The sequence below is a fragment of the Chamaea fasciata genome, unplaced genomic scaffold, assembly GCF_029207755.1.
Source record: "Chamaea fasciata isolate MVZ Bird 193981 ecotype frontalis unplaced genomic scaffold, bChaFas1.0.hap1 SCAF_3, whole genome shotgun sequence".
NCBI lineage: Eukaryota > Metazoa > Chordata > Aves > Passeriformes > Sylviidae > Chamaea > Chamaea fasciata.
In genome coordinates this window covers 57,445,253-57,554,841 of record NW_027094088.1, presented here as the reverse complement: position 1 = coordinate 57,554,841, position 109,589 = coordinate 57,445,253, and the positions used below count along the sequence as shown (strand labels likewise).

Here is a 109,589-nt window from a genome sequence, read left to right as displayed (position 1 = left end):
CTGAAAAAAGAGGGGGAAAATCAGATGTCTTTTCCTTCTGATAGAATTTTCAAAACCCATGCAAACAGTGCCTGACTCTTTAACCTTTTCAGTGGATATTTTGGGGTTTTCCCCCCGCTGAGAGTACTTTCTTGGAGACTGTTATCCTGCAAGTCTTACGTTCTACTCACATTTAAATATCTCAGATCTTACTACTACTCTTTATCTGTTGTTCATTTCTATCACAACACCAGTCAAAAACGTCAAGGAGAGCCTGAGTCTAACACACAATATAGCACAATGCCAGAAAGTACCTATTGCCTCAAGCAAAAGTTGCTGCTAGGGGAATTATTTACTAGTAAAATATTGTTGTAAGAATAGATCTTGCACCTTCAAAGAGTCCATGTGTTTTCTGCTGCCCACAACAGGCAGTGAAGGCACTTTCACAGGCAGGTAGGACTACTCATTTTCATCATACAAGGGCATATTATGACATAAATCTATGTCATAAATTTATGTCATATTATGACATAAATCAACAGAGTTTCTGTGAGAACTTCTTCCATAGACACACATCAAGACATATAGCCAGATTTCCCAAGGAATCTTTTCCCTTTCTTTTGCTTATTGAAGGAGCTGCAAGAGCTCCTCTATCGAGGAACACCAATAGTGATAGTGCAGGGTGTGTACTATACTCTGGTGGCTTGTTCCCTCAGTTATGGTCAATCAGTTTGGGAAGTCTTCCATACTTTCACTGTCACTTCCAAAAACAAAAACAAAAGAAAAAAGAAAAAAAAAAAGGAAAAAAAAAAGGAAGGAAAAACAAAACAAACCAAACAAAACAAAGGGGTGAGAAAGAAGGGAGGGAGGCAAAAAAGGAATAATTTCTCAGCCTATTTCTTTCACATGGAGACCATGTGCAGCCTGCTTCCTGCTTTGCCATGTTCTGTGGCAATCACTTTGATCCCTGGGGAGGTGAGAAGGAAGTTGGTCTTCACCATTTAATTTTTTTATAGATAGCAAAGTCCATCCTTCCACCTGCATCCAAAGCTCTGAGGCAGCTGGCAGAACAAAGCAGGAGAGAAAAATAGTTGACCAGAATCTATCTGAAATTGCCAGCATACAGGTGCAGTCTTGTTTTTCATCTCTGCTGCCGCAGTCCCCAGTGACTGTCAATGTTTTACTGAGGTTAATTAACCCTTTTTTGCCTAGAAAGGATTGGAGAAAAAAACAACCAATAAAAAAACAAAAACCCCAAAAGCTATCCAAACAAGAATAAAACTACTTGAGTAGAGAAATGCAAGAATCATATCTAGTTCAGAACTGCACTACAGATAAAAAGGTTGCTAAGCTAAGTATAAAAAAAAACAAAACAACAAATCTGTGAGGAAAATTTGCATCTTTGGTTTGCTGAGACAGCTCCAAGGTTAGCATGTTACTTCTAACACCTGAACAAGGTGGTAAAGATAAACTGAGAAATCACTCAAGAAGCACCGTCAAGAGTAAAGGAGCAATTGTTAAGCAAGGAATAGTAAAACTGAACAATAAACTTGGATAAGCACTGTAGACGGGAAGTCAGCAAATCTAAACAACCGAAATAAAAGATAAGACTTTGAGGATAGATAAGAATTCCCAAAGCTGCAGTTTGGCTGAGCCGTCCACATTAAACATTCCTTCAGATCCTCAAGGAGAGGTGGTGTAAAGGAGCCTTATGAGGAAATCCAAGTACAAAAGGCAGGACTGTTCCCTGCAATGTGGTGCCTCGTGCCCCTTCTCTGGCTGGTTGTTCGAGTCCTAAACTACAGGCTTCCACTACTACCCTGAGGAGATGATCCCATAATCCCAATGTTAAGATTTTTCCATTTACATGTAGCCCAAGTTTTGCTTCTCATTTTCATCTCATTCCTGCTATTTATATCTCCTTTCATTAAAAAGAAAATGTCCGTCGTTACCATTTGAGTGTTGTACATATTTGCCCCCTTTTCACTCTCTAGCTAAGCAGCTGTCATTAGCAAGGGTGTACTTAGCCCTCTGACAGCCTCTGTGGAATCCACCCATCAGTGAAGGGTCTCTCCAGCCCTCCAGGATGAGACTCACCACAGTGGCTGCAGAGAGGTAAAGGTCCTTGTTTCTTGTTTCCATCACTTGATACCTCAAAATGCCCCTCCCAAAATGCACTGGGCTATTTTTCCCTTCCCGAATCCCATGCTGAGTGCATGTCTAACCTCACTAGCAGTACAGTTTCTTTCCTCGGAGAAAGTTTATTTGGTCCAGGTTACTTTTTCCCCCAACTTCAGTTTTTCCATAGCAACTTGAATTAGAACTAACTGTCCCTCTGATTTGTCACAAATTCTGACAGCTGCCTACCCGCCACTGAAAGCTGAGTGATGGTAGGACAGAGAAGTCAAACACTCTGCAACATCTGGGCTTGTTTTTACCTTCAGTCTTTGGTGCTTCAGCTTTCAGGGTGAAGAGTTTGTAAGGATGCTCTGCAGCTGCTCTTCAGCTGTGACAAAACTCAGACTTAGCTCTGCCAAAGCCTCTGCAGCAGTAAATAAGGCAGTTTTGATAAACAGAGAATAATGCATAGGTCTGGGGGTAAAGAGGGGGAAATGGGGGACAAATGGTCAGTTGTGTTGGTACAGCAGGAGTTCAGCACCAGTGTCAGAGCTACTGAGCCCTTCCTGATTCACCTCAGACAGGCCAGTTTAAAACACCTCACTGGCCCGGAGTTGGGGATTCTTGAGCTGCAGTCACATTCCTGGCCCTCAGTGAATCCACCCACTCTGACCCTGAGGAGCAGCGCCAGGCAAAGCGATGCCTCCAGACCCAAGAGCTCCGAGCCTGCCGCAGGGCTGGAGCTGCTGGAAAGCTGGGCCATGATGCAATCCTTTGGCAATCATCGGCCACGCTGCAGTAACACTCGCCTGGCTGTGCCAGTCGTGCCTTCTATATCCCTCGCTTTGAAGAATGCCATGTGCAGACTCAGTGAAAGGGAAAACATTTCCCTTGCCAGGAGACTGCAACAGAAAGTCTTGGGTATTCTTTTGGCTGTAAAAATAGAAAACGCTGTTTGGTGGTGGAGGTGCCCAGTTTCTTCAGACCTCTCAGTTCCTCCTCACATGATGAATTCTCAAAGTCTTACCTGAATGTTCCTCACTGCAGTTCAAGCCTATTCCTTCTTTTTCAATCAGCAAAATCATAAAGAATAGCTTGATGTTTTCCTCTTTGCAGCAATGTTAATAGTATTAACAGATAATTACCCTCTAATGAAATGGAATGGGATTTAAAAATATCAGCCATTGGGAGCCTTCAGCTGAAAGGCAGTTGAGGTATGACAAAACCTGCTCTCTTAAGCGTAGTATTTCCAGATTTTACTGGATTCGCACTGTTAAATGGAAATTCCACAGCAAATGGAATTCTAGGCTTGCGAAACAACTCCCTCCCATTTATAAGTCGTATCACTTTGCATATATTTGAATGGTCAAACATCTATTTAGTCCCTGGAATTATTTGTTCTTTCATTAATGGAGACTAGATGAAAGCTGCAGATAACAGCTAATAGTGATTGAACATAAAGTAAAACCCCTTTTATTGTACAGGATCTGCAGCCCAAGCACCATGGCAATAATCTAATGATGCCAAAACTTGGATGCCCTTGAAGTGCTCCAGAACAATAGGTGTTGCCAGCATGACCTGCACAAGGCACCAGTGGCTGAGGAGCCAGACTTCCAAGTTGCACTTTAACTCCGTGGCCGTGGCAGCACAAGGGCTGCACCCCAGTGACACCCTGGAAGGGCTGTGCCTGCATTGAGCTGGGCAAGGGGCCAGTGCTGCTCAGGCCCAGCCTCTGGTGGCTCCTTCTGGTTTAGATCCTCTGAAGTCCAGCTGCCAGAGCTCAGGCAGAGGCAAATCCGAGTCCTCGTCAGGGTATTCCAGAGCAAGGAAGCCCAGCAGCTCCCAGTGACTCCAGCAAGGCTTGCCCAGCAGTGAAGCTCAAAAACATCTCTGTTTGCAGAACTTCCATATTTTAGAGTTGACAGGGGCTTGGTCTGGGTATGAGGTGTGAGATGAAAGTTGCCCCTAAAGCTGCTCCAGCACTTTGGAGCCTTCTCAGGGGCAAGAGTGCAGCACACTGTGGACAATTGAATACACTGATTATGTGCACTCAGCTGTGCATCAGCAACTCCTTTAGAAAAAATGTCCAGCTTCTGTCATTTGACACCAAACCCCAAATTATTTGAATGGCTGGTGGGATTATTCAATGTATGCGCCATAAAATCCACAAGTACTCTATGTAGCGTGAAACTACAACACTGGTGGAGAAAATACATTTTACTAGCAAGCAAAAAGTGATTTCTCAGACTAGTACTTGCAGTAGATTTTGTGCTTTCAGACAGTTTGTGGGAATGGGAAAGGATAGGGAAAATAACAAAACCAAAACGTGGTAACATGATGTAGTTAATTTCCTGACTATTATTTCCCTCCTGTCCACCAAATGGTTGCATTCACAGACTACCTAGTTTCCTAAACAGAAATCTTGTTAATTCTGAATTGTGGAGAAAGAGTCCCCCATGAAGAAAAAATGTGAGAACATTACAAACCATTCACCAACTGAGATCACAAAAGAAGAGATGTGGACAAGGAAAAGGCCAAGTTCTTCAACAGTGAGACATTTCCAGCTATACCACAGTATTTATTTTAGTTTAAACTTATGGCTCAGTGAATTAATGAAATGAAGGTGCAGAGGTCAGGACCCACCAGAAATACCATCCTCTACCTGCTGTCATCATATAAGTCTGCATATTTTTCAAAAGCCTAAGAAGTCACAGCTTTTATTAGTCCTGTTTCAAAGTAAAGATACTTCTACTCCTTAATGAGAGTGCTTACAATTGAGATAAATACTGGATTTGCAGCATGATCCCTCTGTCTATGGATAGGACATTATTATCTCATATTCTGTAAAATAAGCAGGCTCACCTCAACTACTTTTTAACGCATTTCTGTTTTGTTGTCAAATCGAGACGCCATCATATGTGCTGGGCAGGCATTCCTGTTTGTAGAGGACAGAAACTTGGGTCCTCTCCTTGCCAGCTTATCCAGCATTTATCTTTTCGCTCTATTTTGATGGTAATTATCACTTTTGAATGCAAGAAACCTGAGGGAAGAAGTAACCTCGCTTTCCTTGCCATGGAACATACTTCAAGGCTTTCAGTTTTTCTGGCCAGACTCCCATCCCAGATTTTTGGAGCTCCAGTGGTGCTTGCTCTACTATTATAGCTGCCAGCAGAGTGTATTGTAATAAGTTACAGTGTCCAACTACAGCTGAGTAATCCACCTTTACAAACAAAGGCCCTTCCCAGAGCTTTTTCCTCTCATGTCTGATAGTGCCAGCCCCAAAAATAAAATAATCAAAATTGCCTTTCCAAGCCATAAGACTGAAACCCATGATTTTACAGAAGTACTAGAAAAACCCCCAAACCCTCAAAACTTAGTCCCACCATAAATACAGACTACCTTTCAACTACTGAGTCATAGGTATGTGACAGCTAAACTTTTAAGATTCTGCTTGAGGACTGGACATTGCCAAGACAATCTCACATAGATTAACTCTCAGGCTGTCCATGGGAGAAATATTAGTATATTCAGCTAAAGACAGGGAAATTGAGGTGGAGGTTGAATCTACCCAAGGTCGTGCCATAAATCACTGGAGAAGAACAATTAAAACTGAATAACCATGAGTTCTGGAGAAAGATTCAGGCTCAGGATTTTTGCTCCAGCTAGAGATTTATGACAGAGGAGATAATGAATAAAACATTTTCACTGCAATTTTCTTTTCAAAGAATGGTTGTTATGCACCAACACCGATCTAAGTGAGTCTTACAGATGCTATTCTAGAGGAGGAAAAAGGCAACTAATAATAGTAGACATAACAAAGAGAAAGAAAGGAAATATATGATCATATTGTTCAAATGGACCCAGAAACACTTTCTTTTTTTCTCCATCACACTGATGTAAGATAAAACTAAAATTTTCCATAAGAGAGAAAAAAATAATAGACAAGATTTGTAATGAAATCACATGGGCACAGATTGTACTGAACAGAGCTGCCTCACTTCTTGCTTTCTGTAAAAACCTTAAGCATCCCTATAGTGTCTCCCAATCTTTACCTCTTCTACACTAACAATTCCAATCCCTTGCACATCTCTTGTAGGTTTCCAAATCTCTTGTCACACCCACTGCTGTTCCCTGAACCATATTCAGCGTGCCTGCCAGCTACAGTATGCAGTGCCCAAAACTAAAGCAAAGTATTCCTGCTGAAGCTTCACCAGCATAACTTGGGAAGAAGTAATAATCCTCTGATCTTACACACTTCACCTCTGCTGATATCACTCACGTGACCCTTTTTTCCAAACAGATGTAGTGTGTTGATGATTCACTTAGTTTGCCTTTGAACCTGTCATCTTTCACATTTTTCTGCAATGAAACTGAAAAGCCACTTTATATTTTTTCTTTGGTTCCTTTTTCCTCTAGTAGAAATCTTACTGGCTCCTACTTACTGTTTTGCACCATTACTTCCATTTTCCAACGTAATTTTTAATTCTGACCATGTCCTACAAACAGCCTGCAAACTCCTGGTGTCACGCATGCATTTTATAAATACAACTACATCATCCAGCTCATTAATGGAAATAGTGAATAGAAGTGACAGAGAACTGACCTCAGGGACCTCACTTGCAATATCTCCCTGGTATGATAACTAAATTTGGATAACTCTTTTTTGAATGCAGCTTTTCTTTTATAATTAGTTATGCATCAACTCCTTGTGATAGTCGACTATATGTCCCCCCCTTTGGCAATAAAAAACATCATATAAGAAGACAGTATCAAAAATCTTACTGAAATCAAAAGTCATGTCACTTACTATGCAGTCTTATTCACTTAGACTAGTTTTACTGCCAAATAAGTGAGTTTATTTGAATATCCAACATCAGTATTTTTCATAGAACGATTTTTCCCCAAAATGGTCTTTAAATAAGCACAGCATTTCTTTTTGAAAAACTGTCAACATTTTCAATATTTTCTATGACAATGCAATCCTTTTCAAAATTTGTAAAATCACTGCTGGTATTTTTTAGTAATTACTGACAAAATATATCTAATGAATTAGGTCATTGAGTGTTTAGGCACAAGTTTCAGATTAAAGTTAACTAATCTGATTTCAGTGGAAACTCAAAAAAAAGCAGTAAATTAAACTCAGCAAAGTGGAAACAAATAATCATTTCAACATCTTTTGACAGAGGGCTTCCTCGGTTTTCAGACAGCACTAAGAACCCAGACCACAACTTAAAATTTAAATTTCCAAAGCATTTCCAAATGTTTTTCTTCCTAGACCAGATGCTTTAGCATCTTGGGACAGAAGAAGCAAAAACTACTTCTACTCACACCTTTCTAGTAAAAAAAAAAGTTGTAATGATTTTGACAAATCAGCAGCCAACCTGCCTACACAAAAAAGCCAACCTTCAAAAGGGCCGATGTAAAACAAGTCAGCTATATCAATATTTGCAGAGATTTTTCCAGGAGTGAGTAAGTTCTTTGAGCTCCAGGAGGCACGAGTGCCTGAAGAAGTGAGTCACGCCGGGATAGACGGCAGGGTGTCTGTCAGAGGTAAGCGGCGCTTGGTGCCCGGGCAGCTGGCATGCTGCCACCCATCCCATTTCTCCATTTCAGCTGGAGTTTTACACAGGAGGCAGGAGGCCAGCAGGGAACTGAGGGCAGCTGGGAGGGAGAATGGGAGCAGCACCACAAATTGCATGTCCTTCCAGGAGTCCTTAATCCCGTGTGACATGTGCCACTGCTTACAAATCTGCGTAGAGCCAGGCCTGTTTTCCACACTGCTGCACTGTGCAGAGAGACTGCCAGTGCCCTGCTCAAGCACTTCTCTGCTGGTATTGCACAGGTTCAAATGGCAGCAAATTCTCTTTTCCTCTCTCTGGCTGAGTTCTTATTCAATTTACAGGATTCAGTCTGACCCTGTGAGATGTATTCATGACAAGAAACTCCAATTCACACTGCAGCTCTGCAAGTGAGGTTAATCAGCATTCAGCTACAGGTGCCAACACACACGTCTTCAATCTGGAAGCTGTGCTGGTCCATTGCTGGCTCCTAAGAAAGCAAGTATCTAAATTTAACTAATTCTAGCTCTAGGAAAATATGGCAACACTCTGGAAAAACATACCAACAGTTCAAATGAATTAGGAATAGATTTTCTCAATTATACAAATTTCTAATATGTTTTATCACACATTTAAAACAAACAAAAAAAAAGGAAGAAAACCATAAAAAAAAAAGAGAGAAAAGATAACCCAAAACATTCACAGATGTTACAGCACCGATCTTAGCGTGGGAAACTGGTGGAGTTTAAATGACTCAATGAAGCAACCTCAACCTACAAAAAGACCAGACCTTGACAGTGTTTGACCAATGTCAGGTCCAATGTGCCGAACTAGTCACTCTTTCCTCTCCTTGCAAAATGTGTCTTTAGAACAAGCAACCTGAGCTAAACATTAGGTTTATCACCTTTGGTGGCAGGCCTTGTATGTACATTTAGGCTAGAAGATATTTGAGTCTTACAGCTTTCTTCTCATAGTTATCATGGCTCAGGAGAAATTTTTGTAGATAGTGATGTTGGTAATGGCTGCCAGCATTACTTGTCCTGTATTGCCTTCTGTCTCACTGGCATGAAAAAACAATCAATGCTGAGCATTGTAAAAAGTATTAACTCTCCTGATGAAGCAAACTGAACCAAGCTGTTGCTGGATGATAGCACAAACCATCAGGAAATTTTACCTTAGACCATGTCTACACAGGTCTTTTCCTCCAACACTCAACCTGACAAACAATCAGAACCTCAGAATTATCAGACCTTTTTTTCCCTTGTGAATTCAGGCTACTCAGGGATCTAACCGGAGGCAGCCAAGTCTCGTCCCACAAACCTGATGTCAAAAACACTGCCTCAAGTAAGTCTCAGCAAGAGCCAGGTGCCCAGGTTCCCAAACATGACTTGAAAGCCCGTACGATTGTGTTGACAAAGAGTACAAAGGGCAAAATGCCAGAGACACTGAAATCAAAGAGCTGCCATTGAGGCCTTTTTCCACTTTTAGAGAAAATCTAACCCTGATTAAAAGAACAGCAAGTAAAAACAACTGTAGCTACCACTTCAACCGAGTGTGAGGCAAAAGGTTCGTCTAGAGCTTCCAGCCACCTTCCCAGTGCTGGCTTGGTGAATGGCACTCATCCCTGGGGAGCAGGAAGCCTGAGCCCTTGCCCTGGGGAGGGTGCCCTGGGCGCCCCTGCTCTGAGGAGTGAAGGCGCCCTTGCTGACCCTAAGGGCAGCCCATCTCCTTCTCATCCAAACCTTTGGATACAGGCAACAAGTTAGGAGCTTTGGGGTCTAAACTGGGAGTCCTGATTCTGGGATGTTTCCCATGGAGAATGGGGCCTGCAAGGTCCAATGAAGCTTGGGAAGCAAGCCAGCACAGGGCCACGTGTTGCTCCACACCTTCTGTGTGCCTGCACACATCCGTGGTGCATCACCAAGGACAGCCACACCGGGATGTTCATGGCTCTGTAGCTGTCTCAGTTAACAGAAGAGCCATTTTCAGTCACGCTTCACTGCAACCTGGACCTGCTCAGCTCTGCTCGTGCTGCTGCTTAAGGAGGAGGGATGTCAGGAGCCCTTGACCACAATGCAGAGCACATTTACTGCCCCTTCTGCCCTTTCCCTGATGTCACTTTTTTATTATGACATTATACCAAACCACAATGGGGATTAACCACCCCTGTGTAAGCTTATTATAGGCTTATGCAGGCTGCTAGAGCTTGGCTTTGGATGGCACTTATTTTAATGAGCCTCAGGCTGATGTCACTATTACACCCATGATTGTATATCCCCATCAAGTGCTAAAATGAATGCGAAACATAACATGAAGTTGCTCTACACAGTGTCTATACAAAGGTGTCAAAATCCTGATGACATACACCTAAAAAAAAGTGGGCTGATGATGCAATGGCAAAGTGAAAAGGTTGAGGTGAAACTAAGGGAATAATTATGGTCCATAAAAAATCAGCACTGCCAAGTGAGTAACACTTGGTGACATTAACTACTCGCACGTACTCTGCATGGCTTACCTGCAGCAATGGATATGCAAAGGCTTGTGCACATTAAAACATGCAGTGCAAGCAATGGAGCAAACCAGCCTTTTCTATTTACCAAAATTTGGGAGGGGAGAAAGACAATTTTCTTCAAATTATACAGTTGCACAGAGCTGAATTAGCTAGGTTTAGCAGTGGATTAAAAGCAGGATGTTCAACACTGAAGATAACCCTCAGAAAAAGATGAAATTCAGTATTTTTCTTACCTGAGAGCTGAGGCAATGAACTTAGGATAAGCAGCTGAATGCAAGGACAGCCTGTTCTAGCCACCTCTGTAAGAACTAGAAACTTCAAAAAACTGATTTGTGAGAAATCTGTACTCTCCTTGCAATGCACAGAAAATTTCATTTCTGTTAAACAGAAAATTTAAATTTCTGTTAAATTTCACGATTATTTGACAAACCCAAGACTCTTAAACATGGGCAGAAAAACAAATACAGACTGACCAAGAAGAAAGTTAAACCAGCACTGAGTGTCTCAGCTTCACTTATTAATGGTGATATTAATTAATATCATCACCAAAAGACATGGCTAGGCCTGCGCTGACTCAGAAAATGTGTGAAAAGAGGTTCCTCGGTTGAACATGTCCACAGAACTTCATTAACTCTCCTTCTGATCCCAGAACAGGAGGATCTAAGCCAATATATTCTGCAACCATTTCCTTCCCAGCTAGTGCAGGCAGATGTTCTGACTCTGCCATGTGCACTCCAGGATACTGGTGAATGTGAGTCTGGTGAAAAATTTCTACATAACAGAGAAATAATGGTAATACTGGGCCACCTTTTTTTCTTTTTCCTTTAATCCCTGCATTTTGTGTGACTACGGAGTTTTCAAACAGCTATATCATAACAGTCTGTCGCAAGTGTATTGGGTGTTTCAGTTTGCCAGACCTGTCATAATAAATTAATTACAGGATGTTGCAGAAGTGGCTGAGTTCCAGCAGCATCTTGCACAGTTTAATATAGACCTATTTCCCCATTTCGATGTATTTGTGGTTAGATAAATCCTCAGAAAATTTACAGCTGCTACACACTAGTTTATTATACTCCCTGCCTTTGCAGGCAATATAAATGCAACAAAAATTTGAAGTCTGCTCAGAGCATAGATTTTACTGATACTGCTTTACCGGTGTGGAAACATTTTTTTTTTTCTGCTAAAAGTGGCATCTGCATTTTCTGCTGGTTGTCTGTATTTGAGCACTACACAGGACTTGTAAACTTGCTTGTCACAGGCAAACATACTGACAATTCATTTCACTTGATAAAGTCCTCACAAACTATCAGGTGGATGAAGTTCTATATGAAATGCAGAGCTGACATCTTCATCTATGACTGCAAGAAATAAAACATTTTCCCAGCCTTTAAAGTGACTATACACTAATTGTAGCCAAGATGTTGTGGCTCAAAGCCTGATCCTTGCTGCTTTTGCTGGAGCCTTGAGCATAGGGGTTCATGTACTCCAAGCAGCTTGCAGGACTGGGACTTTACATAAACATCCCAGTGCTGGTAAACAAACCCTTCCAAAGGGGAGGGTAGCAGGCAACCTGCCTACCACAGATGAACAAAAGACAAAACTCTTGTCAAAACCACCCTGAGCAGAACATATCTACATGTAAGAAAGGGATCATATGATATTAAAAGTTTGAAAGAGCAACTTGATTCTTGAAGTTCCAATCTCTGCTGCAGCTGTTTTGCACCAGATGAAGAGGCTGGAAAGGACTGAATCAAGGCAGAGATGCCTATTGCAACAAACTATAAAGGTGCCTCTTGAAAACCTGTACCAGAAATAAGGGAATGAAAGCCTCATCCCTCCTAACAGCTCTGCAACTCATAGACTACAAAGTGGAACTTTGTAGGCTGCAGCTCAGTTAGAACACCAGGGAGTTAAGTTACTGGAGAGACACAGAATGTTGTTCATGGGCTCTGAGAGTTCATCCAGAAGGTTTCTGTAAATGGCACAAAACAAATGTTTTAAAAAGTGAAGTGGTTAAATATCTGAATTTCCAAAATCTAAAAAACAAGACTGAAGCAACCAAAGCTCTGCTATAACACACCTACATGCTATCTTCTGTTCCTTCTTCTTAAGTTCCAATTTCTAATCGCCACATTTTTGCAAGTCTTCCCCGAGCAGCAGCCTTCTTCTCAAGTTGCTTATTTCCCTCTCTCAGACCTCCTCTTGTTTCTATTCCCTACGCACAGCAGTTTTGTTCCTAAAGCATGTATGCTAAACTCCAAGCAATAAACCCCCTCGAACTAACACAGTATATTTTTACAAGTGCAGGTGTACATCTATAAGTTGTTTGAAATATTCTGTATGGACATTGGACGGAATGCTAAGGGCAAAACCCTACAGTACCAACCTTTACATGAATCTTCCTGGCCTCCCTCCACTAGTCAGAAAATACTTCTATCCCTCCCAATTTCCACATCCATAAAATAGGTTGCACTGCATACATACTAATTTCATATGTGCTGGAAAAGGATCATTAAAAAGCCCCATCACTCTTTGTGTTTACCAAACAAGTGTTTTTGCTCTAGTCTGTTCCCGCCTTAAACGAAGTATTTCCTATTCACCTGAGTAATTAGAGCAGAAGGATGTAGTGAATGAAGTGCCTCATTATCAAGTTTGCATCCACGGTGCCTGCAGAATGACTACCATGCCGGCTATTTTTCATAGCTGTCTGCTTTTGCTTGTAATGGGCCATTGTTAACCCTAAATGATCCTGACATTCAATTCTCTGTCAGACAATTGCGTCCAGCCGGCAGATTTAGTTCACTAGTCAACAGAGACTTTCGGTTGTCATGTTCCTCTGTGTTCTCATTAGCCCTTGTTTGACTGTGATCCATCCCCTACTGCCTTCTGAATTAAGTGATGCTACAAATACACTTATTATGTCTTATGATGTCTGTTCCTCAAATTATTTTAAGGAAAAAACTAAATGCAGTGTGATGGCTATTGGGAAACACAGGAGAAACATGGGCACACATTTTTGTCTGTGTTGCTGATTTACACACAGTTATCAATATCTCTGCCCTATCATAAAAACATAATAGCAACTCTATGGTGTAACCACACACACAAAACCTACAAACACTCTGCTATTTCCAGGCAGCTATAAATATCTAATATTCACACTTTTTAAAGCAACATTTTATCTGGTTTGTTCCAGCAATGAACTTGCATCACCCTCTAAGGAGTCTCAGAGACTTTCATAACTCTTGCATTTTAATTCACACATCATGGCTCAGGGAATAATTTTGCAGGACACTCGTAAGGCTTTATCTAATAAAAATGGAAAATTTTCAGTAGGCAATCTGAATCCTTCTGGAATTCTTTTCTTCCATTGAAATTTAAGTCCTCTAAGTACCTAGGCAATATTCAGCAAATGCACATGATAGCCACTGTAACGTGATTTTGGAAAAGATGTAGATTGCATTAACACAGAAACAAGAAGCATTATATAAAGTTTTTAATTTAAAAACTTCTTTTTAAACCATTACACTAGTCTAAAGTGTTTTAAAGTTTTATCCTTTTTTTGTAAGTTTAAGATTCCAATGTCTGAAGAATAAAGACTCTGCTAATACCAAAAAGCAGCTCTTCTGAAAATGAAATGTATCAGCCATATTTCTGAACAAAAGGTAAAAACTGTCTTTGCTATTGTGCCATGCTCATAATTTGTTAGAGATTTTAGGGTGAAGGCTCTAATTTTAATACTAAAGGATCACAGACTTCTTAAAATTTCAGATATTTTTGTTCCTTTTCTATTAAATGAATGCAGAAAACTAGCATCACAGTGACACAGTATAGAGGAAAAGAAGTGTTTAACCAACCATGTGGTAGGGAAGAAAAAAAAATTACAGAAGCAAAACAAAAGCTATTGCAATTACAAGAAAACATTATGAAAAGTTTATTTTCAACTCCTGTATTTTCATGTTTGGCTCTTATCTGATTCCTTCTGCTTAATTGTTATTTGGAACTGTGCCTTGGAAGACACTACTGCTGCCTCTCCTCTCAATTTGGAAAGTGTGGCAAAGCAGCTCTATTCAGCTTCAGAGCAGTGAACATAATTGGAGCCCTAGTTCGCAAGCATGAAAGGAGGTGCTGTGCCTTTGATTAGAACTTCCATCTCTCTGTGGTGTTTATCTGAAGTGTTATTTCTGTCTTCAGTGTCGACAATGGCAAATTAACATTTTACAATGCTTTCCAATGAGCTCTCAGATCTTGGCTACTGCTCAGCTCTCCCTGACGTGGAGCCTGATGTCATGCTCTGCCCTTGTTTTAAACGTGACCCAGGACATTTTAAGAAATGCAAGATGTCGAGATTTTTCCCCTTTATAGAATCTCTAAATGCCACATGTCACACAGGATGATGAGCTGAAACACACTGCAGGGACATAAGAGGTGGGGAGCCTTGACAGAATCAGGCAACCCCAGGATTGAGGTAATTTTACACCACCTCTGACTGGGGAAAGAGACATTGCTAAGTTTCCAGTACACATATGCAAGTCCCATTTAGGGCATGGCTCCATGCACACACTCTAGGCAGAGCAAAGTTAGGACTGCTGGCAAATAACAGCTACCAGTGGGGAGAAAAAAAGAGGATTTTTCTGCTGTGCTTTACTCGAAAGAAGTTTACAGATTTTTCTGGCTTCAAAACATGTGCAAGGAAGATACTACAATATACAGCAACTAGTCCTCTGCATCTGGGTGCATTTCACACATCAGTGCCCAGCATTGTTATTTTCACTTCTTTTTTTAATGGAATCAAGTGCTCTGTCTACTAAATAAGGGTTTTCTAATTTTATGTTATTTATTGCTTCAGAGGGGGAGGAGAAAGAATTTCCTAGCAGAGTAAAAATAAACTGGACATCATCAGCCAGAAAAAATACCAACACTAACTGGTAGAAAGCGTTTTGTTTAATATAAAATATAAATTATTTAACATCATAGATAATTAGTGAAGTCATTAGCAAAAGTTCACAAAATACTCAAGTAGAAAAATAGATTACTGACGCTTACAAGTGAATAAGGACTACAAGTAAAACAAACAGCATAGATGGATATGAAATATTTCATTCAGACAAAAGAAAGTTTATTTGGCAGGACTGCTGCATAAGCAGCCAGGAACTCTGACAAAACTGCAGTGAATCTTCACTATGTGCACACCTCATTTGAAAAATACAACTGCCTGGAATTTGCAACACTAATTTATTTTGATAAGAACAAGTAGTCCTACTGAAGACAGTGTAGTTGCATAGATAGTTACTCCACAATTTCCTTCAGAGCTGCAAAATGCAGTCCAAACAGATATTTGATGTCAGGAAAATATTTGTGGAAAGCTTGTGTTTTCAGGTACACCTCAATGTCAGCACTCCTTTGGTATTTTACCATTCTGAGTACTCTTCTATTTTGCTTACAGCACACTTTAAAATGCTAATTTAATAATTTATGTAGTGGTTGGGCTTGTTTTGCTCTAGATCACACTTTTTCACTTGATTCTTTGCGCCCAGTGGATTGATCTACAGCCTACATAAATGCCTAAGTGAAGGTTTAATCAGATACCAAATTAGGAAACACTGGATTTGACAGTTTCAGTTCTTTTCCAGTGCAGTGAGGAGCTGAACCTCCAAGTTCTGTTGATTTCAAGGAAGCCAGGGCAAAAGTCATCCAAAACAGGTTTACACCATTGATAAGTCACAACTGGTACCATTTTGCATATTTAAGTATTTTAATTTGTTTGTTGTTAATCCTAGAAGAGTGATCATAATTGCAGCCTTCAACGCGTGTAATGAACGTCGCCCCAGTATTCAGAAATAAATTATGCCTCTGCGTCATGGCATTCAGGCTCAAAGGCAATATTTGTCCTTCCATTTGTGCTTAAGTTTGAGCCTCTCGCTGCTTTTTTCTTCTTCTTCTTCAATTCCACCCCATGGGATGTAGGTTCGTTTTCAACACCATTAGTTGTAACTGATGACAGAGGAGTATCGACACTCATTAAGTTGTGCTGATTTTCTCTCTCATTCCTTTGTATCCTTTTCTTCTTTTTCTTTGTACCTCTAGAGGAAGGTGGATATAAAAAGAGTAAAAGAAACACAAAGTTAGCCCAAATTTAGAGCTTTTTCCACCTACAGCTGATGTGTTAGAGCAATTGTCTGCCTGTCCTCTTGAGCACAATGCTGAAACAACTACAAAAACTACTGTTCCACAGCAGAACAAAGACAGAAAAACCATGAAGACAAAATATGAGACCACTCCACTAGTCTACTTTTTATCATAGCATTGCTTTGAAAAGAACTGCTCATAATCTTAAAAATCAGCTCGTCTTGATCAATAGCCAACAGATGTAATTAAAAAATACAAATTACTAGTCTCCTCCTCTCATAAAAGCAATTGCACTTGGTTTTTTTCAGTTTCCTGAGCTCAGACACCAAAATACTTACAATTAGGGAGAGATTCCTGGTTTATTTATGCAACTAGAATAAGACAGGCAGTCAAAGTGCATAAGCTTAGTTTTTCCATTTTAATTTACCTTAATGAGGACAGAGTCAGAAATCACTTTCATGTCTATTTATGCTTATCAGCCTTCATACAGTGCCAAAAGGATCAGTCAAGCTCCTGTATCCCAGTTGATGCCTCTAACTGGTCTCGCACATGATGGCATATGTTACACCACTTCTACCATTAATTCCCACTCTTGGTAGAATCTGTAACTTTATTTAACTATAAATACGAAACAATACTTTGACTCTAACCTTTCAAAGGAAGGTATTGTCTTTGTTCAAAATTTATATTGTGCCTAGCACAAAAGGGTCTTGGTTTATGACCTGAACTGTTTAACGTGGCTGAAACACATTGGCAAATGGATGAATCAAGACTGAAGAATGTAATATGTGTCTTTTTCACAAAAATGGTGTTACAAGTGCTGCACTGTTGATGATACTGTTCTAAAGTAGTCAGATTTTATAGATGAAAACATTTACACATCAGCCTTGCTAATGAACTGATTCATATCTGCCTGTAGTTGGAACTTTTTTTAAAGCTAAACTGTATACTTATATGTGAATTGCTGCAGCTCTAGTTCTTACTGGAATATCCTAAGGAAAAGGTTTGGGAGTCTAAGACCCTCTGTGTCAGGATTCCTAGAACAATTTGAGGAGTACTGCTGCATGAGGAAATTAGGGTACAAAGCCACAATTATTCACTGTTACAAGTACCCATGTACCAAACCCAGTGTTCAGCTGGGTCTCATGTAAATTTATGCAGAGCACTACCTAGTGCAGCTCAAGAAAACCATACAGTGGGAACATACCTAAGGACATACTGGCTGTGCTGACAAGAGCTGATCATTAATATTCAAAGTGTAAGGTTACTATGCTATTTCCAATATAAAGCTACTCTAATTGTGAGAAGCAGTTTACATCCTTTTATTATTTGAACATCAAATGTTATGATGTATCAAAACTTAGATTAAAATCACTTGGTATCATTTCTCTATTTCTTCAAGAGTCTGCAGAAGACTGCAGTCAACTGCTTGGCTAAGACAAAAGTCTACTACCACCTTGTATAAAATTTGTTTTCCTATTGCAAAGCCATATTTAGCACCAGAAATTCTCAAGATATAGACATTTCATAAGGACTTGCCATTCATGTTCTTTTGCAGCAGATATTGTGGCTGTAGTGAACAACACTGTTCTAATAAGCAAACCAGCAATCATTCATTTGGCTTAGCAAGTAGCAGGTGTTAATGGTTCACTCCTCCAGACTGAAAGTCTTGTGCTTGGCAACCACTTGATTCTTAGGAATTGTGCAGTAAATAAATTTCATATTATATACGTCAATGTGACATGAATATTAAGTATATTTTCACAGGAAAATAACAGCATGTTTTAGGTGGAGCAACTATTTAAGTACAGATTGGACTGGATCTCAAGTCATGTTGATATTGCTGTTAGATGCTGAAATATAAACCTTTTCCAGTTAAGATGGCAACTTTTGCATGTATGTAAATTTTTAAGATTATTTCACGACACATTGACTTCAGTAAGCAAGAAAATTAGAGTCCTGGCAGGTTATGTTTTCAGTAAGCAGTAAAGTGGGAGTTTTCATGAAAAATAGGCAGCCCCGTTTCAGAGCTGTTTTATTATCTGATGTGTGCTGTATAAATACCTATAAACAGAAATACTGACAGTTTTTCGCACTAGTGGCATCAGCAGTGTCAGAAGATTCTTTTCTAGCTCTCAAAATAAGGCAACAGGTTGTAGTCTTTTCTGAAAAAAATCTGGTACATGTGGTCACTGCCATAAAGTGCTGTGACATGGAGCATGCATGAATTCCGACTGGAATCTCCATGATGCCCCTGCTCCCTTCAGTTTAGGGTGAGGGAGCACATGCCAATGAGTCAAGCATGTAGGTGTCTTCTTTCACCTTTTTGAACTGTAAGTGAAGTGATTTTTGGACTCTGTTCCTTCAGTGTGAATCTTCTCAGGATAGCTCTAGTTTCCATTAAAATGAACATTTATATTTAATATGACTCAAAATTCTTGAATTTTCATCAATCTTTTGTGATTCCACATTTTAAATCTGTGGTCCCACATTTTTCAGTGGATGCCCTGGAAAGGTCACTCAAAAGAATTGTTTCATGAAGTCCTACCAATGGAGTTGAGTCATCCCAAATTTTTGACACTGACTTCTAACAGACTGTCAACCGTCGCAGTAACAGTGCTTTTAAGGCATTTCCTTCCTTAATGTATATACTACTAGAATAGTTGAGTCCAAAATTCACCACTGAATTCTGTCAATGTGTAGTTGTACAGCCCACTCCTCATCATAGTTGAGGGTTAAACTTTTCACTCACAATTTATTTTCAAATCTACATACAGCTGGAGATACAAAACTCAGATTTAAAGAAAGGTTAAAATGAAGTATGTATCTGCATCTACAGCATAATGTACAGATTATTTACACGAGGAGGGAATCAGTCTGGAAGATGATTAGTGAAATAACTTTGCTTAGGTGACAGATACAATGGCAAACATGAGAAGTATTTTCAGATATCAAATTTTGACATAAAAATTGTTGCAAAAGCTAAAGATATTGTGGAAACTCCTGTTCAAAATGCTGAGATCTTATCTGCTCACAGCTTTCAGGAAACAGAGACCTACCATTTTTAAGATATTCAAGTCTCACCACCAACCAAAGGTGCTGCTGGCATCTTTTCAGAATGTGAAAACCTTTTGGAATTTACATTAACTAACTTTTAGAAGGTGCAAAAATAGCTTTCAGTCTGCAGCAATAAATTCTAATACATAGCTAAGGGATGCCAGTGAGCAACTACATATCCCTGAGTTTTGACTGTCATGTACATCATACCCTTGCTTTTCTGGGTGTGTGCATATGTGTATGAACTGTTATTTCCTTCACATTTTGGGTGTGAAGGACTCTCTCACTGATCACCCTAAAGCTGACTTCTTGTTTTGCTTGAAAAAAAAATAACCCTTCCAACATTTCTCACAGTTTTCAAACAACAGTTGTAGGAATAACACTGCAAATTGTTTTAAGCGTTTCTTGCTTACTGTGTTGTAGGTGAGTCTCTATCTGTGTCATGTTTGGAGATAAATTTCAGGTCCCCTGACTTACTGGTGACTGGTGACATCTGTAAAAGAAACAAAAAAACCAGGAAGGTAAAAAGACAACAGACAACAGGGCCAACACATGTGCATAGAAAACCCACCAGCTTCCTGAATAAGGACAGAATATACCTCGTTTGAAAAAGAATGTCTATCAGCCATAAAATGTTAACTCCTATGTGGTTACAAACAAGGAAAGAGTGCCCTGCTATATTAAAAAAAAAAAGCTACTTGCAAAGAAAAGACAGTTTTCAGGTATGTGTAGAAACACGAGGTTATGAATCTGCTTGAAGACAGCTTAAAACACACATTGTTTTAAAAAATTGTTATTTGTGCTACTACAAGTGAGAAAGCAGAATGCTATAAAGCCTTCTTGTTGCAGTTTTCACAAGAAAAACCTGTCTTTTTTAAGCCTGCAAGTTTCATTGAAAAGCAGTTCAAATCACTTCAGATTATTTCGTAATTCAGGGCTAAAAAGATTCCCCAAATCTAGAAAAGTAAATTCTCTCATTATTAACGTAATTAGAGGGTCTCTGGAAAACTTGCTCCCTCTACAAACAAAGCTAATCCTAACAGGTCTCAAACTTAATGAAAGAATTCCCATAAGGAAATGTGAATGCCCTTCCTTTTCTTCAGGGACAGGTTATTTTATTAGTTCAATATTATTTTTCTGCTGACTTAGAATAAACAGGATCAAACTCCCATTGACTTACTGAATTCATACATTTACGCTGCCCGCAACAACCATGTTTAAACATTAGTCATTAGAATTAGTCTGCTGTAAAAACACAGATTGCTGGATTAGTTTAGACAAAAGTCAGCCTATTAGAATACAATAATGTCGCATTGGCAGGGTTAGGAAGAAAAATCATCTACTTCACACACAAAATCCTTGTTAATACAGTAATAAACTTGAGACTAAGTCAATGGTAAAAGTAAACACAAAAGAAGGAACTATAATACCACTGATATGAAAACACAAGGGAGTGTTGTATAGGGAATGACTCCAAGTAATTAATACTTCCTTCAGCATTTATAACTTTGTGGTTCCTTGCCATACACAATCATGGATTCACTCTGCTTACAGTCAAAACAAAACCCTTTCCTGAAAATCCTGTGTGAATAAAGTTGAAACATTTTTACTCACTTTTTTGAGTAAATATTACAGAATCTTCTCACTATACTAATACTAAAATCCAATATGAACCATTTTGAAGAACGGTAGAGTAGAATTCCCTAAAGTGCTATTACAGAAGACCAACCTCTTATAAAAATAGACAAAGATTTTTAATACTTTCAGACACCTAAACACAGAAAATTATCCTTGTTTTACTATTAGAAGATTAAAGTATCCACTAAATTAAGCTGCTTAACTGAAAGTTCTTACGATCTGTTTTAAAAAGAACGCATCACACAGCCCTTCATATACTAAAGCACAGCTTTTTAGTTTGAGTACCAAGAAATGCAGAGCACACAACTGGAGACATTTGAATAGCTGTCATCTCAAATGGCAACTCATGAGAATTCCTAGGCCTGTGGAGACAGACTCCCAACACTCCACAGTACTGTTTATGACAGCTTTCTTACTTCATTCCTACAAACTTTCAAGCATGTAACAAAGGAGGAACTAGATACCGCATCTTTTTGAAGCAGATCTCGCTGTCACTACCTCCTTTTGTCTGCCCCACACACACCTTTGTGTCCCTCTCAGCCTACTCCTTGACCTTCTTTTCCCATTCCAGTGATGTCAGTAGTAACAGTACTGATGAAATGAGGGGATCAGTGGCAGATCCAAGAAGGCAGTGCAGGAGCTGGTGAAACAAGGGGATGAAGCATCAGGGGGAAGAAGTGGAGGCTGGGAAAACATGCAGGAGATACTTGGCAGAGGAGGTGTGGTAACACACACTGGGAACTCACTAAGGACATGTCAATATAAGGAGCAAGCCAAGGAAGGCTGGAGTATGGAGGAGCTGAGGAGGCCATTGGTCTCATCATTGTCCATTTCTAAACCTCTCAACCACTTGTTATGCATAGGCAGATCTTCCAGGAAGCTCCACAAAGCTCTGCGCTATTGTCACTGTCTCTGTACTAAGATACAGAAAAGCTGATGCTGGAACAGGCATGGTGTGAGCCATGATACTCTTCTAGACCGCAGAGCTTAAACATTAATATAGAATTATTAGGGCAGTGTTTGCTTTAAAGAAAAACACCCTAATGTTTCAGATACTTATGAATATTTTTCTGTTCACAAGAACAAATACTGAACACGGTACAAAAAAATGAGCTCATTTGTACAGTGCCACTAATGGTGTTCAATTTTGTTGCCATGTTCTAATTCTACCCTTGTTTGTGAGATATAGCCCACCAGAAGAAGAGAATACAAATACAGTTCATGTCAACCATAGAAGCTTGGATTTTCTAAACTTTTTTTTGGCTTTATGATCACAGAAAGGAAAATATACAGTACATATACAGTACATATTTTCCTTTTCTAAAGGCTTGTCTGCTTTATAGCTCTTTTATTTTATGCTTAACATTCTCTCTTGCTGCCACATAAGAAGGAACCAAGGCAGTATAAATGAAGGCAAAATAGACAAAAGCATATCAAGTTCCTGATCCCTGCTGTAGAATCCACAACACTAAACTCTTCCTGTGCAACTTGTGGGAGCCACCAGGTATTTCAGAACACACTTTCTAAAAGAACCTGAAGCAGACGGCATCTAAAAGAAATACTAAGGACATAGTCTCATCCTAAATCTACATTTTTGGTGGTGCCTTCCTCTAGGCTGTGCAGAGTTGTCCCTAAGACTCCAGGGGTTCTCTGGCAGACTAGGAGGTAGATGGACAGAATAGAGTGGTGCAGGAAATCTACTCAGATGATTCAAGCCATGACAGTAAATGAGTTTGCTCCTTAGCCTACAGAGGAACTCTCCCATAGAAGCTGTTTCTACAGAACTTCATCTAATTAAAAAACTCATTGGATCATAGACGGCAAGAATGAACACGTCTCTACCTTTTCAGACTTGTCTTTAGGACACGACACTCAGTACGAAGTCTGTACTTTGTTTTCTATTACGCAGTCCATGGATAAAAGATTCACAGCCATGTATTTATTTAACTACCCAAAACTATGCCAATGCCTGCTGTCAAAACTTCTAAGAAGTCGAGTTTGGGAGAAATGTGACACCACAACTCACTCATCATTTTCTTCCCTGCTATTCTGCACCCATCCACCCATTTCCCCATTAAATCAACAACTGGCAGAGACCTTTGCTATCAGAATTACATATATTTCTTTGCCATGACCTTCCTATTTAAAAAGCAATTAACTTACAATTACTTTTTCCTCTCTTCAGTGTTTCTGAAGAGCAAGCCTATCTAAATCAGACCAACCATATTCCGGCCCTTATATCTAACAGTGTTAGCTTAGTTGTGAGAATCTAGCAGAACCATGGCTCTGTCTTTGTATACAAGACAGACGTTGGCATGAATTTCTCTCTTTTGCATAAAAGGAAAATTCTGTTGGGTGAAAACTGTAGTCACGGCTTAACACCAGCAAATACTGCATCTCAGAAATCAAATCCACTATGTGAGTTTTTGAGGGACAACAAAAGGAGGATGAGAAGAGTGGAGACAAGATACTTCAGATTGAAGCAGTACGGTTTAGAATACCTGTTTTCAGTCACTCAACAGCATTTTTGGTTCTGCTTGACCAACTCAGTAGCTCAGCCTGATTCTTCCTATCTTTAAACAGACTGGTCACCTACAGTAAACATCTATGCATGAAATTTCACCTTTTCTTTTTTTCCCCAACAGGTATTAATTTGCTTATAGACCAGATACCTCCTCTTTCAATGACTCAAGTAATACTATAGACACAGGTGTAAATACTTTTTGAGACAGAACATGTAGCTACCAGCTACAAATAAAGTAGCACCACACATGCTTAAGAGAGAGTAATTTAACTTGCACGTGCAGCTGACACACTAGAGGAAAGAGATGCCATCCAGAGGGACCTTGAGAAGCTTGAGAGCTGGGTCTATGCAAACCTCATGAAGTTCAACAAAGCAAAGTACAAAGCCCTATACTCAGGTTGTGGCAATCCCAAACACACCTACAGGCTGGGCAGAGCAGTGATTGAGTGCAGCCTTGATGAGAAGGATTTTAGGGTGATGGCTGATGACAAACTCAACATAAGCCAACCATGTGTACTCACAGCCCAGATGGCCAAATAAATCCTGGGATGTATCCAAAGAAGCGTGGCCAGCAGGACATAGGAGGTGATTTGGCCCCTCTACTCTGCTCTTTTGAGATCCCACCTGGACTGGTGTGCCCAGTTCTGGACATGGAACTATTGGAGCAACTCCAGAGGAAGGTCACGAAGTTGATGGGAGGACTGGAGCACCATCTCCACAAAGACATACTGAGAAAGTTTGGGCTGTTACAGCCTGGAGAAGACTGGAGAAGGTTCTGTGGAGATCTCATGACCTTTCAGTGTCTGAAGGGGGCCTACAGAGAAGCTGGAGAGAGACTCTTTTTCTGTGTCCTGATTTCAGCCAGGACAGGGTTAAATTCTGTGCAATAGCTGGGAGGGGCACAGCCAGGACCCAGATGTGATAGGACCTCACATCATTGGCAGGGGTGGAGGATAAAGGACTGTTCAGGAGAACGGTGCTCCTTACAGTCAGAAACTTGGTGGGAGGAAGCCATCTGGCGCTAATTTATTGTGGCAGGCTCCACAGAGAACATCTTTGAATGGGAATCACTCCCTCTTTTGTACACTTCTGTGATTAACATTGCTGATGTTACTGTTCATTTTCTTATCTCATTGCTGTTTACAGTAAATTGCTCTTATCTCAATCCACGATCTTCATTCTTTTGTGTCTCCAATTCTCAACTTCATCCCGGCGCAATGGAAATGGAGGGAGGAATCGGGAGCAAGAGAGTGGTGTGAGGATTGGGAGAACCTTGGTGGGGCCACTGAATTGAGGTGTACCATTCCTACAACAGCCCGTCATGACAGGAGAAGAAATAATGGGTACAAACTAAGAGAGGGAAAATTTAGGTTACATATTAGGAGGAAATTTTTTACTGTGAGGGTGGAGAAACACTGAAACAGGTTGCCCAACAAAGCTGTGGATGCCCCAACCCTGCCAGTGTTCAAAGCCAGGTCAGATAAAGCCTTGAGCAACCTGGTCTAGTGGGAGGTGTCCTTGCCCATGACAGAGGGGGGTGGGACTAGATGATCTTTAAGGTCCATTCCAACCCCTTCACATTCTAAAATTCTATCTCAAACAGCACAAACTGCATTTTAAAGGAAAAAAGAGAGCACAGAGAACTAGGAAACTAAAGAACTCAAAAGCTAAAATATGCTAATGTTGGGTAAGAATTAAGAAAACTGGCCCATTCCTCATAGATGGTGCCACAGTAACATTTCCTTCATATGAATGATTTCTTAAAGAATAATCAAAGTCATTACTACTTCAAAATCAGGATTTGTAAAGATATATCTATTTTATAATGCTATTTAACAATTTATGTGGAAGACTACACAGTAGCTTTGCAGATTGATTCTAGAAAAGCATCATTTCTTTCAGCCCAGATGTCAATACCTTCAGAAAAAGAGATCTGTAATCATATTAGCTAGGAACGAAGCCCAGAATTATGAACTTCACTATAATATAATCTAATTCAATTGAAAATCACTTTTTCTCGTATCTGCTCTCTCTCTCTGAACCTTGAAAATGAACACGTTTCATGATGCGTCTTCAGCTCTATTCACTGCAAGAGCTTTATTGTATTAATTCCTTAGTGTTTCCCTCATTAGCATAATCACATCTTCCTATTTCCCCCTCTTCCTCCTAAAACATAATCAGTCTCTAAAGTAAACTGAAGAAAGGTACCATTAATGGAGAAAATAGAAACAGTGCAAACTATAAAATAGAAGTTTTTGATAAAACTAACAGAAAAATTTCTGGCTATTGTTTTTGAAATATGGAACAAGTTTTCCAGGCTTTTTAATTTTTTAGATTTAATAAATACATTTTAAGCCCACAAAATCACTCACATGTAAACTGCTCAAGCCCAGGGGAAAAGCATCAATTGCTTGGCAGGTTAGTTTCAGACACACTGGGCTAAGTATTCAGGAAGTCTGACAACAACCTCCTCTAGGGGAAGAAGAGTGAGTCCATGAATTATTTATGTGAACAGTGATAATCCCTAACTTTGCTTAAATATACAAGGAATCAAATTTTGATGACCTTTGGGTAGATTATTCAAATTGTGCAATAATAATGTGGTTCTTGCCAGTAAGCCTTTTTTTTTTCTATTTTACATCCTGGCATAATTTTCCAAAGATAAATATACCAGAAAGAATACTTTCTTACACTTGTAATGGCAGTTTTAAATTTACTGTTTTGTCTATTACTACTTCTTACTATTCTCATGTAACGTGGCATTACATAGTAAATATTCATAATCCAGTTACATGTATTTCATGTAGTGAGTGGCAGGCCATTGAATTATAAAACATGTTCACAAGATCTTATAGCCAGCAGAAAATTTCTGGGGAAAAAAAAAAAAAGAAAAAAAAAAAAAAGAAGACACTCTATTGGCTTTGTAATGTTTCTGATTGGCCAAAATTTTGCAAAACCCACATTCTGGTTTCTAACAGAACCCTTTCTGAATTCATGCCCTTTCCACTTTCACCTTAAGGAACCTGAAAACAACACATTAACTGGAGCAGCCAGATGGTAAGTCCATCTCTATTTCTTGGAATTCTTCATCAGTGCAGCAAGAACTTCACTCCATGAAATTTCTATTGGCAGTTTACATGCATGTTGTAATTAAAGATGATTATGACCTAATTTTGTGGCTCAGGAGTTAAGTAACTCATAAGGCAGGAAAACAAGGTTTGCATAAAATTATTATGTTATGAATGCAAAACTGATGGTAGAAAGTATATTGAAAGAAAGTTCTTTGAACTAAAGCTTTTCTAAAAATTATTTGCAAATATTAATATTGGATCTTAAGTATTATGCCCTCGTCTAATGTTAATAATTCCACTTTATTCAGTCATAAAGCTCTGACGATTAGCTAGATATGCATGTGTAATATTTGCAGTTGGAAAACTATTCTTAATGAGACTATCTGGTATTCTCAGTAATTAAAACCATACTCATAGTCAACATTTTAAGTGCCTTATTTAGTGTCGAACAGTAGCAAATTTTAACAAGTAATTGCTAGGGTGATTTTCACAGTAACTGTTTTGCAGCCTTAACAGTGCTAAACATTTGAGTAAACCTCAAAAAAACCTGGAAAGAACAACAGATACAGCAGACCTAGGTATAACTAAGTATTTGGGAAAACATGCTCGTGTCCAAAAAACCAAACAACTAAAATACTCTGCTATATTTTCTGCTTGTGTCAACAACTTAAGCAACAACCTAATTACTCAATAAATATTTTTGGATTAAAAAAATAAATGCTTTTCTGCCAAAGCAAAAAACCCCAAAACAACAACAAACTGACAAAACCCCAACAAAACACAGGGTTTTACAAAGTAATAGTTTTTCTTATTTCCCATATAAAGGAAATGGGTATTTCCCTTCATCAGGTCTTATACTGAAAAAAAAAAAAATGAAAGGAATAGGAAGAAAAGTTGCTGTGTCACTGCTGCAAGACAGGAACTGCCATAACCGATGAGCCCCTCAGTGGTCATCTTAGCAGTTTTGTCTCAGAAGTCTCTGGTATTGCCTAAAGCCAAAGCCCGGTACAACTTTCATTCATTCTGGCAAACAGCTGAATGACAAGTTGTTTCTTCTATGCAGAACTCGACAGCTTTTGTAAAACTATTACACTTCAAGGCATCGTAAGTTTTACAGTGACTTTATTTGTCATTTGGTTCAACTCACTATCTTCTTGATGCTTTATACAGTGCTGATGTGACTTGAAATTAAAAAAAATCCTCCACATCATGCTTCCCAGTCATTCTCATGCTTTTGATATCTCAGCCATTACCTCAGCCTAAAACGTGTTATTAAAGCAATTAATCTCTAAGCATACACATTTAAGAGCGTCTTGTAGTAGTTGAGTTCACCAGGGTAACTAAGCATGGCATAAACAAAAATTTCCTTCTACCTATAGTAGATGTGTTCCATGCCAGCTTAATGCTCCCTGAACACGTTTAACAGCAGAAGAAAGAAAAGTAAAAGAAAGAAGAGCGCATTGACTTCACATCAGGCACTATTTTGTACACCCTCTCCAGTGCTCATTCTTTGCTAGTTTAATCTCATATGTACACTCCCTTATGTAATTTTTTCCAGGACCTTTTTCATAACTTTCCTCTAGACTCTGTATGATTTTGTCTGCCCTTAGCTGCTGTGCAAGATGAAAAGCAATGTATTTGCTTGGTTTTGGACTCTTACTGTACATTTGACTCATTACGACTTTCTTATGTCTTTAAGTACTATGTAGACTACTACAAAATTACAACTAATTATTAAATATGTAGTTAATTTACCTCAAGGTACAAGCAGAATTCAAGTAAAGAGCATTTTAATTAAATATTATTAAAACTGAATGTTACTAAAACAAGTACTACTAGTAATACAAAAACTAGTGTTAAATACGTCACCCATAGACACTTGAGAAATTCTAAGCAGTCAAAATTATTCAAATGTTGCTTCTCACAAAGCTGAATAACAAACATGGGTTGCAAATGTTAGTAACAGTAGTTGGTGTACATAAAAGTATTGTGATACAGTAAATTGACTAGATTCCTACCAGAGCAGAACAGAAAAAAATACATGGATAACAATGACCAAGTCTAATAACAATAGGTATCTCAGTGCTTCTCTGTCTTCTAATTTAGGTAGGTATGAATGAAACTGGGTGATTACAACAACATCCTCTGGGATACCCTCCTTGCCTCTAGCCACAGAAACAATAAATTAAATAAATCTTCAGTAATGTAGTTTTTCCTACATTTATTCTAGTCTGCCTTCACAGAAGTATCTGGAAGCAGTGCACCCTAATCTTTCCTGGACAACGGTTTGGCTAGGGATTTCTCAGCTACAGAGGTAAAGGATACTTCAGATTAATTACTACTATTTAGTGTAGTGATTAATTCCCATTTTCAAGTATAGTTAAGAACAAAACACCTAGTAATTCGATTTATAGCAGTTGGCTTCAAGAAGACAGCTGCTTCAACAAGATTGCCAAATGAGTAATCTGTACTCAATTATTTATTAAATGCTACCTCTCTATATTCACTTACTAAAAACAGAAGATGCACAAAAAAGGTCAATAGAAATAGTCTTGAGTGTTTTAACCTTGAACACTGCAATGTCTCTTCCAGCCTAAATAATTCCATGGTTGTATACACTGTGGAGCTAAGACTAGATGAATCATCTGAGAAGAAGTCCCCAAAAGCTGTCACTAAGCAACACAGAATATGCTAAGAGTCTTGCAAATCAGACACGAAATATTAGATCAAATTTTAGAAAAGTACATGGAAAAGTCAAATAACTTGAAAGAAATCTGAACAACGCTTTTAAAGTAGTTTTTTTAGTACCATTTCAGTAAATGAATAGTTGTTGAAAGTACACTTATTCAGGATACATTTTGAAATAAAAATTTCTGACATTCCAACAGTTGTTGAACTATTTTCTTTTTCTAGAGGATAACCCATGTTCTAAGACAACCATCAGTCTTATTTCACAGAAGGGAAACATAAACATGCAAAGTTTCTAATCCCCTGGAGAAGTGAAAGTCAAGTGGCCTGCTTTGCATATAGTGGAATCTCTAAAATTCAGGGCAAAAAAAACCCCCAGTCCATAAAAAACAAAAGTACATTTTTTTTCTGGACTAAAAATCGGGTGCTGTTTCTTTGTTCTTCTGTACATACTTTATATTCTCACAAAAATCACAGAAACAGGAATGCTTATGCACACATAACTTCTGTAAACTAGGAGTGAATGGGAGATTTGCCACCCACTGCAATGGTGGAAGTAAGCAGGATATTTAATTGCCACATGATGGAACAGCTGATTCCACACAAGATAAATATTAAACTTCTGCTGAAAATATACCTGTTTGCCTGGAATGAGATTTACACATAGAATTACAAGAATTTTTTACATAAAAGATCAAAAACTAGTATAGTTCATGTGGCACACAAAAGACAATCTACCACTACTTACAGAATCCTTCCTCCTCAAGTTATTACCTTATCTAGTGTCAGAGAACTTTCCTCTGCTTCTGTTGGTCCTTCTGGTAGAAGAGGAGCAGAATCTGGTACTAATCCTGAAGGTTGTTCTTCATATTCTTCTGAAAAGAGGAACCATAATTCGCCATTATTAGAGCTATGAAAGAATTTGTGAACCACCATGACACTACAATCTAGCCAAAAACAGGATGTGAATGAAAACAGGTCACAAATGTTTGAAGGCAAATGTATGAGAATTTATGGAAATTTCTCCCATAAACCTTTATTTATACTAGCAAGCTTAGATTTAAATGTGATTTATATATTGGTTATTGTAGAAAAGCATTCACACATTTACCTAGAACAAAGTCCATACTATTAGGAAGCAGTTGATACTTAACAAATGTATCTTACACATTTCTTTTGATTCAGTAAGATGACCATCAACTGCAGGAGCAAATTATTTACCACAGATATTTTTTCACAGTTGGACAACTGCCTCAAAAATTTTGTTTAGGGTTTTTTTTTTTTTGTCATTGTTTGTTTTCCAGACCATTTTTTTAAGGCACTCACTGAAGATTCTTCCTTCAGACTCCTCTCTGAGTAATCTTGCAGTGAGGAAAGACAGGGCAAAACGCACAGCACGTACAAGGAGAAGACAATAAGGAAGGGCATAGTAAATCTAACTTTAATTAACCTCATCAAGTGAGCACAATGTTATGTTCAAGTGTTTTTTAGGAAAGAGGCTTAAATACTAGATTTCATTTTAAAGACATAGAGAGGAACTAAAAAATGGGGGAAACCATCTTGAGAAATGTTGGGTTAAAAGCTTTCTAAATACCAGTATGACTGATAGTTTGATGGCTTAGGAAGGCAAATGAATTTCTTGTAGTGTGCAACAACATGCTGTGTCCACAAGCTGAATATTTACAACTGCCAGCACACTGAGCATCTTTAGAGCAGTGGACTAAGTAGGATGCTTCCTATATTATTTGTTCAAATTCATCTAGGTTTGTCTGTATCAGTTCAATCAAAACTGTTTTAAAGAAAATGACCTGGTAGCAAATTCAATGCTCAGATGTGAGATTTAACCATTACTGTTCTTTAAAAATTTCATACTGAAATTCAGATATTTGGGAACTGAACATTCTCCATTAGACCAGGGGGAAAATTAAGAGTTTGTACAAAAGCTAGATTTAATGGAAATTGCCTAAGAAAGAACCCCAAGATGTTTGCGAAATGCTCAGATGTGTCCTGAAATTGTCCTAAGGCTGGGGCCTGAATTAGGTGGCTCTATATTAGAAGAGACAAGGGATCAATCCAGCTGACAGATAATTAAGTCAGTAATGAGGTGACTTATTCCATAAGCTGAAATGTTTAACCAAGTGCAATGGTTAGCTAACTCTATACAATTTTTCTACCACAATAAGTCATCATTATGCCATGTGTGAACTACATAAATTCCTATCTTCAGAACAATAAGGAGAACAGTACAGTAAAATCTTGGTGCATCAGTTAAACCCACACCGGTATACCAGGAAGACAGCAGTAAACTTACTTTCACCAGCCACATAATTAGCTGGAAAATAGCCTTGCTGTCCATTTGCTAGGCTGCCAAACCACCAGTTATCATTATCTTTGTATAACACTTGGATAATGTCACTGCGATGGATGGTTAGCTCATCTGATCGATGCGCTGTGTAGTCATAAAGAGCCACTACCTAAAAGAGAGATAAGAACACCACAGCTTTATCACAACCATGCCACAGAGAAAAAAGCGCAACATTCACTTCCTCTTGCAGAAAAGCAGCTGAAACCAAAGCTGCACTTTGGTAAAAGCTGAGGCTGCCTCAAGTTTTGCTAATGGGATCAGGGGTGGTGGGAAAGCAGCAGGAGAGGCAAGATAAAGGACTGTGGGATTGCAGAAATGGTTAAGAACATTCAATTCACTAAGATTAGCTTCAAAACAGCAGCTGTTAGTTTTATAAGCAATTTGCTTGTGAAGCAAAAGGGAAAAAAAAACTTCATACAGTCACTTTCACAGAATTGTTACACCACCTTCAGATCCCATTCTCTGTGTGCTCATGAAGCATATGTGTTTGAATAAATACTTCAACAGTATGACAGCTTTATCCAAGGAAAAATTTAATACAAAAAGACACTGCAAAGTTTTGCTTTGATCGCTCCATTTTTTTCTCTTTTTTTTTTCTCTTTTAAAATTTCTTTTGTTTTGTTTAGCAATAAGCATTTGGATATATAATTTTATAAATATCTGCAAAAATACTTTATATTCTATTTCACATAATAAATCTATTTGACAGTGAAATTCAGCGCAGCTATCCTTTTACGAAAGAGTACTAACAATCATCAGGACCATGCATACCACATATAATAAACTACTAGAAGCCTGCTTTCTACCCTGAATATGAAAATATTAAGTGCAATTTCTTATTTATTTCCTATGCTGTATGAACAAAAATCTGACCTAGTGAACTCTGAGCAGAAAAGTATGAGCAAAATACAAATGAACTGAAAGAATAAGGGAATTGCTCACTTCCCTTGTCATAAGTGAAGAGCAAAATTATGACCTATTTTACACACAGAATGCTGCTTCCCTACCTACAATCTTCACCTCATATTCCTCTACAAAACTGTAAGCAAAGGTCAGAAACAGGGATCATTAGGTGCAATAGAAGGGTTAATCGGATTGAAGGGGACAGCAAAGTTATAATGATATGGACAGAAAAAAATCTTTTTCTATCACTCATGCATGCATTTAAATGTTAAGACTGCTGAATTCCACAATGCATTTTATATTTGTATTTCTGCTTCGCATAAGATCACCTGCAAGTTGCGTGTGTAAAAATATACACAATGTCACTTGTATTTTCATAATTCCATGTCATCAATTAAACAGATTAAATAAGTTACGAATGGGAAAAGATGGAAATGACTCTACCATTGTAAATTTTATGTGACAATTTGTGAGCTGGTCAGCACCAAAGAATTAGTATCACCATAGTTTCCAGTAGACAGGCAACTTACCTAAATATGCATTCAGTAGTCCTGAATTTACATAAATAAGTTAAACCTTGAAATGTGTTTTATCATTACTCTCCTCCCTGCATTACAAAAGCTAACAGTAATTACAGGTGATGTTGGCAGTACTGAAATATGAACTGTAGAACAGAACCAAACTAAACCACACTAATGAGCACCATGACCATGTCCAGTAAGAGGACAAATTACAAAAATTCAGTCACATGGAAACTGCCACAAACCGTTCAAACCAATCATGCAAGTCCCACTGTCTGTTTCTCAGAAACAAGACATTAATATACCAATGTAATACAACTGGTTTAGTAAGCCTGACAATTTAAATAAAATGTGGAAATTGCCATTATATTCTCTGTCAACATTTGGTCAGAAAAATGACCATAACAGGATATAAGAAATGCACCTCAGTACCAAAGAAGAATGTAAACCACTCACAATTACACCAAAATTACACCTTTCTTCTGGTGTAAATTTAAAGATTTGTCGATTTCTATTTGGGTCAAAGTCCAAGCAAAAAATAAAAAAAAAAATCTATATTCAACAGAATTTTACTAAATTGTTTTTCAATATTGATATAAACCCAGAAGTAATGTAGTTATACAGCTATAGACATCTTTGTAAGAATTACAAAATCTACAGTAGAAAAAAAAGAATGTTCTTGGAATCATGCTAAAAAAAGGGGCATGTTTTCAGAAGCAGACACAGTATAACAGGTACAGAAAATATTGCAAAAAATTACATAATACTTACTGTCTCTTGCCTGGGTGGACAACTGTTTCCTCCTCCCACTCCCAGTGCAGTCAGGCTGTCATCATTCTAGAAGAATAAGTTGTTTTAAATTTTAATATGAAGCATTTTGGTAAATTATGATTGTATTTTCATTTATCCTGCAAGACAGTAAGAATTATCTGCAACAAAATGCTTTTTTCAAAAAAGAAAAAGCAGAAGTAATGTTAAGAAACACTGAGTAATATTGGCTATTGGCTGGTAGATGTTTAGGAAAAGATATTAAATTTCTCAAGTATGAAAACTATACTAAAGACACAACTGGACTGATGACTAGGCAGTCTATGCTTGTTTGCATTGCAAACACTACAGCGGATATTTAAGAAGTTGTGTAGTGAACTTCACCTCTGAACCTGTATGCAAAAGATGTCATTTCCATAAAATGGAGAATTTTAGGGTGGTCTTAATAACCAGTACTTTAATTCAAATTGTTCTATCCTTACCACTTGCTCTTCAGACTTTCAATGAATTCAAAAGAACAGTAGATATATACTGCAAAAATCACGGTAAGGCTGTACTTGAAAAAAAATTGATTTCTGTAAAATAATCAAATGCTTGAGCTGAAAGAAGATTTAGAATAGAAAAATTATGAAAATTAGCAGAGGAACAAAAAACTAGGGAAAAAAAGGAAGAGCTGGAAGTCCTTTGCTGGTGTTACTTAATTTTTTTCCAATGGTCTATCTTCACAAAAGGGAAACCAATTTCTCCTCGATTTTGTGTGCATGAAAGGAGACACACTACCACACAGAAGAGAAATGCTACCCAGCAATTAAAATATTTTAGAAGCATCAAATGTGTGCTTTGTGAAGTAAACATTTCCACCTCTAACAGATATACTGCATTATAACCATTTAAATCTGAAAATTTTAATCCAACATACTTCATCTTACTTACTTCTTTCTCTTCTGCTTTTAAAAAATACATCTAAAACATATTGTTCTTTTTATTTTCAGTGTTTGGGGTTTTATGTTTGGTTTTTTTTTATTATGGTGGTCTAAGGAACATCATTACAAATGACAGAGAAAATCCTGGCAAATCCTCAGTAGAATGAAGGCCATTCTTGTGAACAGGGATTATTGCCCTCAGTGTTGGTTTTATAATTTAGCTGGGCTTATCCCACATAGGAAAGAAACCACTGACTATCCTGAACTTCATCCAGTCTCCAGATTGTTTTGGTACTGCCACAGTAGTTGCAGACGCACATAGCAATTACAGATGAACCCAGTATAAAAGCGAACACTTGCACTCAGTTCTTATCATCAACCAGAACATCTAAGCCTACCACCTGAAGAGTTGCGAATAATTACGTACACGCACAGAAGGGAAAAAAAAAAAAAGTGTAACTACCTGATTTGATAAACAAATTTTGAACAAAGACTGGTGGAGCTGCAGTTCAGAGTACACTGCTTGTGCAGTGGTCTATAGGTAGTCAGTACTGCTGTACAGGTTTCAGCTAATTCTCATTTTCCATTCTCAAGGTTAAGAGAACTGTGCAGGCAATGTGCTTAGCCTGTGGGATGGGAGTGCCTCCTGTTGCTCAAAAATGATTCATCAGAATTATTAGCAGCATTATTTAGGTATCTAGTTCAGGTACTCATATTTCCCCATTATTGTGTCTCAATCTGTCTGTCTCTCTCTCTCTCTTTTTAATAAAGTATTTATGTGGCTCTCAAACACTTGAGAACAGCTTGAAGAGAGCAAGCTGTGTGGAAATAACAAGCTAACATCTATGAGTCACCCCGAGACTATGCCGAATGTTCTCAGACACTGCCTTCAACTTTTAAAGGCAACAACAATCCAAAGAGGTGCCTCTTAAAGAGGTGCTCTGAGTACGTCACCAGCTGCACACACCTCTACCTCCAGCTGTCCAGGGCAATTGCCATGGCTGCCTACCACACACACAGCGACTGCAAGGCTGCCTCTGCTGCGCCGTGCCGTCCCTCAAGTAGTGCCCAGCCATTCCTCAAGTAGTGCCAAGTACCAGTTACCCCACAAGAAACACCCAACAAAAACTAGCGGCCTTTCAGCTTAAAAACATCTTTCTTTAAATGCTGTGTCACAAGATTAAGGCACATTTTCAGGATTTCAAAAAAGCAACAGGCATACTGAATGGTATGAAGACATCATTCTTAATACAATATTAATGTCTCTTTATTTTCAGGCAGGATGGAAACTAGCTAATTCTTGCACTGGAACAGATGTGGGGCTATAGCTATGTTCTGAGGAGTTGGTCTTTTTGGGAGGCAGACCATCTGTGAGAAACAAACAAAATGCTTGCTGAAAAAGTGTGCCATGTCACACTGACTGCGGTTGAACAAAGCTGTTGGGAGCTTTCAGCACTAAGAAACATCCTCAGAGGAAGATATATATAGATCCGTAAGTTGATGCAGAGTTCTAGACTACAGAGTATCACACTGGTTATACATGACTAACCCACTTGGATACCCTTGACATTTCTAGCTCAAGACCAAACAAAAATGTTTCAAGACACTGACACAAAAGAGAACATTGCAAATGAAAGTAACCTGATCCATTGTTTTATCAAGTTTTATCAATTCCTGATAATAGCCCTAATTAAAAATGTTTACAGCTTCTTTTTAATGAGTCAGTTTCAGTGATTGCTCAAGTGGAGGTTTTGTTTTTTTGATGCAGATGTATAGTGGCATTAGATAGCGCTCATTCCTTTCAGAGAAGGAGCACTGACAAAGAACAAGTGATACCTTATTGCTGCCTTTCCTGTAAAAATCTCAGCATTTCATGTCTACTACTGAACCAATATACTTCAATTACCACAATATCAAAATTTAAAGAAAAACAAGTAAATTCAAATGATTCATATAGTTTCATGTGCTTCTTCCTTATTTATAAACATTCTTCATTGTAACATAAAAACATACAGATTAAGTCCCACTTCTAATTAACCATTAACTCTTAATAACAACACCTGGAAAATAAGCTTTTCTAAGATTAATTTTAGGCAGACTCTACACATACTGGGGGGAACCCCAGTGTATATGCACACAGGGCCAAAGCAACCCACCCGCCTTTTCCCATCAGTGACAGACTCAGGGACATGAAGAAGGACAAACACCTATTTCCTGGATGCTTCACAGTAGCACTGTTTCTCTCCACTCTACCCCCCCACATCTGCTATCTGACACAGTGTAAGAGAAACTGGGAATATTACTTATGCAAACACTCCAGAAAAGAAATAAGGAATGTTTGTTACAGCTTCTCTTGTATGTCCAGTAAATCTGTGCCTCAGTGTGAAATAGCCAACATTCTGAGGCTGTTACCTTTTGTGGATTTCTTTTGTTGCTGCTTTTGGTTTCTTGGTTCTTTTTTCAAAGGAGAAAGAATAAGAAATTAATTTATAGAGCCTGACTGAAACCCTTGGTTGACTTTAAAGTCAATATGCAAAATATTTTAAAATTCTACTGAATAAATCTGAGATTTTACTGTTGCTCCATTGTCTTTCTTTTTCTTTAGGATCCTAAAGGTTAGAGATTTACTTGTCTCCTCCCCTAAGAACACTTTCTTTACTCCAGTAAATAAAGTTTTAAATTAAATGCTATGTAAGATGAGACAGAAGAAAACAGCTGGATACTGTTAGCACTTTTGTATTCTGCTCTCTTCTCTGGTCCTAGCTCAGGACAACTCACTAAAAATTTAGTCCGTGGGAAAAATAAATATAAATACTCGTATTAACAGATAAACTAAAATTATGCTAAAAGTATCAACTGGCAAGAATGATAAACTCTTCTTCAGTCATAATTAATCTGTCTTTAGACACTGTAAAGTTACTTCCTTAGGCTTCAGGTGACTACAATCCTGATTTGATTACAGCCCTTCAATATTTAATAAGCATGGGAATCTATAATTTGCCTAGAGGAAGAAAGGACCAAAACTGCACCAGGCTGAACTTCATTGAAACCTGCAATGTACAAACAGAAATCAGAAATGCAAACACAGCTGCTGCAGTAAAATCTACAAGGATTAAAAAAAAAAAAAAGAGTGGAAAGAAAAAAGGAAAAAAGATCAATTCAAAAGCATGTGAAATACTCCAACTCATGAAATGATTCAAAACCTCTTCAACTATTTTGCCATTTCTAAAAATGCTAGGTTTTGATATTAATTACTCCATTAACCTGCACTTATATATATATATTAATGCATTTATAACAGAAGAAGTAAAAAGTTTATTCAAAACCTTAATTTAGTCGTCTCAGAAAAAAACATTTAAAATTAGCTGCTACCTAGCATTTCACAAAACAGTTGGTCCTACAAATGTTTATCAAACTTGCTGCAGTGGAGAACACTACAGTACTGGCTGAACCATATGTATTTTTCCCCAAAAATTTACATATTGATGACTAAAAATTTGAAAACATGCAAAGAGGAATCATTTAGCAACTAACACAACACCAGTGTAAAAGTATGCTTTCAAAATTTCTTGGTGAATCCTATGTATCTTACAAGATTTCCACAACTGTCTTAACAGGTTCTGTTAACAAAGATAGGGTAAAAAATCCAAACAAAACCCCTAACTGAAACTGTAGAACAGATTTAAAAGACCCAAGTTAATTTATGTCCATTTATAACATTTCTCTCAAGAATTAAAATTAGTGCAATTACAACAGAATATTAAACCATGGCATTCTGTCCATGGGAGCAGGAGGATCAACATCTCCAGTATAACAGGCCCAGCTTCATGGAGACACAAATGCATTCAGTATTTAGAAGCATCACTTGTTTTCTTCACTGGTTTCTCCGTACATTTTGTGTTTAATACAGGTTCATCAAATGTATAGTTGCAATTAATGGCATTTACAGATTCTGTTGGATTTTTAATATGGTGATCAGAAAACCAGAAATAATAAAAGGAACCAATATAATTAGGAGAAGTTTACAATCAATATTTAATAGATAAGCAATTAAGTAAACAGAGGATAGCTGTGCTTTAACATGTTACAAAAAGATGAAGTAAACAATGAAAACGTGCGGCAATGAGAATTTCATTCCAAGTTATTGTCTTAGCTTTTCTCTCAGCTACTCATCCATGTCTGTTTTCTTAATAAAAACAAAAAATGGGACCGTGATTGTATTTTATTTATTTCTAAACAACAAAAATAAATCATGAAAAATATAAAGCTTTTGATTTGCAGATATCTGATCTCACTACCAGCTGGTCACAGCATAAGCTAATTTGGCCATGTAGACAATTTGTTTGAAGAAACCTCTTTTTTGAATAAAGACAGGATTAAAAAAAAACACCTCTCTACAATGAGAACTTGTGAATAATGACATTTTATAGTTAAACATCAATTTAAAAAAAATGCAAAGAGAGAATTCCTTACCTTCTGTAGTCTACCCAATAGTGTTCGACTAAGAGGATTTCCTACTGGGCTGAAGCACCCTGTGAAAAGAAAAGGCTGTGAATTTTCTGCTTGTTATCCTTTTCCATCGAATAAACCATTTTATTTTAAAATCATTATGTTAGCAGGGTATGTTTGACCAAATTCTAATGAAAAGCAGCAGCATCTTTCAGTCACAACTATGCATCCTTCAGTCAGGAACAGTTGGAGGGTTTATTTAACTAACAGACCTGACACAAGGTTAACTAATCCAATATTTCCATTCAAATGATTTGGAGAAGTAGCTCAAGCTATGTCCACATGCCACCTCGTGCTCAAAGCTGACACTATTATCTAGGCTGTATTGCTTTTCTCTTCATTGAATTTCCAAGTAATGCATACAAAGTTTTCCAACAGAAATGATCACAAAAATTCACAAAGGAATTACTTCCTTATTTTATCTGAAAGAATAACTATTCCTATTCAGTAGTCCCCTTTGATCATCTGAGTTCCTATCACAACACATCTTGCTGTTTATTTTATTCACTCTCTACATAGCACACTTGAACAAGTACTTGTAAATTCTTTTCTTTTCAGACTATTATGTTAACTACTAAGCTTAGGAAAATCCTTTCATCATCTATGGATTTATCTTTTTGTTATTGGTCTCCTCAGCTGTACACTTAAGAAAACATCTTAAAAAGAAAAGATACAAAAAAAAAATCTGAAAATCGTTGAACATGACAGTGAAAAATGCCACCGCTTCACTGGAGAACGGTTTCTTAAGGACAGAAATGCAGGCAACACAGAGTTAAGCTCACTGGATTTTCTCTATGAGACACTAGCTTTGAAACAAGTTTTGGTTGGTTTTTTTTTTTTTTAAAATAAGTTCTGAAAACTCTTTTCATTTGCCACACCAAAAAACTGCTTTTGAGGAGTCCAGTAGCTGAATAAAGAGGACTTTTCAGATTCACATTCCCATGTACTGGCAGAGCTCCACAAGGAAACTTGCACAACTCCACCTACAGTATACTTTCTAAAGCCTAGTGGTTTTGACTTACACAGGAGATTTACTCATAAATGTTTAATCATTAAGATATTAAGATATTTAGATATTTCTAACTAGAATAAAAGCTGCAAGCTCAAATAACTGTAGTTAAACCATGCTCCTGCAATTCTGCATGTGACTAATCTCTTACTTGTGAGAAATCCTAAATACATGCAATAATGGATTATTCAGCTTCATTTATGTATTAAAAACATTTTGATCTTACTAATTTCAAAAATCTTGTACAAATTCTGAAATATTTTGTTTTGAAAGGCTTACTTTGCTTTTATTACTTTTTCCCACCTACTTTAAGAAGAAGAAAGAGATGAGAAGGTAAACCGTTTTCTGAATTCAACCCATATTAAAGACAGTAGTCCTGAAGGCAACCTTTTTTCAAATAAGCTATTTGCCAAAACATTTGTTCAGCACTAACCAAAAGTCAGTGGGGATATTACTCCTATTAATATTGTTATCTACACACTCACAGAGTCAGAAAACCTGATGCTACAGAGATGATACAACGTATGGATATACTGTCACATATAGAATGTATCAAGTCTTTGAATAAAAAACAAACAAACTGAAAACCAATAAAATGTCTGCATGATAAAAAATTTTATTTTTTAGACAGCGAATTTGAGCATGGGAGTGTTGTGCCAACTCACACAAACCCTACTAAGATAGAAGATACATAAAGTATGCGATAAAAAAAATTGTTTGTCTGGAAAAATACTCAAGTTTTAATTAAAAACAACATTAATCTGCATTTTTATCAGTAGCATCATTGACCTTCATATTCTTCTAAGGAAAACACACATTACTTCTAAGTGCTCCTGGACTGTACGTTTATGCATGTCAGTACTCCTGTGCAGCCTCTATATTCAGCTGCTTCTGAGGTGAAAACTGTATGTTATACCAATATTCCCAATTAAGCCCTGATAAAGGACAGCACAGACCTGCTACACTGCCAGCATAGGATAGAGACAGATTTGTGTAACTCAAAGATACAAGGAGTGCTGTACAGAATTCTAGAAGCTGGCACTGGTTCAGACTCAGTGTTTTCCATGACTAGAGACAAAACAAACAGAAAATTTTTACTACTTTGCTTGAGGTATAAACTGATCACAGCACACCTGGGCACAAATACTCTATGATCATGCCTACTGGTTACCCCAAAGTAGACTTTAGTGTTATCTGTTACTTGTTTTTAATTATCAGGCATTCCTTTAGTAGCTCCTACATTCAAAAGGGTCATATTAAAAAATGCCAAGCAAACCAAACAAACCCAAACCAATAAAAGAACAGCCAGTTCAAACCTTCCTCATTCACAAAACAAGCTCCATTCAGCAAGCAAGGGAATATCCATCCCTTCTTGCCCAAGTGAAGCAGTAGAATTTAAAAGCAATGTTCCACAGCTACAGGCTTGATATGGTTCCATGCTTGATGAAGCATGTAAATGACATCAAGCAGGTGTGACTAACAGCCTCAGCAGTGCTTGCTTTGGTTCTCTCTCATCCAGGCTGTACATGCTTTTCAACTACTATATTGAAACCGAGGTCTGGATTCCAGAAGGACATTTCCACTTGATCTAAACATTAAGTTTACAGGACACCGTGACCTGCTAGGACTCTCGCTTAGTCTAAGCTTACAGAAAGGTCATTAAATCCCTTGTAAGGTCAAGCCTGAAACATTCCTAACACCCAGCATAATCTAGACTGTTCTATCTTAAGGATGCTTCAGAATCACTAACGGAGAAGCATTTTTACTGATGCAAATGTTTTACTTGTACTCTCCAACAATCTTCTTATCTGCTGTCCTCACCTTCAAAATCATATACATCTTGAGAAGCTAATCTTCCCTATGAAAGTCTCAACATTTGAATTACTGCATTTCTTACTACTCTGCATTGATTCTTCAGTGGTTTCCTTCACATGGAATTTTACATGAGAACGTATTACTTCTAGGAGAACTTACTGCTAATATCTAGCTGCAAATCTAGCATCTCAAAAGGGTAGATGTTAATCCTTTACCTCAAATGATCAGAATTTTCACGTCGACACAATTTAAGGGCAGGGCAGCACTTCTTTAGGGTCCACATAATCCTATTGTTACACTTATGTGGTAAGCCTATCAAAGAACTGGTTTGAAAAACAGTGTATCTGTCTGCCTTGAGGGGAGTCTGAAACGATGGCAGTCTCCTATACAATTTGAACGGTGAACTGAAAGTGTATCCTCAGTTCCCATTGGCCATTTCTGGCAATTTATTCTTTTGCAATGTAAAGGAAAGAAGACGGAAGCCAAGCAGTTATCCAGTCCAAAATGTGTATGTAATACCAAGTCCCCAGTTTTATTGCATACTTTCACTGAAAAGCTACCCTCTGATAAACACCTCAGTCTGATCAAATTCTAAGTTGTTGGACTGAAATGCACAAAGCAAATGAGTTCACTACAAAATAGACTTATGTAGAAATGACATGATTTATTGATATGACAGCAGCAAGGGTGCCCCAGAATAGCACTTGTAATAATTAAGAGCACTTTCTTTTAAACAACAGCATCTTTAGCGATTTTGTTTGAAACTAATAGCATAAGGGGCAGAATAGGGAAAGAAGTCTTTCTAGGCAGTCACATAATTCCACTATTATCCTACTGAACTGTCTATAACCACCCAATGTAAAATTTTTTTACGAAAAAATGCTTTTTTAAAAAATGTTAAGAGAACATTTATTACACTACTCCTGTTTTAATGAACTTTTCAAAAGAAGGCTTTTTCTCACTTTCTGGAATGTTCTTGATAAATTAATTTTTTAATTACTAAAGGTATTTGAGCATAATAAATCTCTAAGGATTTCAATCACACAGAATCTACAGCTAATGCAATCATTCAAAAATTTATCCTGGAAAATTCTCAGAAAATCACAGAGCAAAGGACAAATATATATCTAAGAAGACTGAAATATGTTAGTATTCAGACATTTCTGTGACAAACACCTCTAAACCATGCAGAGAGAAAAAAAAAAATCTTACCCTAGTTATACATTCTTCTGTTTTTAACTGAGTTTTACTTTAGGTTTCTACTAATTGATAATGTCTCAAAAACCACAAAAAAATTCCTGGAAGACATGAAAATAAACAATGCCTCTAGGAAATGATATTTCTTATTGCAGACATTCTTATTAATTATATCATGGTCTCTTGTGACACAGTGTAGTTAAAATACACCCAATTAAATAATAAACACTGGAAAAAGAGTCAAGTCAGATATGAGATGAGTATGTGTAGACCAACTGACTCCTCTTCCTACTCCTCTTCTGTGGTTTAAAACTGTTTCCAGTACTGAGAATCATGTTTTCAGCACAGTCACAGTAATATGACTTTTAGCATGACCTTTATGACCAAAGGATCTTTTAATATGCAATATAATCTCTACTTTGGGTTCCAAAGGTTTCAAAGAAAAGTTTAGAGGTTTTAAAGTAAAAGCTCTCAGCTATTTCTGCAATTTAATTTTTCAAACTATGTATAATGTAAGGGAATTAAGATAACTTTGTAATGATCTAAATATATATTAATCTTCCGTGAAAGACTTTATCCTCAAACCAATTATGCTCAAATAGATCAAACAGAATTCATTACATAAAAAGATGGTTTATATATTGGGTAAGAACCTGCTTTCCTTTATTTAAACATAGGATCACAAATATATTTAAAACCCACTATAAGCATTTTCAGATGCAGTTCACACAAAATGAAAGGAGTGGATGCAGTACTTAACACAAGCGTACCTTTTTGTTTTACCAGCAAAGCAGATGTTCCGTTAATATCCATTGCTTTAGGTGAAAACCCACTTCCAACTCTGCTCTACATAACTTAGTCTAGCACCTATGATTTTGAAGATATTCCAGACTGAACAGGAGAATTGATAGGACCAAAGCATATTGAAAACCATTTTAGTGAAGTTTAATCTGTATCATAGTGACAGGACAAGAAGAAATGGTCTCAAACTGCATTAGGGCAGGTTGAGGTTAGACATCAGGAAGAATTTCTTCATGGAAGAGATTGTTAAGCATTGAAACGGGCTGTCCAGGGTGGAGTCACCATCCCTGGAAGTGTTCAAGAAATGACTGGATGTGACACTTAGTGCCATGTTCTAGTTGACAAGGTGACTCTTGTTAAAGCTTGTACTCAGTGATCTCGTAGGCCTTTTCCAAACTAAAGAATGCTGTGATTCTGTGATCTTGTAAACCACTTAAAATGTACTTGCTTAGAACCAGCAGTTCTCACACGCTGCATATACAAAGGTGCTGTGATGGCAACCTTACTGAATGCAAAGGTCTTCTATGAACACCTCTAAGATTCTTGCAGTGTATTCTCCACTGATAGAAGTCTACTCAGGGTCAGCCCATGCCATTACTAGCACTCTCCTTTTCTCTTGCCCATCATTTTCTTCTATCAAAGCATCCTGAAAAGGTTGAACTATCTCCTCAATGTCATTCTCATTTTCTAAGTCGGGTTCCAATTGTTGGGGGTTAGGTTTGTTCCTTCTTTCTCTAAAGAATTTTTTCCCCACAAGTTACGAAGGAGACCAAGTGTTGGATACTTGAGAGTACTTAACCGAAACAAAAGAGGTGGACAAAGGTGGAAGGGGAAGATAACGCAGGTAAAAGACAAAGCTTGAGGCAGCTGCGGGCTTTTCTTTTTCCGGCGTTCAGGGAGACGCGTGTCTGCCGCTCCTCGAGGATCTCAGCCGCCGCAAAGCACGCCGAGCGGAGAACGGCTGTTGCTGGCTGGAGGAGTTTCACTGTGGCCAAAGGGATCCAGTCCTGGGAAATCTACTATCACCGGTTCGGCCTGAATCCGGAGTTTTCCCGGCCACCCGCGGGGAGCTGGTCCAGGCCCTGCCTCTCCTTCGGTTTTCTTCGGCGCTGCTCCTATTGCTACAGTGTGACCCTGCACCCCCTGCGCTGCCGGGACATCCTGCCCCTGCCTGCCGGGACACCCTGCCATCCCAGCTACCAGCCCGGGACTTTTCCACTGTTTCAGCTTGGTGCTCTGAGGATCCTGCAGGGACACCGAAACCAAACTGCCCTGGGTTTTGTGAAACAAAGCCCTCAAGGTTCTTGGTACTGTTGTCGTTTGTCATTAATGCTGTAGTTGTTTGGTGGGGGGGGAGTTTTTTTTTGTGTTTGTTTGCTTTGTATTACATACTAGTAAAGAACTGCTATTCCTATTTCCCAAATCTTTGCCAAAGAGCCTCCGATTGTAATTTTACCTGGCAGATACCTGTTTTCCCAAACCAAGACACCAATTTATTAACCTAAATCTATCCACTTAAAACCACAACCCAGAATCTATAGGACAAATAGAACCCCTCTCTGTTTGCTGTCTCACTTTTTGTAAGTTATATAGAGAAATATCTGTTAATTTATTTTGCTCATTGGATATGAGAGCTGTTTACAAGCTATATACATTTCAGCAAAATGAGAGACAAAAAACCTCTGGCAGCTGTACTGCCTGATGTCACTCCTCCAGTTAGTGGAGATTGATCTAGATGGCAGGCATAAAAAAACCCTCTCCAAGTTCAGCTGAAACAGGTGCGCTGATAGCTGGAAAAGCATAACTTGTTTTTGTTTCTCTTCCCCATCACTATTAATACAATGAAAACCTGTAAACTAACAAAATAATCTTGGGAAATTATGTCAGTAGATCAGGCTTTGTTTACCATTCAAAATAATACTCTATATAGAAAAGTCTGTACAGAAGGATAAGTTTTCTATGAAAAAGTAATGTTTACCTTTTCAATCAACTGTTTACCAAACACAGTATGAAAAAGAGTTATCTAGAAAAAACCTCTAGGGAGTTACACAATTCAGGACCATGCAGTTCCATACATTGCGCTGCAGCTTCTTAAACACAGCATGTGATTTCCCAGTGGATGCCCCAGCTGCAGCTACTAGATCAACCCTGGGTACCCAAACCATGAGCAAGTCACAGTTTTCCTGACATGAGAGACACAACTGCCCTAGGGTGCTTTAACACAGTAACCTCCTTATCCATGGACTGACGCAGTTATCTCTAGCTAATGCATCTGGCTGTCTGATTCCAGAGCTCAAGTGACCAGGTAGTTTGTCCCTGCAGCAGAGCTAAGTGAATAGGAGCAGTGGAACAGAGCAAGGCTTAAATTCACACCTGTAGATCCACAGAGAGATACCTTTGCTGTAACATCAACCAATTCCAATCCTCATATAAGAGACCTCAGAATCAGACAGCATGAACATGAAAACACTATGCTTCTGGCACTGCCAGATCCCACAACATAATTATATCTCTCATCAGCCAAAAGAATGCATAGAGATATTCATTCAAGGTTAGCCACCATGTTCATTCCTGGTTCAAGGTACACAAGGGCACACACATGTCTTTGCTCTGAGAATAATCCTCCACAAGGAGGACTATAGAGAGTGTCTGTCACTGGCTTTGGGTTTCATTTGAAAACATTTATTCTGTACTTAGGCACAATGAAGAGGCAGAATTGGGCCCCTGTTTACAAAAAGCATAATGAAGTAAAAGCTATTGCATCACAAAAACAATTAAAAAATCCAACTTTTTAATTAGAGATTAAAATCAAATACATTTAGCAGCCTACACACCCACCTAATTATTTCTGAGTAATCTTATCAAACCATCATCTTACATTTTTCTCGCAAATGTTAAGTTTCTACAGTACCATATATAAACAATGCAAGTAGTAGCACATGTCCCAAGCATTCTTTTGAAGTAAAGAACATTTATTGAATTCATGCTAATCGGGAACGTGCTAATTTACGACACCTTCTAACATTACATCACAATGGCAGTAGATATCACTGAAAATGAGGAGAGGTTGTAGTATCCAGTTGTTTCTTTCTACAACTTGGAGAACAGAAAGTGATTCTACAGCAAACATCAATAAGCCTGCACAGATACCATCAGCTTTCTGAAATCAGATTGGCAGCATTATTTACAAGTTTTTAGATAGCAGATAAAAGAGATGTAAGGAAAATGCAGACTATGACGCATTCTTTGTATTAATAAGAGTTATTTTTCTTCTAGTGCTGCAGATATCCTGAGTCATTATTAGTTTTGTTAAGCTCACCTGGACTATTTAAAAGCAAATAAACCAAAATAAAAAAGAAACTTATTTTGTATTCTATTACATGTAGTTTGTGGTGCTCCCTGTCAAAAAATACTTCACAAAATATAAAACCTGCAGTCCCTTGGAGTTGTAGATGCCAAACACCGAAGTAGCAACCTTCACTTTTGGGTTTAGTAATATTTTTGCTTCTGCTTTAACTCACCCTCCTAGAATCAGAGGAAATGGAGTTCTTAAGCATGATTTCTGATTATCTGCTTTTTAAAAATATGTAGAAGAGTTAAATTCTATTTATTAATACAGATAATTCCTGTGTAATACAGTTAAATAGAATTTAACTGTCTGCAACTCTCAGTCAAGTATCTTATGGCCTCATGACTCTCCTCGTGTCTTTAAAAAACATACTTAACTACAGATAAAAGACAAAGAATGAAAATTACGCAAGGAAGGAAAACAAAGTAATTTTTTGCATGGTTCTTCCCACAACAGGAATTCAGCATCGGCTAGTTACTCACAGTTACTTCTATCAAATTAGCCTGCCAGTCTACAAGTGGAAAGCTGTAAGAAAATATGCTTAGAATACCACAAATATCTTTCAAAATCAGCTATTAACACATATTTGCAATGCAAAGTCTTGTCAGCTAAGTAAAAACAACCAGTTACTGCATAAACTACTGAATTTCTATATTAACCAGTAAGCCTCACAATGTCAAATCACATCTTGACTGGAAAAAATCTAAAGAAAAATTCAAATATTGAAGAACTTGCATAGCATTTTCCTAACATTTACATGCAAGGTAAAATAGCACCACCAACATCACGTGCAATACGCTGGAAAAAATAAGTCAACTTGATATTTCAGGTCTTTGTCATGACTAGGATAGCCACTACTTTCTCTATGACATAAGTACTTTCAGCCAGTATTGAATATTAATTCAGTACTAAATATTACCAGAAAACTCCATGAAATAGCCAAACAATTCATACATTATCAAACCTGAAAAATGCAGGACCATTGGCAGACACTATACCAGGAAACCATCACATCAGATTTTTAATTTGGTCTCAAATCAAAAGAGTAAGGAAAAACATTCATGGCAAACATACTTCTATATTCAGAAATAAAAGATCATGTCTTTAAAACACACCCCCAAGTTTACTTTCCATTTTGTAGTTCAGAAATTAGAGTGGCCAGATATTTCATGGAAATATTTGTGCAGTGAAACCAAACTACTCCATGCACACTTTTTGAGTTTTCAGAAAATTTATAAACAAACTACTTTTGGAAGGAGTTTTTCTATGTATCAGTGATTAGAACACATATGAATAAGTAAGCCCCCTCTAATTAGTATCCATTTGTATAGAAAAATAAAATAATGGCCTTCAACCACTTTGGTAACAAAAATCTGAATATACTTCCTTGTAAATAACATATGAAAAAGCACTTGAGACTAATATTGATATAATCTGTTACAGAGGAAATATACTGATACGTTATGTCCAACATTAAAGCAACACATTGGAAATCCAGCTGGGCACAGATTTCAATGATACTGATTTTTCACTTTCCTTTACCTACAAGGTCTGCAAAGGTTTTTAGAATGCAACAGCAACCTGTTACTGCTTTTACAGCAGTGGATTCTTAGAATGCTTGGGTCTTAGGTGGGCGATATGCAAAAAGAAAAATGCATCGAAAATATTTGCAATTAACATAATTAGGAGCCAATACTCCCTTTAATTTACAACAGTAGTACCTGATCTGAGGAGAGGTAAAAGAAGGAAAATCAATACAGGCAGATTGATAAAGAGTGGCTGTGCCCAGCTGTAAGCTAAGACCACATTTCTAAAACTCTGGATTATCCTGGAGGGAACAGAATTCTCTCCAAAGTTCAATCAGGAGCACAAAATGCTACAGCTGAGATTAGAAGACAGTAAGACTTTTCACTATCTCAGTGGCAAGCCAGAAAGTAGAAGAAACAGTCCTATCCAGTGAATTAGTATCTTGCTTGTATAGGAATTTTGCAAGCAAGACTATTTGCACAGCAAATCTAAAGACGTAAACAAAAATAATAATGACAATTAAATTCTGAATGAAGAAATACCATTTGACTAAATATTTTTTACAGTATCATGAAATACAATTTAAGTCCTTAATACAATACCATACTAGCTTTTTTTCACATCATCACATAGGTAGTGCCAAACAGTTAAAAACTACAGTATTTTAACTTGTAAGCCTAATTATACGACCCATCCACTCTGGTTTGACTACCAGTTGCAGCTAAAATCACTACTGACTATGCTCATACAGCATCTCCAATAAGTGAAAACCCAGACAAATGCAGCAAGTGCTAAGTTTTCATATTCATCAGTAAGAGGAAGGTTATTAAGGTCTGATTATTCAAGGAAAGGAAATTCTTCTCCCATAGCCTTTTCTAAAAGGAACCCCTGTTTCTATGCATTATGAATGATATCTGAGTTTCTTTAAAACTGACTTCATCACCAACTGCTACAAACATTTGCTTCTTCAAAAGGACCAAACAACTGAAAACCACAGAAAATTATCTAGCAACACTCTTAAATTTGGAAGTCTCAAAGCATATGTTTTAATAGCCTTATTCAGTAAACCTTCCTAGATGGTTTTTGCACACACTTACGTGCCAATTATTAACTCAAGAACTGGTGATACAGACAACCCTGGACACACCTTGTTCTCTTTGAGTGATTCCTGGAACTTACTCTGAAAATTGTTTCGGTAAGAAAAGCTGATTTGCAGGAAGAGTCTTAATTACAACCACCCTTTCAACTGCTGAAGATCCTCTACATGTGTGAGTAGCAAACAAAGATGGAAGTTTCCTTTATGTTCTGTACCAGAAGGAAAAAAGGTTTCCAATAAAATACTGTTATCAAGGTACACATGATGTGGTATACCATAGATGTGCATTGGGTGGGCACTACACTCCAAATCTTGCAAATAACAGTAGAACAATTCTATTTCTTCTCCTCTTGTTGCAACTTTTTATGCAGAAGCAGCCAAATCTGAAGACAATATAATTTGGCAGAATATACATTATATTAGATTGAACTGCTGGACACAAAAGGTGAAAAGTTGCCACTAATTAATTAATATCTATATTCAGAACCTGCATTTTAAATTATTTCGAAAATGAAAAATTCCAAGAACATGCTCGGAGTCCTTAAAAGAAAGAAACACAAGCTTGGTTTTAGCTAGAACCAGGCCCACAACAGAAGCTCTTCAACTAGCAACATGCATAACTCTGTAACAACAGTCTCCTGAACAAGCAGAAGAGGTGACACACCTCATGGATACCTCCTCCGTCTTGAGACAGTCACAAAACCCCTCACTTTAAGGACAGAATCATCCTCTTTTACTACAGAGGTGAACTCTGGTTAAATGTGATTATCCATTAATGAAAATTCAAAGATGCAAGGAGTAGGAAAATGAAACCTATTCAAGGTCTTCACCTGAAAATACAACACTTCACCAAGTGAATCTTATTATGCTCTGCAGGTGCACAGGAACAACCAGAAGTTTGGCGAATGAACTCTCATGACATTTCAAATTGCTACTAGGCAATTTGTCACACCAAAAGATGCTCAATGCACACTTTGAAAGAAGCTCCAATTTTCTGTATTTTATTATTTGGTATATTAGCTTCAACAGTCTGTTTCCTTTGACCAGTCAGACTCTGAAAAGATTCCAGAAAGACCTGTATCAACACATGCCACTGCAACACCCTTCAGCTAATCTGTAAAAAACTCCAATCAATGAGGCACCAGAAGCTAGCATAGACAGACAGCTGGAGTAGAGATTGACAGGATAGGAAAAGGGGATGTGATATCTAGAATCATATGGGGATGCAGTATGCTGGAATCAATCTTTAGATGAGATACAGAATGTCAAATATTATCTGTTACAGGGTCAAGTAAGAACCTTCTGCAAAGGGACTGTCCAGCAAGTCAGAACAAAGTCCAGGCTCAAGTGAGCAGAGGAAAAACACTAAAAGACTTCTTTTGAATTTACCTGTTTGTCACTTGAATCCTTTTCTTTGCCTGAGGAAGTAAAAACTGAAGAAACTGAGCCCTAATTGTGAGAGGAAAACATGAGCAAGGAACCTCTGAAATCTCTTCCTTCACTGCATGCCGTAAGGTTGCAGAAAACACCCAAATACAAGTTTTCAGAAGCACAGTTTTAAGAGAATTCTAGTGCTTCATTTGAGGTCAATAAGTAATGAGTCACTGTTCCCTACAACCTCCAGCAAGCAAGAAAGCAAGCTAAAGATAAGCATGCAGGCTCCAGCGAAGCTCTCATTTCATCTGGATCAAGGCAGCACATTGAGGCCAGCTCTGTATGTAACAGCAAACTACTGTGTGACAACAGCAATGTCTGAGTTACATACCCATAGAAGCCCTCACTTCTCTGTACTTGACTTCTGCTTTCTTAATGCTTTCCCAAGCCACCATCCTCTACCACTAGTTTCTACAGGACCAACATGATCTGTACCGAACTACAATGACCAAACTGCATCAAGTACCACAACCTACTGCAGAGCATACTACAGACCACATACACCCAAAGTTAACTTTAAAGGTGTTGTATTAGTAGAATTAATCATGTCTGGGAAGTTTGCTCTCACTGAAATTGGTGCTTCAGCAATGAGAGTAACAAGGTGTATACGAATCCATAGAAGTTTAATTGCTTCACGTATCTATCAACAAAATTAGCAAAGGCTTTTTAGTGCAGTTGAAAAAGTATACATGTGGACCAAAATGGGATGGAAAATGTATGTTTAAAACATAATTTTTTTTTGATGCAATAAGGTTTTGCTAACTTGTCAAAACCAGTGATGAAGTCAAAGTACTTTGGTCTCCTTTTGGGAGATGGAGATGTCTCCCTCCTGTGCACCATGGCTGCTACTGGGTTTTTGCATAGTTCTCCCAGCTCCTCTGGAAATGACAGGAACAGAAGGATTGGAGCAATACAAGGAGTGATCAATTTTCCCATTTTATTCACTCATGTTTATTGCTGTACAGACAGCATCTTTGCTGATGTGAGCTTTCTGCTGGACAAGAGAACTGATACTTTACTGGACAGTCCTTGGCAGAAAGACTTACTCCCCTTCTGTGACCAGCTGAAATTTCATTCAAGCGCGTTGTTGCCTCGTGGCTTAATAGCCCAAAGTAACAGACAAGTTCAGAATGAAAACAGTTAACAGGACCTCTCTACTTAGGAATTAATTGCATTCAGTTGTTTTAGGATCCACATAACTGAGAAAGTAAGGGCACACTTAGGCCAAATCACTTTTGGCAGAGACTTTCCACAGTACTACGTCACACCCTGATTTTGCAATCTCTATCCACTGCTGCCAAACACAGAGTAATGCTTCATTTAATCCACACCCTTGTATAATTTGGCTGAGAGAACTTCCTTTAGCCTGAAGGCTCAGCAGTAATTACCCTAACATACACCAATTTCAAGTAAATATAAATGGTGTTCTTTAGATAAAGTTTTTGGAATCTTCAAAGATTGCTGTTATTGTGCTCTGTATTTAGTGTACTTTTTAGAGAAATATTTTAATTAACTTACCTAGAAGAAAGACGAAAAAGAACATATAATAAAGGAACATGGGTATCTTTGAACTCAGTATAAACAATTCTAGCAAGTTTAACTAGAAAATACAAACTCTTCTGACATTTATAACATCTTATCAATCAGACAGAAGAAACTGGATAAGCAACCTTTTACAATAGAAGAACTAGATTGTCATTAATGTTAATGGTTATGTCTCTGTGCCTTTACTATTCTGTTGGAACATTTTTGTAGTTAGATGAATCTATTTATATAACTTACGTTTTCAAATTAAGAAAACATTTTTACTATTCATTTTATAAATGTAAACACCCAGCTCTTCTACCTTAAAACAAGGTCCTGTATTTGTGCCTTGAGCCAGAACTCTGACATTGTCCAGTGATGTGGGCAGCATAGCAGGGTCACAGAGCTCTGAGGAAGTTCCTTTCTCTGCAGAACGGCCTGAGCTGCCTTGAAGCCATGATGAAGGCACAGGTGTGTCCTGACACTCTCAAGTTTTATTTACTGCCAAAGTCAGCTGTTAGCCGGAACATCATGAGCCTCTGTGACCTATTTGCACTGAAGAAACTGAGTCACAGCTATTTCAAAATGTAAATGGTATAGCCAAATAGGTTATAAAAGAAGGAGGTATAAAAAAACCCCAAAACCATCTTGTGATAGATGTTCCCATTGCTTTAAAAGAAAACTAACTTTGAGAAAAATATCTGTAAGTTGTATTTTTCAGTTCTTCCATTGCGTTATAAGCAAATAATAACAAAAAACCCTGATATTTTCTTTCTTTCTTTCTTTCTTTCTCCCTTCTCTTACACATTTCCCTCAAGTCAAAGTGAGAGATATGAGTATCTTAAAATGAATGATCATTTTCCCCAGGGGAGTTCCCATTCAAATTAATAGACACATATAAAAAGCACTTTAGACTTAATGCTCTTCTGCTTATGGTAAAAATACTTCTAGCAAACATCAGTGTAATTACGTCAGTTGACACTTGCTGAGAGCTGATCTGTGGTGTTGAGCTGGTGATTTCTCTCTACTGAGTTCTCCTACCATCTTTTGAAAAATAAAGAGGAAATCTGCTAACTGGATCTAAAACTTTACTCATTATAATAAATTCTCAGTGACTATGGAGTAATCTTTAATTAAAACAAAGGCCTGTAAGGACTGTAAAGGTATGTTTATCTTTGGTTAATAGGAGGAAAAAAATCCCCAAACAGAATAACACACTCAAAAAACAAGGGACTAAAATAAGTGACATTTACTCACTTGAAAAGGGCTAGTATTCTGCATTACTGTTATCCAGACCAAGTGGTGGTGGGGATCTTTAAGTAATTCCGTTTCCAAAAGAAAGAAAACATACATTCTTGATCCAGTCAGAGAGTTAAAATCAATTACATTCCACAAATTACAGAAAACATGAGAATTCTGCAAAGTCGCAATAAGATATTTTTTGTATTTACGGAAAGTAACTCACATTTCTACATTTAGGAATGTAAAAGAAAATACTAGGCAAATTTTTTTAATTTTTTGGCATCAATGTCCCACTAGAATAATTAAATGAAAAGGGTCACATTTAAAAAAAATCATCCCCATAAAAATATTAGAAGAGTTCTCTTGGAAATTTTTTAAAGTTTCCATTTATGAAAAGTATGTCAGGCAGAATTAGTTGTTCAGACACATGACAGAGTAGGAAGACAGCAAACTGCATAAGAACACAGAAAAACAACTGAAAAGTGAGAGACAAGCACTAGGCCCTTATTTCTTTCACCTTGATGCACATTCCCCTTTTTCAAACACATGACATAACCTACTAGCAGCAGACTGTAGCTTGCAGGAAGCTAAGCACTCTGCAAGCGTTCATTCTCATGTATCACTTCCTGTGTTGGCAGTACCTCTACAGGACACACTAGAAGTGTTCTGCATTTCTGTCCAGTTCCAGACTTAATGGGTAGCAGACTGCTAATCAAAACATATTTCGCCCACTGTACTGCCTGATCACATTGAGGCCATTAGGACTATCCCTTAGTGAACAGAAAATGTGCATTTCTCCCTCTGTAGAGGAAGGAGGGAGTAGTAGTAGTAGTGAGAACAAACAGAAAAGATAAACAGATCAGGCAACCAGTGCAAAGACTACTAAACCATTTTGCACAGGCCTCATAGTATCACTCCATTATTGTCTCAATCAACAACACAAAAAAAGGCCAGCAGACTCACCAACGCTAATGAAATTGAGAAACTTTGTGAAATTATTATACGTTACCTACTTCCCTTTTGCAAGTTTTTTCATAAATAAAATAAAGTAAAATTAGTTTCCTATCATTAGCTATTCTTCCTAGCAGATTGCACTACACTCAAACCATTTTCAACTAATAGTGTGGGTTCTGAACCACTTTTAGGTGTGTATTTGGTTCGCTTCACTGTAATATGCTTCTGCCCCAGTTTTAAGATGTGGGGATAAAAAGAAAAATGTCAATGGGACATTATGGCAAATTGCTACACCATTTCCATAGCTCTGATCTGTGCAGCCCTGCAGGCTTAATTGCTTTCACCATCTCAGCAAATCTAAATGAAGCTGCTGGGTGAGCTAATGAGGCAGCATACATTACAATTCAACAGGGAAAAGATATACCCACATTCTTTCATAACAGAATTGAGTTCTTTTCTTGTGTTTATATTCTTGACAAGAAGTCTTTTACACACACTCAAGATATTTCTGTTAAAAAGTGAATAGGAAGATATTTCACTCCTACATTAAAATTTGATTTGTTAAAATCAAATAGTATTAACACTAATATGCTAGGATTAAAAAAACAAAAACATTTATTCAGTGATCTGTATGCCATTCAATTTGGCTGCACAGACTGGATCCCAGAACCAGATTTCTCCAATGGGCACTCCCACTGGCACTCCCTCTAAACAAAAATGTTCCCTCCCCAAGGTCAAAATTGTGTATTTTCAAAAGGCACAGTAGTGCAGGGAAGATGACAACGCTGCAACCTGTACCACATGGCTTCTTTTAGTCATCTTTTGTCTTTCAATCATTTCTTTCAAGAGATACTATAAATATTGTATTTCATCTCATACTTGGACTATACAGTACACATACATGCACCCTCCAATTTATATATACTCTGTTGTCTTTTTTAGTATCTCTCTGGGATATTTTGTTGGTGATTATTCTCAATTTAGAAAAAATAAGTTATCTGAATAATGAAATTGAATTTAAATGTTGATTTGGTACATTTTCAATTACAGTTCATGCAAGTCTTCTTTCCCCTAAGAGAAAGAAAAGTATCTAAGAAGATCATCTTTCTTAGTAAGAGATGAAAAGAGTAAGGCTACACTGAAGAGGTTTTCTACAGACATTCTTCGTTGAGTAGCACAAAACTATGTGAAAGGCATATACCAAGCAAAAAACCCAAACAAACTATCCAATTCCTCCAGGGCTGTTGCAGTACAGAAGAATAGATATTACAGAACTGGGGAGAAAGTATAAAACCCTGGAAAAAAAAATCTATGATTTAACACACATACATGACTGCAACTTTTGACGTGTTTCTGCAGCATCTCTGCACAATGTGAATTTTGTTACTTGGTGTACCTCCTTTTTCTGATTCTAAAAAACCCCCAGAGAATAAAAATGGTATTTTAAGAACATTTAATTGATGCATAAATATTTCTGATATCTTTGATGAAGAAATCTATTTCACCATTTGCTTGAGACTGAAAGAAGCAGTTTTAAATAGTCTATCAAATGTAACAGAGGACTTAAATGTGAACTCAGTTTTGTTAATATCTTCAGAGAGCAACAAAGAGTGCTTTGAAGCTTTCCCTTTATATAGGTGGAAAACACCTTTGATTGTCAGTTGTGTTAATGGAGAGAAAATTTCTAATTGTTCTCAACCCTGCCAAAATGTTGTGTTTTTTGTTTTTGAGATTTTCTTTAAAGATACAAGAACCATCACGTTTCTAGCACATACGTAATTAATTTTTAAGAGCAAGTTTAATTAACTGGTTTTATTGAAGTCCAAATTTCAGTGAACAGATCTGCGTAGTATTTATAGTCGAGCTTCAATCTCCCACATAATTAACAATTAGGGTCACTGTTAATTACAATGACTTGAAACCTAAAACTTATTTTAGCAAGCATGTCCTGAACATAGTGGTAGTTACTGAAGAGTCACTGTTGAATAAAGCCCAAAGATGCCGGATATTTCTTTCATGGCATGCCACAGACCTGAAAAACAGTGTCTCACAGAGAAGGTGATTTCACTGTCCAAAGATGCTCACGGCAAACAAAACCAGAGGGGATTTTAATGTCTGTCAGCTAGAAGGAGCAACTGAAAATCTGGAGCTTTTGCTACTTCCCTATTTGTTTAAAAAATAATAACTAGGAAATGGGTCATCCTGGAAGAAGTTATGAAAGAGGAGCATATGAGAATAAAAGGACAGGAATGTTTAGGAGGAAGTCCTGGATAACGCACAGTGCACTGCTGAAAAACAACACTACAGGCCAGGTATGATAAAAATAGCACTAAGCATGAGCATAACCAGAGCTATACAGCACAGGCAAGGTAAAACCTCAATTCTGACTATCAAAGATACATCTTAATCAAATTGTATTACCAAGGAAGAAAAAAAAAAAGCAAAGGAAGAAGAAAAGAAGTTCAGCAACCTTAAATATTATGTACCTTTAGGGACAGATTCCTTTTAGTACTAACACCCGTAAGACTTCATGAATCTATTACAAATGTAAAACTCAAAGGGGATGACTTTCTCCAAAGGCAAACATCTAGCAAACTTTTCAAATTACTAAGATAGCTATGAGCACAGCTACAACTATACCAAGGCAGACACAAAAATTATCCTGTCCTGATGTGGTAAAATGAGTCACACTCTTGATGGAAAATTTCAGCTAACAGGCTATCATGACAGACAGTAAGAAAACCTAAGTTCCACGCCTTTCCCTCCAATTTAAAACAATTTTTGTGAGAGGAAAGCACACAATACACATTTTCTTTAATTAATGCTGTTAAATCTGATCAAATGTCTCTAATGAAGTGCTTTATATGTAACATATAAAAATAAGTGGATCCATGTCTTGTACCTGTTTTGTGGCACTTATTTAGCTAATTACTATTTGACAAAATTCATTACATTTTTCTAGTAATTTTAACCATGCTCTTGACAAAACTCTCTTGCACAGCATTGCATAGAATCAATGGGAAAGCAATAGATGTTGTTAACCTTGAATCTGGCAAGACTTGCCTCCCCATAACATTCTCACAGACAAACAGCTCAAGTGTGCACTGTGTAAAACAGACAGTGCAGCAGACTGCAAGTTGACTGAGCTGGAGAGTTTAGAGGTTTGTAACCACTCACATGAAATCCAACTGAAGACTTCAGACCAGCAGTGCACTCCACAGGTCACTACTGGAGTCCATACTTGAACTTCTCCATTAGTGACCTGGATGGTAGGACTGAGTCCATCCTCAATGAATTTGCAGATGATAAAAATCTGGGAGGAGGGGCGGATACAGCAGAGGGACATGCTGCCATTCAGAGGCACCTTGACAAATGAGCCACACAAATGGGCCAACAAGAACCTCTTGAAGTTCAACAAGGGGAAATGCCAAGTCCTGCACTAGGGGAGAAATAATCCCATGCACCAATGAATGCAGATTGAAATAAACAAAATATAATTTTTAGAGAATTAAAAAAATCTTTCCTATGAGAATAGTCAAATATTGTAATAGGTTGCCCAGAGATGTTTAGGAGTCTTCATCCTTAAAGATATTCAAAACCCAAATGGACACAGTCCTGAGCTCTAGGCAAATCCACTTTAAGAGGAGGGTTGGGCTCCATGGTCAATAATATCATGATCTTGTCTTTACTCATCTCACATAAAGAATATTCTGACATTGATAAAGATACTGAAGCTCCCTGTGAGATGATTAAACAATTAATTACTTAATTTGGAGCCATCTGGTTGGAAACAAAGGCAGTCTTGCCTCAGAATCCATGAGTTAACTGATCTTGAGGGAAGTAGGGAAATAGAATAAATAGCAAAATAATACTGGGGCTTCATTAAAGCCTATAAACCTGTGAAATTATGCACTTGAAGAAAAGCCAAAATACACGATATGTCAGGGTATACAGAACCCATTTGTCAAAATGAACTCACATATTTAAAAGCCATAGCAGTGAATATTATTTTTATTTGAAGTATTATATTACAAAGTCACATACAGCTAATTCTGCAAATGTATCTGGATATGAAAAGATTTAAAAGTCAGGAAAGATCCGCTATATTACTGCTACTGCCCATATAGCACATACATGGAAACACTGTTTTTCTACTGTTTCCTACCTCAGGCAAGACCAAGACAGATCAACTGTCTTTTAAAAAGAAAGTGTTGCATAAATTCAGGCTACTACACTGCCCATTTTACAAGGTATCAGCTACCACCTTAGCTAAGTATTAAAGCATGCACATATACCAGTTATATAGTTAAATATATTGTTAACAGAGGTCTGTGCATTTAAATAGGAATTCTGCTTTTTGTTTTAAGAAACATTAAATGCATAGCAAAGGTTGACAGAACTGAACTGTCAACTTAACCTTCAGGAGTCTGTAACCATCTGCTAGATCTCTAGTACAGGCAAATGTTAAAAATGCAGTATCGAAATTAACATGAGTAAAAAATGAAAATATATATTTTTATATAAAACCAACACAGAAAATAAAGGTTCTGTCCTTCCAGCACAATCAATAAATCAACAGATGTGCTTAAGTACAGATTTTCTATTATTCAAAAGCAAAAGTTAACCGGCAGTTAGGGACTATGAACACTAGCTCTTATCTTCACAGTTTATAACCAATAGGGAATGATGAAATAGATAAGTAAATCTTTTTCATGTTTTACTGAAAACAAGTCTACCACAGTAGAAAAACTTGGAGGCCCAAAAAATGACAGAGAAGTAATTCACAATTTTAAAAGATTTTCTTACAGAAAAATCTATTTCCATTGTGGCCCACAAGTATTTTTGTGATTGCCTTCCCTTAAAAAAATCTTCCTGTTCTCATGGCTTCTTTACTATATTGCCTTTTTTACTATGTTTCCCTTGTATAAATACTATCCTGTACCTGTGGATCATCTTGGAAGTGTCAGTCAGTTTTGGAAACAAAAACACTGAGAGTGTTCATGACCAGCTGTAACATACACCTATGTTCGCTCATGCTATATAAGAAGTCTCCATCAACAGTTTTTATCTCTGCTTCTGCATAAAGTAAAATTCAAGAAAATAAAATTCCTTGGTTTGAGCAATACTGGGAATAGACATGCAGAACAACTTAAAAGTATACGTTAATGTTCTTTAAAGGGTTAGTCCACTTACTTTAAGTATTCACAATATGTAAGCATATGTGTTCTACTGCCTCTGTAAGATTCACGCACTGTGGAAAAAATACGCATCCACTGAGCAACAAATGAATATTATTATGGCTCCAAGCTCTTTTGTTTAGGTAGAAAATAAAAATACTTAAGTTAATCGGTGTATGGCCATTCGTATTGTGAATTAGTGACTAAGAGTGATTCTGAGACCAGTGATCAGTCTTTTAGACCACGCTAAGGACCATTTCCCCAGTTGCTCAGAAAAAGTAATCATAACTTCATTTGCGAAAAAAATTGTCTGCCTTTAGGAGACAATTCTGTTTAATTATAGAGATTACTCCTATCTTTACTATCTACATTTTAAATCTCTATAACCTGTTTTTATTTCATTATATATTCCACCCTCCCTCTCGAATTCTTTTTACTCTTCTCAAGGATACAAAACAAAAACACTTCGCAATTAAGGTGCCAATTTTCTGTCTTATTTTACAGGTGCCCAGAAAGAGAAAATGGCATGAAATTATAAATTTCATTATTAGATACTATGATTATCAATAAAACAGATATTATTAGCAAAGTAAGCATCACAAATGTACATAATTGCATTGCTTACCTTTTTCTCAAAATATTTCAATAGAAAATATCTTTAGGAAAAGAAATCTAAAAATAGATTAAAAACAACTGCAAATAGACTATCAAGCACTATGGTTCTATATTTGTATATATGCTTTTAAATTCTATTCTTTTTGAGTGTCCATGTTTAAGACACTTTAGTAAGCACTAAAATATTACGAAAATATTAAGAAAAACTAGCAATCTCATCCTCTTCTACAAATTTACAGCACTAATAAATAGGCATACAGCTTAAAGAAAATAAAAAAGTATTACAAAGAAACATGCATCAGCATAAGACTGTGTCACACTGTACTTAATAAACAATATCACATATAACAAAACTGGATTAGTCCTGGAAAGAGCTGCACAGAAAAAATTTAAAACGCAGAAAGCAAAAAAAATCCTCAAAGAAGTTATCACCCCTTACCTACAAAGAGTGAAGAAATAAAGAAACTTACCACTTTCAGGAGTGAAAGAACACAGAGGATTCAGTGGAATACTCAGAGCACCTGGCAGTCTTAGCTTGGAGTGTGGTGACAGAGATGATGGTGCAGGAAGCAAGAGATTTGAGCTTGCCTGTAATAGGAAGACAAATCAGAAAGTGAAGTGTAATTTCCTGGGTGACTTACTGATGCAAGAGCTAGAATAGAAATATTTGCTTACTGTAAGTAACTATTGAAGTCCAGGAAAAAAATTAAAACTCAAGTAGATGATGACTAAAAACTTCAATATTTATTTTTTCTTAGTATTTGGAGATACAGACTTGGAAAAAATACTGGCACAGCTATAAACTGAATTGTGTGTTTATATATGCACACTAACTCTCAAGTAGTGCAAACAATGAAACAAAATTGTTTGAACCAGCATTCTGTTGCATCTTCCTGTATAAAAGTAAGAAGACATGGACATATGCTCATAAACTTATAAATGTAAAATAATTTCTCATTTTTTGAGTACTCAAATTACACTACATCCATGAAGAGATACTCACCTCTACAGGAAAAAAAATCTTAAGCCAATCCTAGCACAGAATTGATTTCTGCAAAGCAATGAACACTGAAATCCCAGACACCTTCTACAAATAAATGAAACATAATATAATTCAGCCCTAATTTCCATAGCAACAAAGATGATGTAGTTAAAATCTGTTGTCCTACAGACATTCTTGATATAGATACAACTACTACAAAGCACAAGCCCTTCCCAAATTTTACTCTTGCCATATTATCCAATATAGTGGATGAAAAAAAGTGTAACGATCTTAAGTTTTTGGTTGATCCAATTGAGAATTTTACTATTTGTTAAACATGTTTTCTGTGCCTTAATACACCAAAGCCAACGTGGAAGAAAAACAGGCCTTAAAAAATATTTGTAACTTTCTTCAAGCAAGATATTCATATGCTAAAATTCTTGAGAGTTATTTACATAAGAACATCATTTTTGATCCTTTCAAAAGTCAAATCTATTTCATCATACAGAATAAAAGCATATGGTCACTTACTCCAACTAAAAGCTCCCAATCAGTGGAGCACTACCTTTGACCTCAGTAAACTCTAGATCAGAACCTTAAACTTCAGTTGAGGGCCACTGACATTTTGCAAATTTTCAAACTACTGTCTTGTAAATTCTGTTTAAAGAAAAGAGACAATCACCAATTCACTTTGGTTTAACCATCTCAAAAATGATGCATTTTACATAACTATTATTTCTGAAACTCAAGAAATTATTCAGTTCAATAATGCATGATATTGGGGTATTGGCAGGTGTACTGGAATGCAGGTAATATAGCAATAAAATGCATGTTGAATTGCTTGACTGGGCCAGAGGCTATCTGCTCTGCACCACTCCACCGGATCTTCATCTTAGTGTGTCTGGTTTTTGTGCAGGAATATGGATTTAATTCTGATAAGGAAAGTTTATAGTAAAAACTATCTTTGACTAACAAGGAATCTTGCAGCAAAAGTGCACAATTGTAATGATTATACTGCAAAGCCGACAGAAATAAAAAAAGCAAGATAGAAAATGAGATTAATCATTGAACATGATTTTTAAAAAGCATTAAAGCTGGTAGATTTTACTACAGGGTACAAATTTAAATGAATGCTAGTAAACAGTAGTTGGGAAATGTTATCAGAATGGAGGCCTGTTTTTCTGAACAACTGCAACAACAAAACCAAACTGCTTTTCTTACAAGCAAGTAAGTTTCATTAATATAAAGTTTTCTCTGATACAAAAAAAATGATGGAATGCCATTAGCTTACATATTTACTCAAACGCCGAAAAAATAATCTGTTCTGCAAACGTTTTGAGCTCAGCTTCACAGTGTTTCATCTTCTTTCATCCAATGTAAACTCCAGGGAGAACCTTTCTCCCTAGATGAATGAGAAGATTTCCCCTTTGCATGAATTTCTTGCTAAGTGCACACTACACCATAAGACAAACTAAGGCTTTCCAGGAAAATACTTTGATGGAAGTCTCTTTCAAATTTGCTATCAAAAATTAAGTTCCAGATAATACCAGGAAATGAAGATAGGTTGAATATACACACCTTTAGAAACCAAACTAAACAGGACAGAGAAAACCATTGAAAACTAACACTTAATAGATGTCTCCCCAGTTCATCCTGGAAGGAAGAATTATGAAGCTAAGTTTGTACAGATTCTGGTCCTTGAACAAACTATAGAAGAGATATGGAACTCTATGTAAATCATTCTTGTGCAACACTTAATTATCTTCTCTTTATTTTCCTGATGTATTATGCAAACACTCTCACTAGACATGCCAAACAGAACACTTTGAAATCAAATGCAACAAGACACACACAAGAGAAGATTGAATGTGCAGACCTGAGGATTTAAGAAAATCATCTGTTCTAAAATGCAGCATAAGTTCTCTTAGAATACTTCCTTCCTGTCCAAGGCTTTAAAAACAAGATAAAAGCCTTTTTAACAAAAGAGATATTAAAAATGAAGTTTTAAGTCTAAGCAGTCTTACAGGAAGTGATTCATTCCTCCCCTTGATGGCAGTGAAGCTGAATTCAGGCGAACTATAAAAGACTGCCCATCTAAAGCAGAGACAAAACCAGAGTTTTAATGACCTTTCTGCCACTAGCTCTTAAGCATTATTTAAATCTCTAAGAGGCCCGAAGAGAAAACAAAGGCACAACACTGTAACAGAAATGAGAAGCACTGAGCTAATAAGTGAGGAATAGTGATTAAAGCACAACTGCTTCCAGGTGAAGGACACTATTCTATGAAAAATAGCTCATTCTCCTACAACAGGCAGACATAAAACTACCCACAGAACAATTTGAAGCAATCTTTTTTTTTTTTTGAAATGCATGCTGTGGGAAATCATTGCTAAATACCTTTACAACATTGATCGAAGTTGGCTAAGATAGTCAACCACAAATTTACTTATTTTTCACAACAGGCTCTGTTGTCTTCATGCATAAACCACAGCTTTATCAAAGACACAGTTCACTAGTATTGAGAATTGAATAAAACTAAGAGTTAAAACATTCTTATTGTTTCTGTCACAATAAAGATACCTACATAATTTTTGCCAGGCTTAAACGAAGATGATTTGCATATTCTTTTTTGTGTTAGGGAAGCTCTATGAAAATTATGCAAATACACATTTTCAGTAAAACTAGTTTTCACATTAAAAGTGAATGGCATGAAACAAAAACAGAATGCTCTAAGACCTGACAAGGTGGCAAAGGCAATTTTTCGTTTTCCTAAGAATGCAATTTTATGACCTTTGCAATCAATACAATCAACATTTCCATATATACTTGCAAGCTAAATCAAGTCGGTCAGATCTATATTACTTCTGAATCTCTTGGTTTTACGTTTCTCCCCTGAAAGCCTACGTCTCTAGAACACTGCTTTTAAAGACAGTGTAAAAGCATTATTAACATTATTCTTCAGAATTTAATAGCAGAATCTGAAATAAAAAAACCCCACAACACTATCTGGTATTTTTCTCGATGTAAGAAGAAAACACAGAGGCAATAATGCTTAAAGTAGGAATATGGCACTACAGCTTTCAAATTTGCAATGTAAGTTTGAATCAAGTTTACATCTGTTGGGACAACATCTATGAAGAAGTACAATCATTTCTATGACAGTAGCACTAGAGGGACTCAAATGAAAGCTGGGATTCTATCGTGGTAGGGTCCTGCAGTCACTTAAGAGATAATCTACTCTGCTCTTACATACCTCTAGACTAAGTAGAAAAGCCAAACACAGCCAAAATGAGATATTATCCACACACACAGGCAAAACTGAAACAGATTTACTTTGCTTGTCTGAAGCAAGTATGGTCCCCTGAAGCCTCCTACAGTCCTCTTATTTGTCTACATGGCAATATGGTTTCCTTGTAACTTGAGCGCTCATCTGTTTTGCCCAATTGAAGGCCAGAAGTGACCATGTCAAATGAAAATTGACACTAACAGGGGCTTGATCCTACAGTTCAGTCACTGTCTACAAATGCTAAGTCTCATTACAAAGTAATTATGTATATTTAGTTCCTTAGTTCTGCCAGAGTCCTGGTATTTGCAATTACATGTTACTTCAAAAGCTTTCTTTCTTCCTTTTTTTTTTTTCTGGTCTTCAAAAAAATATTAAGGAGAAATTAAGATTGCTATAAACACTTGGAATAGTAAGCTTCTTTCATTTAGCTACGAGGAACACTAAATTCTGCACAAGACACAAAACAGTTAAATAAAGGCTTGGTTATACACAGGACGTAGCCATTACATGCAAAGAGAACGACCTTTCCTGGATTGGATAAAACTGGCATTTCAGCTCAAGAACATGCCTAGATATACACATCCTAGCAGAAATGGGCAATGTCACACCAATAACAGTAAAAAGTAGATCTGTCTTGTTTAGTAAGAGCCAAGTAGGTTACTATATAAACTGTGACCTCATGTTACAATTTGTGCTATCAAAAAACATATGACCGGGGGAAAAAAATCCATTACTTCGGTAGTTAATTTTAAAACAGCTTGTTTTTTGTGCAAATGAAAGATGGATGTAACCTGTCCCCCATAAAAAATACACCCAAAGATACTTTTCCTTTTATTTCTCTTTATGAAAAATAAGACACCAGAAAACCTTCTAACATACATTTTGTCAAATATAAATACAAACCTATTCCTTTGTACCTGCTTGTAAAGGACATTATGACTAAAAATAGTACAGAGCACACCACACACTGTCCACAATCCCCCCTGAATTTAGTAATACTCTAGGCTTAATCTTGTATATCATTCTTTAACTCTCAGCTATAGTTTCCTGGTATTTGAACCAGGATCCATTTCCTTTCTGCACCCAACACAGAATTATTCAGTTGGCAAAGACCTCCAAGATCATTGAGTCCAGCCTTTGAACAAACACCACCTTGTCAGTTAAACCACAGCACTAAGCGCCAAATCCAAACATTCCTTGAACATTTCAAGGAATGGTGACTCCACCACTTCCCCAGACACATGGTTCTAATACTTAACCACCCTTTCAGCAAAGAAATTCTTTCTTATGTCCAACCTGAACCTCCTCTGATGCATCTTGTGGCCATTTCCTCTTGTCCTGTCACTTGTTTCCCAGCAGAAGAGGCCAACCCACACCTTGTCACAACCTCCTTTCAGGCAGGAAGAATGTTCTGCATGTTGCAAGAAATTCTATCACAGCCCCACTAACAATTAACAAAGCTGTCAACAATGTTATTCATTGCCTTAGTGCCCATTTATGGAATTTTCTCTTATTAAAAGTTTCTAATAAAAGCTGCTTTCTCAACATCTTGGTTGTTGAGAAACAACAAGCCAGCTGGCAGAAGTAGAAGTAATTTGCTGGGTTTTAACATTAATGAATCCTGCTTTTTCTGCTTTAAAATACTATTTAAATAAACATAGCAGTACTCAGATAGCCCTGTTTAACTTTGTTCAGCAGGGACAAAATAAACACCGAGTTATTAAACTTCTTAACTTTACCAACACTTATGACAAGAAAGGTAATATGGTAAGACTGGAAATAAAATTAAAGAACCAATTAGTAAAACCCATACAACAGTAAAAATGCTTGATCAGTGAGTAACTTTTCCTTAACTGTACAAACTTTCATGGCAAGAAAGCTAATATGGTAAAACTGAAAACAAAATTAAAGAACCAATCAATAAAATCCTCACACAGTAAAAATTTTTAACATCATCTTATTTTGTCCTCTGCTAAAATTATTATAATGGTACATTTTTGTGCTTAAAATGAATGCAATTAATTTTCTGGCTAGCATACCATTTATGTAAAACATAAGCTACTGAGAGACACACAGTGCTGAAAGAGGTCATGGTTTGACTCTAAGCCAGGCAAAACCAGCATATACATCTATTTAACTGTGATGTGTTAAAATTCACCTGGTGGTTACTAAAAAAGAGGAATGTATTAAAAAAATTATTATTGTTATTACCTTATTATTATGCAAAAAATCTTCTAATATTACAGATTTTAAGAACCTGACCTGCTTTGTAAGATTTTCAGAGGGCAGGGGAGAGGGAATCAAGCAAAAAAAGAAAAAATCACAGAAAAAATCAGCTATTTTTTCAACTTTTTCTAACACAGGCAAATTTATTAAACCTAGAAAACTTAATGAATTGACAAGAAAAATTCATCATAATTTCTAAAATCTTACTTTATAATTAAATATTCCTTAAAGACATACAAAGTAAAATTCTGGTAAAACTTTCATATGGTATTAAGTATTTTACCTGTATGAAGCTTCTAGTAATAATTCAGCCATTTCATATAAACAATCAGTTTATGAAATCACAATGATTCAACAGTATCTGATTGACAAATAGAAAAGAGCTTTATAAAAACTATTTCAACATAGTAAATTAAATGCACAGGTTTACAGGAAATCAGATGCACCATAGCTTACAAAATACATCCTTAGAAAGAAGCCTGCAGCTGGGAATAGCTTTGTGTAAAGTAATAATTGCAATAAAATTTCTTAGAGTAAGAGCATTTCTTAGCATTCTTAAGACGAATACAGGAATAGGAAAAAGCCTACATCACTATTAAGAAACCCATCTATCTAATCTAAAAGCTCTTATCCAGTGAGATGCACTGTACAGGTCATATGGAAAATGACTGCCTGTGTTTACAGGATCGTGTTCAGATCTACTAATGAGATAAAAAAAGTTTAAAAAGTTTTAAAAATACTTCACATTTCTTATACATATGATAAGATTATAGAATATCAGAAACTTCCCTTGTAGTTTGTAGATAAAAATATTGTATTGCAGGTATTGCATTCAAGTGAAACTGCTATTTCAGCCTGCAGAGGCACTACAGCATTATCTTGTAATAGGCCAAGAAAATTCACAGAATAGGCAATGTTTTAAGGAGTCCTCAGTACTTCATGTATTATGAACTCAGTTTTCCATCTCCAGGTAGAAGCTATAGTAATTTACCTTAGAACTCGCACCTTCCAGATCTGCACTAAACCCCAGAAGTCAAGCATGGTATTTCAGAATTTACCAAAACTAAGAAGAGCCAGAGGACAAATTCTTACAAGACTAAAAATGGTAGCACAAAAAAATACACACCACCTGGGCATCCAGCTCTGCCTGTAAGTCTTTGCTGTAGACAAAACCACAAGTTTCTGTCTTCTTCCACTTGATGGCTCAGTATCATGTTTATGTGCTCCCCAAAAGGGTTGCACATTTTTTTCTTAAAAGTGGCGGCTTTAAATTCTGTTCTATTTCAACACAAAAAGATGTATTTTGCATCTCCACTAAATTCTAAAATGAGATCATTTCACAGGACTAAATAGTATAGTATATGATGTCTACTACACCAAAGCATCATTTATGAATATATTTTATAGACATACAATTCAGTGATGGAAGTTCAGTAACTTTCATGCAATCCAAGATATAGGCTTCTGGATTCTTTCACAGTACCTACTTCTTCATGAATTATGCCACAGTAATAAATACACTTAAAGGACAAAAACCAAAAACCAAATAGTTGTAAGCATTTCTGTATATAGAAGAGAGTCTTTTACATTCCACTTGTCTAACACTGCATTTAATACGCTCCGAGTATCAGAATTTTGGTAACCACTTAGATAAACTTTTAATAACATTTTTCAGAAATACATCATGAAATAAGGACTGGAAAAGCTAATCATACTTTAACTCAGAAGCATTAATATATTGAGCTATAAAGCAGCCAACATGTAATTGATTCCAAGACTAGTACTACAGAGTATATATAGATTGTATTCTTAAGTGCTACAAAGGGGTCAGACATCTAAAAGCTCAGTTTCAGAGTGAGGACACTACACCTTCAAAGAAAGTCCTTCTCTCTATACCTACACAACATATATCATTCCCTTGTTATGGATAGTTATAAACAGGTTTTTTCACAGCTAGATGAAAGTAAAATTTAAAAAACATAAATAGTATTGAATAAAATTGAATGAAAAACACTTATGAGCACTTCCAAGAGTCAGAAATGAGTTAAATGTTTTCCTATCAAAAACTTACATACATAAAATCACACATTAGTATTCCTTCCTTGAAATAGAGATAAATAATAATTGCTGCCAGGATTCACTACTCTAATTTCTCTGTGTGGTACAGAAGCTAATTCTGCATTCTGGTTTCATAGAGAAATTAATTTTTACCTTTCGTATCAAAAGGTCTTAGCTTTTGTTAATTGCTAAAGTTTTAGCACAATAGTCAACTCCTGGTTCTAATTTCTGGGCTAATAAGAATAGCAATGCTGCAGAAGAGAAGAAAAAAAACTTCATCTATTTATCATTCATTAAGGCTCATATTTAGGTAAAAAGAAGAAAAAATAGAAAAAAAGTATTGGTTCTAACGGGACCTGGAAATGGGGCACAGGTCATAAGACAAAGAACACAAGCTTATACAGGATCAGAGTATTCTCTATCTAGCTTAAGCCAAACTTTAATGTACTGACATCAATTTTTCCAATCCTGTATCTAAGTCACAGAACTCCAAACTTTAAAGTTAATTTTAAATCCAGTAGCTATGCTGTCGGCACATGTTAAAACCAGAGACTGCCGGGTTGGCAGATTTACTGTTTGTGTGTTCCAGCCCCCGCGTCTCATTAAATGTGACTCCAGCTGTGACCTTAGGCCAGGTCTACAAGGTATGCTGCCACCATGCTTGTCCCAACACGGCACTGTTGTCACAGCTCTGTAACAAGGGCATGCAAACATAACCCAAAGACCAGGACTACTCTGCACTTGGGGCAGCCACACCTCAAGAGCTGTTCGCAGTTTCAGGTGCCATAATGTAAGAAAGACATTAAACCATTAGAGAGTGTGCAAAGGACAGAAACAAAGACAGTAAAGGGCTTGGAGTGGAAGCTGTACGAGGAGCAGCTGAGGTCACTTGGTCTGTTCTGCCTGGAGAAGAGGAGAGTGAGGACAGAACTCATTGCAGTTACAACTTCCTCATGAGGGGAAGAGCCGGGGCAGGCACTGATCTCTCCTCTGTGGTGACCAGTGACAGGACCTGAGGGAATGGCCTGAAGTTGTGTCAGGGAAGGTTTATGTTGAATATTAGGAAAGGGTTCCTCACCCAGAGGGTGGCTGGGCACTGGAACAGGCTCTCCAGGGAAGTGGTCACAGCACCAAGCCTGACAGAGCTCAGGAAATGTTTGGACAATGCTCTTGGGCTCATGGTGTGATTCTTGGGGTTGGTGCTGCGCAGCGCCAGGAGCTGGACTTGATCTCTGGGGGTTCCTGCCAATTCAACATATTCTATGACTCTGTGAAATACAGACAAGGTAACACCTGTGTTCTCTTCTGGATTTTTAATGTTACAACTTGACCACACAGCAGCAAGCCATCCTATGTGTGGTTTCCTAAAGTTGTCTTTCTCCATTTTTGCTTGTCTGTTCCCAGAAATATTAGCATATTCTCACACATGGGGCTGAGTGGCAACTTTTAAGAGTTCTACTCTGACAAACACTTTAGCAAACCATGTGAGGGTGCATTCTAATAAGCCTTCCAGCAAAGCCTGCACTTAACAAACATGCATCACTTTTAATAAGAGAAAGGAAATTGCACACACATTAAAACCTAATTCCCAATTACAAATTAGTAGAAATTTTAGGTTTTAATGTTGTACATTTTACTCTGGGGCTGTCCAAAATGTGATAAATCAGGCAAGTAATACTGCAGACACATGCAAAAATGATCCTAGCCCTGCTTGCAAAGTTTCTACCAAAGTATCTACCTGAGTCTCATCCTGGATCACTGAAAAGATCAGCATCGAGACTCCTTTCAAAGAAATCTCCTTCCCAATGTCTCAGTGGTTCATAAAGCCCTGCAAGAAAGCACTCTCAGTGTTTATAATCACTACTGCTATGTGACAGATACCAAACTGGAAGTGGATTCTTTCAACCACCATCCTGTACTGTTTGAAAATTCACACAGTGAGAAGACTCAGATGAGTTTTTGACATCTCCCACATGAGTAGAGGGCTTGGAGGATTCTGTCAAAAACACAGATCATTACTCTGTTCACGGTGGACTTACTCATCCCAAATTAGCCAATGGAAATCTAGGGTTACAAAACTCCAGTGGTTGAAAGTTGTTCTCTCATACACAGTCGTAGGCTTATCTATTTCATTCAGTCACAAGGTAATGTGGAACTTCTACATGCTTCTGCTAAACCACAATTTCTTCCACAGTCCAGAACTGCTGGTTAATCTGGGAGTAAACAGCTGCAATGATACAGACTGTCATAAATTCTCTAACCCCATCTTTTTCTTCATATGACCTGACATCCAGAACAGTAAAAATTTGTCTGGGAGTATCTTCCTGGAGTTCTTGTCCCAGACACAAGGCTACAGGCTCCATTCTCCATGTTGCGCCTTTCTCTGATAAACACCTTGACGGCACCAGCACTCACTTGGTAGGTGAGCAAGAACAGAATGAGCAGAAAACAGAAAAAAGGTTTGCTTCCTTGTGTCAGGCCACACGTACCTGAAAGGTAGAAGCAGCATGCTACCATTATCCATGAGAGCTACCACGTTATGTTTCGTGAAGGGGTACACTGGGAGCTCATAGCTCCAAAATATGTGGTCTGTGTGAAGGTCTGTGGGATAGCTTTCTTCCAGACAGTTTCAAAGTTCAGGCCTAATGGGGATGCAAAGCTAAGGAACCAGACTAAATCTAATCCAAAGTAAAACCCCTAAAGCATGATAGACAGTAGTTACAGCAACCTCAGCAACAACTGCTTTCATCTACTCATCTACTTCTTTTGTGATTCACTGCTTATTAATGCAGACAAAATCTAAAACTACATTTAAAAAAAATCTACATGCACTCAAAAGTACTTCAAGATGAAAAACAGTAAATGTAAACTCTAATTTGGCTCATGTCATTGTGAAAAGTAATTGTAACTTCACAGTGCTATTCAGGAACATTCTGCATTGTTGCAAATTTATTATTGCAACAGTATCTCAAGTTGGAGAATATAACTTAATTAAATTACTGCCAATTAGAAAAGTTTTAACTACTGATTTGGGTATTGACAAATAAGACAAATAGTAAAACACCCAAGCAAAGAAAGCACTTTTTATCCCTCCTTGACTGGCTCCAGTTCAGGCACCTTTTTTCTCCTAATCCCCAGACTCCTTGATTTTGACACTACATTACACACAGTCCCTTTGCAAAGGTAATGGAAGGGTGGGGTAGTACAGTGAGGTTAGTGCATAATGACTTGCTCTTTTTGACTCTTCTTTTTTCTTTTCAACTCTCTTTTGAATACTCTTTTCAACTACTTTAGTATGGATCCTGCACCAGACAACATCCCTTTGGGGATTGCACCTGTCCAGCAAGGATTCTTCCATTGTTTGCAACACCTTTGGAGGTGCACCATCATCTGTGTTTTCTTTTGTGTGCCCTCATGTACCTCTTGTCTTTCCTTTCAAGCCTACTCTGTTATTTCCCCTGCATTTCCATTTCTGCATTGTTTGTGTCTCTTGCATCACCTTTGTGCCTCCTTCTCTGTCTTCTTTCACATCTCCTCATTTCACATGGCTCCTCACATCCCTCCTCCTGTATCTTCACTTGTGCCCCCTGACACATTTTCCTTCGCATTTCTCCTCTGCTGTGGTGTTTCCTGTCTCCAGTAGGTTCCAACCTTTCTTAAGTCTGTTTTCTCAGAGATGCCATATTCTGTTTGGTTCCAGTTTCAGTTGTGCAGTGGGTCCATGCTGTCCTTCACTGAGCTGGCTTGAAACAGCTGTGCCCAGCACAGGGCATGCTCTCCTCCCAACTGTGCAGCTCCCTAAAACCTCTACCATTTACGCCACATACAATTTTTAAGGTGGATAGGAATCTCAGCCATAATGATCTATGGATCCCTGATTTCATATAAACGGACAAACAGCAATAGGCATGCACTAGCACAAAAAGAGCCCTTGTCATCAGTACTTGAAAAACAAAATTAAATTTTTTATGATTGCTTTTATCTTAAGAGCTACTTACAGCTGCATTAGTTTCAGTGAGAGATTTCATTTCTAAAGACCAGATGCCATGACAACACATATGTTTTTTTAAAGTATACCAGTTCCAGAATATGGGAAGACTATGCATTTCTGAAATTAATTAAATTTGACTTACCGTAACAGAATCAAGTTTTTGTTTCACCTTCTGCATTCTCATTGACGTTCTTGCAACACTGACAAACTGATCTGCTGGAGACATCACTGAGTTTTTTCGCACAGGAATTTCAGAAAAACTGCTAAAGAAGTGTGGCCCTCTTGGTACAGCTGTGGTAAGTGATGAACTGAGATCTCTTACGAGTTCAGCTTCCTGTTGTGCAACTGTAGAAATAAGCAATATTAATGTCTCAGGTGAAGCCTTACATTGCCATGGGAAAAAAAAAACTAAAGGACCACAGTCAGTTTGCCAGCCAAGTCTTCAGCCAAACACCATCAGAAACTGTACCAATAGTGCTATAGGGAAAATCTGAAAGTGACATGAAATTTTACCCTTACTACCCCATTCCCCCCCAAGTCTTCTGATCACAGTATCTCACTCTAGTTATTTGAGTTCAGTAATCTCTCATACAGAACCGGTATTTTTGTATTGCTTATCAGCAAGGGTTCCTTATGCAGAAATATTGGCATTGGGTGGGGGGAAAGAGTGGGAAGAGAAAGGAATTTTTCAAAGGCAATAAAGTTATAAAGCCTGCATTGAGCTCAAGTCGGTGACATTCCACATTTTTTCCAGCCTAGTTCAAGTGAGTTTATGATGCCTGAGCCATATTTCATAAGATGACAGACATATTACACAGGCACAGGACCCACTGACTGACAACCTGACTTCTGTGATTTTTTGTACTATGGTCTCAAGCCAACAAATGTTAAAAGGATTCTTCATGGAAGTTCTGCCCAGGATATTAATAAAACTATTGTATCTAAAATGCACGCTGTCGGAGTCTTAAAAATTGTGTCAGTGACTAAAATGAGTAGTACTATATGTTTAACTCTTTCAACACTATGGCAGTATGACTATTTTCTGAAACCAAAGATGGTGCTTTTAACCAAAACAGGAACAAAAAGATAGCAACCAATGATACAAAAAAAGACCACAACCTATGCAAAATCTTACTGTCAGCAGTTAAGAAGTCAGAAGACACAAATAACTACCACTGTGCTGTGTAATCTCTAAAAGTGTATGCACACGTATATATATATTTCAAACTACTACTTTAGGTTTTTTAAGACTCATTGCCTGTTCAACAACCAAAAAATTCTGAAGAAACCCTTCACCCCCCAAAAACTGCATTGCTTTTTAAAACACCCATATCCTACTTAATTGAAGTATAGCACTAAGTATTGATAGCAAAGTCATTCCACTAAATATTCCTGTAAAAGTGAACTAGTTCAACAAATAACCTAGACTGAGATTTTATATGAGTAACCCTATTACTACATGTTACTTAAAAATCCAGTGTATAAAGACAGGATTAACTTTACAGATCTATGTCCCCTGTAAATGTAATTCATACAAAAAATTTACTGCCTAATTCATATTAACACATTAACTCTCTAGATGGAAATATCCTTAACTGAATACAACTATCAAAAAAGCCTGCAAAGGACAATCTGAATTTTGTCTACTAAAAATTCAAAGTTAGCATTTATTACTATCTTCTCTTCAATATAAAATGGGGAATAAACATATCTCTGACATAATCCCATCACAGCTGTAACAGCTATTTATTAGAAGTCTATACATTCTCTCTCATTTCTACACAGGTCCTCAACAATATTTTGTAACATAGCTGGCACAAACTACTCAGATTCTGATTAAGCTACTAATTAGTTTTCCAAATAATTGTATTTTCTGGCTCTGTAATCCACCTTGATATTGCAAAAAGGGATTTTCTATGATGCTGTCTATATATGATAAAGTGCTGCAAAAATCACACAGTATGAAATACAAAAAATTTGGAGGACCCCTGGTGATTTTGGCTAGGCCAAACCCCTTGCTTAAAGCAGCATCACATAGAACAGGTTGTGGGGGATCATGTTCAATTGAGTTTGTCCCAGAATAAAAGATATGCATTATCATCAAATTCTCTCAAAAGAAGTACAAATACTAATGAATTGCTTTAAAAAAATAAAATCTTACAGGTGAGTATCAAGAGAATTTGTACCATACCTTTATAATCATAAATGTATACAAGTATTGGATGGTTTTGACCAAAGGCACAAAAAGACACCATGTGTTCATGTGGATGAAAGGCAACATCACGAAGTGGAGATGTGAAGGAGAGTTCAGAATATATAGCCACCTGATCTCCTGCAGAAGTGAAATAAGTTTATTAATGCCATGGAAAAATATTTGAAACATTTGATAGAGCAAAATAAGAGCTGGTTAAATCTTGTACTACTATAGTGTTTGCCACTCTAAATAAATGTTCTTCAGTCAATTTCCTGATTAAAAAGCAGTATTTTGGCATAAGACAAAGGAAATATTGCATGCTTTTAAGTTATTCAGTAAGTCAAAAAAGTTAGTGCTGTTGCAATAGCTGTAGGAAATGCCAGAGGAGGATGCATGGGGTTAGATGAGTTCTCTTCTGATAAGCACGCTCTGGAAAGGTGGCGTTCCCCAGTATTTGTTTGTGCTTGCATTGTACAAAGATAGCCATCTTACTCGTGGATTTCAGCTATATAATACTGATAAAAGGAGTGAAAGTTGAGCAGAGAATTATTAAAAATATATAAATAAAATTAGCTCTTCAGCTGATGGCACAATAAATGCAAATACAGTCTATAAACAAAAGTCAAAATCCAATAAAAACACACTAATAACAAAGTTCCTCCTTCCTTTTACTTTATTTTTTTTAAGTAGTCAGGCAAATTATGTAGCAGCAGAGATGCAAGCTAATGTAGTTGGAAACATGGAAAGAAATCCAAAACAGAACTGTTAGTTATCTGCCAGTTTCAAAATATTTACTTTATTTTAAAAAATTATACAGAGTACAATTACAGACAGGCTATAATGTCATCAAATCCAAAATGGTATTCTGCTACTTTCTGCTCTTATTTTTATCTCTTTTACCTCCTGTACAAGAAACTCCACCCTACACTTTCATCAGATTTTTTTCAGAAAGATTTTGGTAGCTATTTTGAAACTCCTTGGCTTGAGGACTACTTCACCAAGAAACCTTATATACCACACACCAAAAATATTCAGCCTCTGACCACCCACCACAGAGATGAAGTGGTTCTGAACACGAGTCTGATTCTCAAATCTAAACAACACAACAGAAAAACTTACCTGACCTAAAACATATTTTGTGCATTCCATCTTAAGATCCTCACCACATGTAAAGAGTCGCAGTATACAAAAAGCTGAGCCTCAGGTGCTCCAGTCATGCTGGATATTACAAATGTTACCTCTATTAATTTCCTCTAGAGAATTAAATCTCAGAGATTAATAACAGCTATTTAAAAGGTGGAGCTAAAGCTCCGGGATTTAAGAACGTCTTACTGAAGTTTTATTCCATATCAAAAGTGTTTCAATAAACCTTAAAAAAATCCTTTCCCCCCTCAGCTTTGACAATTTGGCTTAATAATAAATAATAAATAATTAGTTACCTGTTTCTGGATTCCAAACATAAGCTTTTCCATCTTCACTTCCTGAAAACAGGAACGTACCACATGGTGTTAAGGTGCTGTGAATCTTTTCTCTGTAATTTGTAGCACCTACATATTTCTTTGTTGCCAAGCTAAAGAAAGTTTGCAAATACAGAAGACACATTCAGAAAGACAGTGTAACTTTTTAAGTGTCAATTCCCCCTCTATTCCTCAGAAAAATCAGTACACCTCGCATCCAAAATAGATTTACAAGCACATACTTTTTGCAGAGTGTAGTATTTATTTACCTATATTTTCCCTTACCTTCATAATGCACCTGACAGTACAGATGAAAATGTACATCATTGTCTTTCAGAAGAAAAAGGAAATCTGAGGAAATCCTCAGATCTAGAGAAGAGATAGAGATGCAGTAATTTGCACTATCTTAATTCTGAGCTTTGCATAAAACAGGGAAACTGGCACTACTAATCCAAGCTCTGTCAGTAAAGTTTTCATAATGCTTCTTGAGCTTGAATGATTAAACTTCAGCAGCAGCTCTCTTCAGTTCTGCAGACTAAGGTCTTCTTGGTAAAAAAACCAGCAGTAGAATCAACAAATTTCAGACATAAATGTTGATTTACCATTAATACGTTTAATATTATTTTGCAACTTAGGTATCCTAATCTTTTTTCTTTTTTAAACATGAGGCATGGCCTGGAAAAGGATATCAAAGTTCAACGTGGAGACTAACCCAGCAGCAGTACTACAATGCAGAATTTGAGGCAACAGCAACAGGCCACCACCGCCCTCAAGTACAGAAGACAGTATTATTTCACATTTGTTACTGCAAAAGCAATGGAGGTATGCTGGGAGAATAGCAGTCCATTTAATATGACAGGGAAATTATTTTAAACAATATTCCAAATAAATATACCCTAGATGAAATTCTACTTCATAAGTAAGATAAAAGGAAGCTTTAATGATCCCAGTGCAAGATCATTTTAGGCCAAGTAAGAGTTTTAGCTGTATGAATAAGAAAGATAGTATCTCTGAGATGTCATTAGAAGAGCCCTGCAAGATGTAAAACTAAAATTCATACGAAACCCTAAGGAGAGGACTGAACCAAAACCAAATCTCTGATCACATACCTAAGTGACAGGACAGCAGCATTATCCAAAAAGATCAAAAAAAGCAAGTTGAAAGAGGAAAGTTAAGAGCAACCAGCTGTCAATCAACATGAATTGTGTTCATCTGTGACCTCCACCCCCTCTTTTCTCATGCAGGGAATGAACAGTTAATGCTGACGTGCAAAATTATCACTGCTGGGTATCTGACCCTGCGGTTTATTGATAGACTTAAGTCAATGTAACTGTGGGCTGTGGTCAAAGTAGCAGTCCTGGTGGTGTCCTCTCCACCCTTATTTTCCCAGGCTCTCCCTCATTTCTTCTCTAGTGTTTGGGCAGTGATCAGATGAGTTTGATCAGACAGTTGATTAAAATGAAAATTAATCATTTGTATTTGTAGGCTAATTTTTAGTTGGATGAGCTCACTGATCTGACTTACCCCACATCAAAAGATCTCTACAGATGATAAAAAAGGAATGCTAGGAATACACGGCCAAAGGCGTGGGAGATTGCAGGAGATGGTACGTCCTATGGATAAATTTGCTTAAAATAATTGTGAAATTGCACCCCATATTAAACCCTTTCTTAAAGATTAATATGCATGCCCATCTTTCCCTCTCAAACTAAAACTCTGCACGTTTTAGAAAGAGGAGCAACAGAAGAATGCTGCCTTAAAAACTACAGGTTACCTCTCTTAATTCAGCAATTTCATGCTTCTGTTGAGTGGATAGTTTAGCTTCTAGCATGGTCACTATAATTTATCATTTACAGTAAAAGATAAACGTGCACCGTAATACAGTAGAGTCCTCAGCTAGTTCAAACATTCAATCCGTACAACAACAGAATTGCTAAGTTTGGAAAAGACCTTCAAGATCATTAAGTCCAACTATTAACACAGCACTGTCCGATCCACTACTAAACCATGTACCTAACGGCCACATTTCCACATCTTTTAAACACCTCCCAGGATTTTCTGTGTGGTGAGGGGTGGAAAGAAACCTATCAAATTAAGGACAAAACATTTTAGAAAAGTTGTTCATATCTTTAATGTGACTTTCCAGAACAGAATGTTCAAGTGCATCTTATCAACATATGTATGTGGTTGCTGAGAGACTCTGCTCACTCCCACCCAAAGAAACGATGAGAGGGAATGGACTTAAATTGAAATATAGCTAATTCTGTTTAAAAATAAGAAAAGTCTTTTGAGTGTAAATGAACACTAGAGCATGTTGCTCAGAGAAGCTGCAAAATCTTCATCCTTCAAGATATTAAAAATATAATTGTATAAAGCTGAGTAGCATGCTGTTGTGATTTGATTATTGGGTTGAACTTGTCATTCTCCAACATCGAACTCAAGTGAGTCTATAATCTCCTTGCTTTTTAATTTTGTCATTAAAAAAATCGTGCTTATACCAATTGAGAATGAGAAAAAGCATCAAAAACTGCAAAACTATCTCACAGCCTGCTTAATAAACCATAAAATATACATCATTGCATTTTTTAGTATTTATGATGACAATCATCTTCCATTTCATCATAAAATATCCATCCCAGAGTCTTAAAAATGCAAAACTAATACACATATGTTACCACTTTCAAGTTCTTTTCATGTCCAGATTGCATTTTAAAAGGGATTTCAATACTTAGAAGACTAACATTGCATTCTTCACGCCAGTTTAGGCTCCCAAGTCATCTAGTAATTTTTAGGTATTCTATTCTAAAAGACTTACTCAATATCACCCAAGAGGTCGTTAACACAGCAGTGTTTTGAAATCATTTCCTAACCCTAACATTTCTATCCTTGATTATTAGGACATCTTTTTTCTCCCCAACTACACAACTAATACCTTCATGGTATTTTATTTCCCCATGTCAATTCTAAAACATAAAGGAAATACACATTTGTCACCAAAAATACTAACATTCTGAGATCCATAATTCTCAAGGTACTGTCTTTGGCATGGATTAATAAACGCCTTCCATTCGGATGCACTTCCAAATGATTTACTGGTGTTCCTTTAATATCATTTTCTTTTATTTCCTACAGAAGGATGGAAAATAAAGAAAATTATATAACTTTGTGTTTTAAAGCTCATGTTTTTACATATTATTGCCCATTTTTCTCTTGCGTTACTCTTTTTCTGCTCAATTAATGTTATTCGGTTAAAGAAAAAGTTTGTTCCTACATTAAGGCATTACATCCTAGACATCAACGTTTTACAACCACGAGGCAGATTCTATTGTGACTGAATTTTAAAAAAATTAAGCTGATGATAGAAATGATGACTGAACATTAAAGCTCTAAGGTATGAACAAAGGTTGTTTTTTAAAGCCTGGGGTCTATTTTATTTTTGTCTCTAGAGAACAAAGCATTTACCTGTTAAAACAGTGCTATCAAACCTTAAGTATTTTCATGTTTTATATAGAAAAAAAATTATAGAATCACAGAATCCCAGAATATCTTTAGTTGTAAGGGCCCCACTGTGAACATCAAAGACCAACTCCTGGCCCTACACAGGACAGCCCCAAGAATCACACCATGTTCCTTGAGAGTCCAAATACTTCTTGAATTTTCTCAGGCTTGGTGGTGTGATCACTTCCCTGGGAAGCCTGCTCCAGTGCCCAACCCAATTAAGTTGCAAAACAATTTAAAAAAATTAAGTCAGTGAATCACTGCACGTTGTATAGTTCTTCTATACCAATTGTTAAAGAAAATACACCTCTGCAGTTAAACAAAAGGTAATGTATTAAAAAAATGTAAATCAAATCAGATTACTAGACTTGGAACAGTCCCATAAAAATTACACTGCTAGTTTAAGAAACCTGTTTACCTTATTGATCTTCCAGTGTTGAAAAAGGTGTGGAGAACTTCCTTTGACAGGTGTATCCCAAACTATTATCAGTCCTGAACTATCTCCTGAGAACATGGAGTGTCCTGAGAAATAATGTCTTATAAATAAAATACCAACCACAAAACAATACCACAGAAAACGACAAACGATCTTTTGTTCTCTCATTTTTGTGAATAGGCGAATACCAATTCTTTCATCTCTTTTGCTCTAATATACTTATTGCAAATGCATTTTGCTCATAATGTATGACATAAGCTGATACCATAAAGCTGGATGTAAATACTGAGGTGCAGAACAGATCCTTAATTTTTTTTTTCATTTTTATTCATATTCCACAACCAGCAAAAAGGGAGCATTTACAGTTCAACAAGCTTCACATGATAGCTCAATGCTTACTTATACATTCACTAAGAGAACCTTGAACTAGAACAAATAGTGTTTTCCAACACTTGTTCTTTAAGCACAAATACTTTTTCTTTATAAAAATACACCTTTCCTCTTTGTAAAGGTATAAAAATACACCTTTCCTCTTTTCGTCCTTTACCTACTCCAGTGACTAAAATGAACCACCTAATTATTAATGATGTTACTAATATTAGAAAAAGTCATACTTTAATTTTCACCCATTTTCAACTCTTCCTCCACTATTATATGTCAGTACAACATTCACTTTCAGCTGTAAACCTACCAGTTAACATGACTCACAATGATCAAATTTCTGTCCTTTTCTCTCCATGTTTCCTATTCTCTGTCAATATTGAAAGTTCATCATCTTCCCACTTCTTTGGTCTAGTGCTAAACTTCTCACTATCTAATTACTACTACCTCATTTTCTTTATCAAAGGGTCATAGATTGATTTGGGCTGAAAGGGACCTTAAAAATCATCTAGTTCTGACCTCCCAGAAATGCGGAGGGACATCTTCCACAAGAACAAAGCCCAGACCAACATGGCCTTCAACACCTTCAGGCATGGGGCATCCACAATTTCTCTGGAAAACCTGTCTCAGTGTCCCAGCATTCTCTCAGTGAACAATTTCTTCCTAAGAAGAATACACTGCCTCCATGAAGAAAACTAGTAACACTCAAGTTGGTCCTCAATTGGAAAGACAACTGTTTGTAAAAGCAATATTAACTACATACCTTCTGCATCAAAACAAAGTGTGTTAATGAAACTTTTATGGCCATCAAGCTCCTGTAGCAGTTGCCCATGGATTTCTTCCACATTTGCATTCCAGATTCTAATCACTGAGTCGTAACATCCTGTCACAACCAACGAGTCAGCAACTGGGTGGTACTTGGCAGTGTAGACAAATGAAGGATGAGGGAAAACTCTCACTGCAGATGCCGCCTTCATTTCTATTTTCCACATTCTAAAAGGAAACAAAGTTAGAATTTCTACTGCATAAAGCAGTCACACACATAGGTATAACTTATGTCGTATTTTGTGCAACTGGTTCTAGAGGAAAATGCTTGCAAATACTTAAAAATACCTGTTTATCCCACCAATTTGTTCCACCTCTATTTAATCCTTTAATATGGCACTTTCTGACAAGAATTAAGAAAAATTTACTACTTTCAGTCTTCAAAGCAAGTAATGACTACTTACTCACTTAATGGCTATATTTCTCTTTTTAAAGTATTTGTAAAGAATCCCATGGAATAAATTAGTTTCTTTCTTTCAGGAGTAACAACCAAACTAAGCTCTTCTGGGGTATCATTCATTTAAAACAATATTAGAACAAGAGAACCCATAAAGGGACATTCAGGGCCACTAAATATAAATAAAATCCTAGAAAATTTTAGAATAATAATTCCCAGCCCCACAGTGATCATGATCTCAAGGATGTTTATTTCACATAAATTCCCTTCATACTATTAAACTATTTCCTATCCTTTGCCACCCATAGCCGTAAGATCAGATTTTTCTTAGTGTTTTCTATTTGACGGTATGCATTTTATTAGTGAGACTTCCTCAAAGATGAGTCCACAAAGAATAAAACAGTACCTGGATCACTAAATACAGGTGGGCAGCACATTACACACAATATTCAGTTACAAAATGTTATTGAATTGTTTTAGTGGTATCCTCCAGGTGAGGCAACCACTTCTGGTGGCTATTGAAGATTTCTAAGCTTACTCAGAGGTGACTTAATTACAAAATTGCAACCCTTTACAGCAATTAATTTGCAATTTGATGCAGAAAGATCACAAGGAGTTTACCTATCTTTTAGAATGATTTTAATCTAACAAAATAAAAATTAATTTATTGTTTACAAATAATGTGTGACTAAACCTTGGTAAGGCTTCAGGATAACATAGAACACTATATAAAGAAGAATTCACATTAAGTTTGTGAATTTACCTTCATGTTGCCTTAGCACTCAGTATGAGATAATCCAAATATTAAACTGATAATGACTTCAAAGCAGTGGGGTGCTGACACTTTTTAAGAAGCTGAAGGTAACTCACAACAAATACAGGAATTAATAACTCCTACAGTGGCTGCACATAGTACACAGAAAAGGAGGCAGACCACTGCCGTTTCAACTTGCTGCCACAAATTCAAGAATTGAGGAGCAGCTCAGCCTTATTATAGGCAACATAAATAACTGAAACTGATATTTAACTCAACATAAAAAAATTCTTATTTAATCCACTCCAACTAAAAAAAAAGTGCTGAACTCTCAACTCTTTTTATGCCTACATATAAGCAGCAAAAAAACCCTAAGACAATTCCACACATACAATATATCATTTAACAATTCTTTTGGCATTTCAATTACGCAACTGCCTGTAGCATTACTGAGTTGCGTAACAGAAATAATAGATAGGGATCTGAAGGGCTAAAAAAACCCAAAAAGCTCTATGAAAACCAATGAAGTTGCTCACAATAAAAGTGTACAGCGTCCCAGTGCTGTATCCATGTGTATCTACAGCTTTGAGGGTTTTGGTGTTTAAATCTGAGCAGATCAATATTTTAACATTAACACCACAGGGAAGTACATTTTAGTTGTAGAGGATTCAATTTCATAACAGTATCAAAATTAATTTACAGAAATTTGAGCTGAATTACTTTACTAAGCATAAAAAAACAAAAGAATACCACCAACATACATATAAGCAATGTGGTAAATTTACACACTTAACATGAATCTTAAATTTTCAATTTCCTGCCTAGTATTCAAATTTGCAAACTTAATACTGCATTCATAGTATGGCAATTCCTCCAGGAACAGAATATTACAACTGTCTCCATGACTTCCTGAAATAAAATCTTTTTTAGATTTTTACTGCATTGTAGATTTAGACACTAGAGTTTTTGGAAAAACTTTAGTTTCAAGTACAAATACATTAGAAATAGCAAATACAGTGTAAGTGATTAACCCAATCATAATTTTTATGTTATTTTAGTCACATGGTAACCAAACCTTTAATTAAAACATTATCGCACAGTTTATAGTAAAACCACACAGTTTGTAGTAAAACACTGAATTGGACCACTTTCTTTTCAACTTTTGATGGTATCTGCCAGAACATCTCATCATACTGACCTGACAGTGCCGTCAGAGGAAGCAGTAAGAAGGTATTGATTGTCTTTTGACCAACAAAGATCATACACTATGTTAAGGTGACCATAAAATTCTCTCAGGAACTGCCCAGAAGGAATTTCATACACTAGGGAAGTTGAAATAGAAAAATAGAAGTTTTGTAAGTATTTACAGTGAAACAGATGTAGCTACTAGAGCCAAAGTTTGGTCTAATATTAGGCTGATTTTCTGCTAGCATAAATCAACTAGTTTTCTTCTAATTTTGAGGCAACAGGATGAAATAACAGCTAGATGTGAACAGACAGCAAGCATCTACTTCCATCTAGTGGTTCCTGGATGTCACAAATGTCTTGCCCCTTAAGAAACATCTTATTTGCATTAAATTATGAGAACTAGATTAGAATTATGTTGGGTTTTTTTAAATTTTGACAACTAATTGACAATCTTAGAAATATTTTAACACTGAGGTGATTTTCTGGTGCTGTGTAACAAAGGAATCTAGATTTACTGTTCCTTGCATTTAATCACTGCGTACACTTAAAATACTGTGCTCTCTAAATCTGAAAAAATTTATGCAAGGTTTAAGAACTATGCAGTTGAAGCTACCATGATGAAGCAGTCAAAAATTTGAGTTATAAGGAAGGTTTTTACTTGGACTGAACTCGACCATGGGATACAGCAGCTTCCAGTAGTCTGTCTGGAGATAGTAAAATTCCAGTATCTAAATTTCAAGATGGGTTAGGAGAAAAACTTACATGAAAAGTGCGTGAGGTGGAGGCTTAAAATGTTATTTCCCTTCAAACATTATCATCAGAAACTATGTTCCTTCTGCAAACTGATTTAGTATTTCCATTAGGCCTCTGGGCAGAAATGGTGTCATTTCATACCATTAAATTGTGCATACGTAACTATGTAGGAAAAGCCAGTCCCACCCCTATCAACACAGAAAGAGCATTTTCCTCAATGCTCTTTAATGCACAGAACAATCTTCAAACCACAACTACAAACCAGAAACTCTAAAAGAGCACAGCTTAAAAACTAACTTCCCTTAATCTTGAATTTCCAAATACATGGATTATAAGCAAAAAGCCAAAATGTATTTAAACTTACAGGCAATGGGATAGCCATTCCTTCCTGCACATGCTGCTGCCAGCGTTCTCCCATCATGAGAGAAACGGATACAGAAGCAGCCCATATCTCCTCCTCGCAGGGAAAACAGGTGCTTGTTGGGTATGCGGCAAGCCTGGCTTTTCAGGGAACAATTGGTAGGAATATTAACTATCCAATGTGTGGAACACACTCTTAGCTCCTGACATGCAGAAGTTCTAAAAGACTAGTAACATCTTAATGGCATTCCAAAGTAAAATTCAACATATTATAAACAGAGATGGTTTTGCAGCACAACCTAGGCCCCATAAATGTATATTTCTTTCTGCCCCACTACTAAAAACAACTAGCAAGTTTCAAAAATGTAAAAAATATTTAAATTCAAATAAATTCCTGAATCTTAAGAAATACCTAATAATGCCTACCATCAATAAAGTAAGATGTGGTGTTAGACTGTAAGTGAAGCTTGTTCAAGGAGTCTAAGCACAACTTTTAGTAACCTAATGACTGCAGTGTGAACTCAGAAACCCAACAAAAGGCACTCAAACCTTTGGTCTTCTACCCAATCATTTTAATATCCCTCATCTGTATTTAAATATCTGACTTTTTTAAAAGACAGAACCAGAGATTAAACATTTCAAAAAACTGAACTGGTATTTTAGATGCCCTTCCTTTCTCCCAACATATCACCTCTTTTTGACCCAACAGCTTTTTCTACAAAACTAAATTCAAAGTTTAAGGTGAAAGGCAATATCCACAGTAGCTGTGTGGTTCTTCAATGTAAGCTCTTTCTGTCATAGTTTAAAAATATCTCCAACAAACAAAAAGGAAAGTCAAGAAAATATATTTCTAATCAAGCTGAAATCTGAGAACTGGCCTCCTGTCTTACTTCCATTACCCAAATAATCCTACTCTTTCAAATTCTTAGAGAATTCTGCAGATAAAAATACCTGGCTGTTCTGGTGAAAAAAAGGTTAAATCAACCATATTTGCTAAAGTTAAGCCTCTTCTACTCTCTATGAGAGCTTTTAATATTTTGATTATCTTTGTTAATTTTTTAAATTAATTACTTGCTTCATAATACTTATAAAAATATAGTAAATATTTAAATTATTTTCACTTAAAATTCAAAGAAAAATGCTTCACCTGTCCAGGCAATCTTGACCATTTAAATGGTTCCCTCATATCCTCTAAAGAAGGTTTACATCCTTCTCTCTGGAGCTCAGACAGTGCTGTATTATTTAGTTCCTGTTGAATAGCTGCCATAGAGTGAAAAGGAGGACCAACCTTAAGGCAAACAAAACTAAGTATCAGGGAAAAAAAAAATTTAAGTGAACAATGTAATTTCTAAAAAGGTTAAAAGGTACTTTTAATTTAAATGTCTTGTATTTTTGTATCTGGAACACAGAGATTGGAAAAGTTTAATACATGAAATCTGCATTGCAAAATGTCATTTAAAGTAACCAGGAAGTCAGAGAATAAGCCAAGCTTCCAAAGCTGTGTCAATCAAGTGTTATCACAATATTTTCAAATAATTGATAATCTCCTATTTTTAATAACTGTCAAGGTCAATGAAAATTAGAATTACTCCACTACTGTACTGTATTGTACTACTGCAAAGGTGCACATCTATCTCACCAGGTTTCTACTCTTCACAGTACAAAAGTGAGCAGAAAAAAGTATTACAGCTCTAAATACAACTGGGAAATTATATAATAGAACAATATTGTATTTGCATCGGAGAAAAGAAAATGCCTTTTTTATCTTCAATACCCACCTCAGCACATACTAGTGTAAGCCTATTTTTAAGGAAGCTTTCATTTGTGAAAAAAAAATACAGCTCAATACAGCTAGAGGGTGCAGGAAAGCAACGTTAAGTAACTTGCAACTTTTCTCAAAGAATTTATACACCTGTGTGAGTTTAGTGACTTAAAAATGGCATTTCTGCTAATAAAAAGGAACATTAATCTTCAAGAAAGTACTCTGAAAGTTCTCTGACTGTCAGTGGCAAAATATTTGAAGTTGTAGGTAGAAAAGCATGCCTATTTTTCAAAGATAGCTATGAAGGGCTGAGTTTGAAAAACCTATCTTGAGATGCAACCTTCTTATATGTATTTTATGTACTGCATGTAAGCACAGCTTTTATATACATGCACACAAGCACAGACTCACTTGCTCTACCTAGGTACTAGTTCCTACAGAAAAGTCTGCATATTTACAAACATATTTCTATATTATATACTTAACTTACTTGATCTGGCAGTTTTAGGCCTTTTACAGTTACATATAAAGTTGATGGGTAACGATTTCTAGGACATTTTGCCCACCAGTCATAAACCTCAACAACATTTGAATGTGACTTGCTCCTTGAAGGTGGGTAATATAATTGCAGACGAAGTTTTCCACCAACATTTAGAACTCCATTTGCACCTACAAGCTGGAAGAGTCATTAAAAAGAGGAAAGAGGAAGAAATATGAACACAAAAGTAATTGATAATTTCTAATACCTTAACTTACAATATAAACTCTTGAAATCCACTTCCCATTGCAGAAATATACTAACTCTCAAAGTGATAATGAACTAAGTAAGTATTTAATTCCCCCCAGGACAGGATCAAATCATGAAGATTAAATCTTAGATGGCAGTCTAGTTTCAAAAAATGTGTCACAGCAGTAATGCCTTGAAAGTGGGAAAACCTTTGCAGTAGCTTTTTTCTTTTTTTTTTTAATTACTACTTGCTAAAATGAACCAAATCTCAAAGGACTGCCAATCCACAAACAGCTTCTTCTAATTCTGTTCTCTTTGAATGCTGCAATCAAGGGCATTGGTAAGGCTTTGGTTCAGAGCAGAAGATACACCAGTGTAGAAACCTCGCCAACTACAGAGCAGACAGAGTCCTCTCTACTAAACTGAAGAATACCAGAAGTATCTACTGCTATTTACTGATCAGTGTTGAATCAGGACATTTCTACTTTGACTGATAGAAATAAAAGGATAATCCAGGCAGATGCAGTAAGAATGAAGAACAGGAAACAATTTTATTCATATTTATGAGCTGAAAATTCACTCCTCCCTCTGTTCAGAAGTAGGCTGTACTGAATGTACAGTTCCTACCAGCTCTGCTAACAGACACGGGATAGCAGACTCCTGATTCCGGTAGATTTATCTTGGGCAGAGCTCAGAAGAATCTCTGTATTGAATTGCTATGGAGGCTCCCATACCTTCCTTCATCTGAAAATATTTTAAAATGCTTTCCTACTTAGTACAATTTGAGATTTTCAGATAAAAGGATTTATGAAGTTTGTTTCTTCATTTAATTATTTACAGTACCTTTAGAAATGCCCAACAAATTTTTCGGTAACGACCTTCCTGAATTTTTGCATCAGAGCTTGCTTCATGCATACTTGGAGAATCAAGGACCTAGAAGTATCAGCAGGAATATAAATGCATTTCTAATGAACGGATACTTCATGGTAATTAAAAAAAATCTGCTGAAAATATGCTTGGGCAATTCACTAAATTAAACAGATTTAAATTTTAAGAAATTGCTCTCCTTACATCTCAATAAAAGCAAAAAAAATAATGTACAATTTTCTTAATAATTCAGAAATCATTTAGATCACAATTCTGACAGCTAAAATCACCTGCATATTAATCTATATGTAAAATGGCAGTCAAAAAGTTAGTTTTTGTTTCCTAGATTTATCACTTTTGTCATCAAATCAGTCATAGAACAGTTTGGGTTGGAAGGATCTTTATCAGAGTTCTGAGCCATGGGCTTGAACATCTTTCACCAGATCAGTGGAAGATTCCACTTTTTTCAGTGGAATAATACTTTTGGTTCCAACATTATTTCTATGAAGAATCTTTGCATACAAACGTAATTAGTTTTGTGTTAAGTAATTAAGGATTCTTAATTCTAGAAATATGTTCATTTACAAGCACCACAAATGCTTGTAAATTTATTGTTTATATGGCAGTAAATTATATTCAATCAAATTGAAATATAAAAAAAAAACCCAAGGAATGAAAAATATTTATTGTATTAGGTTTCCATTTTTATGTTAATTCTACAGAATCTCTCTGTACAAATATTGAAATGCCTAAGCTAAAAATTACATTGAATATATAACCTAAATTTTTTCCTTTAAACATAATTGTACTGGATGGCAGATTAATAATTACTTTATGAAGACCGGGACAGGAGAAGTGGATGTGTAAAATGTTAACAGAAACAACGCAAAATGAGGTGCTGCTACACACAGACAAATTCTACCTTTGAGTTTCTTGCACTTAAACCTTTTTTCACGTTACAAGAATGTGAAAAGAGTGATATCCATCATTTCCTACCAGCCTTCCCCAGACGTTTGAGAGCTGATTTTATAAGAAACCTTAGTACTCCTTGTTGCTATCAAAACAGAAACCTTTCCTATAAAACCCCCCACTTTTTGGTATCTCCACTTAACTTTGTACCATAAAACTATGCTATTAATCTTATTTAACTGAAATTGAACACCTGATTCAGTCAAATATATAGTGTTGAAGAAACAAACCAAAAAACAGAACATGCATAAATCAGATGCTAAAATATTTCATCTTACCTCAAAAAACAGGATAACCTGAGGGTTTTCCTCAGTGTTTTGAAGAAAGTAAGTAAAACGCTCATTAAATATTACTTGCTCTTCCCAGTCTGGAATTGTTGATTTAGACTTTCTAAAGTCACATGGTCGTGTCATTATAGGAAGAATGTGCTCTATTTCTTCTTGTTCATAAGATGAATCTTCCTTCTTGCTGTTTGAAGATTTCCAAAGAATTACAATTGTTAGAGCATTTAAAAAACAACCTTGAACAAAACAATATTTTCAATTACTGAAAGCTAAGAAACATATAAGATACCATTTGTCTAATTCTAGAAAAGATTTTCAAAACTCACCAAAAATTTAAGACAATTAGCAATGTATATAGAAAAACTACAGGCTGAAGTTGAAAATCCTAACTATTAAGTTATTGTTAGCAAATTAATGCATAATGATCATGATGAAGTCTACTGCTTAAGCCCCATTAAAATTTGTTTTCAGGAAAATTATGGATAATGACAGTGGAAACAAGCAACTGAAGTAATTAGAAAAATAAAGAACTAAACTTCACTAACGGATTTTAAAAGTTCTTAATATAAAAGGCTACACAAACTTAAAATACCCCATTGTTTTCATTTTCATATTTAATTTTGTAGGGAAGAGTGTATCTATTTGTTGTAATCAGTGATAATAGAAATAGTTTATTAAAAGTCACCTATAATCCTTCTTCACATATAAGCCACTTCTCTGATCAACAATATGGATTTTAACCACAGGATGAGATACCAAGTGATCAATTTTAAGTCGATCCGATCGATGGATATGAACTCCCAAAACAAGATCATCATCAAAACCAAATTTAGACTGAGTTGAAATTTCTGAATTCTTCATTTCCTCATCATTTTCTGCAGCAACTTCTTTGGTTTCTTCTAGAAATTGGAGCAAAATAAACAGTCACTAATGGAACATAGTAACTTACATCTCAACTCAAAATTACTTATAGTAACTGAATTTTCAAAATTTTAGATTGATTTATCAAATAAACATCCTCACAAATAAGCCTCAGAATCGGAAGAGCAGAGGTACAACTGAGTAACTTATGAAATATGACTCAAACAGCTTAATCACTTCCGTGTTACTACAATGGACAAATATTTCTGCAGCAGCACAAAAAAAAAGGGCAACAAAGTAGTACAGTATTACAACATTTTGTTGGCAGACCTTTTCTGGTTTTCTTCTTAACCTTCTTGGTTTTAGGTTTCTGTTTATCCACGCTTTCCTCCAGTTTCTGTACTTCTGATGCAAACAGTCTTTCAGGTGACTGACTTTCATTGCCACCTTCTTCTGGATGATGATGCTGCAGCTCAGAAAGGGACATTGCACTGCAAGGTAATGGATCACTGTCAGCAACTGTCGTCCACTGTATACATTGACACAACTACTCATAGCCATTATTAATCCACTTGAAATTCTGCAACTCATCATCTGTGTATCTTGAAAACATAACAGCCCCCAGCTCCATTAGTGTCTTGCCTTTTTCAGTGCTCTCCCCCCTTCCTTTCCCCCTAATTTCCAGACAATTGCAGAACCACTTATGTGAAGAGTTAAAGAAATACTCTTTTGCTGGATCAGGGCCATCCCTTATCATTTAAAAATATCATGCACCAAACTATCTTAAGTTAGTTAAGAGTGAGTTCCACAGTAAAAAAAAAAAAAAAAAAAAAAAAAAAAAAAAAAAAAAAAAAAAAAAATCAAATATCAATGAAGAATATTAAAAAAAAAAAGTTAAAAAGAATCCATGGGCTAAATATTAATCATGACAGCCTTTTGAGAAGGATTTAGTACTATTTCTTCATAACAGAATCATCCAGTTAATCACTTAGAAAATATGAACAATTTCTCAGAAAGCTGCTGCTTATCTTAAAATGAAACATTTTCTTTAAGATTCACAGACAGTGTACAGTTTGTCATGTTACCTTGTTTCAGCTTCACTTAAAACTGGCTGCTCTTTCGTCTTTTTCTTCTTTTTGCCCACTTCATTATTCAATGCAACTTCATGCCTTTGAACAGTGGAGGTAGATTCAGACATCTGTTCTTTAAGTTTCTTTCTCATTTTCTTTTTAATTGCATTTGCCTCTTCCTCAGCCACATGCAGCTGATAGGCTTGAATTAGCTGCTCTTCCTCTTCTAATTCAGTTACGTTTCTCACTTCAGTCAAGGAATTTTTGATCTTTATATCACCTTCTTGATGAGGTACATCTGTTTGTGATTTACTTTTTGTTTTCTTCTTTGGAAAATCATTAGTCTTTTCTTCAAAACTCCCCAATTTAGCTTCATATAAGTCTTCCTCCTCATTAAATTGTTCTTGTAACAGTGATTTTTTTTTCTTCCTGTTAGACTTAGGCTGTTTGTTCTCTTCTCCACTAACAACATCATTGTTTATTTTCTTTGCAATTGACGCTTTCTCTCTCAATTTATTTTTTGTAAATCTTGGGCTCTCTTCTTCAGGATTATATGTGTTGTTTATAATTGCTTCATCATTCACACTTTCCTTAGATAGATCAATATTATTTCTAAAGGTATCAAGCTATAAATGAAAAGAACATAAAACATATTTGTACTAAAAATCATGTTCCAAGGATAAACACTGTACTTCATGTTATTCTTTCAGCAATATTACTGAAAGTAAAATTAAGTCAAAGATCTAGTTATTTCATTGTTTCAATTTGGCAAGTGACAGGTTGAAAGTCAACAAAAAATTCACACTGAAAAAACACATTTGGTATTTGGGCGCCTTATCATCAATGTTACACTATATTTTCATATGACTTCTACATATATTCAGTAAAAAAGGAAATCAACAAGTCTACTCCATAAACAGATGCCAGTGTTTTACACTGTGGAGGATGAGAAGACTTCATGCACCACAAAAATAAATACTTTCATCCACTGAAAATCCAAGTTAAAGACAGATTTCAGGCTCTGTTGTTTGCAGTCTCTTATACTGAAAGCTGCTTGTCAGAACTAAATTTCAGCTAATGCATTTGTTTAAGCACTTCTTGATGGTTTTATAGAAAACACATTGTAAACTTTCCTCTCTCCTTCAAGTTTCTATCTCTGGTTACTCAAGGTTATAATACCACATCCCTGCTTCCTTAGATATGTTCAAGGTCAGCTTGGAAGGATCTCTGAGCATTCTAGTTCAAGATGCTCCTGATCATGGCAGGGCGCTTGGGTTAGATCACCTTTAAAGTTCCTTTCAGTCCAAACTATGACCCTGTGATAATGCCAAAGAACACAGCAAGTAACTGAGGTCTAATTCTGTAAGGTCAACACAGAGATCTCTGTTCCTTGATGTAACTTCTATAAAGTCACTGAGGTTCATTTACACTGTTGTCTTACAGAAGATTCTCTTAGAGCCTCAACATGAAACATCAGAAAGGGCTTTAAAACACAAGAAAGGCAAATTAAAAAGTTTGTAGAAAATACACATATCTGCCTACAAAGATTTATTTGCCAAGACCTTCTTTCTTAATAAACACAGAAATTATTCCCTTCTAGTCAGGATATGTCTCCCAGTTACAGAATCATGTTTGTCTTAAACATTTGTAAAAAGGGACAATATGTAACAAACAACTGTCCTTGTACTTTCATCTTATACTTGCTTGAAGAAACCACTAACATCATATTTATTTGTAAGTCAGTGATTCAAGAGGATGTGGAAAATTTCATATAAATAACTTGAAATACAGAACAGAGTAAGGAAAATAAAAGAATTGAAGAGCAAGCTTTGTATAAACTAAGAAAAACCCCAGAACAGAATAATGTTCCTAATTGATTGTTCACTTCCTTATCTTTATTTCTGTGAATAACTTTAACTATAGAGTATAAGAAATGAAGATTAAAAGACACTGACAATTAAAACCCAACAGTGGTCAATAACTAAGGTCATGCTGACTTTTGTCTTCAATAAAGCATCAACCCACTAAGTGCAAGTAGTAGAATTATTTGAGAAATCATAAACAAAAAGCCCCATCTATGACCTGGTCAAGAGTTTCTGAAGTAACTCTGATATTCTAGAATAATCCCTTCTAACAAATCTACCAGATGCAAAATCTGGCTTGAAATACTTACTAAAACTTGTTATTTATTATTGCCTATAAACAAAAAAAACATATATTCATAGAATCACTCAGGCTGGAAAAGACATCTAAAATCATCAAGTTCAACCATTAACTCAGAACCCCTAAACCATACCCCCAAGTGCCACCTCCACATGCCTTTTGAACAGTTCTAGGGATGGTAACTCTACAATTTCCATAGGCAGCTAATGTCTGACTATCCTTTCAATTGAAAAGTTTTTCCTAGTATCTAAACCTCCCTTGGTACAACTTGCAGACGTTTCCTTATAACGAAAACAAATCACACTCTCAAACTACAGCAAATTTCAGGAACATTAATAGATACTGCAGGCAGAACAAAGCTGCTTCAGCAGTTCAGACATAAATTCCTCAGATAAATAGCCCGCAGGATCTCAATTCAGGTCACCTTTCCCACATGTTGTAATCACATGACAACTAAACAGAGGAGAAAGATGCAAAGAAGTTACAAAACAATGAAGTAAAAGCCAAGAGGTACGTAAAACCCTTCGGATTACGATTCTAGCGGAGATGGGAATACTGGTATAGATTCTCTGAAACACAGTACTGAGAGATACCAACTATGAGCAATCACCAACACATAAACACTGAACCGAATTACAGAAAGCAGTTAGGCTAGAAAAGCAGCTCAGCAAGACAGGCCTGTCTCTGGAGTAAATCCAGAGGGTTGCTGACCTGAAACTGACTTTCTCAGCTTAAAATATGGAACAAATAAGTAGGCTTTGTTTCCAGCTCTGTGGCCACATTACACCAGGGCAGAGGAAGCACGCCCCCCTGAAAACAGACTTGCTTACACTTCTGCCTTGAGAGAAGCAGGGGATGGACACCAGCCAAGGTGCACATGTGGGCTGACACTCAAGGCTCACACCACATCACTGCCACTCATGCCCCAAAGCTGATAGCAGGGACAACGCCTAAGAATCTTACACCTTTTCAAAAGCACTTCCCAAATACGCATGAGTGGAAGATGGCAAAGTATAGTGACTTTGCCATGGGTATTTGGAAACTTGTGTAACCTGATTTACAGAGATTTACCTGAATCTCCGCCCATAATAATACAGGCACACCTTGAAAAATTAGGGATGGACAGTGCCAGCCCACTGAAGCACTGACATGCACTGGGTCTAGAAGACCATCAACCTACAGTTGAATTATTAATGAATATACTTGTGACTTGTGATGATGGCTTGTTGGATGGAATGTTTAAGAAAAAAATCTTAATGTACTAGGAAACCAATTTTACTGCCATTGCTTGTGTAAAGCTATAAAATATAGACACTCAAAGCTAGAAGAACTTGAATTTACAGATAAGATGATGGGTTTGGAATTTTTCCACCAAATTCTAACAGGAAAAATTGCGAAAATGTGTGGATCAATTATATAGTCAACTATTATTAGTTCTCTTATTTTATGCACAAGAAACAAAGGGGTAAAATCCAGTGGCAATCTCAACAATTATTCAGCTACTTTCAGCCTACAAACCAGATAAATCTGTTACAGTCCTGCCTTGAACACAAGACCCAAGTTACCAATGCCTGTCCACCCCAGTACCGTAATCTGATCAGACTGCAGTCTAAGAAATTTTTGCCTTCATAGAGGGATCTAACCTTTTCATCTGATAGAAAATTTTTAAACATTCTCTTTTCAACCATAGAATTTAAATTGAACCAAATAAATGCAATCATTTTCACAATGACTTTAGACAGATTAATGTACCTGGATATAATGTGCCTGATCTGCAGCTTGCCTCAGTCTAACAAGTTGTAATAGGAGGCACAATTGGAAAAAAATAAATATGGTGACTTCTCTTGAAGGGATATTAGCAAATTCACTTTCTGACTGTGTCTCAACTGCTTGTTTTTTCCACTATGCCTTTAGGCTTCACACCCACTGCCCCAGTGGCCATCTAGTGAAGAGCAAAGTAGAGCTTTCACTTGCCACAGCTGATGTGTATTTCCATCTCCATTATAAGCTCTTCATTCCTATCAGTTGTGGCTTCAAACTCATCCTGGCCTACAGACCATTCTTCTTCCAAGAAGGCTGCTTCCCTGCTCTCCAGGCAGGCTCTCCAGGCAACAGGCACAGAGCAGAGCAGGCAAGCAGGAAGGCACTCTCCTTAGCCTCACTTCTGTCATTTAAAACCATAGCAACCCCCTGCAGCTCCAGAATGCAGGTTTCAAGGAAACAGTGGACTATAAGGGAAAAATTCTTATTAATCTTTAAGAAGGCTAGAGCAGAGACAAAGGAAGGAAACAGACCGGAACATTTCAAGTGGAAATAGGCTCTGAACCACGACCTGTTTTTGATCAAAGCCGGGAGACCATTTATGGCAAGTGCATGACACGAAGCCAACCATCACTGACATATTTCACATTATTTCAAGATATGTGAAACTCTGTACAGTTAAATCATATGAACTGAAGAAAATGGGAACAAAATCAGCCAACCTCCTCCATCCACCTACTCTTCCACTCCCACACACGTTTATTTTTTAGAGAAATGACTGTTTATTTGCTGAAACTTTTACAGAAATTTCTACTTGAATGCAACCAGTGTGGAAAATATCAACCTGAGCTCCTGCAACTTTGTCACACTTTAAGGAAATACTCCAAATGGTCAGTAATAGGTTTCAATACAAGCTCTGTTCAAGTCCTTAATTTTTAAGTGGTTTGATTTGTAATATTTATAGGCTCAGTAAAGCCAGAAATTTGAGCTCCCACACTGATCCTAAAAATGCTTAATTTGCTTGCATACCACTGAGTTTTGATTCAGGTGACTGGTGCTCCTACATAACTCCAAAACATTAGCATTTTACATCAGAGATTTCTGGAATGGAAATCGATTGTAATACCAAAGCAAGTTTAAAACATTTATGAGTAATATGTAGTTGCAGATGAACACACAATTATGTGTTCAAAAATACTTATATATTACAGAATTAAAAATTCACATTTCATAAAAAAGTAAAATTAACTGAGGAAGAATTTATTTATTAAGCCTTTTATTTACTTATATGCCAGTAAATAAGGAAAAACAAACACCTTCTAACTCTCTGTACTATTTCAGAACAACAAGTTGATTTTTTTATGGACTATTGACTAAATAGCACATACATTAAGGAATATAAAATTTTTAAAAGTCCACACAAAATCCAACTTGTCATAGAAAATCCAAATTGTCAATCTAAGACCAAATATTTAGCACTACTAAGTTTAATGTATCTATTCTGAATATACTTAATATATACAGATATATAAATATATATAATATATAAATATATGAATATTTATGATATTACATGAAATACCACTCATTTCTCTTAAATGATTATTAATAAAGGAACATTCATTTCCAGAATCTGATATGGACAAAACTGTACAAAAAAAGACTGGAAATAGAAAAGCTGTCAGGAGGAAAATAAAATACCAGAACATTTGTCTTCTAAACAATTTACCTTAATTTCAAATCTCCTAGGTCAACAATCAGGTTTATATAGAACAAGTTCATATTAAACTTTAATTCCCCTCTTCAGGAAAAAGACTAAAGTGATAACCATAACTCAGAGGGATTTCTGAGGCTCCTTTACTGACAGATACGCCACAAACAAAAATGTCATCTAACTATAAAGTCTGGGTGATAGAATCATTCCTAATCTGCAAGTCATAAGATAAGGTCAAAATCTTTAAAAAAAGTCAACATGTGAACACAGAACCACTCAAGACACAAAACTCAGCACATGCAGAAATTCAATGATTACTGAGATTTAAAAAAAAAGTAGAAAATGGAATTGTTAATTATTATCTCTACTATTATCATACTTTCTCATCAATTCTCAATTCACAGCTGTATTACGCAGACATACCTGTGCTGCACAGATGTAGTACTGTCAAAATTAAATACTTTCACAGCTGTAGCTCTAAAAGCCCTCAAACATCTAATTAACTCCCACTAAAGTCAGTACTGAATTTGAAACATTTTATGAAAAAAGGGTATGGAAAAAGAAGTAGTGGTGGACATTAAATGAATACATGCCTGCATGTGCCACTTTCTTTTCACCAGTATTATATTCTCTATATTTCTGGCATACCTCTAAGTTACAAGGATGCTTTGCTGGTACACAAAAAAGAAAAAAGAAGGCCTCACCAAAACCAAGGGGTACGCACAGAAACATACTTTACACTTCATTTTTTTTTTAAATGCTTACATCTCCTTTCTGCAATGCATTTTCCTGAACTTTTTTCAGTTAAGGAACGCAACCAAACAAAGCCTGCATGTGTTCTAACTCACCACAATACTCTCTTGAGAGTCAAACTTCTTATTCTTTGATTTCTTTGTGTCTGGTAGGCCAGCATGACGTCTGAAGATTTCCTCAAAGCGGACTTTGGTTTTTGCCTTTGCCTCACTTTCAACTGCAAAAAGAAATCGAGAGTATGCTTTGCTATCTCATTAATCACCATTGCTAAGAAAAGTGCATAATCATGCTTTAAAATGGCAAAGGATGAGAATTATTCATCAGGCGAAGTTTACCAAGAAATTCACTTTGTATTCAGTTAAGAATTTCCACTGCCCACATAACCCATACAAGGATAACTCAGCACCTTTGTACAGACACACACACACCAGCCTTTCACTTGCTACTGAAGTCAGCACCATCTACTCTGTATCCTGAAGAAAGCACATTTTGAAGAGCACGCACATCAGCATCAGCACAAAACTTGGGCTAGCTGACGTAGAGGACAGATTACTGCTCTCCCTGTTTATGAGCAGAGGTGACACACTGCCTTCCAGGTGAAGCAGCAGCTCTGGGTTCTTACTGGTTCTAGAAACCAGAGCAGCACCATCCTGAGACAGACCTGTAAGAGCCAGGAGCTGGCACTCTTGCCATTCTATGAATCATACTGCCATCAGCAGCATTTCAACCCTTGAAGCAGTAGGTGTTCTAGTTCCCCTCAGGTAATGCTTAATTTGTAACTAAGAATTGAAAATGCAGCCTGGCACACCACTGAAAAAGGCTGTTGAATCCTCAGCTACAGCATATTTACCACTATCAGTACAACTTTTACAAATGACCCCGAATTTAAAAAAAAACAACTAACACCACTTTGAAAATCAGCCATAATCATGAACTCAAAAAGGAGCCAATGAAGCATTAAAGATTTATATATGACAGGAATAACTTCTATCATTTGCACCTATTTCTAACTATAAAATAGGTAGTGGAAATCAAACACAAAGTATCTTTACCTGCTCGCATTTTCATTCCTCAGTTAGAAGTGGCTCAACACAACAGCTTCTTCTTCGTCAGAATTCACCATTCTATTTAAAGTATTTAACAACTCTCATTAACATAAATCATCCATAGACTTCAAAGTTAATAATTAAATCTGTGTTAATTAGTATTAGGGATAAGCATGTTTTACTTAGAAATAGGTATTACCCTACTTGTCTAAATCATTAGAAGTTTTCTGCTATCAAATCCCAGCTCTGATACTTATTATTTGAGGGTAAACAAAAACAACATTACAGCAATTTAATTAGTTATATTTCTGGGCAGTAGCCAAACAATTCAAGACTATAGTCCTCCAGTCTTCTAAAAAACCCAACAGGTTATTTAAATAATAATGACCCATTAAACCATTTATGTTGAAGCCATCCTAATCAGATTCCTCTCCTGGCAGCATCATTGAGGGAGCCAGCTGATAGTTTTCAACACAAGGGTTAGTATCTGCCAGCAAATCTAACTTTATTACAAATCTCTAAATATTTATGTTTAAATAAAGCATTTGTATTTTTTATAAAGCGGACAAACAACTACATGAAACTCATTTCTCTAAAGAAAAAAATCGTTAGGCCCTCCTGGTTGTGGAGAAAAGCCTGCAAATGCAATCCAAACACAGCTTGAAGGCAAATAAAAACATTACAAAGGTTTATCTTTTCATCAAGAAAATTCCAACTGCTGTACAAAAAACCTTAATACAAAGAGCTGTTTTGTAAACAGTGAAACTAACGAAGTGTAGGTTCCTACGAAGGTGTGATGCTCCCCTTAGCCTTCCACGCAAGGAACTCTGGTACCTCTGTCCTCCACAGCCCACCAGGTAACAGCTCCATGTTCTCCCCAGGTAACTCCTCCTGTCGGACACCAGTAACTCACATTCACTGCACACTCAGACTACACTGATCCTAGCAGATTAAGACATAGCATTAAACACTGCCAGGACGTGTGGTTGCATCATTCTTGCACCATTTTGGTCCAAGCCACCCAACGCTCACCCAAACCATGCCTGGATACAGTTTAGGAGTTATTATGGATTACTATAAATAGGCAGTTTGCATGCAGCTACTCTGATTTGAGGCTGAGGGAGTTAATTAGCAGTGAAGAGAGCCAAACACAGCACTTGGCCTCAGCACTAAAAATGTCTCCTGGGCACACACATTTCACCAGCACAGGAAAAAGCTGAGGCTATAGTTGGGTCGCCAAGCATCTGCACCACCCTACCCTCACATCTCTCTCTTGCACAGCGTTACTTGCACAGGCCTGTTACTTTCAGGTCATTTCACACTCATTACTTACAGTGCTTTGGTCTGCTGGCTATCCAAACTAAACCAAATTAGGAAAAAAAGACAAAGTGTTCAGGTTGGTTTGGGATTATAGAGGAGCTGATTAGTGAGATGCCAAGAGCAATTAGTTAATTTAATGTCTTTACCATTTATACTAAGTATCCAGCAATTTAAGGATGTTTCAAAAGAGCAAAGTTGGCCAAAAGGACTTCACCAGCAGTAAGAAAATGTTTAGGTTTGCAACATGCATGAAATGACACTGATGAGGCTGCAATATTTTCACTATCTAAAACATGTTCTGACTCCAACAGCAAACATTACTGTCACAACTAAACCAGTAACTGCTAAAAATAACACTTCTTACAATAAACTAAAAGAGAAAACACCATTAAAAAATAAAACTGTTTTTGCAATTTATACTTGGTTAAACCAAATGGCCATTTAAAAAGTACTACAGTTACTAAGTGCTGCTTTCCAAGTAGTCAATTCACAGCAGTTGGCTAGAAAACACAAAATTTAGAAGAGCAGAAAACTAAATAAACTCAAAAAAATACCGCAGATTCTATCACTTTAATCATTAACTGACAACCACAGGAACACAGAAAAGTATCTTATAATTAGCTGAATGATTTCAACAAGCCCTCAAAAACTAATTAGAAACAAGAAATGCAATACTGAAGGGCTCTTAAATTTAAAACAAAAAAAAAAAAAAAAGAGAGACAATATAGTACACAAAAGCAATATGAAATAGGCACATACATATTCTAAGTATGGAAATAAGTTTCTGGTCAAAGGTTAAACAAATTAGCCCACCCAAAACCCCAACTAACCTACAGGTTGGTAAAAATATTAATTTTGCAGATAGTTTTTGATCATAATGAAACAAACATCTTACCAAAGGCTAGGCTCACCTCGCATCTACAAGCACTGTAAAATGAAGAATTAGCCAAATTCACCAATGAGAGCATCGCTGTTTATTTATTCAGTGTCTACCCCGTTGCGGCAATAAAACTAAGAGATAAAGTCCTCCAATGACAGTGCTATTGTTTAATAGGCACTTCCAATTTAGAACTTCATGGTCTTTGACATGGTGCATTAAAGCAACTATCAGGCTTGTGTAAATATAGATCATTAATCAACAAGGATAAGAACAAGGCTGTTTACTTAGCCTAATCTCACCTTAGAATAGGAGAGAATTAATCTTATATCAAAGTTCAGCAACCACCATGCCCCAATCTGAATAAGCTCAGTTACTATTTTGTAAAAAGCATTCTTGCCTGATCAGATTGGATCTCCTCCATGCTAGTAAATATAAGACAATCCAAGACACAAAAACACATACCTGGAACAGTGCCAGAGTCCAGCCACCAGGAATAAACAGCAAAACAAACTAATAAAGCCCAAACTTCCAATTACTATGCTTTCCTGAAAATAACCTAGTTTGCTCTTCTCCAATACTCTATCTGTATTTATAAAAGTGATTCTACATTTAACTCTTGCTCTTTTCACAGTATTTTACAATACTCATTGAGTTGCTATATTCTACACCTGTAATATAGGGATTCTCCATGCTAAACATGCCACAAGAGTCACCATACACAAAACCCACTTTTACTGACCACTAATAAAAGATAAATCAAACCCATACTACAATGAGCAGAACATACAGAATTTGCACTATGCAGTGGGAAGTGAAAAATTTCCTACCTAATTATAACTATTTAGGAAACCGAGCTGACAAAATATGATTGCACACTTAGGATTTTCCCGAACTAAATTTCTCATTTTTCTTTTGTGACCATAAGTGGGCATAAACTTCAGTGACTGAAAATAAGTCGAACCTCAGGCCTTGTTTATTTGTCACCTTTTAGACCATAGAGGGAAATTTTGGGTTTTACTAGTAGGTTTCTAATTGAGCTACACATAGGGATCATTACTCTTGAGATGTGAAAGAGCTTCAGCTCAGAATTATACAGCAAAATTACACTGAGATGAATCTGTTCCTCTTCACTACTGATAAATCTGACATAAAAAAACAATCTAGTTTTATTAATGAAAATTCAGTATTTTAGTCCAGAAAACTGACAGACCAGGTAAACACCTATGTACTTGTACGTCAAATAAAAATTAATGCAAGTAGTTTTCTACCAGTTTAGATGTGCATGTAAAAGCCTTACACTCATACTAATAAAAAAGAGATGTTTTAAACAGCTGGTGCTACCCTCAGTTTTCTGATAATAACATACCAGAAAGCTTTTGATTCATTGGAAGTGTCAGGTTGGAGTTTTTACCCCAGGAATTTGGCACCTTTAGTCAAGAGGAAGTTGAAACGGATTGATGGCAAAGTTATGGACTTCAGTTCTATGTAAGGAAATATAGAAGACTTTTATCGTTTATTAAGTTTCAAGTTTCTGCTTTATCTTAGCTGCTAATTATGAAAATGTGTTCTCAGCAAGAGATCACCCTAAGTATTTTCATTTCCAGTGTTGCATTCTGCTTTGCCTGGAAGAACAGCGGTAGATTTAAAAGATATAAAGGGACAGTCACGGCACACAGCACAACTGGACTAACCGACGGAATTATTCAACGAGGGTGTGACGCGCATCCAGAAGTGCACTCCGCATGCGAGGGAGGCATCCCCGCTTTGGAGCCCAAGGTGCCAGGCATGGAGAAGCGCAGTCAGCTCACTACAGCTGCCCACGCACGTCACCCCAGTGAACCATAAAGCCCGTGTCGACTCGCGGTGGGGCGAATCAACGCCGATCTGCGCCTTAGGGCTTCTGGCGGCACTGCCCCGTGCCACCGTGCCGGCTCCGACAGGGAGAGCGCGGGGCCGCCCCGGGCCGCCCGTCCCGCGGACTCACCGCGGGGCCCCCCGGGCCGCACCCGCCGGCTGCGCCACCCGCGCCCGCTGCCGCCCGGAGCCCGCCCGCGCTCCCCTCGGCCCGCGCCGGCCGCCGCTCAGCCCGACCACGCTCCCGCTCCGCAGCCCAGCCTGGCCGCGATCCTAATCCCGATCCCGCTCCCCGCCCGCGCGCGCCAACGGCGGCGGTCCCGGCGCGGCCCCCGAGCGGCTGCGGCCGTGCCCAGCCCTAGGCTGAGCCCCCTGCCGGGAAGGGGAGCCGGGGGAGGGAACAGCGGCGGGGAGGCGTTACCCCAGCCCTACCCGCCCCCGGGGCCGCGCACTGAGACGAGCGGCGGCAAAGGCCCCGCGGCGAAGGCCCGGGGCGCGGCCCCGCTCCCCGCCGAGGGCATCACTCACGTCGGCGCCGTCCGCTCCCGTGGTGGCCGCGACGTGGCCCGGCGGCTGCTGCGGCCGCCCCGCCTCCCCCCCTTCCCTCCGCCAGTGGGCTCTTCCGTGCCCCCGCTCCCCCCTCCGCAGCGCCTCGGGTGGTTGCGCCCGAAACAGTCCCGGCTCCCGAGGAAACGGCGCGCGCAGGGAAGCGCGGGGGAAATAAATAAGCAAATAAGTAACCAGGCTAAATAAATAAATAAATACTATAAATACATAAATAAATAAATAAGAAAAGCGTCAGAAGCGGGAGCACTCGCACGGGTAATTTGTGGTCCTCTGAAAAAAAAACCCGAAGTGTCGAAAGTACTATAAAGCTATTAGCTATTATAGTACTGTAAGCTGTCAGAGTTCAGACCAACAAAAATTGCTTGCGGAAGAATAAAGTCTCTGGGTAATGGGCTTTGTCGGGCTCAGGAGGGCAAGTGACAAGTGTTTGGAATGCAAGTGACGAGTGTTTGGTTTGCACACAAGCTTTCTGCAAAAAGCAGCACAAATGGATGTCCTCAAGCTATGCAGACACTGCAGAAACTTTTATTTGTTGCCTGATTTAGTAGTTGATTGGAAGAATGTTTTGGGGGATTTTTTTTCCCCTCTTAGGGATAATTACCTACTAAACTTAAGCAAATTTGTCGTTGAAAAACTGTATATTAATTTCTTCTTTGTAAAAAATTTATTACAGTGGTAGATGTCAAAGGTCCCTCATGCACTAGGTTTGAGAAATTAGTGCAAGGTTTTTGATTAACGTAGTTAGTTTTTTTCAGGAGTGAAGTTGGGTAAAATTAGCCTTCGGTTGACAGCAATTTGCACAAACTAGAGGTGAGCAAATGCTTGTGATCCTGAGTTTGTGACATAGTTGCCAGGCATTGCATCCCTCAAATTCTGTCAATGAATTACACTGGCCTCCAAAAGAATGCACCTTCTGAAACCTGGCATCTCTATTCCTCATGTGTTATTAGTGACAGACACTGCTATCTCTTTTTGTACTTACCTGGCCTGTGCTTTCTCAAATGTTTGCATGCACTCAACTGATAGGTAGAGATGTTTCCTGTTTCATAAGGTAGGTGTCCTGGGTTGCCTTGGCATAACACAAACAAAACCCAACTCCTCAACATTCTTGTGCTTTTCTTTATCCTTAGTGTATCTCCATTCTTTTATCTTTCTGTCCTTTGTAGTACCCCAAACTCAGTGAAATAATGGCCTTGGACAACCTGGTCTCACTTTCAGGTTGGCCGTGCATTATACAAGAGATTGGACCAGAAATCCAGATGTTCCTTCCTAACTACCTTCCTGGCAGCTGAGGGGGCTCAGATATGGCAAACTCAAAACCAGCCATTTTTAATCATTTACATAGGAAGCTGATTTGATATTGGCTAATTTGACCAGCAGTAATGGGCTATAAAACCTTCTAAAGAGCCCTGGCATGAGACATCAACAGGTTTTCTATTACTACCAAAAGCTTGCGTCAAGTTTCCAGGAACACTTGTTTCGAAAGAATGTCTTTGAAACTTCTTTGACCATTACACCTTTAACAAACACGAGGTGTTTGTGCCATCTGAGATCTAGAAGCAAGTAGTGGTCAGGCCCATTTTTCATGTCAGGGGATAATACATCTGACCTCTTTAGCAGACTTGTTTAGTTGGGTTTTTGGTGGGTAGAGACGGATACTAGAATGTCTATTTATTTTGCAGCATGAGGAAAAGTAGATAAACACATTTTATTTCGCTGCCAGAAACTGAGGTTTCAGAAGCCACAGGTTCAATTTTTGTGTCCAGACAATGAGGTCATGAACCCTCTGAAGAAAAATTTTATTGTGTTTTCAGTGTTAGTGTTTCTTGAGCAACAAATCCTGAGGTATAGCTAAATCTCTACTGATGTTTTCCTGTCCTCAGAACAAGAATGCTGTGTCTTTTTGAAAGCAGGTTATCATTCCGAAAACCCTTGTGTTCTCAGAAAACTTCAGATACTTTGCCACAGGATGGCAGTATAATAGCACATGTCATTAAGTCTAATTTTTGTGATGTGTTCTGGAAGCTTTGGATATTGGAGCTAGAATTTGTCTGTAACTAAGTGCAGCGTTGTTGCTTTTTAACTTTCCAGAATACAGTTGTTCCCCTTGTACAGTTAGTCCATCTTTGTATATGTTTTAATTCTTTTCCTTTTGTACTGTTTATTAGCTCTACAAAAAGCTTGAATAAAGAGTAACAGATCTCCTGGATATCTCTATGGTATCCTGTGGTTAATAGTATTTTATTTGTAGACAAATTCCCACAATCTTTTTTTTCAGAAAAGTATTTATTCTTTGAAATGTACTTGTGTTGTTTCAGAAAGTAATTGTTTATGTGGTTCATCAGATATCTTTTCTTTCTTCTAAAGGATTGTTTTTTTAGTCAAGTCAGTTTGGAGACTTTAGTTTGTAGTCCTTTGACATGCTCTTATAACTTTTTTGTTATAACTAACTCTCACAAGCACACTTGGCCTTGCTGAGCTACATGCAAGGGATGCCCTTCCCACCCCATTTGCCAGACCCACCTTTTTAATATTCCTCCTGTAAAACAAAGCCAAGGATTCTTCTTTGTATGTGCATCCAAAAATACAAAAAATGAAAAAGAAAACCTGTTCCTGTCTCTGAGTTTCACCATAAAGCTTCCAGAGGTTGCTGTACTTTCTTTCCCTTCTCGTGTCATTTAGCAACAAAACTGATGTTATGAGAATAAATACAAAAATAGTCACTCTAATATTAGTGTAAATCATCAGCATTATTAAGAAATGCTTTTCTCTAGCATAGACAGTAATTATTGGCTTTCCTCTCACCTTTTTCTTTGCTCTTAGCTTGCAATTTTTCATTTTTTTTTTGTTCAGCTTGCCACATGGTGGAAGCTACTTCCTATCTTCTGGTGATCACAGCCAAAAACTAATGCTACAGGCTAGATTTCTTCTAAAGTCTATTAGGATGGGAAAAACCAACACACTATTTTTGCATTTAAGCAGTGAGAGAGTCCTGCTATGTTGTGCAGCTTGGTCACAAAATCAGCATGGAAGAGGGAGCCGAGACAGAATCCCACATCTAAATAAACTATATTTTGAGAAAATTCAATCTTGGTTTCACAAAAGCTTACTTGTCTGGAAAACACATTATGTTTGGAAGAGTTCAAATCAATGTAAATCTAGACTAATTCTCTTGCAGGGAAATGGAGAAAGAAGCACCCACACATTAGTCAAACCTCACAGAGCCATGGAATTGGGCCTGGATGCCACCCAGAACAGTGGAAAAGGAAGTGTCAGGAAAGTCTGGGTTAGTCCTTCAAGCAGTACTGCAGTGACCAAAGGAAATTGAGTGGAGCATGTTCCAGCAGCAACAAAACTCAACCGAAATACACCTGACCCCTAGACTCCCAGTCAGTAACTAAAGCTAATTCCAGAAATTTTAGCTGTTGTTCTAGTTTTCTGTGTATCATTTAAAAACATAACACTTCCAAACAGAATATACATTGACCTACATAGGAAAGAAATGTACACTTGCCCAATAGAAATGGACCTCTAAATCTGAACAAGGATATCTATATTTTTAAGTCTTCCTGTTGAACACCTTATATAAAGTACATTATAAATCTGTATCTAGTATCTAGGTATTTTATTATTGCTATAGAGAACCCTACGGAGATCAGGCCCGGCAAAAAAACTCATTTTGGGATTTTTAAAAAAGCTATGGCTAAAAAAGAAATAAAATATTTGCAGACTCTCAGCTTACTCCTTAATAATCTTCATCAATGATATATGGCTTCCAGTCTGTCCCATTCATCAATTTCTTTTGTCTGGAACCACCTTTTTCTTGGATTCCTTCCAAGTCCTAAATATTGTTCCAGTCTCCAAGCTCCTGCTCTCCCATTCAGTCTGCCCTTAGTTCTGTACCCACCCCATGGCTATAAGAACAGGCTACCTTTTCAAAGTATGTGGCCCTTAGTGTGGAGTTTCTCACACCATCACAGATGCCTGTACTCTCACACAGGGATGCTGGAAATGGTGGTGGCTCCCCTCCACCTTTTCCTGTGTGATCATCTGAACGGGCTGTTACAGGGAACCGTGCTTCAGCATACAGTCACTTCTGCAGCTTGCTGTTACCATTTCCCTCACTAATCAACCAGTGGGATAAGGTCAGAGAAAAACCTGAAATGTGAACTCAAAATGAGCTCCCCTTGCTCAGGCATAGTACTCAGTGTGTCTCTCTCTAGTTCTTCTGTTGTACTACAGCCCCAAAGGCTTTTCTTGAGCTTCATGCTCGGTAAATTTGGATGTTTTCAGAACCTGTTGAGCACAACATTTCCCAGAGCACACAAAAGGCTTGCTGCCATCTGGCACTTGCTTTCTATCCCCATGTACTCTTGGCTTTGAAAGTTCTGCCAGTAGTGCTGTTCTTTAAGAAAACATTGGCACCAGTTCACTGTAATAAGTGGCCAGACCCAAAAATTGTTCCTGTTTCTTTTGGTTCCTGTGAGACATTCTGCAGGTCCTGTGGGCACTGTCTAATGGAAATTTCTGGTATTTGATACTGTCTTTTGCTAGCAGAGGCTGAGCTGTGCCTACTGGGGATCTGCCCCCCTAGGTGATGCTGTTGCCTGCAGAGGGCTGGCACAGTCTGCCTCTAAGGCACAGATCACAGCAGGACAGACGTGCAGCATAGTCCCCATGGAACCCAGCAACCTCTTGTGTTTGTCACTGAAATGCTGTTTTATATAAACCAAAGGCTACTGTTCTTGATTTTAAAGTTTCAAAAAGGCTACTCTTCTCAGACACTTTACCTCTCAGTGCTCTTTGGTTAGTTTTAGCATGACTGTCAGAATAACAATTTTCATGTTATTAAGCATTGCATTTGGAAATCAGGTTTCTTGCCCAGAAATCTGTGTTACTCATTAGCAGCCCATCCTCTTAATATAGGATGTTCTCAGGAGTTAATGACTGTCAGGCCTTCTCTTTGCAATATTATGTGAATTTTCTTTGACTTGATTCTACAGCTGAGTCTTTTCTATGTGTAGTTTTGTGACTTAGGATATTGTTTTGCTTTAGTGAGAATACAGTCTGGGTATCTTGCATCATTTTCTCCAACTGAGAAAATGGTTGCAGTTTTATCTGTTTTCTAGAAGCATGGGAATTCTTGATTTACTATCAGTCATCTGTCCTAATTCAGGCACCTATTCAGTTGATACTTCTGGC

General features: G+C 37.1%; 1 protein-coding gene across 8 annotated transcripts; it reads right to left on the bottom strand.

Annotated features, from left to right (window-relative positions):
• Positions 1-15,094: 15,094 nt before the first annotated feature.
• AHI1 (Abelson helper integration site 1) lies at positions 15,095-104,419 on the bottom strand. Of its 8 annotated transcripts, none has more exons than XM_066179126.1 (25): positions 104,349-104,419; positions 99,773-99,844; positions 98,816-98,937; positions 92,345-92,955; positions 91,590-91,750; positions 91,084-91,297; positions 90,393-90,582; positions 89,122-89,211; positions 88,042-88,227; positions 86,937-87,077; positions 85,794-85,926; positions 84,687-84,810; positions 82,276-82,505; positions 81,114-81,217; positions 80,205-80,323; positions 77,180-77,310; positions 75,738-75,878; positions 73,689-73,891; positions 61,474-61,591; positions 39,228-39,286; positions 33,835-33,900; positions 31,586-31,748; positions 30,049-30,149; positions 19,767-19,846; positions 15,095-16,250 (listed from the first exon to the last, which is right to left on the bottom strand). In XM_066179126.1, exons 2-25 carry the CDS (start codon positions 99,786-99,788, stop codon positions 16,013-16,015), a joined length of 3,741 nt encoding a protein of 1,246 aa, XP_066035223.1. In that variant the 5' UTR covers positions 99,789-99,844; positions 104,349-104,419; the 3' UTR covers positions 15,095-16,012. The 8 variants fall into 8 exon arrangements, with proteins under 8 accessions (XP_066035223.1, XP_066035226.1, XP_066035227.1 ...); XM_066179129.1 differs by lacking the exon at positions 104,349-104,419 and adding an exon at positions 103,658-103,819; XM_066179130.1 differs by lacking the exon at positions 104,349-104,419 and adding an exon at positions 102,429-102,447.
• Positions 104,420-109,589: the final 5,170 nt, after the last annotated feature.

What these genes read in the sequence shown, in the direction of transcription:
- AHI1 (XM_066179126.1), bottom strand. An exon ending in TTAAGTGAAGCTGAAACAAG is followed by an intron (nt 91,751 to 92,344) that starts GTAACATGACAA and finishes ATTACCTTGCAG; the next exon opens with TGCAATGTCCCTTTCTGAGC. An exon ending in TAATTATGTGGCTGGTGAAA is followed by an intron (nt 30,150 to 31,585) that starts GTAAGTTTACTG and finishes TCCTCTTTTCAG; the next exon opens with AAGAATATGAAGAACAACCT.